Raw genomic sequence first — 110,942 nt, 5'->3', positions numbered from 1 at the left:
GAGAGGCACACAGGCACAAACTGGCTGCTGCTCTGCTGCTGCTGCCCCTCGTCTCCAGCTTTCCCAGCCCAGCCAGTCCGTGGGCAGGGGCTGCCAGGCCCTTTTCTCCCCTGCCAAACTGGAACCTGATCCACACCCAGCCCAGAGCTTCTGGCTGCTTATCATGTGGATGCAGTTCTCCTGCTTTTAGTTGTCATAATATTGACACAAAGCAAAATAATAGTGATGGCGAGACTCTGCCTGGCTCTGGAAGGCAAACAGGCAAGGAGACAGGGAGTAGCAGACTCCACTATTGTGTGGGACAGGCAGCAGCCAGGGCTGCTTCCAAACTCTGCTCCTTAGCATCACTCCTGCTGATAAGGGGGGGATGTGGGATGCGGGCGGAGGGGGATATAAGCTCCACAGCACACTCTCCCTGCTGAGGACAGTGAACGTGTGTATCGGCAGGGCTTCATCCCAGAGGCTTTCCTAGAATGTGGGTGGAGGAGTGGCTCATCTCTCCCTTTCTCTGAAACCTGGCAGCCGCTGAATAGCTACCATCACCCGCAGCAGACAATGAGCAAAGCGAGCCCGGGGCCAGCTGCAGCGCCGGGAGCGCGTGAGCAGGGGAACTGCGGGGAGCTGGCTGGTGACCAGGAAGCAGCCCAGACTGCTGGTGTCACGGACCCCTCGGTGACCACAAAGCGTCTGCGCCACACTTTGTCTCACTCCAAGGGCCTGGCTTCCTGCAGCCACACCAGGTTTGCTCCGGGGCTTCTCTGAAGCCAGCCCAGAGGGATGAGCCCCAGCAGCACCTCCTCTGTGGCCCAGTGAGTCTGCCTCGCACCCTTCAAGTGGTGGCAGAGCCACAGCCAACACCTGCATGGTGCCATGGAGCTTTCTGAGCACTCGTGCCTTTGGTGGCAGTGAAAAAAGCCAATGCTTTTCAGGATACGAAGGTCCAGGACACTAATAGCAATGCTGAGGACAACAGCTCCCACCCAGCTCTGTAGCATGCTCCCTCATCCCTTGCTAGAGCTTGTTTTCCTACATGACATGCAGTGACTTCCCATACTTCCCTCACCTCTTCCTGACCAGCCTGGCCTTTGAACCAGCTGCCTCCAGCTGCCGGTATCACGAGGGGAGACCTGGGTTACTGCCACAGATGAATGAGCCGACGAGTGAAGCTCCACATCCAGGGCAGGCATTTAGACACCAGCTTCCCATGCCTCTCACAGGGGCTGGGAAGAGCAAGAGGCAGCCTGGCCTGGGCTGCTTCCACAACAAGCCCTAGAAAAACCTTTATGCTTCCCAGCCTTGGTCTCTATTTTTAAGGCTTCTAAAAGGAGGGGGGCACAAATTACAAACTTGCTGGCAGGAGAGACGGTCCCTGGGCTGGATTCAGAACCGCCTACTCATTTTCCATAGGGATTGTGTACTCCATTGGTACCACAAGGGTCTGGCTATGGGCTTGGCCTGCCTGTGTGTACTGTGCTGACGTGAGGATGAGACAGCAGCCATTTTCCAGACAGAGACAAGCGCACGTACACGCAGGCGGCCAAGCCAGGAGCTGCACCAAATCCTTTGCTAACCTGAGGAACTGAATCCATCTGGCTATTTCACTTAGCGATCCCTCCCTGTTTCCCCTTGGCCACCCAGGCAGCTATGGCAGCCAGGCTTTCCTGAGGAGGACCAGTTCAGGAGACAGTTGTTACCAGAGCCATCGGCGAAGACCAGCAGACCACGTGCCCTGGTACCTGCAGCGTCAGATGTGAATTTCAAGCATGCCAAAACTGCTGATGACTCAGAGAATGTGTGTGTGCGCCTGAAAAGCCACAGAGCTCAGCTTTCCAGCTATTCACGTACCTGCATTTGATCAGTAGCTGTTTGTTTGGGCTTTTTGTCTTCTTTCCCTGGAAGCTGGAGTTTTTAACCTGCATTCCACACTTGGTTCAGCTCATCATTTCCATCCCCTTCACTCACTGACCTACTTTCTCCCCTGTAGCACACAGAAAATACAGGCCTGGGCTCCCTTCAGCAGATTCATTCCTGCCTCTATGTCTGTGACTGCAAGAGCTTTGGTCTTGACTTGTTTTTGTCTCAGGCCTTTGAGCATGAGTTTTCCAAAGACCAATCATGTCATACCCAAGATACCTTAGTGTATCCTTCTCCTTAGACTGTGCTTTGTGTTCCCCCCACACCCAGGCACTGTGACCTCCTTCACTCCATCACCTGTGCTCAGCAAGTGGCTTAGGCACCCAGCATTAATGCTGGTTCTTCCCATGTCACCCACCCAGCCCTCACAGTCCGTGCCGAGCTGACAGCCTGCCTTGCTGCTCCTGCTGCTCAGCTGGCTCTCCTCTGCTGGCTCCTTTTCTTTGCCTGTGCTGAGCGTGAGCAGCTCACTTTGCTTACCCGACTCTTGCAGATGAGTCCAATTACTAGAGTTCAGCAAACTGATTCTCCTCCCTGGCATTTTATCCAGCCCACTTATCCGCTGAGAGTTTCTAATCCAAACAGCCTCCCAGCACACGATGTTCCCGTGCTCCCAGGCTCTACCCAGCCTCTGTCCTGCCTTGTCCTCCCTCACATGAGCACTTGGGGGATGACATTCAGCCCCCAGGGATGCAGAATTCTTTGGGCTGAAGGAAGCAGTGTCCCCAGCAAACAGCCCAGACGGTACAGAGCAGGATGCCATCCTGGCTAGGCTGGCAGGTCTCCAAGGAGGTGAGACAGTTTTCAGCTCCTCTGCAGGCCCATAAAACGTGCTGCCATGCTCGGCTGGTCAGCTCATTCTCTGCTCAGCTCTTGTCCACATCACCAGCACTGTCTGCAGCCTCCTTGCTTGCTTGTGCACCAGCTGGGAAGCTGCAGCCACCAACTATGCCCAGGCTACACCCGGGGAGGGAAGGAGGGTGGGCTGTGCAGGAGACAGTTCCCTGTGGCTGTGGCAACAGAGGGGGGTCCTGCTCCCTAACACCAGCAGCTGTGAACCACCAGGTGAACTCCTTCCAGCTGCACAGGGCTGCACCTCCCCACCCTCCATCGCTTCTGCCACAGTGCCACAGCCTGCAAAGCAGTGGGATTTCAGCAGAGTACAGCGGGCACGCCAACATGCATCTTTCCTTCCCCACTTGCCCTACACTCTCTGTCCTGTCTTTGCTGCCTCTCCTCCTCCTCAATCCCTCCTTTTCAGTCCTGCTGGGCAGTCCTCGTCTAACTCATTGCCTGACAGCAGTGGCTGGCTAGTGACAGTTGGATGTCTCGAAGCCATGGTCCCTCTGAGCAGCCTGGGGTTTGCCTCACAGTTCTCCAGAGAGCCACAGGTTTTGGCTCAGCTCAGCTATGCAGAGCTAACAGCTCCCGAAATCCCCATTCAGAGGCTTTCATTCATGAAACACAAGGCAGCAGACCAAGTGCAGAACTCTGTCCCTCAAGGGACACCAGACTGCCAGCCGCCTAAACTAGCTGTGGCAGCAGTGCCCGCCAGAAAGTCCTGTAGGGAAAAGAACAGAAACAGCACAAACGGGAAAAGCTCTGCAGCCTGGCAAAGTGCTGGGAAAAAACTGTCCTGCAATAGTTACTGGGACCAAAGCAGGGAATGTAAACAGCCCAGCATCCACAAGGAGGTCATAACCTCAGAGCCTGGTTTCCCTTCCTCTTTTCCATCCTGCATAATCTCCAAGAGCTGCTCTGTTTACTAGCAAGATAAGTAAACAAACAAAGGAAAGCTCCAACGCAGTGATTTTTATTTTTCTGGCCAATCCACAGGTCCCAGTCCCTGGGTGCATGTGTGGGAGCTGTTTCTGCTCACCAAGGCAGCTGGCACACAGCACTGCAGGACCAGCAGCAGGCAGCTGACGGGCACAGCGTCCCCAGCCCTGCCTGTAAGTGGCTGTGCAGAGAGGCAAAGGGGGAATGGGGCTTCCCTGCACAAATGCAGAGCTGGACAGACTTTGCCCCAGGGAGCCTCCAATTTACGCACTATGGAAGAGAACATACACCTAAATGTGGGGAGAAGGGGGAGACAAGGCAGTGGGGATCCAGGACATGCCCAGCTGGCACAGGGGGCCCAGCACAGTGGAGCCAATAGCTGGGCAAACCCTGTCACCCTCTACTGACTTTCTCCAGGGGCAAAGGATGGGACAAGCTCATCACAGAGTGAAACTCTGACTTCCGTCCAGGGCTGTAGCACCCTCCAAGCACATCCAGCCAAACCCGGATGGGTCGCCTTTTGCCAGGCACTGGAGAGATACAGTGAGCTTCCTTCCCCAGGCTGCTGGGCTCTCTGGCTTCCAGGCACACAGGGACACTTGAGGAAGCAGGCGGAAAAGAGAGGTATGGAAGGACTCTCAGTCCCCTGCAGGCTTTGGTTGACAAATCACCCGCCTTAAGTCCTCAGAGCCAGCACACCAGCTGTTGGTATTTTGCTGGGGACCCAACAGTCCCTGGACAGGAGCTGGCTGAAGGGCGAGTCCAAAGCTAACCTGACAAACACAAAAAATGTCATGAACATCCAAAGCCCTACAGGCCTCAGCATGAAGCAATCGCTGAAAGCTTCCAGCATAAACCTGTTTGCTTTTATTTCCTAATCTCAAACAACAGGACCCAGAGCAGAGCGATAGAGTAAAGCAGTACCGCAATGAGAATTATTCCATGGCTCCTGCCTGTTCCCTGGACACATTGCTTCAGGAACTAGACACAAAGGAGCTACATTCCTGCCTTATCCAGGGCCGGTTCTGGCTCTGCCAGCAAGAACAATCGGGCTGCCAGGAACTGCGCCTTTCCCAGCCCGTTTGATTTGGCTCTCCAGACGCGGCGCACCGCCCGCTCCAAAGTAAACGCGTCCGTGCGCGCTCTCCCGGGGCCCGGACACCGCCCGGCCCGGCCCGGCCTAGGCAGCGCCACCCGCCCACCCGCCGGACGCGCCGCTCATTGGCCGAGCCGCCGCCGGAGGGCGGGCACAGCTCGGCAGCCTCCGCCAATGGGGCGGAGGGGCGGCGGAAGCGGAAGTGCCGCCGCCATGCCGGGCGCTGCGGAGCGCGGCTCGGAGCTCTCCGAGCAGATCGAGGCCTTCGCGGCGCGGCTGCGGCGCGGCGGGGAGCGGCCGCGCTCCGAGGACACGGCGCGGCAGACGCTGTCGCTGCTGCGGAAGATCGTCGGGCACGGGCGATGGAGCCGGGCCGGTGAGGGCCGGGCGGCGGCGGGCGGACTCAGCGTTTTCCCCGGGCGGGGTGCGGCTCCCCCAGCGCCCGGACCGAGCCGGGGGCCGGGCAGGTGCACCCCGGTCGCGGCTGTCGGGTGTCGGGAGGGATCCGCAAGGCCGGGGCAGGCCCGATGCGGCGCCGCTGGTGCTGCGGCTCGCGGGAGCTGGTGTGTCGCTAGCAGCGTCCAGCAGATTCCCAGTGCTTGTCCTGCCACGGCGGAGCCCTAACCAGCCTGTTGTGCTCACGGGCCGCATTACCCGAGGAGCTGCTCTGCTCCAGCCTTGCTGTCCCCTCAGCGGCGTCAGTCCGAGCACGGACCTTTCCAGCAGCATGCGGTTTCCTCTTTCAAAGGAACAACCGACGCTGCTGGCGGTCTTCCCTAGGTCTGTGTTGTTTCCGACTGCAAAACCCACCAGTGGAACCAGCTGCTCTCTGCTCGCCCTTTCCTGTTGTTTCTTGGTGCTGTGGTCCTTGTGCTGGAGCAGCTGCTGGCCTTGGGATGTTGAGAGGGGTCCACTGGTTTTGATGCTCACACGGGCTTACTCTGGGCAGCGATAACCAAGGCCCTCCCCTCTTCTAGGGGAGCTCATGGATCTGATCCGGACAGAGGGCCAGAGGATGACGGCAGCCCAGCCGTCAGAGACAACAGTGGGCAACATGGTGCGACGAGTATTGAAGGTCATTCGTGAGGAATATGGCAGGTAAAGTGCCCCTCTTGCACCCTGTATCTCTCTGAAAGCCCAGAACTGCCTTTTTAGTTGCTTCTGTAAAACCCCTTTAGTTTCCATGACCCCCTTTTCCCACCTCTCCTAGAGAGGGATTCAGGGAGTTTAATACCAAAGGAAACTCTGTTGATTCCACCGTCAGTGATGACATTTCCTCTTTGTAAACCACTTGGTCTGTGTGTTGTGGGTCTGTGCCCTGGCCTTGGGTTGTTCTCTCTGTCTGTACCCTGGGGGTTCCATCCCGCTGCAGCAGTAGCCTCCAGCCTGCTCCTTGTCTATGGACAGCAATGTTTGCACATGACTTAAGAAGGCACTTTCTGGCAGAGATCTGGGTGTTTTTCTGCTATGGAAGCTCTTTGGTGTGGCATGGTGTGCCTCCTGTGTGTGGCTTTCCTTCCTGTCTCTTCACATCCAAGTGTGCCACACTGTGGGGATAGTGCTCAGCCTGGCTGTGGCCCTGTGCTCTTTCCTGAGGCTGAGGAGGCCACTTTTCTCCACAGGCTTCATGGGCGCAGTGAGGAAAGTGACCAGCAAGAATCCCTGCACAAACTCCTGACTTCTGGAGGACTGAGCGAAGATTTCAGAACCCCATACCCCTCCCTCAGAGCTAACGTTATTGAAGCTATTAATGAGATGCTAATTGAGCTAGGTATGTGTGGGTCTAAACTGCTTTTGAGTGAAGATTCTTATGGGATGGGACTGATACTTCCCTCTTCTGTAGGTGAAAATAAAACAGTAAGGATCTGGGAGGCTTAATCTGAAGGAACTAAGGGATTGAAGCCCTGCTGCTCCCAGGACTTAAAACTAAAGTCCACTTTGGCTTACAGGAAGATGGGTAGATTGTGGAAGGAGCAATATGGGCGGCTGTAGGCCTGCACTCTTGGTGTTCTAAGAAATCTTGAGTCCTCTGAATAGGACTGTAAAATCCCTGTGCACATATAACCTGACCCTTGTAACAAAGAACTGTGGTACAGTTTTCTTTTTCTGCAATACTTGTGACAAATCAGGCATCCAACCCACCTTCTGAGGCCCAAGTTGCCCCGCTATTGAACTACAAAACTGTTGAAGTTTTGTGGGCCTGGTGGTTATCTGGAGTAATGCTGACACAATCCACTACCCTCACAATGAAGTTTTAAAACAGTACAGCTATTTTTATTTATAGGGAGGGTATAGCTAGGAAGCATGGGACATTCAAGAGTCAGCTTCTTGGTTCCACTCCACAGGCAAAAAGAATGAGGAGAAAAGCTGCTCCTGCTCTACCAGTGCCAATAACATTGCTTTAGTGAAAAATGATCTTTTGGAGGACAGTCCTAGCAGCACAAGTGTTGCTTTTGCTGTCTGCTTTTACACCCACATCTTCCTTCCGTTACAGAGGGCACCACTGATAATATTGCTATGCAGGCACTGGAGCACATCCACTCCAATGAGGTTATCATGACCATTGGCTACTCACGCACTGTTGAGGCCTTCCTGAAAGAAGCCGCTCGAGAGCTGAAGTTTCAGGTCATCGTGGCAGAGTGTGCGCCGTTCTGCCAGGTGAGGCCTGGGCTGGCTGTACCACATTGTCCTGCACATTCTTACTGAAATCTTATGTCTGGAATCAAGATGAATGTTATGGAAATTCCTTTGCAGCTGAGAGATTGGAGACAGCTCATTATCCTATCCCAGCATCCTTGAGTTGAAGGGCTGTGTTCAGGTTTCATCACTTGGTATTTTTGCAGTTCAGACTGTAATTGAGTGCTGATACCTCTACAATTGCACTGCAGGAGCTATGTCACAGGGAACCAATTGGATTCTCACTCTTTTTAGGGTCATGAAATGGCTGTCCGACTGTCTAAAGTGAATATTGAAACTACTGTCATGAGTGATGCAGCTATTTTTGCTGTCATGTCTCGAGTCAACAAGGTAAGGAGGGCTCCACTGGAGGAAAGTGTTCATGGCAGGTTGGGTTCTTAGGCCTCTCAAATCAGCAGCAAGTCCCAGCAGTGATGGATGTGTTTCTTCACTGAAATTAACTCAAAATTATAATCATCCCTGTTCACTGCTGGGATGGAGATTCAGTGTGGAACTCCAAGTCAGTATGATGACTGACTGAATGGTGATAGGTTTTTCTGGCTTAGTGGCTACAGTTACAAGAGAGCCTCAAAGAATTAACCTCAGTTTTCAAAGGAGGTGGAACAAAAAGCAGGATTTCCAAAGGGAAGAAACACCCCTTTGCCTAAAACAGAAGATGACCAATGAAAGGAATCATTAAGGTTTGTCTTGTTAAACAGATCTGCTCTGTACTTTTATAGAGATGAAAACTTGGCACCCCAAAGTGGGGGGGGGAAGTACCTGTAACATTAAAATCCAGCCACACCAATTCTTATCTATATATTTTGAGCTGCTTTATATTATTCCCTCAACCATAATGCAAGGGCATTTTTGTAATGAGTAGTCAAGTTACTTGTACAAAGCTTACTTTGTAGGTTTGTAGAACAACAGGGACCACAGCCCAGTTTCTGCTTGGTGTTCCCTGCAGTAGAACATACATTTGTCTTCTGAAATTCTCTGTGCTGGCCTCCCTGTGTTGGAATCATGCTCTTATTAGTGAGAAACATCTCAGTGCAGAGCCAGTGCCAGATGAAACAGATCAGGCATTCAGCTGCCCTATAACTCCAGCTGCTGGCTGGCTGCACTTACACAGTATTCCTCCAGCTCATCTGTCAGGGTTTGAGCCAGGAAGTGTTCCTTCTCCAGTTTGCTGTGGAACGTGCTATCCAATTCTGATTTGCCCTTTTAAGGTCATAATTGGTACAAAGACAATCCTGGCCAATGGCGCCCTGATTGCTGTGAGTGGGACTCACACTCTGGCACTGGCAGCTAAACACCACTCCACTCCACTCATCGTGTGTGCCCCCATGTTCAAGCTTTCGCCGCAGGTAAGTACAGTAGCTCTTCAGGACTGCACCTGCAAGGGATGTTACTTGTGGGAGCCTAGGGTGGAGAGCACCATCTGACTCAAGGCAAGGTCAGTAAATGATCCATCTCCCCCATCTAGCGCTGTTACTTCAGATGGGAGATCTCACCCAAATCTGGCACACCTCAGGATCTCCTTGAAGCACTGCCCTCTGCCACAAGTGCAAAGCAGTACATTGGCTGTAAGGATGTAGACATGCAGACCACTGCCTACACTGATGAGACTGGCATTGCTATACTTATTTTTCCTCAACCATGACAGATTTCAGTTTATACCATTAGTGCTGAAAGGCAGAGAATGCAGAATGAGACATTCAAACTCTTTCTTACACTCAGTACTTTTTCAGTATTGTCAGACAGGAATTCACTACTCCGGTTCACTAGGCAGCCATGTCATAGAAGGCTCTAAAAGCTTTGAGGAAAAACCTGTCACCTGTAAATGTTAGAGAGGTTCTAGACACAAGCATTATGTAATTATTTTAAACAGAGTTCGTATCACCTGGCAAGTCATCTTCTTCTGTATTAGTCCCTTCCAGTGCTAGGATCTGTTTTCACAAGGATAACCAGGTAGGGTTTTTTCCTGATCTTCCTGTACTCTTTCTTATTTAGTTCCCCAGTGAAGAAGATTCATTCCACAAGTTTGTGTCACCACAGGAAGTGCTGCCATTCACAGAAGGTACTGGTTATTCTTTATACATCTGGTCAAGCTGGTTCCAACTATATTTTTTTTTTTTTTGCAACTCATACAAAAAATTAAACATCAGACTATGTTATAGCCCAAGACAAAAATTCCTTTTCAGAAAAGAGTGCTGTGAACCATCCAGTTTTATAACTCTCTATTATGTAAAGTAGAGAAAAAGGATTTCTTTTGAACACTGTCTTTGCAGTTTTGCTTTGCTCTGAAATGATGTTTTATTACAGGATGGTGATAATAATATAGGTAGGTAGCAATTTCCTGTGGGACAGGACAGATGCCCTTAGTTGCTATAACTTCTTTGTTACATGATACAGCCATTGAAACGGTGTCTTTGCTTGGGCTTCCCACACAAGCACCATCTTTATAAAGGTGTCAGTGCCCAAGCCATTTTCAGTTAGCAAAGTCTCTTTCAAAGCCACATTCCTATGTGACAAAGACTTTTGAAATTAAGATAGCAGGCTTGGCACTGGCTTTTAGTTTTGGCCTTCTAAGCATTTCTTTAAATACTAACTTTGGCAGTATCAGGATTCTTGTATTACATAGTGGTAGGGTTTTTTGGCAATTAGAGCCATCTACATCAGAGGGGATGTGGGCTTTCTACCAACAAAAATGACCAGAAACAGAGTTTTGCCATTCATTCAAGATTGCTGTATACCTGTAATTCAATTACATCAGTGAAGAAGTTGGAAAGGATGTTCAAGTACTGACTTCAGGGTGGCATGTGCATAGCCAGTTTCAGGGACTCCAGAAGGTGTGCAAAAGACTAAATGTACTTTGAATTGCTTTGACTGATACCACTACTATTCATGTTACAGGGGAGATCCTGGCAAAAATCAATGTTCACTGCCCAGTGTTTGACTACGTCCCTCCAGAGCTCATTACTCTCTTCATTTCTAACATTGGGGGTAATGCACCTTCCTACATTTACCGCCTCATGAGTGAGCTCTACCATCCAGATGACTATGAACTCTAATACTATGAAGCACATCACTATTTGGACTCCTTCCGTCCTTCTCTTCTGAAAGATACACCAGCTAATTAAAGTGTATGTTGCAGCAGATTGCTGTGGGGAGCCAGTGGGGAATTTGCTCAGCAGTGTCTTTCCTACCCAAAAGCAAGAGAAGGCAGAGCTCTTGTACAGGTTTTTATCTCTGTGCTGTGTCAGAAACGATGTGGAGCTGCTAACCCACTTTGATTTTGAAATAACAAGGCATATGTGTAATTGGGGCAGCTAAGCTGTTACTTCAAAGTACGCTGCAATAAAGGCTGTTTACAGTGACCTCACTGTGAAGCACATTTTCCATATGCAGTTGTTTAGTTTCTTTAACTAGCACGAGTTTTACCAGTGTAGTGAGTTGCCTGCACTCACTACATGATGCAGTAGCAGGCTTTAGAGTGTGCTTTCACATATGAATGTGATAGGAATAGGAATCCATCAACAGTTGTCATCAAAATGGATATTTAACTATTTAGTTATCTCTCACTCAAGAACACAAACTGGAAAGAGCTCGAGAAAGCAGCTGTGTTGTGTCATTCAGTGCCAAGTGTTTCTTGATTCTAAGCTGGCCTATATATACTATGAAGCTGATGAATCCTCATTCCAACCACTGCCATGAGCCCAAGGAGTGAGTTTCCTGTCAACTTTATTAAGAAATGCCTTCCAATTTTCAAACTACTGTAAAATACACTAATTAAATTTCCCCTCTCTATTATGCAATTATATATACAGAATTATGCTGTGCTTGCAGAAAAGAAGTAACTGCACGTGGCTGCGACTCCTTGCACCCAACAGTCCAGCACTGACATAGGGCCCAGACTTACGGCACTATTCCTTAATGTTGAAGAAGCTTCTCCAGACCCTAAGGGCGGGCTCCTCCTGCCGTGTTCTGGCTGGTCTCTGCTTCTTTAGTCAGTAGTCAGAGGAGATCTTTGGTGACTGCACTGGCTCAGAACTTGGCTCCACACAAGGTATTGTAGACTGACAACATGGCTCATGGATCATACCAATGCTTCTAGTGCTTGCAGTTTACAGTCTTAAGTTTTTTTAAATAGGTTCTTTTTTTTTTCCAAATAGCTGCCATGCTCGTGCCATCTTCCTAAGTCTAGTCAAATTAGGTTTAGGCTGGAGGGAGAAAAATTAAGAAGCACAAGTCATAACTGAGTAAGTAAGTTTCAGTGTTTCCATACTCTTTGCCCTAATATAGTCATTCCCAAGTTAATATCTAATTCAAAGTCCCACCTAACTTAAAATAGAATCCAATTTAATAATAATAAAGCACAGTAATAGCAAAAGGGAGGAGCAATGATTTTGTTTTAAATTTAATCTGATTTAAATATAATTTAAATATAACCTTGTCTAGTGGAAGGCAACTACTCATAGCAAATAGATGATCTCTAAGGTCCCTTCCAACCCAAACCATCCTAGAATTTTATAATAGACATTGCTATTCCTGTGCTTTATCCCCATTTTATAGCATCTTAAACTTTGGGAAAGTAAGCATTTATTTAATTAGCATCTTTGCCACTAGCAGAATTTCAGAATTTCCATGTTTTCCAAATTTTACACTTAAAAACTGCAAACACTAAATGTATGCTTAACCTTGAGGACACTATTCAAGTCAGTGTGACTATTCAAATAATATATGGTAAGATCCTTGCTAAAGTGTTTTCAGGACAGATGGCTTATATCCTAAAGTTTTATTTTATTGATAACAATATGTAAAAAGTCAAGTACTAAAAGGCCAGTGGTGATGGTTTCAAACTGGACAATCCTAGTTCTAACACAGATTCATGATGTGCCTCTGATAATCCAGAACATGGAGTACCAGAGGTGTGTCCCACACTGTACCTGTTTTTCCTGCTGTAGATGGTCTATGTCTGCAAGAGGCAGCATTGAAGGTCTTCCATGTGCACACTGGAAGGGCAGCTTACAAGATGACAAAGCTTCAATAAGCCTGCAGCTCTCCTCCAAAGTCAAATGCTCATTAAACTTAATAGCTCCTGAAAAAAAGAGACACATTCTTACCCCTGCTGCCAAAGAGGACTCCACTTCTGCATCTGTGGTTTTCAGTGAAAACAAGACATCTCCCGAAGATTAGCTGAGAGGCTGCAAAGGCAACCCAAAGGCTGCAGCATGGCAGACTTGGGGCTTAGTTCAATTAAAGAGTATGCTGTATAAGGAGATCAGCTTTTCATGGCTTAAACTTTCATGTAGCCCAAGTCTGATGGACAGTAAGATTATTACATTTTGCTGCTTCAGGAAATGTTGCAAGAAGCAAAGGGCTTTTTTTTGTGTATGTGTTACAGCTGAAGGTGGAAATAGTACACTAATCAAGAAGTATTAAACTAAGATAACAGTTAGTAACAGTTTCAGAGGCTTTAGTGGTTCTCCGTGGCTGCCTCGAACAGGTATCACTTCTGAGACCAAGTGCTAGCCCTGCCACTAAGTCCTTTCTCACAAGTGACCACTTAAAGAGGTCCACAGGAAATTGAAGCAGAACATTAGGGAGTTATTTCAAGGGTGTTTGCAAACTTCAGCCTTCACAGATACATAAGATCATCTGCAATCTGCTTTCAGCCTGGGACTCTTAGACACAAAACCCCTAAACATATTGACTGCCAACTGTAAATTGAGGCACTGTTGAGAAAACAGATACTTCTGGTTCACGTTTGCCCTTTCAGTGTGATCTTTTTGATACTCTATATGACACAGGAATTGCAACAAGAGGCTGGAGCTACTGCAGTTTACACCAGTAAGGCGTGCTCATTGCCAGGTGCTAGAAAGCAACAGTTCACTGAGAAAATGTAAATTTTTACCACACTCCTTCCAAGCTACTTGAAATGTTGCAGACACACTTAAACTACCACTTGGGATGCTTAAGGGAAATTAAAAACTTGGAAAGAGTGGCTAAGTGTTCTTTCCTGCATGCTTTCAAGCAGATTCCATCACCCTCCCCCTTAGCCCATCATAGAGCTGTAACCCAAATGGTTTAGAGCTCACACAGATGAACGCATCTCAAAAAAGTGTATTTCACATGAAGGTTGGAATGTTCAGCCCATTCATAATAAATTGGGAGACTATTGCTTATCCTTCAGTGCTGTCCATGAGCATTATCTCCTCATCCCTAAGAAACACAGTCTTTAACCCTGCAATAGCTGCAAACACATCCAAACACTGCCCCAGGAGGATGCCGTGTAGAGAGAAAGGTTTGGGGGGAAAAAAAAAGAATTAAAGAAAAGTACAGTTTCCCTACCATGACAGGCCTGAGAAGCTAACACCTTCAGAAATGTCAGAGGCAGTGTCCCTCGTGCTCCTCCTCTTGTGGTCTGCATTAACTAGAAGCAGTAAGGGAACATCATGTCATTTTCCATTTATTTTGAGAAAAAAGAACTGTAACATAAAGGAAATTAAAAATGAGGAAAAGCTAGGGGATCATCTAATCCACTCTCTCATTAGAAGCTCAACACACTCCCTTTGATTCACACAGTAAGCTTTGGATTCTTCCAGTCAACTCTAGAAGTAAACAGCAACTTACCTCAACTTGTTCTTGAATAAGCTCCTAGAAAGAAAAAAGATAATGTCATCAGTTGCTATTTTTCCCTTCTATTCCCCTACATTACTTTGTTCATCTGTGTATAATTTACTGTGTGACAGCCAGAATCAGAAAAAGTGATACTGTTGGTAGTACACTGAGCACAGTGTGAAAGATCTAGGTGGAAGTCCTGACCTCCCACTGCAAGTAATCACTTCAGGAATTTATTCCTCAAACTGCATAACATCTGAAACAGTGGTATTTAGAAAGCCCCATTGCCCATATAGACATTTCATGGAAACAACTTTAACATTGCTGATACACAAGTATTATTTTTTAGGACTTATTATTTTACTATTCCTTCATTTAATCACTTTTCTGTTCCTTCAAGCATTTAATGTCCATCCAAGCATCCATGTGCAGTAGATTGTTGAAATATCTTTCCTATATGCAGTTTTTCTTAGTTTCTCCCCTAGTCTCCACTTCTATCATTTCAGTTATAGTTCAGTGATATCAGTTTTGGGACTATTTAGCTACTAAAAGGCACTCACATTTGCCAGGGGACTTCACTGTCTCCATAACAGAAATCCTGTAATATCATGTGCCATGAATACAGAACAAGATCTACTATCATAACTTCACCCATATCCACAGCTGACCTCCACAATACTTTTAGTGATAGGCTGTCTTTTCCGTCGTAATTCATTGGCTTCTCTTTCTATAAAGCACATTGGCACTTTCCTCACAAGAATCAAGGAGTTGTTTGTCTCAGGAAATGATAATTCAAGACCCAAGTCCTCCAAATTTTTGTAGCAGCATCTGACAAAAAAAAATGCAACCGAAATAAGACATAAACCACTGTATCCATGACTCCACAGCACATGTAACTATTTCTGTAGTCCACATATATGATTTCCTTGTTTCACTTCCTGTAACAGTTTCCCATCTCAAAATCCATGCCTCATGAGATTCCAAGTAATTCTGCCCTTTCGGCTTACATTCAGACATACTTTTTCACTCCAATCAACTGTGCATTTTTCATGTTCCACAACTACAAGATCTAACCGTTCCTGTATTATGTGAAGAGAGGCTTTATTTCTAAATCTATAAATCTGCCTTTTCTGAAGATGCATGAGATGTCTGGTTCAACATACAAACATTCCAAATATTGGAATTGCACAGCATCAAGTCTAAGTCTAATCTAAAAGAACTGTGATTTCAATTTACACATATTAGCAAATACTTAAAATGGAAAAAATATTGCAAGAAATGTATGATGGTTTAATGAACTTTATATCCTGTTAAGCAAAGAGAACACAGGAAAGAACAACCTCTAGTTAATTATGACATATGTCAGCCTGTGGATGGAAAAATACACACAAAAATGAGACTGCACAGACAGATGAGAGCTTATCTTCAAAATGAAAACAACTGTTACAACATATACTTCATTAATTTAGGGAACATTCACTTAAAACAAAGGTGGTAAAGGTTAGTTCTAGAAAAGAAATTCTTTGAACAAAAAATAGAAGCAAATCTAAACTTAGCTAAATCAATCATGAGAACAGTACAATTATTAGCCTCCACATGAACATGACTTGTGAAATTCTACTCAAAAAAAGAAGACATGTATAGCCTTCAGCAAGCACACAGAAAGACAAAAAGCCCATTGTGAATGAAATGACAAAATCCAAGCAGCTATTGAAGTCAATCGAGCTTTTCTGGGGTTTTTTAAATTATTATTAAGAGAAAAAATAAAGAAGGAAGTTCAAGAGAGTCAACAGAACAATGCATTACTACAATGCTTAGTAGACAAATAACAGAACTAAAGCTGCAGGTGAACCAGAGATCCAGCTGAGCGATAAAATTGCAAGCATAGCAGAAGTGAAAGGTCTTTTACACAATTTATTTTATTACACCAAACTGCTAATACAGACTAAAAAATTATTAAGTCACACAATAAAAGTACTAGTAAACCAGCACCAGTAAGCTTCTTGCTGAAAATCACAACTGGCATCCCTCTGTGCTAAATATTCAACCAGTACCCTTAGAAGAAACACATGCCTTTTTGATTTATTTCCTTACTCATTTTTGTAGAATGTTTGTGATTTACCTGATGAAAAAAATGTAGCTCTCTGAATTTATTAGCTCTTTCAAAAAGCCTTTAATGCCACTACTTAAAAGCAGATAAAAAAGAAAATGCAAAAGGTTGTCATGCAGAGAGAAGCAACATCTATTATAATTTAGAGACTACAGAAGCAAGGTATGCTTCAGTGTTCAACACAGGTCCTGATCTGTATCTTCATTACTCTTTATTAATGATGGGGAAAAAAAGAGGCATGGTCAAGCACACAAATTTGTAGAAACCACAAAATTATTTAGACTAAAGTTGAACTCAATCAAAATTTAAAACAAGTAGAAAAATGACGAATGAAATCAGTAGGATGAATGAAAAATGGGCAGAAAAATTGAATTTACTGCTCCTAAAGACAAATAAATACAAATTATCACAAGTAATTTAATCTATTTCTACTTTTGGCTGGCTTCTACATAAACACAAATTCAAAAAATAACCCCCGCTACTCTGTTTCTTTGTCATGACCATCCACAGACAAGCAGCTCATACAAGCAGCAGAAGCCAAAAAACCAGAGAAAATATCAGGTGTGGATATAACAAACAGAAAATATGGGCATAATATGATTCAATGGGATTCTCTCACTTGGTATATTATATTCAATTTTAGTCATCCATTCTCTAAAGTAGATCTATTAGAAATGGAATTAGAAATTCATCAGCAGCTGTTGAGCTTGCCACAAGAATAATAAAAAAAAAAGTAATGAGGACTGACAGAACTTCATCTGAAAATTCAGAACAATGCACTGAAAAAACCTCACAAATGCATGTGGCAAGTGACAGACAGGTATTTGAGGGAAAAGAAATTTTGATGAGTGTCCAATAGGTCTGCAATAGTCCAACAATAAATCTGTATCTAAACTCTGGAAGTACAAAAGTTAAATATCCTAATTGTAGCTAGGTCACCATTCTGAAACATTTGGGAAACAGTGTTCATTAGTTACTCTTGGCAGTCACCTAGGAAAAAGGAATGTGTTTTTGAAGGATCCGCAATACAGACTTTCCAAAGCCCATCCTCTTCTTCTCAAAAAGTGCCTGTGAAGTCAGGTCGACACTCTGGGCACTGCAGTCCTTTGTGCACTCCCAGGTCCTGAGCCTCAGACAGGAGGAACTGTTGGAAGCTGCTTTGGCAGTCTTCTGGCCCACACATGAAGGTTTACTTTCCCAGGGAAATCAGAGCACATTGCAAAGGCACAGAAATGGCACACCCCAGGGTTTTGTCTTGAGATGTTGTAACAACATGCCTAAGAAGCATATCTCTTTCCCTCAGTACTGACAGAGCCAACTGGGCTCTGCTCGTGAAAGGATCAACAACTTTTCTCCTGAGTTTCATGGTAACCTGGCAATATATAGAGATTTTCCTGGTGAACAGAGCCATCCCCAAAAATTAAGAGCTAATTGTCACTACTAACCGTAGAAATCTTCTTTGCTCTTCTGTAACTTCAATCTCTAAAGGGGGAGAGATGGAGGATGACAGTATCTTCTTCTTGCCACATGCTGCAGCTTCCTTCTCATAGGAATCTGTGAATGAAACATTTAGAAGTATCCCTCTTAAAATATTTACGGAGGCATTACCCTTAATGACCCTCTGGTTTGGCATGTAATCCCTGCTTGGATTAAAAAGTGACCACAGAATGCCTTCTCTTGAAACTTGTGGAGGACTGGGAATGTCACAAACCAGACATCTAGTCTCTGGGGAAGGGTTGGTTAATGCCACTTTGTTTTTCCCACCAGTTCCAAAAAAGAGTCACCCTAAATAGCAAAAAAACCTACTGATATATTTGGTTCAACTCAGAGAGAACAATTTTTCCACAGAAAAGTCAGATATAAATGGAGTTAAAACACTATTCATTAAGCATTTCTCCCTTCAGTCTTTACCTTTTTTCAGTACCTGACCAAAAGGAGCAGAGTTCCTGGAACACTGCAGGAACTGCACAGTGTTTGTTGATGTAAGAGAAGGTCAATGATTTTTAAGTACTTGATGGATGGCTATTGTGCCTTTTAACACCGAAACCAATGGCTAATGAGCTTACACAGAAGACTATTATCCCTTTGCAAACAGTCAGACTGTGGAAATTTTAGGCTTTAAGCACAGTATTCAGCTAAAAAGGAACCAAATGAACTGGGCTCTTTACTCAGCATCCCATGTCTTATTCTTCACAGTATAACCACACAAACTTATTGATGTTGTTCTATTTCCTCTTCATTGTTTTTCCTATCAGTCTTCCTGCTCTTTCATTATGTCAGGACTATTTTAGTTCAATAGTTCTGTGGGTAGGGAGTATATCTTTTATTTTTGGAAAGGCTGTAAGAATTTTCAGCTGCCAATATTACGATTGCTACAGACACTGAATGTCTGTACTCTTCTAGGGATCAGGATAAAGATGAAAAATGGATATCCTATCCTATCAGTTCTGTACATCCCAGGGAGCTCATTTGTACTTTTCTGTGCACTGATTATCTTTGTTTCTTAGACCACCTGAATCCTCACCTGCAATCAGCTGCTCCAAGCGGATCCGTTCATGAGCTGCATGTTGGTCCACCAAAATCAAAAGGTTTCCATCTAAAAATGTACCACAACAGATGAGAAATAGGCAACTTTGTACCAGACAACTGCAGAAAGAATAACCATTTCCCAGAAGCCACATTTAGAAGATAAGTATCAGCTTGTTTCATAGAAACAAAGTGAGGAGGAGGCTGTGTTGGCAGAACAAAAAGTTACTACAGAACAGAAATTCAGTGGTCCAAAATGGTGGTTAAATTAGGTAATTAAATTGAGTCAGGAACTCTTGTCTATTGACATCTTCATCCAACTTAAGAATGAGAGCTGAGGTCACCTATAAACTGTTCTGTTTGACAGCCTTTCAAAATGTTACCAAAACTACTGATTTTGAATGCCTTTTTTGTACAGCTTCAGAGCTTCAACAATGAATATGTCCAGACATTGTGAACAGAGCCTGAAAGATATTAGCAATCTGAGTACAATCTATTTTTATAACATTAATCTGAAGGCAGTAAGAACACTCAACAATGTCCAAAATAAAGATAAAGAAGATCCAAGAAATTTCAAGCAAAGACTAAGATTTTTCCTCTACTAACAATATCATCCCAAGGCGAGAAGAGATTACAAACAGGACAGTGCTCCCTCTGCAGTCCACTTGACAGCCACCTCAACATCATGGTATTAACCAGTCTTACCTGCCTTTTTATCCATTCCATTCCTGGTGTTAATTAAGCAAGCGATAAATTTATTGTCCACTTGCTGAAGAACCTGTAAGACACTCATAAAACTCATTACAGAGCAGTAAAATTATTTTCTAAATAAAGGCAAGCAAAAGAAACAACAATCAAAATGGATTGAGACCAACAAACAGTTCATATGACAACCCAAAACTAGACTGAGAAGCTATATAGTTATTCCTTATAAATACAGTGGGGAATAAATATGGAAAAGGCAGAAATTATTTAAGCTAAAAGATAATACTGGCAGAAGGTCAAATGACCATTAAATGGTCATGAAACAGTTTTATCTGGATCTAAGAGGAAGTTTCAAAATATTAAAAAAAATCTGGATAAACTTTTTCAAAGGTAGTAATAAGGGCATGAGCACTAATTGTTCTAAAGTGAATTTAAAAGTCATGTAGAAACCTCCTTGAGTTGGGACTGAAAGCTGTACACAGTGATGCTGAGTAACTGATTTGTTGATATCACCAAAAGGGAATGTAAACAACCTCTTTTAACCTGATAATCATCTGCAAAAGACAGGAAGCAATTTTTCCCTTCATTTTTTGATACAGAATTTGCCACTGCGACTTGATTCCACTTTCCTCTCATGCATCAGAAATCAACCAGAGCAACCAGGCAATACTGAGATGAGATGCACAATGCTTTCAGTATCTTATTGTTAGATTTCAATTATATAGATATGGTGTTATGGAGGAGTTCCAATGCCACAAAGTTCACCCTGAATTCTCTGTTTCACAACATGTGCATTGTTCACCTGGTAGGTAAAAATTAATGGATTACTCTATTTCTTTGCAGGGATGCAAGACTAATGATTCTTTTTATTATTTTCCTGTTGCATGATGCAACATTTTCTGCTTTTAATCTTTTCCAAAGAGATTCTCAAAATTGCTATACTGAAGGCAGTATTTAACTTTTTCAGAGATAGGAAGAAGTAATTTCCTTCAGTTATGCCTTCTTAAAAACATAGAAAGGAAGACATGACACAGGTAATCACAGAAACATTCAGTAAGTTTTAAAGAACAGTTCTTATTATGAGAAAACAGAGAAACGGTACCTTCCATTCTCCATCTTCCCTCTCCTGGCTTTGTGAAACATAACCTGTTCACTACAGTAACTTTATTTACTCCTATTATTCATGCACTCACAATGTAAATAAGGGAATAATTTGAATATTTGTCCACCCTGGAGATGAACATTACCATGCCTCACACGGTCAGAACCTGCAATCTCAAAGTCAGCAACCTAACTTCGTAAGAGTAGTGCCAGCTGGACCTGTAAGCCTTTTGTCACTGGGATGCAAGAGAGGGAGAGAATCCACTCTGCATTTCTATCCAAGCAAACTATCAAATATGTAAATTGAAGAAACATATTTAAATTAGCTTTTAAGCTAACACTCAAAACGTTTGATTAAAAAAACCCCCACTGAAATAGAAAACTTGATGTTTTTATGCCATTTCAAAAAATCACTTTTAAGGGCAGACAAATCCTATGGTGAAATTTCAAGTTTTTCCATTAAATCTTGGATTTTATTTTGAAATCACTCAGCTAAGCAAATAAATTTCTAAGGTAAATAAAAAAGGAAGATACGGGACACATATTTAAGAGAAATATGAACTGAGAAAATGCCTACAAAAAATAAAAAAATTGTACTTTGAACTATCATTCAGTTAATAATGTTTCTAAGCAGCATTAATAGGGCTATCTCTTCATTTTGATTTAATCATACTAGTCAAGTAATTTTAGAGCCACTTGCAGATAGCTGATTAACCATGAGATGATACTAAGAAAATGGCATGACACACATCTGCTGGTATCACACATGATAGGAATATGGACTTTTTTTCCTGGATATTTCTTTCCTACCAGATAGAAATATCAGCAAATCCCACCTGGTGAATGGAGTTTGGGAGTGAAATAGTAATAGATCATATTGTACCTGCATTGAATGAACCATGTCTTTGGTGAAACGATAAGGATACAAGATATTGTGAATTTTCACAGCCAGACTGTCAGCCTGACCACTGGTCACATCAACTGCAATCTGTAAAAACAGGATTCCACATCAAGGAAAGGCCCAATGATAGGGCAAAAAAACCCCAAACACACAGAGCAAATACTCCAAATGAAGCAGCTTTAATAAAAACTGGAAATAATTTTGCATTTCACAAACCAAGCTTTCTACACAAGAATAACACCAACTAAAAAAAAATCATCTGGCAATTTCTCTGCTTCTATCCCCATGTATCTTTCCCATCGGGCTATTACCTGCTAATTTCAATGCACCCAGCTGATTCCAAGTACTTATGAAAAGCTGAGGTTAATTATCAGCCTCAGGGGAGCTGAGCTCTCAGGGGATAATATTACAAAGGATGTATTACCCCGGAATGAGTCAGAGCACACGTCACCACAAGGACTGAACAGAACTGTTCCCTTCCAGAAACTCACCAGCAGGTGGTTTGCAGCTCCATGCCTATTGTTTGCAGGTGGAAATGGTTACATACATATGTTTACACACACACAACATGAGGATTAAAGATAATGCTACCTCATGACAGCAAAGGAAGTTTTTCTAAAAGCTCTAACATTGTTTCCCTCTCACACACTGTAATCCTGCCAGATTTTAAAAACAGCTATGGTAAAATATGCTTTTAAGAACTGCTCAAACCTGGGTTATTTCATCTCTGTCCACAAAGCAGACAGACACTGTATTACAATTTTGCCACTTGATAGCTTTTAATTTTGAGATGACTATTTCCATATAGGGAAAGACAGTTTACAATGTTTTGGTTTTGAAATTATATAAAATTAAAGATTAACCTGATATCTGCTTCTCTTTGAATAAATCCACAACAATGACTTGCATCTAAACAGTCTATAAAAACCAAAACTGCCAAGTCTACAGTGTAACATATCTCTGGATAACTTATATGCAACAATAATTATATTTCCAATTTTGGACCCAATGTCAGAAAATAACAAAAATCCAAAATTATTCATGTTTCAGCATGAGATGCAAGGTAATACTTACCTCTGGGCAGGGAACAAAAACAGGATTATCCCATTCCAAAAGCAATGACTGGAGAGACCCCCCTTCAGCATCTAGGAATGAACACATAGGTAATAATACAGGAACTACCACCATCTGTCAATAGAACGTTCACCAGGTACCTCCACCTCACACAAGTATTATTTCACATTTTTCCTTCATAAAAAGGGGAGAGTGTACAAATAAATAATGGAACACGGCACTAGGCTCCTGTACTGTCTGCTTTAACTAGGAAGGGTAAGCAACGTCCATCTTTCTGACTCCTAAAAATGCTGTAACACATTCAGCACAATTCAATAGGCCTGGAAAAGGGGTGGAGGGACGGTAGAGAAAGACCTGTTTAGCCACCCACTCCCTCTGGACAAAGTTACATACCAAAAAGATTATTTCACCCTTTCCACTACAAAAAAAAAAAAGTGTGAGAAGTGAAGCTATTTTTCACATTCCAAGGCTGGAATGAGTACAAAGAAGGGAGTAGGTAATTATTCTTTAAACTCATGACATAATTCAACAAAGAATTGAGTATTTCATCCTGTAAATAAGTATCCTTTAACCTGCCTTCAACCTGAAATATTTTTTTTCCAGTTCTAGATCTGAGATGACTCACACAGTCCCATTGTTAACAGACCTTGAGTAATTCTGGGTTCCTGTTGGGACATCTGGGAGAATTCTTTGATTTGTTTTTACAAGAGAACACTGTGTCCTGGAAAGCTGGCCCTACCTCTCAGATTCTGGCTTGCCTGAATCTTCTCTTTCTGAGGTCTAGGAAGGAAGGGAAGCACAATCTCACTTCTAAAGGGATGGCATCTGAACTGAAACCCTAAACAAAAAAATAAATTTACCACTGCATAATCAACAACATGTAAAATTACTAAAAGCCATACAATTATTATATTCTTATGAAGGAGCATGTGCTTAGCCCTGTAAAATTTTGAGTATCCCACAGATTTTGCAACCTAATATTGAGAAATAACAACATGTATGTAAAAAGCTGGGAATTATCAAACACACATGCCTTGGGAAAAGTAAAAATATTACCATGGTTTCTGCAGGACTGTATTTAAAAATTGGCTGCTGTTTTAAACTTGTAATAATTATTTCCAGAATTAGTGCAATCAGAAGTGTTTTCCCCAAAGAAAAAGATGCATACAGTAGTCTAACAGCGATCAAAACACTGTTGAATTCCCTCTGTTAAAGAGCAGCAAAACTGTAGTCTATCACCATTCCTATCCATATTTAATGCAGATATCAGGAATTTGTAAAACTGAAAACTACAAGTCAGTGAGCTCACATGAGATAACAGTTAGTCCAACAATATGTTCCCACCCACCCAGAAATGATTTAATATTACAAACTTATATTGTTATCAAGACTATTAAGAGAAGTGGCTCAGATTTCCAGCACATTGGTAAACATTTCACCCTTCCTTTGGTACAATTCAGTCTTGTATTATTTGTGAAATAATAATGAAATAATAAAGTTCCTTTCTACCAAGAAATTAAGGGTGTGCATTCAGGAAAAGAGGCAGAGTGATAATGCCAAAGAAAACCAGCTGTGTGCTGATAAGCTCAGTGTGAAATGGCTCTATAAAATCTTAGGCCAGTCCATAGACTCCTGGCTGTTGGCTCCATTCCAGTGAGGGCTAGTGACCCTGGGGACTGAGAATCCTTTCAAGAACCCAAACTGGCATCCCAGCACTGGGGAGTAACTCAGTATCCCATTGTCACAAAATCCGGAGAGAGGACAAAACGGCCTGATGTAGTTCCTGGTAAACTGTGGCAAATTGAAGAATGCTGCCTAATTCAGACTCTGACATAATTTTTATAGGTATTGTCATGAAAAGACAGTATCTCTCAAGTTCACGAAAGAATCTATCATCTGTAACATCACAAGTCCAGGATTTTATACATGTAGTAGACAAAGAGTCATCTCCCTGTTTTTTCTTGAAGGAAAAATCCTTGTGCACGATACACATTGTTCATAAAGTTGGGATTTACTTCTCCAAGGCTGGTGAGTCATCAGACTTGGCAGAGATATTAATAATATGATTCTTCTCACAAGTAACATCAGAAAAGGTGCTGAAGATAATAATGTATCTACTTCATGCAGGCAAACCCCTTACAATTACCATATTTGAGCATTCATTTTCCCTTGCCTCAGCTAGAACATGAAGATGTACCAGTGTAATGATAAACATAATGTAAGGAACAAAAACGGCAAATATAGCTGGCATAACAACAAAGATTAGGTTGAGCTAGGATAATTGCCTACTGCAAATGCATTGTTCAAAAAGGCATCCAATGGTGAAACAAAGTTTGATAAATTTTCCTGTAGCAATCAGTTTAATCAGTATGAAGATGCCTGGGTCTGACCTACAAAATCTAACATCCCTGTTGAGCACGTGGCTTGCGGCTGGCAAAGATGACAGACAGCCACTGCTGTCATGAAAAAGAGGATATGGATTATTCTTACCTACTTGCACCTATTGATAAGCAATGTAACTTCCTAGAATTGTGCATGAGATGCTATTCTTCAGGGCTATGAAATTCTAAGTCAACACCATTAAGTTATTGACATTATTCTAAAATGAAAGCATAAAAGTGAAGGAATCATTCTGCTCCTGGGTCTTAACAGCAGTTCAAAACAGTGCTCAATATAAAGAGACCTGAATGTTGTGTTAGGACACAGCTATGTTTATTCCTATGGCTGAAAGGAACAAACATTCTTTGCTTCAAAAACCTATGAAAGAACATGTTTGTTGAACTTTGAAAATCTAAAATGTATAGGATCTAGCCACAGTACAAACACCTTGTGAAGGTTTGGGAGGTCCAACTCCTCACCTAAGAAAAGAATAAAATCAGACATCTCCCCAAAGAAATGACAGAGTTCAGAAAGACTGGCACTACTGACACAACGGAGAGTAACACCAATGCTAAGGCTAAGAACAGTGGCATGGAGGTGAAAAGATGCAGTGCAATGTATGTCTTCAAAGCCTGCAGACTGTACATCATCAGAAAACATAAGGGTACACGAGGTATTATCTCTATAAACGTGAAAGCACTATCGAACATTTTAGATAGAAGGCCAAGTTCTACATCTCAGGGCTTTGACTGGTTACTAAAGAACACTGTGGGCAACAAAACTGGTACACCACAGAAACAAAAGTGTTAGTCAAGGAATGTATATTTGCACTTGTTGCTTAATAAAAACCTGGATCAAATTTTCTTCAATGCAACACAATAAATATTAAAAACTTTTGGCATCAATTATTATACATAAAAGGAAATACCTCAACAACTGAAACACCTACTGCACCAGTGTTTCTGTGACTGGTGACAAGCAAGTAACAAATTAAAATGGAAAAAACCAAAGGCCATGACAATTGACTAGACAATTTTTTTACATAACTATCTAGAAAGAAGTCCAAACTACTTTTTCAAAACAAGCTATGCAGTAGAAAATGAAGTCTACACAAACAATGGCTGCATCCTCACTCATAAAATCTGCCTATAGACGGAATGAAAAACAACTTGAGAACGCAGATATATCCCTCGAAGGGAAAATTATCAAAGACAGTACTAGAGAGACAAAGTAGACTAGGAAGATACAGAAAGTCAAAACCCAACAGACACATCAGTGAAGGCTCATGGACACCATGCCACTGAAAAAATAATACAATGCAGGATTCTTTCACTAGTGGAAAAGGTCCACCATCAAAACAGCAACAATGCTGTACAACATCTGCTACAAAGTGTAAAAGAACAGCTTGCCTTCTAACATCTATGGACAGGAGATGAGACATTCTCAATGAAGTTAGATTTTTTTATTCCTGTTTCAAGGATTCCTTTAAATTTTGTATGCAGTTTGAAAAAAGATCACTTTAATATAAGGCTCTCTTTAACAACACATCCTTAGAAACATAACTGTTTAGGACAAAATAGTAAAAAACACAGTACTTTTCTGGTACACTTAATTTGAAGTATGTTTTTCATTTTATATGTGACAACAACTACATGTAACTGTTATCACAGAGAATGTCATGACGCCCAGGGAAAACTAGGCAGCTATCTGCTAATTGACATGATGCTGGCATTTCTTTTTACCATTTTATTAAAAAAGATCTTTTAATATCTTTACTGTTAATGTTTTATTTCTCCGTAGCTCCCAACACTTTCTTGTTTTCCATGCAGCTATTACCTATAAGGCAGTGACTAACTCAGTGAAAGCTCTCAGGTGCTGCCAGCAAGATTATTTCATGCACCTAGAACAGTTTTCCTCACCCCATTTTTACAACCACCACCCCTCTTACCATTCTCTGAAACAACATTCACAGCCATTGTTGTTATATCTTGAATACAGGCAGCTTGAAATCTTTCGCTAGGAGGAGTACCGTAGGTGCTGAGTCCAGTTGCTTTATTGATGTATACTGTCTTACCCGATAAAGCATCAAAATCTTGCAGCCAGACGGAACACGAATCATTCCGAGGATTGTCTGTGCTTGTGTTGTTGGCAGAGAATTCCAAGTTCCTTTGTAAAGTCACATGGGGAACCTCAGTATCTTTCATATTTTGTTCTGAGGATTCACCTAAGGGACTTTTATCTTCACGGATTATGTTAGTACAATCATCTTTAGAAGGTAATGATAAAATATTGCCTGAAGAGACTGTGTACTCTCCTTCTATACTGCTGAGTGGTGATGAGCTGACAGGACTCTTCACAGACTCTGCTATCACACCATCTGATTGGAAGCATGTAGCCTCCTCACAAATGTTGGACTTATGCTCCCTCCCTTTTTCCAGTGAGGATTTATATGTTTGACAAACATTATACAAAAAATCATTATTTGAGGATTCAAGATCAAAAGAATGGTCATCTTGTCTATTTGAGTCTGTTTGGAACTGTTCACCAAGTTGTTCTACTTCTTTGTGATCAGTTTTCATTCTAGACAGTTTGGATGATAATGATCCTGGAGATCTTATACAACTTGTATTTTTGTCACTAACCAGAGAGTAATCAGACAATGTCAAAGGACTCTGGCAAAGGGCTTGTTTGTCCTGCGACATTTCTCCACTGCAAAATAAAGTCTTTTCCAAGGAACCAAAACCTTGGCCAATATTATTAGAATCTGTATCTTCCGCAGGTGGAGTTTCAAAACTGTTGAAGTTACCATGATCGTCATTCCCATTCTTTGAAAAGTCACAATTAGTTTCTGAATTAAGAACTGGAAGACCACATTTACTTTGCTCTGATGTGGGTGTTGGTAGCGTAGGCTTAACTCTTCCATAATACCTCCTGAACTTTTCTAATGATCCCAGCTGTGTGGACAAGCTCAGTTTCTTAGAGGGCTGAGGTCTTGGGACAGCTATCTGTCTTCTAGTGTTTTTAATAACAATTTTCTTGCGAGGAATACCTGAAGAAGTTGCCAGTGGCAATTCCGCATGACTCGATGTTTCATAAGTTCTTTTATTGGTAGGAGCAGGCATAGCTATCTCCTCCCTCACCTGATGTGACAAACGTTTGTTCTCATTACCATCAGCCATGCATACTTCTCTGGTAAAAGAAGCTGTATATTCTTTTTTAGTATTACTGGAAATACCCTTAGGATTTGAAGACTGAACATTCACTTTGCGGTCAAAAATATCCTTGGCACTGACAGGGCCAGGCCTACGCTGTGTGTTCAATGCAAGATTTGTTTCTGTTTGTTCACAGTCACTCGGGGGCTCATTTTGCATAACACTTTTTACAAGGTCTGTAAGGCACAACGTTAATGGTAATGAACTAACAGCCCCTCTTCTGGCGTCATCCTTCACTTCAGTTGTTTGCCTGTTTCTTGCATTACGCAGTCTGATAAATGAACTTCCAGAGATGGTTTCAGGTGCTACTGCTGTTTCAGTAGGGTCGTCTCTCTCAAGCAGTGACTGAATAACATCCTTATTTAAGACACGGATCTTATTGCTTTCCTGTATTACTGGACCTTGCTGGCTGCCCACATCTTTTATATTTATCTCTGCACAATCCCCTAGGTCATCACAACCATCTATTTCTCTTATATCTGATCTGGCCTCTCCACTGAGAGAGGAACGAAGATGTTCTGAAGGTTTCAGACGAGTATCAAGTACTTTTTGAGAATTGTTAATGTATTTTGGCTCCTGTTCTGAGGTACGTGATTTCATTAAATCAGAAACTGTGTCATCTTTGCTTGGCAATGAAATCTCTGCTTTATTGTTTCTACAGGGATCAGATAACTCAGCAGTGTTCTGAAGAGGGGCATTTTCAGTTTCCTGTACATTTTTACTTGACTCTATAAGACTTGAACTTTTTTTTCCAGTAATAGATTTCCTCTTGACATCTTTTGATTGCAAGGTACACATTTCATAAGAATCCACAATTTCATTACATGCTTTCTTAAAACTTTCTTGGATGCTCTTCTTGTCAAGAATTGAGGGTTTCAGACCTGAAGCGTTATGCAAACGAAAGTCATTACGTTCATTAAATTCTCTGATGTCCTCACTACATGGTTCAATAAATAAATGTTCTCGTTTCAAAAATATTTTCACTCCTTCCTCTATGCAATTTAGAAGAACATCCCAGTTCTGGAACTCAATCAGAGTCTTTGCAGGTTCCAGGCACACATCATAGTCACTGTATGCACAGGTTACATTGAGAATAAAGATCCCATACAACTCTGGCCCACAGCGATGGCGACCAGGACTTGAATTAGCCTGTCGGCTTGCAGGGACACTTTTTGCCTTGCAAATTACACTTTGTTTTCTTAATAAAAAATCAATTAGTTTATGTAGTCTTGTCTTTAAAACAAGCCTTCTATTCACATACAAGAATTGCATATTCTTATTGTAATGTCCCTCAGTACTGATAAAACCACTTATCTCAAATCCTCCAGACTTGTGACTTATTTCTCGCAACTTCTGGGATCTGCCTAGTCCATAAATTTGACAAAACCGAGAGTATACATCTCTTGTCTTAGGGAGCTGAAGCACCATAGAACAAGAAACATCATTTCTTAAAGAAAGGGAAACAGAAGGATGCATTAGTGATACAGCCTCTACCTTCTGTCTCACCCTCTCCATTTCCAACGCAGGATCCATACACTTTCTCCTCACCGGCAACTGATGGAACAGATTGCACACAGTGACTGTAGTTCCGCCACTTGGTCTGTTCAATCCAGCTTCACACACTTCCAGTGCTTGTCCATTGTGAAAAAGTTTAATGAATGTTTTTGCTGTCCTGCTGGTCTTAGATGAGATTTCCACTACATTGGCCATGTTGGCTATACTTGCCAAAGCCTCTCCTCTGAAGCCATAGAAAGTCAGGTTCTCCAAGTCTCTCAGTGAGCTGCACTTGCTGGTGAAGTAGCGCTTTCCAATAGCCTTTAAGTCCTCTTTCCCCATTCCAGAGCCATTGTCCACCACCTGGATCTTAAAAGCTTCCAAATCCACCCTGATAGCTACACACGTTGCTTTGGCATCGATGCTGTTGAGGACAAGCTCCTCAACACACTGTCCAAGTGAGTTGACAGTGACTCCAGAACGCAGCCTGGCTCGCACGTCTTCCGTCAAACGTTTGATCATGTCAAAATCTGATAGATGAGGAACACAAGAAACTGCAGGGAGCTCACTGCTCCGTGATCCTTGAAACATGGAGAGAAAAGGGAAAAAATTAAAGAAATACAAACTAAGGACCTGAAAAGACTGCCATTTATTTCATTCACCCTCATAAATAACACTTTTCTTCATTTTCTTGGCATTCAGAGGCTTTTTCTGTGATTACTTTCATGCTCAGGTCTGACTACACATTGCCAGTGCCTGCAGGGTAGATGGCCAGAGCCTGAGTCTAGGCCCCTTACTAGCAACATGCCGTGCACTCCAACAGCATACCCAAATCACACTCCTACCATACGAGGCAAAACTCAAAGGATCTGCAACCAAAAGGTCTCTACTGCAATTTTCATCAGAATTATAGAGTAAATTTCACCAAGAACTGGGCAGAAAACTGCTTTCTCCTGTTTTTACCTCTACGCCGCCACAAAAATTCACAATGTTTCGTCCTGGTCAAATAGCATCTGCTGCTACTTATCCAGGACAGGAGCAAAGCGGGCTTGGCAATGGGTGGCAGGCAAAGAGCAAGCTGCTTATGCGAAAGAGAAGCCACTGTTTCCAAGTCCTGGCGCCGTGACAGTCAAGGGGCCTGCTAGCTGTGCCTGGGGATCCGGTGCCGCCGCTGTGACAGGTCTGCCGAAACTCCCCGGTCCCGGCTGAGGAGGGCGGAGCGGCTCAGCTCGCCACCACAGGCTGTTCGTGCCCTCCCCTCACAGCCGGAGCCCCCTCCGCTGTCTCTTCCCGGCCGCCCCGGGCCCCGCTCCCGCCCTCGCCCCCTCAGCACCCACCGAACCGGACCGGACCGGGCCGGCCCCGCAACGGCCGCCGCGCGAGACCAGCGGCGCCGGGCCGCCGGGCCCTTCGCGCGGGGCAACGGCGCGTGCGCAGCCGCGAGCAGGCGGGGTCCGCGCAAGGGCATGCCGGGAGTTGTAGTTCCCGCCCGACTGGGCCCAAAGACGCCGGCAAGGCCGGGAGCGCGGCCCGGCTGCGGGAAGAACGGCTTCCACCTGGCCATTCCCGCACAGCGGCACCGAGGGGGAGGGAGAGGGACAGCTTTGGCAACAAGATCCCGCTCCGAGGGCCGTCAGCCACTCAGCCCCTCCATCCGACATCCATTCCACACAGGAGGTGAAATCGAAGCAATTTTATTCTACAGAAAATATGAAGTTCTGGAATTAAACAATTTTTTTTTCTGAGGCATTTAGTGCACAGAAATAATGTTTTTAGAAATGTTTTCTACTGGCATTGACACTGTAACCTCTTTTACAGATCTGGCTCATGTACAACTCCCCAAACAATGTGCACTTGGAAACAGAGGTTCTGGCCCTGAACAACCTCTTTAACAGAGATAACATAGCTCTTCCTCTACCCACTGGAATTCTGCAAAATGCTGAGCATCAAACTAACAGTGCAGAAAAACAATAAATTAAAAATGCAATAAAATAAAGTTCTCTAGAGCTGAACATTGGCTGACTGAGTGAGTAAGTGAGGAAGAGAGGAAATGTTCTGTGAGGGCAGCTCACGCTCCAGACTTTGCTTCTTCCGGGACAAAGTCACTTCAAAATCTGGAATTCCTTGTGCTCCAGCGCCTCGATCTTCTTCTCATTGCTGAAGTCTGCTCGGCTGATACGGGACTGGGGACTTCCTATCTTCCTGAGCCATTCTTGCAGCTCCCGCACCCTGGCAGCTGGACCCTGGATTTGCCCTTGAACAGTGCCATGGCTGGTGTTTTGGACCCAGCCAACAAGCCCCAGTTTCTTAGCCTCCCCCTGAGAAGACAATGCAGATCAAAATTAGGTTAATCCAAACTGTAAGAGAGCAATAGAACAACAGTCACATTGCCAATGTTGTTGGCAAGACGCAGACCGCCAAGGAAGTTCCTGCGGCTCAGGCAACAGGAAAGCAGCAGAGGATTCACTCGACTACTCAATATATTCTTTCACGCGAAAACCTGGGACTGAAACTCACCCTTCAGTCATGCTTACATAACGCGGCCGGGCTGCCAGCAGCACCGCGGTATCAGCCGCCTCCAGCAGCAGCCGGAGCTCAGATCTCGGCCGCGGCCACGACCCCGCCCGCCCGCGGCTCGGCCCCTCCAAGGCGCCCGCCGTGACAGCGGGCAGACAGCGGGCGCGGCGCACGCCGGCAGGCAGGGCAGCCCGCCCCCGGGGACCGCGGCACGCACCTGGGTGTACTTGCGGAAGAACACACCCTGCACCTTGCCGTGCACCTCGTAGTCCACGGACATCAAGCCATCGCCGTCCGCCATGGCGGCACCTCCACCGCTTCCCCTGCGGCTGCAGCCGCCGCGCGCCCCGCTGCGCCTGCGCCGCGTGGTGGCCGCTGGGGGCGTGGCCTCCCTCCTGCGGCCAATGAAGAGCCCTAGTGGGGTCGGGCCGGCCCCTCATTCGCCGCCTCATGAATAATGCATATCCGACCGGCTCATGAATAATACATCAGGATCGCCCACGGGCGCCGCGCTCGTGCCGTAATGGAACGGCCGCGCGGCCGGGAGCGATCCAGGGGCGCGCGCCGGCCGCAGCGGCGCCGGTCTCCCGGCAACAGCCGCCAGCAGCGCGCGGGGCGGCGCGGTGGGCACAGCTCTGCCGTGGGCACAGCTCCCCGCCGGGCACAGCTCCCCGCCGAGCACAGCTCCGCGGAGGCACAGCTCTGCCGTGGGCACAGCTCCCCGCCGGGCACAGCTCCGCGGAGGCACAGCTCCCCGCCGGGCACAGCTCTGCCGTGGGCACAGCTCCCCGCCGGGCACAGCTCCGCGGAGGGCACAGCTCCCCGCCGGGCACAGCTCCCCGCCGGGCACAGCTCCGCGGGCAGCAGCAGCAGCAGGAGGGGTCGGGTCTCTCGGGCGATAAGCGCAGCGTGTGGCGACGCAGCTTGCCGAGGAGGGAGGCCGGCGCAGCCCCGCAGGTAACCCCGCTCACCCCGCGGCGTGAGCACCCAGCACACCTCGGGGGACGCGGTGGAACGAGCCACAGGAAGATTGTGCCGAGCTTGGTCGGACTCCTGCATGTCAGATCTGTGTGACAGAGTGGTGGATCACATCGCCAAAACTGAAGGGACACGTTGTGGGAAACCACGTGGGTAGTATAACGATTCTGTCGTGGCAGTATATTTCTGCTGCTACCATGATAAGGCAGGGCTCAGACAGAAAAGAAATAAAAATGTGTCTTATTTCTGGCTGCATAAACGGTTGGGATTAGAAGAGGCAGCACGGGAGCTCCCTAGATGGAAGGAACATAAAGATTTATAGAAAGCAGAAAAGTTACAAAACCTTTACTAATACTTTTTATAACCTCTGTCTGCAGCCTCCATACATAAACTGTTAGGAGAAGACTTGTCCAGTTTTGGATAAAATTGTTTGTAATGGCTTTGCTTCTAATCTCAGGTTCTTTCTCAGGCACTGAATGGCTTTTCCACCGGCAGCTCCTGATATGGCAGCTACTGAGTTTTCTCCGGGTTCCCAGACGAAACACCAGAAGAACAACTTTCAGCATGGATCAATACTTGACAAAGAGGAAAGTTTAAAAGATCTCTATGCACAAAAGAACCAAAGATATTTCTATTCTATGTCTGCAGGAAGCACTCAGGACAGGCTCAGGCATGGAGGCTTCCAATCAGGTGCACTAGACAGCAAGGATCTCATCAGCCAGGCCTGTACTCTATCAGCTAAATCATTAGGCAGACATAAAGAAGGAGTGGACCGTGCATATCCCCTGCAGCCAATTTCTCACCACAAGAGTGCAAGAGCTCCGCTGCTCAACACTGGAAGTTCCCCATATGTGCAGGAAGCTCCAAATCATAGATCAAGCTTAATAAGGAAAGGGATGGTTCCAGCAGGGAGGTCTCAGTTAGCTGCAGTGCTCTGCCCTCGGACAGGAGAGCTTGAATCATCAGTTCCCCATCTATACAGGAGAGAGCTGGCCTACATCCTAAAGCTGGAGGCAGATAGAAGGAACCTAGAAGAGGAAATTCAAAAGAAAAAGGCCCTTCTTGGACAGAAGCTAAAGAGGACAGAGGAGACACTTAGGAGGATTCAAAGAGAGAAGGAGCTTACCAAGGTAGAGGAGAGAAGTAATGTGGAGAGGACCAGTGAGCAAAAGGCCACAAGGCACTCTGGAGAGAAAACTTTCAGAGCTGCAGACAAACTGAGTCCTGGGATCTTCAGTGGAGCACAGTCTGCAGAGGACACTATCCCTGAGCCTGGCATCACTCTCCATCCCCAAGAGCTGGCTGTGGGGCAACTCAAGGAGTGGCTGGTGACCACAAAATATGATAAAACAAACAACAGCAAAATACAAGACAACATACCCATGGAGCATTTAGCTTCTGGTTCAAAACTGGCCCCAAAACATAGCCTTTCTCTCTCTGCCCTCTCAGAACAAGATTCTGATGATCACCCATCTGCAGAGATGCTGTGCATGCAGGCTGCCAGTGCTGTGGAGCAGGAGAGGTTTGGACAGTGCAGCTTCTGCAAACGTAAGTTTCTCTGCACAAGGCTTGAGAAACACATGAGTATCTGTGGCAGGAACCAAGACTCCAAGAGGAAAGTGTTTGACTCCAGCAAGGCCAGAGCTAGGGGAACAGAACTGGAACAGTATCAGCAGAGGAAGAGCTCAAGGAGTCCTCAGGTAACATGCAGTCCCTTTGCCTCCCTGGATCCACATCTACTGTGCACACTCCTTCCACTTCAACATGTGACTGAGACACAAGCACCTTCCCATGTACATGGGGCTAAGGGGTACAATACAGCTATTGCCTCTGAAAGGTTCTTGCCAAGTGGCTAAGTAGATCCATTTAAAATCTCATAGATGGAGGCAGCAGTCCTGACTTGGCTTTATAATGTGTCAAGGGTATACTACTGGAGAAAGCTCTTGCTGTAGTTAGGATGCATACTGGTTCTGCTGCAGTAAAGCTCTGTGACATCAGGGGCTGCAGGGAGCTGACTAAAAATCCAGATAATAACACAGTCTTTTAAACTGAAGGCTGTGGAAACATGCAGCTCTGTTCCTGCAAATCAGATATAGCAACCCTCTTCAGTTCCTTACTAAAGATCCTTTTAGTTCCTTACTGCTTGCTTTTCTGGTTATCCTCAAGCTCTTTCTAAATACTGATGTTTCCATCAGTATTTCCTTTACATCCTCCTTTGTGGGACTCAGCTTCCCAGGCTGGATTTTACGTCAGCAGGGAAGGCACAGGGACAGGTGACAGGGGTTGGGCTCTGGGTGTAAGTTTGAGAGTGGAGGCTGATGGTGGTCCCAGTTCCCTGACTGCCTTTCCCTTCCGCAGAGTAAAACACCACCCAGAAAGAACAACTGGAAGCAGAAGCACGAGGCTCTCATCCACATCTTGTCGCAGGCCCGCCAGGTGCAGCAAATCCCCGCTAAGGGGAGGAAGGTGTCCGACCTGCCCCCATTGCCTCCCATCGAAAATCCAGACTACGTTGCCTGCACCTACTGCGGACGCAAGTTTGCTCCCCGAGTAGCTGAGAGGCACATTCCCAAATGCAAAAACATAAAGAATAGGCCCCCACCTCCACCACAGAGGAGGCGCTGATCAGGCAGTGCCCAACTGTACCTGCTGTGTGATTCCCTGCCTGGCTTTTGCCAGATTCCCAGCTACAGACATTTGTTTTCTGTAGTCTCAACACTGGCTGCAAGCTTCTACGTACAGCAAGTGAACAGCTCAGGATGAATAAGCTGAATAACAGAACTTGTATACTTCGACCTGCACCCTAGGTTGCCCCACAAAAGATGCCCCTTTCCTCAGCACAAGAAACTCAGGATCAGAAATTCCAGGAGTTATAAAAGCTAGCAATAGCAGGCACTTACTGTTTGCAACCCTTATTGAATCCTTATGTCAATTCATGTGCATAGAAAAACAGGGGTACTCTGAATTAGCCAGGCCCTTGAGGCAACAGAACAACCATCACCATCAGATTTAGTATTTTTTTAAAAATGTAGGAACATCTAAAAAACAAAGGTTGCACCCTTCCTTAAGTCATCTGCTTATATTCATCTTGGTTGCTGCAATGGTAGGGAATTGTGACAAAAACATATCTCTTCTTTTGTTTTCTTCTCAAGATGTTATTTTTCTAGATTCTGATTATTAAATATATTAAATTAGTTCTCCTGTGTGAAAGTTATTTTAAACGGTCACAGAGTGGTCTGTGTTCTCACAGTAAGAACGACTACTTTGTATGAGACAGTTGCAACAAGAAGCAAACAAGGAATTAAAAAACTCCAGCAGCTTCTTTTGCAAGTCCTCCAGTAGCAATAGCAGCAGCTCATGGGAATCTAGGGAAAGATTTTAAGAAACTAGATTAAGCTGGAATAGTCAGAAGCTGAATAAGAAGAAATACTCCAGCCTTCAGTGAGTGAACCTGATTCCTGAAAGAGGTTGGAGAGCTTCTGTCCTATAGATACGTGAGCAGAAATCTCAATCCCTTGGCACACCCTGGAAAAGCATGAAGGTCCCAGAAAGGATCATTGCTGCACCATGCCAGCCAACCATGCATGTACAAACCTGAGAGAAAAAGGAAACCCAAAAGAAGGGAAAATAATTTACTGCATCCAAACCGATCAGAGAAGCCAGACCAATGCTTTAACTTTAGGGTGTTTGAAAAACAGAATAGCAAGAGGTGACAAGAGGCAGGAAAGGGGTAAACTGAAACCTTTATGCCAGCCTTCCTGAATTCATATAAGGTATAAGTGATTTGAACACACTAGTTAAAAAATTCATCACCACTGCCTCTCTTCTAATATTAACTCTGTTTCCCTTGCACTATGTTTTATTGACTATATTTAGTGGACCCTAAAGGTCAGCAGTGTAAATGGTGACATGTGGATACACAGAGAAAAGCATTTGATGCTATAAAATAAACCCATGTGTTGGGGACTTCTCATAACTGACAGGCAAATTACTTAACTGATTTGAAAAGATTGAAACTGTAAATGAAACAAAAGTTACTAAAATTAAATCACCAGGCTTCAATTGTTACCGAAACAGTTACCTGTTCTAAGTTAAGGTGGGCAGTTCATGCTTTTTTGCTATTGTTTCAATACCTAGAAAGTCTCTGATAACTGGTTTAAAACTTAGTAACATGTTAGACATAGTACCAGGCTCAGCACACCCTAAACCGGGTGCTGCTTTGCTATCATGGCTAGTTACCCTGATGCTACTCAAGCTGTATTATTCATGCCAGCTCAGCTTCCTCTTTTGCTCCTGCTGTACATTCCCCTTCTCAGAGACGTGATGCATTTTCAGCATCCAAATCTCTAGTGAATTTTAAGTCTTTAACTCTGCTCTGCCTGTCAAGATATTTCACAATTTAATAAAACTTCCGATAAAAGTGACAAGCTTTAAGTACAGTGTGCAGGAACAGGTGGCTGAGCAGGTGTCAGTCAGGCTCTCCCTTCTGTAGGCCTTAATGACCAGTGAAGATCATCTGAGAGAAACAGGTACTTCTTCCCTTTAAGCCTCTCTTCCTGTTACTCATTTCCCCACTTGGCACTCAAACTGTGAAAACAAATAAACACACACACACACACACACACACACACACACAAAAGCTCCTGACGTCACTAGGAGGAGATGTAGCAGTATGAGAAAATAATGGGGTTTTTGTTTGGATGTTGTTGGTTTCTTTTAATGAAGGGACACAGAAACTGTTTTTTTTTTTAACCAAAGCAAAGAACCTAAAAGCCCATTCACCCTCCTTCTACAAGCAAAAGAAAATAATCAAAACCAGAATGCCACAAAACCTGTATGCATATTTCCCTTTCCTCTCTTGGAAAAAAAAAAAAAACAACAAGAAAAATAGTTCAAACACAGGAGTATGAGTTTAAACATTTATTTAAACAGAAATTCCAAACCACTCCACCCTTTAACCTTTCAAAGAAAGACAACGACAAACTAGTTTTCAGCCAGAGTGTCAGAGCAGGCATAAGTTGTGTTCCTCTACAACAACTCAATAGCAATACTAGCAGGAGACCAACACATATGGAGCTAGCACTGCAAGAAGGGGAGAAGTAAAAAGGGTTTGAAACTGCTCAAAGGCACTTCTGCCTGCCTGCCTTTCCGTTTTCAGCCCAAGACAAAGGTGCTACCTTTAAACTGCTTATTTTGTTGCATAGCTGGCTGGTGTGAAATCTGTGGTCTGTAACAGGCACAACCTGGATAGCGTGAATCCTCTAAGGCACATATGAGATTGTGGAGCACAGGGCATCCTCTGTCAGGAACCCTTATCCTCCACTAGATCCAAGGGGAATCCAGTCTGTGCACCTAGCTTCCCAACTGCAGAGCATTGAGAAATGAGGATAGCAGTGCACTGCAGGAGAGCGACTCTCATCAGCTTGGTGCTTGCTTATTGGACATGGCTCAGGCTCATCTTTTCAGTCCTCAAAGGCACTGTTGCATGTGACCAACAACCCTCAAGCCGGGACCCTGACCTGAGAACTGGCTCCAACGCACGTGGGGGAAAGGAGAGCAGAGTCACAAGGGCAAACAAGCCTGGCTGTACCAGGGCACCTGATTCTCACCACTTCCCAGCAGGGCTCTCCTCCTGCCTGGCTTTCGGTAGCAATGGACAGGCACACTGGAACGATCCGTGCCCTGGACACTGCATTGGGATGACAGCACTTGATTCAGCTCCCAGATACTAGCAATAGGCACCAAAAAAGTATTTAAGGAGCATTAGGTTACCAACAAATGGTTTGGCATCCACCTCTAGACACAAATGGGAATGCTGGATTCCCCGGAACAGTCTCTCAAAAGAAGTCTGTCAGAGGTGACACGAATTCCACCTCCAGTAGACCTAAGGCAAATCTAGTAACATGACATTGATGTGGATCATTTAAGCCTGATGAAATCACAACCCCACTCTCACAGCAAAGGTGAGAGGAACTCAGGACTCCTTGGAGGCGCCACGTAAGGCAGGAAGGCTAGCTGCTCACAGGGATCTTACCAATCCCATAAGCTTTACTTCAGTCAGTTTGCTAACAAATTCAAGGGGAATAAAATTATCCTCATTCTCTAACAGAAAACGAGCAAATCTTGAGCATCAGACCATGCCTCTTCCCATCTCAAATTTTTTTGGGAAAGCTTCTCACTTCTTGAAAGAAGGTGAATTCCTGACTGAGATTTGATCATTCATGGTCTTTGGGGAAGGCTACATCCTGTGACCACAGTAGTGACCTATTCTGGGTAGGAAATGGCATTCCAGCTTCATCAGAACACTGAGTGGAAAAACACGGATTTTTCCCACACCCACACAGAGTGTAGGCACAGGGACTGAGCAGAAGAGAAGCCAAGCAGGGAGCAGCTACAGGCTTATGCCAAGAAACCAGAAACTCTGGCACCAAAACCAAGTTGAACAGCTGGAGCAAGAAATGGGTAACTTAGTCTGAGGCCCAGATGCTTGCCATCTGGTTGGGAGGCAGGTCGTCAGGAATCAAGAACTACAGATCCAATCTCAGACAGTCCCCACTACTGCTATGGGAAGACCTGATTCACTCATCTTGGTGCATTGCCTGGAAGTTGGAAAGCCCTCGCACCCAGAATAAAGCCTTCAAATTCTGTCTGTACAGACCAGTGGACGCAGCCATATGGCCAGAAGCTATGCCTCGAGGCCAGGGATATGCTGTCTGCTATTATCTCCCTAAGATGAACATCTCCACTGCCTCCAGAATGATACATTCGCTGGTCCCTCTGCGCTGGAGCAGAGGGAAGCAGCCTCACCGGCGGGGCCTTACCACATGGTAAGGAGAGGAACCTAGTCCTTCACCCCTCTGAAGTGAAGGTGGTGAGTCTTAGGGTTCAGCCAGCTTCATTACAAAACATGTTTCCTCCTCTCATCTAGAGTTGCAGTGATGAATACTGGGGTCCCAAAGGCAGCTCCCAGGAAACAGTGAAACAATGAAAGGGCCACAAGCTGCTACTGGAGCCATTGCCATAATGGGGCCGTTCTGCCTCGTGTGCAGAATTGACAGATAAGATACAAAGAGGAGCTGCTGCTGCTTCAATCACTGAGCTGGCCTAGAGCTCAAGGGCCCTCCCCCTCTCAAACTCACTCCTAGTTCATATCAAACGTACATGGGTGCTGCTCTGGAGCCTCCGGCCTCGCTCCTTGTCTGCGAGTGACCTGACGCCAGAAAAGCCGCTCTCTGCATTCGGTTAGTGTGCTGTGAAGTTAGATGGATCCCAGTGGGCTCAGGAGACTAGAGGTTGGAGCGGCACGAGTCCGTTCCCAGGAGACACCAGGAATCTGAATCCACATCAGGTTTCGGATCCACTTCCATCTCCTCTTTGGCTGTCTGTGTTCCTTTGGAATGAACCTTCACCTGTCAAAACACACAGCAGTTACCCAAACAGCACCAGAACCAGCTGCACAAAAGCTAGAAGCTGCACAAGGCCCAGTTTGTACTCTCCACAGTCATTTGTGACTCTTTGCAACATCTGACTTCCCATCCCTTCTCATCAGCAGAAATAAAGGTAAATCCCACATCCCTCAAAGAATGGACTGTCCTCAGAGAAAACTCTTCTTGGCTTCATTCTTGTTTTGCTAATGTCAGAGCCAGCATCAGCAGCTTACACAATAAACACTCATCTTTCTTAGTCCCACCAAATTCTGCTGATAGAGATGGCTGTTAAGAGCTGCTTCTTCCTGCACAGCCTCCACAATTTGCAGGAGCATGGTGAGCCCTGAGCATGGATGTGCACCCAGATGACAGATTCTCACCTGCTGCATTTCATCCATCCTCCTGCAGAACCGCTGGAGTTGGGCATTCAGACGAATGGTTTCCTGTTGCAGCTTCTTCTGATCATCCAGACACTGTAAAACCAGGTCTCGGAGGTGCGTCACCTCCACTTGCAGAGCACTGCACACGCAGCCTGCACCAGAAGATGCATCCTTCCCTTCACCACATGGTAACGTTGGACTCAGGCAAGCAGGCTGCAGAGACATGGAAGGAAGTCAGGCCAGGTTTGAGTGCAAGGCCAGGAGTTGTATATGCCACAAGAAAAAAAACATGCACCGAGTGTTATCCCAGCCTGTTCCCTGACTTGCCAAACTTCTAGCAGGCAGGGTCAACAAGCCACTTCTTCTGTCTTGTGTACAAAGCCACTAGCTTCCTCCTTTTCCTGGAAAGGTTTTTCCTGTCCTCCTATCACCAAATCCATCTGGTTTACCCTCAAATCCCTAAGTGTAGGATCTGTGCCTCCTCTTGAGAAAGAAAACTCCTAGAGCTGAGTAATCTCAAAGGTTGTAATTTCTCATTGATTTTCTGTATCAATTCTTCTTCCTATCTCACAACAAATTCTGCTTTCTAAATTTCTGCCTTCTGCTAGGCATTTGAGCCCTTGGCTTCTCTTTTTTTCCAATAGCATTATACACATTCTCCCACTGAACTGATCTCATTACTTTAAATCTGACCAAGAAATAGCTCTGTGTTCTAGATCCTTGGGAATTTTTCTCTTTGCAGCATCATCTCTGATTATCACTAGAACTCTTTTCCTCATTCAGATGAATTAAGCCAATCCAACAGTTTCTTCTCAACTCTCTCCTTAATTCAAACATTGCCATTTATGGTGCCCAAGAGCTTTCAGCCAAGCATTCACTTTGGTAACATTACCCAGGGCTCTGTTTTGGGCTTGTTTAATTCAACAGGTTCCTCTGAGGCCACTTTGAGTCCTTGCAGTTTCTGGTAAGGAAGAGTCTCCTTCTCAGGCTCTGAAGATGCCATGCTCAGAGGAAATGGGCTGTCAGGCATGGGGATGAATTCAGCATTCTCCAGCTCCTGGATACACAAAAGCAGCTCTGTCAGGCCTGCCAACTTCCTGCATCTTCTCAATCAATGCACCAACACCCTCTTGTGGTTAAATAGGCAACTGAGGCCTTAAGGGCTCTGTGCAACATGGCTCTAAGAGCTTATCAGCATCCCTCAAAGGTGGAAGGGGCCACCCAGTTTCCCAACCTAGATCCTCATTTTAAGGCATTTCTGAGAAACCACATTACCTTCCGCAGCCAGCCAGGGCAAGAGCTGCTGTCAGCACTGTTGCCTCCCTTTGTTTCTGTAGTGCTGATCCAGCCCCCCAACTCACGATCTGCTTCCATGGTTCCTCGAAAGCCTCCACTGGGATTGGGGGTTTCTGCTTCCTGTTCATTATCCTCTTCCTCTCCTCCCCCAGTTGTGCAGCTCTGAGCCACTAGCAAACAAAAGTGAAAACTTTATACTTTTCCCACCTCTGCTATTCCTATTGCCAAACCCCAGATGGAGCAGAGAAGATGCATAAATTTGTGCTGTATGGTCATGGTGAGAGCACATGCTAGCATTACCTGCCTCAGCAGTTTAGCTCGTTACACTCCCAGCAGGCCTCTCCACAAGGGCTTGTGTGCAACAGTCTTTTGCAGTTCCTTGGCTCCAGCCCTCCCACAGGTTGAAGAAACTGGACTCCATCTCTCTAGCAACTGCTCCCATAGAGCCCCTTCCCATATCAGTTCCCTACAGTAAATTCCTCTCAGCTTTTCCTTGTCAAATTGAAGTTCCTCAACTACAAAGCCCTCTCTGCACCCATGTTGTCTCTCATTTGTTTCAGTTGTTGCTTCCTCAGGTTTGGGCCATCCTTTCCTATGCGTGGCACCAACTAGATTTCTTTCCTTTGAAAACTTCTGTGAGGCCTTTCAAACACAGAGAAACCATGCTGCAGGACCAAACTTCATCCACTCTAACCACTGACTGGACTTAAACCAGAGCTCCCCAGGGTATGTTACTTACCAGTACCAATGGACAGACCACTGCTGTTGGATCGTATTGTTTTGGAGTTCAACACCTTTTCTGCAAGGAGAGAAGCATGCTTTCAGCTAGAGTAAGCAAGATAACTCCTACAAATCCAGTGTTACAGGCCTATGGTTCAGAGCAGCTTGCACATTTCCCCCAGAAATTTGGCCTGTTCTGAGGCAAGATTTATATTCTCCTGGCAAGAGAATATATCATCATAAAAAAGATATCAAAACTACATCCTAAATTTACACTTACCAACAATGATGATGGTGTGCCAGCCTCGGCATGACAGGTCTGGAACATGATGCAATGATCCAAATATTGGCCGAGGCCATGAGGTACAAATATCAGAGCCATGAGCTCTCTCAGTCGATGTCATTGCCAGACGTCCATTCCCGCCATTACCCCAAGCAAAGATATGGTTGTCTGAGGAGACAGAAATTCAGGGGTTCAATTCTCTCCCTCCTTCTCAGCCTGTAATTGCTGTAAGGGTAAGTCTTTCTGCTGTAACTTCTATCCCAAAGTATTTATTCCACCAGCTCCATTTTGACAGTGGGAGAACAAACCACTAACAGATCTAACAGCCAGCCACCATGTCAGTACTCTGCAGCCTTAGGGACAGTAAATACTTGGGGCTGCATGGGGGCAATTAACAGGCCCCAGTCTAGGAGGATTTCTTTATTTCAGTGCTTTGCTGTGGGGTTGATAAAATAAATGATCAGTGAGAGCCAGTTAACCACACCACAGATTAAGTTTAAAGTAACCCACCACAACTTGGCAAAGGCCCACTCACCGTCAGTAGCAGCTATGGTGAACTCATCTCCACACGAAACCCTGATCACCTGCTTACCCCCCAAGGGGCCTCCCAGCAGGTTTATTCCCAGGTGCTTCTTATAGTCCCCAACACCAAGCTGTCCACACTTGTTGGAGCCGAAGGTGAGCAGGCGGCCTCGCTCTGCGAGGAGGAAGGAGGAGACAGTCACACAAGGGCCCAACTCTGCAAGCATGCATACAGAGCACAGGCAGCAACAGCCCACCAACAGGAATGGCTCTGCTGAGTGGCCAGCCAGGCTGGAAGGGGACAATGCCAGCCAAAAGAAATGGCTTTAGCCTGGAAACACCTGCCTAGTTCCTTTTCCCACTGCTTCCCTTTTCTGATGCAGGGGGCTGGGACTCCTCACAGCTCTCTGACCGATGTCACTTGGGGAAAGCCCAAGTTGATCATAAATTATTCCACTGCTAGCCCAGAGCATGATTCTTCCCAAAACTATTTTTCTCCCCTTTAAAAAAACAGGAAGGCTGACATTGCTGCTTCAGCTGGCCAGGAAACAAGACTGCTGAGAAACAGGAATCCTGAGTTCCTGGAACAGGCATGAACCTTGCTACCAAGAGCAAAACCCCTAGTGTCAAGGGCCAGGCTGAAAGGGCGAAGTTGATGTAATGCAATTCAGCAACCAGCATTCAGTTCTTACTGCACAAGGCTCTCACCATCAATAGAAGCTGTGTGTGTCTTCCCTGGAGAAATGGTACGGATCTTGTAGAAGGACAGCTGCTTGGCCAAAGTAAGGGAAGTGGCATATGGCACCTCACAGTATGTCTGACAAAAGATGTGGGTAAGCACAGAGTGAAAAAATCACACATTCATCAGCTAAGGTCTACTTGAGCAAGCTCCTAAAGTTTAGGTTTAATGGATGCAAAATCTAGATTTTAGGTCATAAAGACAGTCCTAAAACAAGTATGATATAAAACTGCCAGAATCTGGATAAGTTACCAGAGCAGCTCACTCTGTTTCCTCAGATCTGACATAAGCCCACAAGGCAGACAGAACACTGAGGAACAAATTGCCTCTTCCCACAATCCCAGTATCCATTGTCTTGACTGGAATTAAAGCATTGGCACAAAGCTAATGAACACTTCGTTACGGGACTTCCATTTCCCCACATACTACTGATTGCTGGGAGCTGGATCCAGGGGTCCAAATGCACTTACATCATGATTGATTATCCCTGATGTGCACTGATTCAGGCCCAGCTTGTTGAACTCGTTGAGTCCACATGCCAAGACTTTGCCTGTCTGGGTAAGCAGGAAAGTTCCATCACAGCCACAGTGAACGGACACGATGTTTAAGGTCTTCGGAACATCCACCTAGGTGGAAGAAATATAGCCTAAGAAAATAAAAATCCCAACACCTATTACATGGAAGCTGGCACATGGAAAAATTATGGGGGTAGAGCAAGGGCACAGCTAAGTTTGGACACTATCAATAGTGAATACAGTTATTTTGAAGGTGTAAGAATACCATACAGTCCATAGCATATGGAAACTCTGGTCACAATGCAGATATTCAAGGCAGACACTAGTGACCAGCACAGGAACCTGAAATAGGATGCACAGGCAACCTGGCCAGATGGGCTCTACAAACACCAAACCCAGTCAGGTGAGTAGGGCTGGGTTTGTGTCTCTGCCATGTGGGTGTGATACTGTGTGATCACAGATCTTTGGCTTCAAGGTACATCCTTATTTGTTTGTAATCCCCAGTGGGATGGAATATTTCAGTTACCTCAGTACTGTATTTCCAGAGGGTTTTACTTTCAACTAATCTTTAACTCATTGTATTATGTTCAAAGACTCACAGTACTTGCACCGCTGTGAATTTCCTCTACAGAACCAAGGTTAAACCATTTGGTATTTCTCACTATGATTTCTTCATTAGGCTGGCATTTCCAGTTCCATCATGGAAATCAGAGCAATAAAGCTCTAAGCTATGGTGCTGTCTGGTTTGTGAATGGTATGACTCTGCCATAATCTTTAGGAGAGAAACAAAGCAAAATGAACTGAGGAAGCAAAGTTAAAACCTTTGCAAACTCTGTAACGTCACAGAAAAAACACCTGAGCCTCAGAGAGAGAGTATTTCTAAACAGCAACGAATTTGGATTTATGCCCTTGCAGATACTGAGAAGTAGTCACAGCCCTACCTTCTGAGGGGTGTAGTGATCTTCTTCTGAATCCAAGCCCAAGCGCCCTGCATCAATGAAAATATCGCAGTTAAAAATGGTCTCACCAGATGCCCGTATCTAAGAACTGGTATTGTCTCTTCATAGTCCCAAAAGAATCTCCTTGCTCTCCTACATCCATTATTGCCCACCAATCCTCAAGAGAATCCAATCTCATGCACAGAACCATTGCCCTACCCTCAGGGAAGCCAAATGGTACCCTAGAGCTTTCCAGAGTGAAGTCCTAAGGCTTCAGTCTCCAGTTCCCCATTTTTGCAAGGAAAGTCCCAAAGAAACAATGCTTTTTGCCCCCAGGGTACATCCCAGGCAGCCCTCACCCAGGCCCTGCATTACACAGCCACACCAAGCCACCTTCTGGCAGGCATGTCTCAGTGCCTTTAGGGTTCAGGAAGACTCTACCTACCGTACTCTCCACAGCCCCACGTGTAGACTTCTCTGTTCCTGGTCAGCACTGCCACATGGTTATCTCCACATGAGACCTGCTCCACAGCATTGGTAAGAAAGAAATCCAGCTGCAGGGGCTCAAGCACTTCAGAGCCGTAAGCCTTGTCAACACCAATGCATCCATAATAGTCTGAGCCAAAGGCATACACCTGGCCCTCATCTGAAGGACATAAGGGAAGCTTGGTCAGCACATGGGGCTCATGTTAGGCTGCATATTAACCACTTACAACACGGTCAGAGCAACTTCTTTTCTGCAATCATCCTCTTTAGTGCAGAAGAATGTCATCAGGAGACTATGGAGTCCTTTCTTGTTCATGTTAAGAAGGATCTTAAATGACAACCTGCAGCTACTTCAGTGCCAAAAAATCTTTGGTTGAACCTGTCAATTTCTTTAACAGTAACCCACAAATTGATTCTGTGGCCACCTAAGTCACTCCTTCCTCAAAATGACCACCTGAGCTTATCTTTGTCAGATCTCTGCCTTTTCAGCACTGCCAAAATAAGCTTGAAACTACCTTCTTGAGAATCATTTGCATGGGTAAAGTGAGAGTCAGATTCTTCTCCAACAGACAGCACCACACCTAACACGTCCTTTACAGTATAAGCAGGGTTAGAACTAGAGACAGCTACCGGATGTCAAGCATTCTGAATTAAACAGCAAATCGTAGATACATATTCTTTTTCTTCACATAGTGATTCTATGCCCACAGAGTCCAAAGAGAGTTTCAAACATATCTACATTTTCAACTTCAGGTTTCATTGTCTTTAGTACAAGCATGTATGAAGGCAACACATGCACTGGTAAAAGCAGAGACTCTGCACAGACTTGTGGATTTGTGGTCAACCCCCAGCTTTATCACCAAAAAGGAGCACATCCTTAGCAAAATCCCATCCTTCTTGGGAATCAACATCTTCCTCCGTGTAATATTGTTGATTTATCTCAAATGTTGAGACATAATCTATCCCAAATGTAATAATGCTGGTACCATCCTCCAAACTGAGGGATGAGTAACAAAGCTGTGTTAATCTGATGGCGAAGGCAAACACCTTCAACAGCTCAGCAAAGTGAGGGGACTTGTCAATGCCTACACATCCATAAGAGTCTGAGTCAAAGGACTTCCAGCTCTCACCTGTGATGCACACTGTGAAATCATCTCCACAGGACACCTGGCGAATGGCTTTTCCCTGAAGCTTCTCAACATGCTTTGGCTGCCGGTAGGAAGCTCTGTCTCCATGTCCCAGCTGCCCATGCAACTTGGTGCCCCCCTGCATATTCTGCAAGACAGAAACACCTGGTGAGGTTACATTTCCACAATCCCAGAGATGGTGTCAATAGTTAACAGCAACAGAAGATGGCAAGGAGCAAGAGAAAATGTTCTGTGTGCTCTCAGGAAGAGACTGCTATCTGTGCATACAGCAGGCAAAAATCTCAATGGCAGCAAAGGCTTTCTGGCACTGATGTTCTAACAAGGAGTGATCCAGTCTCAGGTCAGCAGCTGGTGAGGAATCCCTGCTCCTTTATCATGTGCCAGGCTACAGGACCTGCTCCCTGCTGCAGGACTGAAATTCATCCTTTAGCTTTTTTAATAACTTTTCTAAATTCTAATGGCTGCAAAGAAACGCATAACCTGAAACAAATGTCATTGAAGTGGCCTGACATAGCAATTATACAGGAAAAACAAAGGTAGTGCTGAAACTAAAACTATTAATAGCCAGCTGAAAGTTTTCAGTGGTTGTTCTTGCAGGAACATCCAGCAAATTACTCCAGGTTGTCCTCCTCCTATTCGGATCTCTTTCTTTTCTTACTGACTTATCTTATACTCTCTTTTAACAGATTCTGTATAATAAATACAAAAATCCATGGAAACCTGGAAATGCCACAGACCATCTAAACCTGAGAAGACTGAATTCAATTGTTTAAAATATATTATATGTCAAGATTTTTTATTCACTTTAAACTATTCTAGAATTTCCTCTCATCATAAAAAGCATAAGATCCTTCTGCTTTCAGATGGAAGTTACCTTGCAGGTGACAACTGTATTACAAAAAGGTCACTCATCCCACCCATTCTGATCTTGAAAAACCCTCCCTATAAATACAAAACCAGAGAATTACTAAGTCTCCACTGCATGTCTAGTAGTGAGGAATGGAATGAATTAATGTTTGACTCAGTATTTGGGCCTACAAGACCACCATTTACAAACTTCAAGTGCAAAGCAAGTCTCCAAGACACTTCCTGTCACAATGGAAAATGTCTCCCAGGAACACACTTGCCTTGGGGAGACCTGGATCAGCCCCAAATCAGATGGCCTCAGTGTCCACTGCAGTCAGATTCCTCCCTTTCCAAGCTGATTCAAACAGGCTCATGAATGGCCAACAGTAGATGTGAGCCCTCCTTTCCCACTCTAACCCACCTCCTGCAGTTTGTCTCACTTACCACCCATGTGTAGAGCTCCTTCTCCACTGTCACCACAGCAAAGTGAGTGTTACCAGCACACACCTGGCGTGCACTGCAGCCACTTTTGATGGCATCCAGCTTCTGGGGGGTGGACTTACCACCCCCCCAAACATACACCTCACTAGTGCGTGAAGTCACCACTGCAATGGGAGCCTCGTTCATGGTACTCGACCTGCACAAGACCCCCCCAAAAAAACACACAGACTTTAAATAATGAGTTTGCATTCCCTGCCATCATCCATTTTCCTGCTGTTGTCTAGCAGTTTCCTCCTCACAACCATTCATGATTTTTATTTTCAAAAACTGCTCTTCCAGCAAAGTGTGAACAACCCATGAACTGGGACAACTTCACCTAAGGTGCTCAGATAGTGTTAATACTTTCAAGTTTATGAGGAAAAAAATGGTCACATTATACCTGATAAATAACAGACAATCAACTATACATGTCACAGAAACTACCTGCTTCACAGAGCAATCCTGCTACAGGCTTACTGGGAACTGAACCTCTGCTATATCAGGTTTTATAGAAGATATTTATATTAATGTAATATTAATTAACAGTCATATTCCTCCTGCTGAAGGGAATCTGTGTGAAAGGAGAGATCTACATTGCAATTCAGATATGTAGGCTGTAAAGATTACAACCTCAGTAGGACAGATTAGAGCTGGATGAGATCTCCTGTGGTACAGCTCCAGCCATACAAATAAGTAGGATATAAAAGGCAGAGTTAAACAGAGGACAATAAGCATGCAATTGCTGCGTCAAACTTCTAGCATTCAGGGATCTTCAAAACTACACTATTCCATTAAGGTTGTCACAGGCTAACACTCTCAGTTCCTCTCCGGGGAGTTGTTCTCTCCATATTTCCTTTCAAACACATGCCTAAATAATTACCTTGGTCGCTTATTTGGCCCATTAAGCAGCGTGACTTTCTCTTCCATCTCCCTGCCAAGGGAGAAAAAGGATTTTAGGAAACAGAAACATTGCTCTATGCAATTTACTGACAAGCAGCATACACAGACTTGTTTTCCTTTCCAATAAAGTGCTGCTGCCTCTTGGAGGAAACATGGCAGCTGTTTACCAGCTCACAGCAATACACAGTAAGTAGGGCAGAAGTAATGTGCCACACAGCTAACAAACTTCTAGAAGAGCTGAGGACAACAAACTATGTCTGTATGAAAATGCAGCCAACCATACCCATACTGCACAAGAATAACCTTAAGTGGCTAAATATTATCAGGGTTTGGGTGTTTACCAATGCATACAGCAAGACAAAACTCAAACTCTGCTAATCACCAAGCAAAAGAGTATTGGTATAAAGGACTAAGTCTGCTGTTCCCAAACAAACCAATGTGGAATAGAAACAGCCCAGAATTATTGGCCCTTTCATAACAAGATAGTGTGTGCAGGCTGATGGTCAAACTATGCTAAAATGGGCCACTTTCAGTGCAAGTCTCTCCCAAAGAGGGAGGCAACAAAAGGAAAAAATGAGGGTCTCTATACTGAATGATCCATATATTTTGAATATATATATTCAAAACGTTTTTTTCCAATGATCATTAGAGGATCTCTGTGACTCTTCTTTCAGAGACATTTGAAAAGTAGAAAGCATTCCTCCAAGAGTCTCAGAATGGAATACAACAAGATTCTCAATACAACAGCTTCCAAGGATGCATCGATCCTTTCCATGGACCACCAGAACATCAGATCAGAAGACAAGACTGCAAAAATGCACTTTTCCCCTAAAGAGAATGAAGTACTTAAATATCTGCCTCTCATCAGCCTAAATTTACTTAAGGACATTGCTGTGAAAGCATAAACACCACCAGACTGCACAAACCCTTCTGTTTTCCCTGTCATCTAGGTTTCAGGCAAGACCACCTGATTACCTCCTGCGTTTGCTGAGAAGGGGATGTTCAAGCAATTCATCCGCAGTGGGTCTCTTTTCTGGGTCCTGAAAGAAGAAAGCAACAAGTAATTATCTGGGAAATATTCATCATCTACAATAAAATCTTGGGCCAGAAGACCTCATTTAAACCTGCATGGACTTCCTTCCTTGACTTCCTTCAGAAGTGAAAGGAATTAATTCAAATATTTAGAATTACTAGGGATAAATACCATGGATGTGCAGGAGGGACTTGCATGCTCCAGAGGTATTACTACTATGTTTGTTTTCAATAAATTAATTCCCTACAGAAAGTCAGAGCCCTCAGAGACTATACTGAGATGATGCTCCTACCTCCACAGCACTGCATTACAAAATAATTGCTTCTGCCAACCCATTAAATACCTGTGATCAGAGTAAACCCAGCACACCTCCAGAGCCTGCAGGACTGAGACAAAGCTTTCAGGGGACTGGAGAAGGCCTAACCTTAGTGATGCCTCAGGCCTCACAAAAATTACCCTGCATCAACAGCTCACATACTGAAATAGGCATGGCATTCCCCTTCACCACTGAATTCCATGGCTGAGACAGCTGGGAATGGGCATCTGAAAGTTAGAACATATTCACCAACCTGATCAAGGCAGGAGTTCACCATCTGGATCAGCTCCCAGGAGTAGACAGTGGAGTCAACCTCCATGGCACGATTTCCCTGTACAATCTTCACACAAAGGTTCAGGGGATTCTAGGCAGAAATCAGAAACCAAACACAATGGAACCAAACTGGACAATGTATCCAATGGGGAGAGATGCTATAGGTCACCATGATTTTCTTCCTCCATCTCTGATCAGGACACACCACTCTTCTTCCCTGCCTAGCAGATTCTCCAGAAATCTAATAACAATTCCTGCAGAAATGTTACCCTGATTGCTAGGACTTAGTGGAAACACCCAGCTTCTCACCAAATTCTCTAACAGTGCAGGGAGAACAGGCTTCTCTTAGCATGACCTCTCCTCTGCCACATATTGCCATTAAACACAGCACAGCAGCAAAGCTGCTGGGGACTCGAGAGCCATCACTGAAGAAAGTCAGGAAAGGACGGTATTTTCACACCTTCTCTTTCAGGGTTACAAAATCTTGCCTACAGCAACTAGCAGCTTTTCCCATCACATGGCACAGCCAGCAAATCACATGTGCCAGCCAGCAATGCCCTTTCACCCTCCCTGCACCAGCTTGACCAGACTTCTCTTACAACCAAGTTTCAAGAAAGAGGAACAGGACGAGATCCTATGAAATCTGAAGGCCAGAACTTTTTGCTACACAATGCTACACAGAAAATTCACAGCTAGTAATATTAAAAGAGCAAAAAGACTACACAGTCAGTCACAAACTTCCTCCTTGTAGTGAAAAGGATACTTCATTCATCTCCATGATACAGATTAGCACAGTAATTATTCTGCATCTAGTAAACATGGGCTGCAGACCATGGTGGGTTTGGCAGAAGCCAGAGAGGCTGCTGTATGAAGGTAGAAGGGAAATATGCACAAAGGGTAAAGGGAATCATGCAGACATCTTCTCTGGCTATAGCTGTCACTCTCAGGCCACTATTTTTTTTAATTAGCAGATTTAAACAACAACAAAAGAAAAACGTGACTGAAGAAAGCTATGTGTGAATCTTAGGACAATAAAAAAATAAGGTAATTCAGTCCATACTGGTTTGCAGACTTACAGTAGCATCAAAGGTCCTCTTCAGAGTAAGGAGCTCAAAGATGACACAGCCCACAGCCCAAATATCTGATTTGAAGTTGTATTTCACACCCTGGCAGAGTTCTGGGGACATGTAGTATGGGGTTCCCACCAGCTAGGAAAAAAAAATAAAAATTTAAAAATCAGAAATGATCCAGTAGTCTTTAGTTCAGGAGCTCTGTATCCATTATGCTCACACAGGACAGAGCTAGACACTGATCTGACACAGCACTGAAGTGAATGCCTCCCTCATGTGCTGGAGGGATGGGAACAATATGCACACTTCTTCCCCTGTCACCCACAAATCTGTCTCGCCCAGAGCTTTCTAAAAGATCCTAGACACCTCTCTTCCCATGCACCTGATGTGGTACATACTTCTCACTAGAGTAATAGTCACAGAAACACAACAAGAAGTTTTGCCTCTCTTAAATATACATCATTTAATCAGGGCCTTATGCACTGATCAGGCATATGGAAACCATCACATGAGGTTGAAGAAAAAGGGATCAAGAAAAGCTTCCAAATACAGATGCCAGACCTTAGCTATGGAGCCACTGTGATCACAAGATACTGCCAGGACAAAGGCTGCTCTGTCTCAAACAAAAAGAAGGCTTCCTTTTGTATCAGTACATGGAAAGCTGGCTTGAGTCCCACCCAAAAGACCTTCACTTCAGAAGTGACTTTCCTGAACAACTGTTTTGTGTAGAACAAACATCCCCACCACACAGAAAAATCTAAAACCCTGTCCATAAATACAAAGGCCTCCCAGGTACTGCAGAAGTAGAGGCTTAACTCAAAGTCACAACAAGGAGACACAGAATAAACATGAAAAAAGATGTAAGAATGAAGCTTCCACATGAATGGAGCTCATTCCTTAGAAAGAAACTAGACAGCAAAACAAAATGAGATAGAATTTAGAAAAAGGAGAAATATTTATAGATGACCTCTTTTCAACTCTCTCAGCAAAGCTCCAAGGACTACAAAGCCTGCCCTTCATGAGACTCTGCAAGTACACTGGATACCTAATGGGTACATTCAGAATCTGCCATCTCCCTCCCATTTCCTGTCACAGAGTGTGACTGCTAGAGAGGTACATGAGTTCCAGCCACGGGAAAGTTTAGAAGCCCTAAGAATTGGAGTGTAACACAGAGAACTAGGACACTGCACCTAAACATTTTTTAAGCAAAGGATAATGTAAGTTTTCTGTAAGACAGACAAATTTTCTGTATTTTCTTTGGTAAATGGGAGAAAGAATGATAAATTAAGAATTCAGTGTTTACTATATAAGATGTGAGCATTCTACAAAATCACATTTTGACTACTACAATTACAAATACTGACAATAACACGTTCGCACTCATTTCCCAAAAACATTACTTCCAAACTGCCACTGGTCATTAGGTTACAAATTGAGCAACTAGACCAGAGCATAGCCAACATATAAAAATCAAAATATGGTTGAAGGTGTGTAGCTCAAAGATTTTCATATATGATAAAGGAAAAAACAATGCTTGCAGGTATAGTAGGTATAGATGAATACAGACAACACAGGCAAAAACAAACCTAGAAATTCACAGCACAGACTGAACTGCCTCTGAAAGTCAGAAGGTCATGAAAAGTGTGACAGAACAGAAGTGGTTCTGCTGCAGCCCAGCCTAGTGATGGCTTTTTGCAGTAGCCTTGAGTTCCCACCTACAGTAGGACTGCACAATAGTGCTCATGTTCTGGAAAGTATTTAACTACACATCCTGACAGAACACCAACACCTGGCATTAAATTGAATAACACCGCCTGGTAAAGGGGGATTGTGAGCTGGCTTGTGTCCCAAACTATAATAAAGGCCTTTAGCAGATGGGAACCTCAGATAATGTCTCCCTTTCCAAGCCTAACACTCACCACAGAAATTAATGGAGTTGAGAAATCCAAACGGAACCTTTTAGGTGCCTGCAATACAGCCTACCTCATGTCACAACTGGCTGCAAAAATGCTTTCTGGCAGGGTCTGAAACAAGGCCAAGCTTCACAGCCTTCTGGTAGAAATAATCTCTCCTACAAAGCTTTTCCCTCCTTCAGGACCATTACCAATAAACCATACATCTGGTTACCATAAGAAGCACGAAGTGCCTTTCTTGCTCCTTCGCAAATCGGTTCAGAGCCTGAATATTAAAGAGATTTGAGACATGCCTGTGGCACAGTGCAATGTCAGGCATGCACAACCAAGCTATCTCAGATTCACTTGAGACAAAATTTACCTGTTAGCAGCACGACAAAATTAATTTATTTGTTAAGCTGGCCTTAACTGGCCCAGAGGGAGAGCACTGTTCTGATGTGACTCTAATGCTGTCTCTGTCCTTCAGCTGGCATTGCCTTCATGTTACACAGATTCACCTTTAAAAGTGTACCATGCCTAGGGGAAAGAAGAGCAGTGCTCTCTAGCATGGCTACACTAGCTCTGGTACAATTTTATTTCCATAGTGGCATCTCTCTTTAGTCTACTACTGCTTTCCAGAGAGACAGACCTCCGAAAGGCAACCTGGGAACAAGGGTAACAGCAGGCTGCAACACATCAGCAAATATGCCAACGTTAGCAAGATAAAGTTAGGAAGTAAAGTAGCAAGGTGGGTGTCAGTCTTCAAGTAGTAAGTGACAGGACACAAAGAAATGGCCCCAAATTGCACGAAAGGAGGTTTACATAAAACGCCAGGAAAAATTCATTCACTAAAAGGGTCAGGCATTGGAACAGATGCCCAAAAAAGTAGTTGAGTCACTATCTCTGGAAGTGTTAAAAAAAACCTGTGGATGCAGCACTTGGGGATATGGTTTAGTGGTGAACACAGCAGTGCTGGGTTAACAGCTGGACTCAATAACCTTAGAGGTCTTTTCCAACCCTAATTCTAAGATACCATAACACTGAGGGAAGTTGAGGGGTGAAAGAAAGGAAAGCAACAGTAAACAAGCAGCAAGAATGTACAGCATCCCTGGTCCTCTGCAAGGCATGCAGAGATGGAAATAAAACACAACTCAGTTTGCACACAAAGATGGCAGATACTCACAGTCTCAGCCATAGAGTACTCAGAGTTCAGCTTCTTTGCCAATCCATAGTCTCCCAATTTAATCAGGTTTGCCTTGGTTAGAAAGATATTTAATGTCTTTATGTCTCTGAAACAAGAAAAAGAAATTCAAACACTCAAATATGTTTCCACATTTCGCAGTTCTCCCCGCATTACTATACTTTTCCCCCAAAATGAGCTACTTGCTACTCTACCAGTACTCTGTCACACACACATACTCAGAGCTCTCCAAAGGCAATTCTTCCCCAAGTACTGGCGCAGTAACTGCAGTTATCCATGTTTTATCACATTCCCTATGCAAACACAACAGTTTCAAAAGCTCAGGCTCAGACACCTATGTAAAGGCCACAGATCAAAGATACTTCTTCCCCGCCTCTCAGTTTCTTCTCGTAGGAAGGTCATTGAGCAGGTCTTATTTTTGCTAGTTTTATAAAAAGACCCAAGCCAGGAGACACTGAGCTCACAAAAACATAAGTCTAAGTATGAATAGGTGTGTATGCACATATAAACACATACACAAAGGGTGTGAAACTGGTGCCACCGTAGAACTTAAGTGCAATGTCCTTGTCCCTCAAGAAGAACTCTTTGTAACCTGACATAAGATTCTAGCCCATGAGTTGGCTGGGCTGATGGAGAAGGCTTTAGTCTAGGTTTGAAGGGGGAAGGATGTAAAACCAGGCCAGCTAGACCTGAGCCTGTGGGCTGCATGCCAGTGTTGGGTGAGATTGACTGCCCAGCTGAAGTGCATCTGTACCAACGCACACAGCATGGGTAACAAACAGGAGGACCTGGAAGCCACTGTACAGCAGGAAAGCTGTGACACAGCTGCCATGATGGGAACGTGGTGGGGGGACTCGCACCACTGGAGTGCTGCAGTGCAGCTCTTCATAAGGGACAGGTGAGCAGGGGATGGCTCTGTACGATGGCTCTCGACTGCACAGAGCCCAGGGTCAGTGATGATACGGCTTGGTGCCTTCGGATGAGAATCAGGTCACCCAATAAGGCGAAGAGCCAGATGAGATTCCATAAGCAGTTGGCTGATGTTTCCTGATTGCCAGTTTTTGTGGGAGAACCTGCTGGATGTCTGCTGGAAACCCAACACAGCAGAGAGGAGGCAGTCTAGGAGGTTCCTGAAGGGTGTGGAAGATAACTTCCTGACACAGCTGGTAAGAAAGCCTACTGGGGCAGCACCTGCTGTTTCTGAACAGAGAAGGGCTGGTGGGAGATGTAGTGGTTGGAGGCTGTCTTAGGTAGTGACCACAAAATGACAGTTTTCAATTCTCAGTGAAGTAAGGAAGGGGATCAACAAAACTCCTACACCTTGGAGTTCTGGACAGCAGACTTTGGTCTTTTCAGGACATTGGTTCAAACAGACCCTTAGGAAACCACTCTTAAAAACAAAGGGGTCTAGGAAGGCTGGACATACTTCAAGAAGGAAATTTTAGAGATGCAGAAGCAGGCTGCTGGAGAAGCTGGCAGCCCATGGCTTGTATAAGTGCACTCTTTGCTAGGTTAAAAATAGCCTGGGTGGCCGGGCAGGGAGTGCAGTGGGGATGGATGCCACATCCAGCTGGCAGTCAGTAACCAATGGAGTTCCCCAGGGTCAGTTGGGGCCAGTCCTGTTTAATACCTTTATCAATGTTTTGGAGCGGGGGATTGAGTGCACCCTTAGTCAGTTTGCAGAAAACACCAGCTGGGCAGGAGTGCAGATGGGCTGGATGGTAGGAGAGGCTCTACAGTGGGATCTAGACAGGCTAGATTGATGGGCTGAGGCCAACTGTAGAGGTTCAGTAAAGTGAAATGTTGGGTCCTACACTTGGGCCACAACCCCTGGCAGTGCTACAGACCGGCAGCAGAATGGCTGGAAAGCTGCCCAGTAGAAAAGGACCTGGGGGTGCTGGCCAACAGCCGCTGAACATGAGCCGGCATGCACCCAGGTGACCAAGAAGGCCAGTGGCATCCTGGCTTGTGTCAGAAGAAATATGCCCAGCAGGACCAGGGTAGGGATTGTTCCCTACACTGGTGAGGCCACATTGAGTCTAGTTGTGGGCCTCTCACTGCAAGAAAGACATTGAGGTGCTGGAGCGTTCCAGAGAACCCTGGTGAAGGGTCTGGAGCACAAGTCTGATGAGCAGCGGCTGAGGGAGCTGGGGTTGTTTAGCCTGGAGAAAAGAAGGTTCAGGTGAGACCTTACCACTGTCTGAAATGAAGTTGCAGCAAGATGGAGGTCAGTCTTTTTTCCAAGGTAACTGGTGACAGTTGTCACAAGAGGAAATTGCCTCAGGGTACACCAAGGGAGGTTCAGGCTGGATATCAGAAGAATTTCTTCACTGAAAGTGTTGTTAAGCATTGGAATGGGCTGTCCAGGGAAGTGGTAGAGCCACCATCTCTGGAAGTGTTCAAGAAACAACTAGACATGGACTTAATGCTATGGTTTAGTTGACATGGTGGTGTTCAGTTGGACTCTTGAGATCTTGGAGGTGTTTTTCAACCTTAATGATACCATGATTCTATGACATACTATGTCCAAGCGATCAAAAGGCTGATGGCCACAAAAATGCTGAATTCCAAAACTGATAGAAAACACTCTCCCAGACAGAGTAATCTGTGTGCAGTTTCACACATCAACACAAGAAGCTGGAAACAGAGAGGAAGCCCCTGCAGCATGATATGCTTTTCATGGTCAACACTTCATAACACCCTCTTTTCCTAATGTACATCAACAACTTCTCAGGATAAATCAGGAAAGCATCAAGCAAAGCAGCACTTTGCATTCATCCACTAGAGGCACTGCAAAGTCCTGGATAACTCTGACACTGTCTGCAGCAGAAGGAAATCACTGCAAACATTTAAATAATTGCTCAATTCATTATTATGGAAGGATTTGGGGCCATACACGTTCAGAGGTGGTAAGAAGGAAACCACTGCAAAGCAGGGCAGACATGACACCTGCTTCAGGCCAAAAACTTAGGCACTACTTTGCTGAGTGTAGGGTACCCTCATTAGGAAGGCTTGCCAATTCTAAAGGTTCAGAATGGCAGCAGCCAGGATGCTGTCATCCTACAGAAAACACCCTCACACAGCTATGCCTATAAGTGAGTGCAACACATGATCCAATTGTGTTGGAAGTGGTTGTCGACATGTGCAATACTTCCCTGACCATCATGGCCTCCTTGAAACACACATTAGACATGAAATTTACTGCTCCCAAACAGAAAAGGGCAATAGAAAAAGGTGATTAGCTACACATTAAAATCTCAGAACTGTCAAAATTACCACTACAAGCCAACAGACTGTACTAGCTCCTTAAGTAACAGGCCAAAGAAATAAGATTCAGACAAATGCAGGACAAATCTTCACATGGATTAGATTACAGCAATGGACAAATGCAAATTCTTCATCACCATTAACCTCCAGGAATTCCAGAATGATGCACACATTGGCTTCCAGCTATTAACTGTGGAACAGGTTGGAAGTACCTTTGGCCTGTGGTAAATGCTCTTCCTACCCACTTTAACAAACATCATTTATATGCTATCGCAATAAAGGGCAAATTTACTTCCTTCCTATGTGGATAAACCCTTTGTTCACACAGCTCCAGTTCCATTTGCAAATACAAGATTTCCTGCCACATTTATCACAAGACGGTTTCTAGCCCAATGAAAAAGGGATTGTTAACATCTAGGGGATCCTATTACACTTTGGAGAGAAGCTCAGTGCTTGCTTTAAACACAGCAGCAAACTCACTTCCATGAACTGCACTGGTTACCTCAGCTTTCTGCATGCCACACTTACCTGTGAAGAATTCCAGCTCGATGAATGCAGCTCACAGCTGATGCAATTTGAAAGAGATACCAAACCACCATCTGCATGGGTAGGAATATAAGCATAACGTGAGGCTGAAAAAACATTTAAAAATCACAAAACCCTACACATTCCTGTCACACTGAGGCACAGCGAGAGGGCCTGGTGATACCATTTAGATGTTCTTTCAGGAGTATAAAAATTTTAGAATTTCCTGGTTTGGAAATCTCTAAAAAAAACATTTCAATAGGTAGATTGTTCTACTTCCCTTCATAGTGTCTGTCCTGGCAAGCATCAGAGATTCAAAAAGTGAAAAGACTTAAGAATGACAACCAATGACCCCTTGGGAAGCATCTACAGTTGTGCTCTCCAAATATGAATTGGGACCATTAAATATTCTCCATGAGCCAGAAAATCTTATAAGTCACTGTATAAGACAATTAAGTGTAGGCATTAATCAGCTCAGCATGCAGTGAAAGCAGACAGCAAAAAGTAAGTTTAAATAAAATAAAGACAGAAAAAGAGAAGAGTAACATAGATTCAAGGAAATTACTAGAAAATAAAAAAACCTACAAAATTATTAAGAAGGGAGAGAAATAGAGGCCCCACTAGGAAGAAACACAGAAAGAGGTTTAGAAGTCAAATGTTTGCCAAGATGGTAAGGTGAGGAAAGCCAGCTCTCTTTCATTATTCCTCCCTTGGAACTATATACTGCCTATAGACAGTTAAAAAGGAAAATAAGAAGTGTCAGATTGTCCATAAACGCTTGCAATGTTGATCCAGGAGGATGCCTGCTCCCAAACACAGAAAATCCCCACCATCACAATTAAAAACAATGAAAGAAATACTCAAATAACCCTACAGATCCCCAGAACATAAGGCCAGCTCCACTGTTCCCTCAAACCATTCCAAATTACCTCTTCTTCAAATAACTTGTCTTTCTGTCGCAGAATCTTATCGTAGAGGTTCCCTCCTGTAATTACAAGTGAGTGAGAAAGACAGAGAGGTTCATCTTAGTTAATGGCAGCAGTTACTCTGCTCAAGTGCTGCTGGGAATACTCAAACCCCCTAAGAGATCTGATCAATCACTGTAGCTCTCTTTCAGCATTCTTCACTTTAACTGGTCAGGCATTCACAAAATTAAGTTCTTCTTCCATCTAAAAATTTCAACGGTGTATTTAAGCCTAAGGAGAGATGATTATTTACCACCACCCTTTAATACTCTCTGAAAAGTAAATCAGTAAGCTCAGTCAGCAGTCCCTACTTTTCTACTTATTTTTTGTAAGTGCTTCTTGGGGTATGTAAACATGTATTAGCTGTACGCCAAATCAAGTGAGATTATCCTGTTCAGCATTATATATATAAATAATACACTAAAAAAGAGAAAGAAAACAAATTTTAAGTCACAGTAGTCCATGAAAGCACAATTTACTGTCTTTCCCTACCTACTCCCCAGCTCTGACTGGCCTCTCTTTTTTCTGCCCTGCCAAATACATTGGTGCAGAATTCACAAAGCATTGATAGCAGTACCACTAACAGAAAGCTGAAATCAGCAGAAATCTTCCATCCACCCCAAGACAGCAGATGGAAAATCAAGGACAGCTAAAGGAAATGATTCTGAGAGCTGCAGGTAGAAAAACTCCCAGTCAGATCAGCACCCAAACAGTAAAACCCAAAACTCTGATAACCTCCTGCTGCTACTCCAATTCCCAATTATCTAACTGTCATGGATCGCCAGGACCATTCCCATGGTGCAAGACAGTTTTTGTCTGCATAATTTCCATTCAGTCAAGTAGTAAAAGTCCAAAACAGGTTGCAAGGACTTCTTTGTCTACTTGAGGGATTTAATTCAGACTTCCATGCTAGGAAGATTTTTCTAATTAAGATTCCCTTCACTTAATTTCTTCTCATTCAGCCTTGCTCTAACTTTCCAATATTCCTTTTTACTGCCTTACCTTCGCATTTACAAATTATTTATAAACCACTCTTTACAATTTAACCAAAGTATTCACTTCTGCCTTCTCTTATGAATGTCTTTTCTAACCACTCAAACTTTGCAGGCCTTTAGTCAATTGTGTTCTTCATCTCTTTTTTCCCCTCATCTTTTTTGCAGCTTTTCTGAAACAAAGAGCAGCATGGTAAGTACTACACTGCCAAAATCCTACACAAGGAGACAAGTTAGCTCTTGACTCATATAACCAATACCTCTATGCACACGTATGAAAACCAAATTAATTTAGTATTTGTTTCATCTAATCACATCTAACCTTCCAACATAGTTTACTCTCTTTTCAATTACTGTATTTTATAGGATATTTCCTCCCAAATATATTTCATTTGTATTCACTGATGTTATCCCATGGTAAATCCAAGTACCATGATATACACATGGAACGAAAGGCAAATAAATCAGTAACTTGGCTTCATCCTTTGTAAAATAGGGGCAACATTTACTGAAATTTGAAATTCTTTTCTAGATCTTCAGAAGAGACCAGCCAATTAAACAGCAAAACCTTTGGATTCTGACAGTGTCTGGCAGTCATTGGTCCTGTCTTTCTTTAAAATTTACTCATAAACTAACTTGGGCTTGTACACTGTACAAAAAAAAGCCAAAGAAACAACTATTAATGTATTGGCAAAATCACTACGTGGAAGTTCACACAAGATTTCCTGTTTCTCATGTCCCTTGTTCTCAACCATTCAGACAACACCAGCTATACACTCATCCCTTGGTTATTATCCCAAAGCCAACAGAGGTACATACAAATGTGCACAGACATCAATACTACACAGTTTTTCTCTACGCCATCCCACAAATTCATAATGGCCTCAAGCATGCAGTCTTTTCAGTGCAAGTAAGTAATTCACACAGAGAGAGAACCTTAAAATAAAAGGAATCTCAAAGAGCTAACATTCCCCTATGCTTGCACTGGGCTCCACCCTCCACAAGAACAAAAAGCACAGAAGAAAAACCAGCTTTGGCCAAGCTGCCAACCAGGGTGTCTGAAATCCTTCTAAAATACCTTACACAACTCTGTTGTGCTCTCCAACCTGTTCCAGTGAAAGCAAGCTGTTGTATAAGGTGATCACAACACAATGATAGCCTTTTCCAGAAAAAAATGTTTCTATTGATGAGCCAAGGCTTAATGCAAGGCTGTACAAACCAGACACTGCCTGGGGAGCTGCCTCACTCACCCGAAGAGGAACCACACTGCAGTTCTAGGCACGTATCCTGTTCCAGCAGTGTAAGCTGTGTATGGGCTCCTGTTCCTGCCATCTAAGAGCAGCTGCTAGTCACAACCTCACTGCAAATCCTTCTATTGCTCCATCCAAGCTAGGACTGCTTCCCCTGCCAATTCCAAACACCACCATCTGAGCTACTCTTGGACAGAATTTTAAAATTTTCTCCACCACCAGAAATTTTTTTATTGTTTGGGTTTTTTTAATAGTTAATGTAAAATGTAAAAGCTGACAGCAGAAGGTGGGAAAAAGTCCTGACTGCAGTGTAGCAGGACATTTTTAAGCTCTGATTTAAAATTGCCAAATTATAAACCTATTTAAGTGACAGTACTGAAAAAACCAGCCCTGCTCTGTACTGGTAGAGAGGCACAGATAGTCTCACGGTCTTTTTCTACTGCCCTCCTAAAAGAACACAGTAAGGTGCACTAGAAGTGGTTATCACAAATAATCCACTCCTTCCAGTGCACCAGCCATTCAAAAAACTCAAGAAATAGTCTACTACATAGACTGCCTCCACTAACTACTGGGATTCTTTTTTTAGCACCTGAGACACAAATCAGAATGGTTCTCAGTCTCTTCTTCAGAGAAGAAGCAGAATTCACCGCCGCTCCTCTGCTCTCCAGCTGACACCCCAGAAATACTTTCAGGTTCTGTAGGAGGCTGACCCAGACATATGGGTCAGCTGCCTATTTATAAATGGGAGTAGGGATCTCACCATTACAGTACTCCAGCTCAATCAGGAGCGTGGTGTTATCCATGAAGTGATTGTAGTAAGCGATGATGTTCTCATGCTGCAATAGGGCCAGGATAACGATTTCGTTTAAAGCATCACGACGCTCCTTTTCTGACAGCCGGGTCAGGTCCACCTCTTTCCACACTACAAGTGAGTCATCCTGAAACACAAAAACATCTTTCAATTAAAAACACGCTATTATGAAGAGAACGGTATGTGCCTTTATAGCAGGAAATTAAAATAGCAGGAAAAGTAAAAGACTTTCCTGTCTCTTACAGATTTCAGACAAATATTCTTCACAGCTTAAGTTTTGAGGTTTGTTGTTTGTCGTTAGAAATAGTGATGGCCTGAAGCCATCTTTCTAGCTGGCCAACACTCAGTCTGGGAAAAAAAAACAAAAACAAAACACCAAACCAAGGGAAAGACACAGGGTTTGTTTTATTTCAATAAAGACTAAACATACTCCTGTTCAATAAAGGGAGAATACTGCATTTTTAATGCTGTAACTGTAGGATATTGTACAAGACCATAAAGTGTTACAAATATTCAAAGGAAAAAGCCTAAAGGAAAAAACCCACAAACCAAAAAACCCTCCTCAAACAAATCAGTAAGGAAACCAGAATGAATTTGGATTTAGTTTGCCCTTGTTAGGCCCACACTGTCAGCCATGCTACAAGTGATCTCTCACGTGAACAGTGTTCACTTGCACCTGCCGAAGCCATGACACCTCAAGGTGGCCAGAAAAAAACTGAAGAACTTCCTTTTGGAACTAAATCAAGCATTTTTCCTTGGCAGCCGCTAAAACCACAACTACAATTGAACTGAATGGTATTAAATGAGTTGGAAGCAACAGGAGGACTGGCTTTTCATCCAGTCTTCCCCGATTACACTGAAATGCTGAGCACATGAGTTTACCTGTATGAGATGACCCCATGTCCTCTGTAACTGGAACAAAACACAGAAAAATGAGTAGTCTACTAGCGTCAGAAGAATCTCCACATCGCCCTGCGAAACTTCAGGGGACCCGGGGATTGGCAGCGCCCAAAGGCTACGAAACCCAGACCCTGCACCCCTGGCCACTGAGGGCTGAGGTTGTCACTTCGTATGCGGGCTGTTCCCAGAGGATGTCACCGTGGGGCTGTCAGTGTCACCCTGGGGACTGTCGCTCACCGCAGGGGCAGAGCCCGTCGGGCACCGGCGCCTTCAAGCACCGGCCCCTGGCGACCGCCCCGCTCGCCCTGGCAGCGGCCCCCGCCCCTCTCGGAGCGGCCCCGGGGCCCCTTGGCGGCGGCGGCGGAACAGGGCCCCTCTCCCGCCGCCGGGGCCGCACACCTACCTCGGTGCGGCGGTACAGGGTGGCCTCGCCGAAGGCGCCGCGGCCCAGGGTGCGGATGGGGATGTAGTGCAGCTCCTCCTGCTCGCCGGGCACGCCGCCGCCGCCGCGGGAGCCGCCCCTGCCCGAGGACTCGTTGCCGAAGTCGGAGCTGATGGAGTCGCAGTGCCGCTCGTACTCGCCCAGCGACATGGCGATGGCGGCCGCGCTCGGCCCGGCGCTCCCTCAGCGCGGCCCCGCGGGCTCCATGTCGGCTCCCGACCGCGACCCGGAACCGCTTCCCGCCGCTGCCGCCGCCGCGACCTCCGCGCTCCCGCCCCGCCGGGCCCGGCCCCCGCCCCGCCCGCCGCCGCAGCGGGAGTGGGAGCGGGGCCGCGGCTCTGCCTGGATTCACTGCCCAAGACGAGCGTCCCACGTTAGCTCCTGAGAAAGCTTTTACGAATAAAAAACTGTCTGAAGTAACTCATTTCTATCAAAAAAGTAATTGCTGCTTCTTATTGTACAGATGTGTTTCTTTTTGTTCAGCCAGGCATAATATATATCATTGAAATTATATATATATAATATTAACATGTATTTATATATATATATATATAATTGAAAAATAATTGACACAAGGGAGAACACACACATGGATAAACACCACGACTGTACCTCAGGCACAAGGATCTGCTGGAGTAGTGAGAGCACTTGCAGTGGATACACATTTCACACTGTTAACAAAGCATAGCCATCTCCCTCTCTGTGAACTCACAGTTCATGGATTCTCTCTCTGAGGAAGAAATAAACCAAAAGCTGCATAAATTTTAGAGCTGAAGCTGAAATTACTTCTGTCATGAAGAAATATTTGCAACCCTAATCTTAGGTTTGTCATCATTTTCTTCACAAACGATGCAACCCACCATCATTTCAACATTTTATTTTCAAAGTTCTGCAGTCACAACTCCAGGTGGGAAAGCAGAGTTGACTGACGGAGAAGATTCACTTCCAGACAGGTGATCCAATGCTTACAGGAGACCACAGGAACCGAAGCACAAAGCCCTAAACCTGAGCACGACGGAGCCCAGTTAGCTCTTATTTCACTACCTTGGGAAGCTGCTTGAAAGAATGAGCAATGCTCTTTGCAAGGTGCTGAAGGTTAGAGTTATTTAGCAACATATACACCTATTTGTAACTTACACAACAACATCTATTTGTCTTGCTTTGAAACTATTTCCATATAAAGATGACGTCCTTAGAAACAGCAAAGGCAGCATGTCATCTTTAGGATAAAGAAGTTTGCAGTAATGGATGAAAAAGCTCAGATGTGTGTTGCTAAAGATCATTTACTCCCTCCTCTGGAAGAAGATTATTTGGCAAAATGTCACCTGGTAAATAGTAATTGAAAAAAAAATCTACATGACAAAAATCTCATGCAAATAGGATTTAGGAATTTAGAACAGTTCAGAAGACTAATTGAAAAAGCCAATCTTCATTTTTGCTATTTGAAAAGTTGAGCTATCTTGACCATTATTACATATAGTATCTTACAAATTCTTCCGCAAAATGCTTATAGTAGAAGCTACAATCAGATTAGTCACCCCACAGCATTGCCTTTACTACCCTTTAAGAAGCAGGCAGTAATTCTCACAGCAAGATTCCCCTAAGGCAAGTGGCAGTCACTGCACACTCAGATTTATTGGAATATGACTGAAGAATGCACACCTGACTTTACACTGTGGTTTTTACTCAAGCATTTAAAGAAATCAGACCATCAAGCCCCCATCAAGGGGCAATGTCATTTTTTTCTCTTGGAAAATGAGTATTGAAGGATGAATTTGGGTAAAGGTAGGAAAACTGTCATTTAAACCAAATCATAGCAAACATCTGCCTTATTTCAAAGATTCATTCATGGTTTGCAGAGTCAAGGCAGTACATTGGTTATATTACTAAGGAAATGTCAGCCAATATATTACAAGTAAACATCAGCCCACGCTGAGAAAGAAGTGACAAAGCATCCACATGGTTAATTATAATTAAGAAGACAGTACCATAAAAATCCAGTTGCATATGTATAGCAAATACTTTATGTGTGAGGGAAGATTGTCCAAACTAAGTACACTGGGGGGAATAAAAGCCCAAGCAGAAGATGCTAGAAGGGTAAAATTCTGCAGCAGGTCAGACCAGAGCTGCCATGGGACATAGCAGGAAAACACAAGCACCACAAGCACATCTCCTCTGCTTGCCTTGTCTATTGGCAGCTGTAGGAAAAGCATCCATCAGATAACCAAGGAAAAACAAGTTCTTACCATCACAGTTCCAACAGAACATCTTGGTGCAGTTTATGCAAAGACCACATAATGCAATCGATTTATAAGGTCGGGGAAAGCTACCTCAGAAATACCAGCTATGAAAGGAAATTAAGTGACAGGAAACCACAGAATTGAGAGAAAGCAATGTAAGCATGGTCCTGCCATTGCTTTTTTTGGGGTTATGTGCCCTCAAAGGAAGTTATTCAGCATGTATATTTTATTGCAGAAACTGAAATACAAGACAAATTAGTCCTTTAGGAGACAGCAGCTTTCTCCAAACATGAGCTAAATCAATCATTCTCATAGCAAAGATCACTGGGATGGACACCAAGAGATCTGGCAGGCTGTGTCAGTGAGTTGGAAATGCAGATGCTAATACATGGAGTTTGAGGTGATGGCCCTCTGGCAGTAGAATAGAACAGGAATCTGTTACTACAATTTTGCAGAAAGTTTAGGTCACTTCAGCTGCACCTGAAACAGAAATTTCTAGCTTCTACCAGTCCATCCAGTAAAAAATAAAATAGGATTCCTACAAACACTACTGAGCAAATACAAGCATTCGAGTGCAGGGGCAACAGACTAGGGTCACCTGTTTCAGGCTAACAAAAAGGTCCAAGAAAAGCCAACTGGCAGCTTTTCTAAAACCTCTGCTCTTTCCAGCCTCCTCAGAGAAAGGTTACCTGCCTCTGGTCTGCCGAGCTACCACACCACCACAAGCACAAATCTGACAAATTTTCCAGGTGGATAAGGGACAGCAGTAAAAACTTGCCAATACTGAACTCCTGTAGTCTTCACTAGATCCAACCTTTTTTTTTTTTTTTCTCTGAAAGATTTATCCATTTCAGGTTTGTGGTCTCTCTTTCCCAGTAATACACGTTCAACATAAGAGAAGTTCATTTCCCAAAGACTTTGTTCACTAAAATCATGGCCATCTCAGGCATCTGAAAGACAAGTAGAGCAGAGGGACACCAGCTAAAGATACCGGAGACAAAAATATACCATATGAACTGACAGAAGCAAAGAGAAGCCATGCTTTCCCAAATCTCTGCCTCAGGACCCATCAAAACCTATGGGTGGAATCCCCTCATGATCTTGACAAGAAGTTGCCAAACTAGTTTGAGTCAAATGTCTCTCACTTGCCAGTTAGAAAACACAGATGTTGTACACTCGGTTTACTTCTCACATACCTGAGGAGCTTGTAAAAAATGAGCAAGCGTGTAAAACGCTCATTCCCTGACAATGTACGCAAACAGCAGCTGCGGTGGGCACCCTGCACAGGGTGCAGCCCACGCTGGCAGAGCAGGAGGCAGAATACACAAAGATATACCTTACTCAGGAATGCTCACGTGCTGAGTTAAGTACTGATATAATTAAATCGTTAGTCACATTGACAAGTGGGTGGAAGAGGCTGGAAACATCTGATGCAGTTTGCTACAGGCAATCATAGATTTACCAGTGATGCATCTGTCACACACAAAGATGGGCTCAGACCCAAGCATCTGCAACAGCTCAACATTAGCCTATTTCCCAGAAATGAGATGGAATGAAGACAGCAGCCCTGCAACCCCAGTGCTGTAAAATAACCAAGACTCACTACCCAACCTACCGCATGCAAGCAGCTGTATGATTTCACATACTCAAAATACTCATCTGGGAAAGAACTTGCAGAGGCTAATCCTTATCTAGAGATCTGGGGATTTCCCTTCCTGAAATTCTCCCTGATAGTACTAACTTTATTAGTTAACTAGATTAGTTACTAACTAATTATCTAGCATTTATATGTCCCCAGTCTTGTTATGTGGCATATCTCACTTGGCTACTGCATAATGAAAGGCTTGCAGGGTCAGCAGAGGAGACCTGACAGCACTTCAGTACATACCTAACCACTCTCTTCAGTACCTGCCACTCACATAGTACCAACTCATCTTTGCAACAGTTTTCAGTCTCCTCTAAAGTAAAAAACTGAAAGTACTTCTGTTTGTCTTAATGAACAAAATTTTACATGAGAGCTGATGGTGAAAATCTGGATCTTGTACCCCAAGGCACCAGCCCTTGTTTCACTACCACCCTCAAAATTTCTCCACATACAGCAACATAATTATGAAAGGGGAGGGAGAAAGGCAAAAAATGGTAACCTGTATTAGGACACCTCTCTGTGGAGTTGACCCAGCACAGCAAGAAGTCTGTGCAGTCTTCCCAAGTCTAGAATTAATTGTTACTAGAGAAGCCTAAGGCTTGTGGCAAGTCTGTTTACTTGCTGCTTCCTGCGACAGGTCAACTTTCAGGAAACAGCAGTCTGTAGGAACATGCACGAAGAGGACAAGACTCACAGAAACAAGGTGAGGTGGGTTGTTTTCCCCAAAAAAATTTTATTTGAGAAAGCTGACAGAAGTCCTCCAAGCAGTCATTACAGGTAAATCCACACCAGTCCCCTGCACCTGTTTCCCAGTAACTACACCAGTACAGTGAAGATCAAAGCATAACACCAGAACCATGGGAGTGTAACAGTCACCTGGGGAACTTAAGCCCTCACCATCATTTTTAAGATAACTTTGTACTCAGATAAGGATGGGGAAAGTGTATCGAAACAGACAAGACTGGAAAAGCCCCTTTCTTGTACTGTCTTTTCAAGTTACATAAAAACAAATGCAAAACCTTAACAGATCTACAGGCTTCAAACTGTAGGACCTAAAACTACCTTCAAATGACTTCTGTAATTCAGTCCTGTGGCACTGTTGCTGTTCTGCACTGTAGTTTTCAAAAACATACAAGGATAAAATGGATGCAAGGGCAGAGGAGTGGACTTAGGATCCTAATATGGCTTTATCAAAAACCAAACAAATTAAAAGCAATCAAAGTACTTGCAGTGGAACTAACAACTCCAAGAACCTGGGAATGGCAAAGAACTAATACATTTATATGACAGGAGATCATCCTTACATCCTCTTTTCCACTGCCTCACCCTGGACAACTGTTTCCTTCCTAGTAATAGATCAGACTCAGGTCACAAATTATAAAACTATGCTTTTTTGAAACTGTTAGGCTGGGTCCAGGGCCATGACAACCCCATCCCTACCCAGAAGTATCTAGATACAGGACACCAGAATGCTGTGCTGCTGAACCACTTGCTCTGAAGGAATGCAGAGATGATGAATGAATTGTAATCACTGCCTAAAAACTGCAGCAAGTCCAGGAAGTTAACCTGTCTGCTTTTTTCCAGCCTGGTTTATTTAACATAGTGCCATCCAGACAGCTAAGAAATGGTGAAAATAACAGTTCTCTTGAAGGCACAGTTCAGACTGCCCCCTCAGATGTAGAATTAGCCTATTCCCACCCTGTATTGCCTTTTCTCAGTCCATCCACATTCTTCCAGCTCCTCTGCTACCACACACAGCACTATTATACCCTCAGACCTCAATGCAGGGTCCAGGCCCTCATGCCTCATGTGAGCATCAGGTCACCTTGCTTTGAGGTCCCATAAAATGACATTCAGCCAGCTGCTTGGATAGATGAGAAGTTCTCCTGCTCAATGTAAGACCAAGTTTCCTAGCATGACCTGCTCCCATCTGCTCTGTGACTGTATCTAACCGAGGCCTCCTGCACAAAAGGCTTTTCCTGACCAAGGTTTTCAGGAAAGCTGCTGCGCCATTTCAAAACACGAGAGGCAAATCCAAAACAAACATGCGGGGGAAGGGTGGGACCAAGGCTGGATAGCTTATTTGAGCAAAGCAGGCTTCTTTCCAAGTTCAAACACACTTCCAAGCCTGCCTTAGAAGGCTCCCCTTCCTCCAGGCTGCATCACCATATGCTCAAGTGCTCTGACCTGTCAGCACAAAGACACCAGCTCCCACAGGGAGAAACACAGAGGTCCACGACAGGGACCAAACCTTGGAAGACCCTCTATTCTCAGGCCCTGCTGGAATGATGAATGCTGTTGCTTTGCACTCATCTCCATTTGCTCAAGGCTTAGATCCCAGCTGGTGAGAACAGGGAATCTCCCTGCTCTGCCCCAGAATGACCTGCATGCCACCTAAAGAGCGCAGTAGGGTCAGGTGGTTCTGAGTATCAAACACTGCAGTCACAGACAGATGGGAGACATCATCAAGCCATGATTATAAAAGGAGAATAGACAGCGCAAAAAACTTGCTGCAGCTGTCATGGAAACATCTTTTTTTATTTAATCACTGCCCCAGGAATACCCAAACCCATCATGACCTCCCCCACCCTCAACATCCAACAGGATTTCACAAGTCCCCCATTGCCTCTGATGGTCAGGTTCCCCTCCCCGTTTAGGGTCCAAGTTCCTCCAGAAAAGCTCCAGTCAGTGGGTATCATGTGTAAGATGTCTCCAGGAGGCCATGGCTAGGTCCCAGAGGTGTCCAGCTGGGTCTGAGAGGAGGGGGAAGAAGATTTGCTCTTTTACTCAATCAGCTTCTTGGCCTTGAAGAAGCGACGCAGGTAGAAAACCTGCCAGGTGGCCAGTCCGATGAGGCAGCACATGGAGAAAATGCTGAAGTACAGAACTCGGGTGTTTGTTGACTCTGAAACAGACAACAAACCATTGCACCTGAGTCTGGCATCACAGGATGCACCCCAAGATGGCAAAGTTCCCAGGACTACTTCTCCCTCGTGCAAAAGCAAGACAGCATGAAGGCAAGGGGACCTGAGAACCAGCAGCACTTGAAAATAAAAGCAGAGGGCACAACAAGAAGGATAATAAGAGGGAACAAGGTGAGAAGCTGTGGTTAATGGGCAACATTGAATGGAACAGAGTAATTCACATTAGGAAAGGAGAGAGAAAGAAATGATTTCTAGAGACAGAACAACAAGACACAGTGACGGCTTCAGGTTACTAGGGACTGCATCCCTTACTAGGAACAGAACAGACAGAGACCACTAAAATTGCTAGATCTCTAAATGCTGCCCTAGTAACACATTTAGCAGAAATGAGAGGTTTTAGAGTTCCATCCCTCTGAAGGGGCACACAGTCTCTCACCATTTGTGTCTCTCATCTCCTCTTCTCGTTTCTTCATATAAGCAAAGTCGTTAACAATGGACTCTGAAAGATCTTCTAAACGCCTCAATTCTACTTCCAGGGGTTTCAACTTCTCCACTTTAGCAATCTAGAAAACAAAAGAGTCAAATCACTGAACCAAAACCAAAAGCTCCCACATGGGTTTTTACTGCCAGTTTGAATCGCTCCTCCCCACACGCTACAGATCTGGGGCATCCTTCCCCTTGGGAAATACCTCTACAAGCCAGAAACTACCATTGCATAAAACACTATCACTTCTCCCACCTGTTTTCTGAAACACACTTTCCTACTACTCCACCTACACAATGGAGGAGCACAGCATGCATACAAGCACACTTCTTCCTTATTCGGTTTCATGTTAGCTTATCACAGTTGGCTTCTGAGGAGTGGGTAGAAGATCTTGCCACATGACTAAACCTCCAGTGAGTATAAGTCACAGACTGAGATACAGGTGACTAACTTCCATACGTGTACGATACAGTTCCATAGGCACACAGGCTATTAGCACCGAGACTCCCTTCGCTAGTGCCCCAGAAAGCCCAGGCAGCTCGGCTCCCAGTAGCAGTGGCTTGATTATCCCAGGAGAGCTCGGGGCTTTTATCTGTCAGACGGAAAGTGCAGGGCAGGGTAGCACAGGTTCCTGGCAAAGGACCCCGCAGCCGCCGGGTGTCGCTGCGGGGCCGCTGCCGGGCCGCTCCCGTGGGGAACACCCGCTTCCCGCAGGAACGCTGGGACACGGGCACATTGCTGCTGTCACAACGCCCAGCCCGCGGCCCCGCTGGGTAATCAAAAACAAAAATCCACTGCAAAATTCAATTAGGAAGCACAGCACACAACAGCAACTATTTAAATTGAATGTGTAGACGTGTCTCTACCCCAGTTGTGGCTATAATCTGACACAAGTGTTGCTGTTACATAAAACCTGTGACACAAGGACACTCAAAGGAAGCTAACTGCAATTCCTGACACTTCTCCAGCGTGGTAACTGCGGTCCTTGCATAGAAGTGACATGCCCCTGCCATGAAGGCCAGATGCTGTGTCCCCAGGTATTGCAGCAGAAGAAAGATGAGTTACAGAAAACACACAAAGCACCTGCAGTTCACCACCAGTCTCAGGTTCACAGGATTACTCAGATATAAGCTCTATGACGGCCATCTCTCAGTGATCCATGCTGACAGGCAGGCAACAGGGCACTCAGCACAAAAGTATCCCCAAAATGGCACTTCCAAAGGCAGCTGCCTGGGCATCAGAGCCAGAGTTGAAGAGATGCTCGTGACCAAGCCAGTGCTTGCTAATCAGGCATTCCACTGAAGGGTCTCCACATGACACGCATATCCTGGCAAGCAGCAAGCCATCAAACAATCATCTGAGGATTTTTATGCTGAGGCAAGCTGTATATTATAGCTCTGCCAGCACAGCACTGTCAGTTTGGAGTGTGTTTGAGAGGAGGGGTAGGAAGAGGAGTAGGTTAACCCCCTCCTGCTTTCTAACCAATAGGTTGTAATAACAAAACGCTGTGGCCTGGCCACATATCTGCTAGCAGAGAGCTTTGCTGAAAAACTGGCACCAGTGTCTGCATGCCTACAGCCCAAACTCTGCTGACACTGCTAGAGCAGCAACACAAGGTCTTGGGCATCTGTACTGACAAGCTAGCCTTGCACTTACCAGCTCCATTATCTTCCTTGAGGGCTCATTTCCTCATTCACAGAAGGCTACAAGGGTTCCACTGGGAAAATCCAAAGTTTATCTGCTCCATCTGCATCCCTTCAGCTGCTCTTAATAGGTGTAGCTACAACCACCTAATAGCTTTTAGTCCTGTGTATATTCCAAGATGTGTATCCCAAATCACAGAATCAAATTAAGAGTCGAAAAAACCTCTGAGATTGAGTCCAACCTAGGACCTACCACCACCAACACCACGGCACTAAGTGCCACGTCCAGTTTTTCCTTAAAAACCACAACCTCCCCAGGTAATCCTGGAACCTTTTACCCCTAACAAATACAACATGCAGCTGCTCCAAGAGATTTTGTAAAAAAGCCCACCAAGCATCTGTGATGGTGGAATATCATCATCCTAGAATGAACACCAGCACCAGGATAACAATTCCAATGAGCTTCTCAGGGGTCACTTAAAGATTTGCCAAAGCTTATCTTCCTAGCATAGAAAGAGATACCCTATAGCGAGGAATTGACAAGGAGTAGTTGATTTGGAAAAAACCCTAGATCATCAAGCATTCTTAATGCCATCAGAAATATTTTCTCTTTTCTGTATCTTCATTTCTACTCTTGAATAGATAAACAAACCCAGGTAACTAAGGTATGACACTGCAGTTAGATCTTCTAATCCAGCTAACTATTCCAGCTGCTTTGCTCCAAGAATGCCTGGATCTATGAAAGTTTATGAAGCCAGACTTAGACACTATCAGTGACCCTCATGAAACTCCTTGAATCAAGTCTCCTTGCAGCAATTAAACAAGAAGAACTAGGGCTGTACAACGGGTCACTGGTACCCAACAACAGATGAACATCACAAGCAAAAGACTCAAAAAGGCTGCAATTCCATGAAACTTGAGCAACATTCCTGCCCTCTGAGGCCTTACAGCAGCCTGTCAAAACTCACAACTACCACAGCAAACTGAGAAGAGAGATGGTGAAAAAGGGAACACACACTGCATAGTAGTGTGGTCAAACATCTACAGCAGCTGTACAAATAATAAATCAGTTTGATGCAGACACGCTGCTCAACAAGGTTCAATAGAGTCTACCACTCTGAGAGATCCTCACAAGTCAAGGATGGTTGCCAGGGCTGCCAAGATCTGTATTTGGTATCAAGTGACACTGCAAGTCTAAATTCTTCTTTTCTTGTATTTGTTCATGGACCGTTTCCCTCCATGAGCATAAGAGATGCATTTATTCCGAGACAGTTCTATCAGTACAACCAGTGAGTATGCAGATACACAGGCATAAGACAACCTTTCAGCACAGCACACAGTGCTTCTAGGCAGCACTAAGTAATATAACTCTAGAGTATGCTGTGGGATGGTATTTAAAGGGATTCTGTAAATACAGCAAACATAATCCTCCCAGTTACGCTCTCAGGGATTTACCCTATAAAATTTCAACATCTTGCAATCCTTCAGTAGCAGGTTGACAGACAGTTGGCCCTATGGTTGCTCTGCTCTTCCCTGACCCCAAGCACTTCCCTACAGTCCCCATAGGAAGTGCTCCTAACCAACTTAAATCACAGAACACCAGACAGCCCGAAGTTTGAAAGGATATAAAAACACCAGCATGGCCATCTCGGTAATTTGTTAGCTTTCTACCTGAAACCATGCACAGCCTCCTCTGCTACCCACTCTTCTCTCCATGGCACCTCCCATGCTCTTATGCACAGTTGACACAGGAATCATTTGAGGGACTTTCTCCACCAATACTTATCATTTTCTCAGGCACAGACTCTGTACTGGGGGGTGACTGATCCCAAGTTCTAGTGCGCCAAAAGCATGATAGGTGTCATAAAAATTCAGCATCCAAACCAGTCAGGACTGTTTCAGACACTAAGTAATTGCTACTCCACACAGCTGGTTCTTGCAATCTTTAAGCAAGCTATGTCCTCCTAAGATGGAAATGTTTAGACTTTTATGCCTATTTCTAGTGTCACGTCTTCAAACCAAATACCCATTCCACAGCAGCAACTATTCTGCCAAACACTTTTACATTGATACACTGCCAGTTCTTAGAAACATGCAAGCACCATTTCAGGCCTGCTGAGCCAGTACATCTTACAGGCTGGAAAGTAAGAACAGTAACACTGAAACTTGACCTTTAAGAGAGGGTCTGATATTAACTTAAAATGACCTCTGCTGCTGAGGCTGGGGAAACTTCATCTCTCAGTGTCTTGCTGCCTCTAATGTCTATGCCCAGAAGCTGGGTCATGCTGTCCTAGCGAAGAAATTCACACATTAGGCTCCAATTCCCAGAGTGCAGAATCAATTCTAGTTGATGTTTATCTTTTTTTCCTTTTTTCCTCCCGTAACACACAAAGCTTCACTGCAATTGTAGTTTGCAGACAGGCTTTCATCACCACTGGGAAAACAGCTTCCCATCATGAGCCCAGATCTACAAAAGGCATCACGTGAGTGCTGGGAAAGGGGAGCCTGCAGTGCAGGCAGCCAGGGGACATACCTCCTCGTAGTTCTTTGCTTCAACGCCATGCTTCATATCCAGAGTCACGAGCTGGTCCGGCATCCTCCCTGTTCCTGGAAGCATAATGAAAGGATTCCTTGTGTGAAACATTCAGCCTGCCAGGAAATCACCAGCTCTTCCCACCAGTGAGAAAGAACTCAAATCCCTCCCCTCCCCTCCCTCCATGTCTGCAGCTAACTGCGGAGGCAGCACAGTCCAGCCTAAAAATACAGAGACTTCACAATAAATCCTGGCTGAAGGAGAGCCTTCCAAATATAATGAGAACAAGCTGTAACTAAAAGCACTGAGTGTCTACAGGATGCAAATCACTGTAAAAACTGCAGAGGATTAGAAAAGAACACCAGCTGCTATGAGACAGCCTAGTGAAAGACAAGTCACCAGAGGGACAAATATTCAACTGGGAAGCCCACGTTCACAGGAAGTGATCCAGCAACTTGTCAAGGTTACTGGGGCTGTAAATGGCTTTACATTCAAAGGAGCAAATGGCAAACTGCTCCAATTGAGGAACATGGCATAGGATGACTACTGACCCTCACATGCTGGAATGTCTGCAGAAACCAAGGCAATCCCTTTACCAGCTCAGATAGCCAAGAACCACACTGCTGATGCAAATCCCAAGAGAGCAAGAGGCTTCTGAAGCTGGGAAAACACTGCCTCAGAGAGCTGCCAGCTGGAGCCGCACAAACAGCACATAAGGCTGCAGTCACCAGCAGAGTAGGTATCTTTCAAGGCTGCAACCCCCAGGCTAGGGAAACCTATGGCTTATAGCTTCTTTCAACTGCTATAAACTGTCACATCTGAGAACATTCACAAGAGGAAAACAATATATTTAATACAGTCATATCAAATACTGTCAAATATGCTGCCTATCAGCTTATCTGAGTATCATTCTCTAGTATACAGCCCACAAAGAAAATGTCTGTACGTAACACATTTCCAAATCCTAGCATGCTGGGACATACAGCTGTCCTCAACTGGTTGCCAGCAAAACACAAGGTCTGAATTCACTTAAACTATGAATTTCAGAGTCTCTATCCAGAAGCATGTCCAATACTCACATCTTGTCTCAGAAGGCTGCCAGGTGGGCATTCCCTCAGTCCACAAACAAATTCAATGTACAGTTTACACTGGGTCACCCCAGTTGGAGCTAAGAAGATATTCCAGATCTTTGATACAACATCCCCAAACTTTTTCTCTACCCACTCACTGAACACCTCTTCAACACCAGAGTAGAATCACCTTCTACTGCTAGCAGGATAATGAATAATCTACTGGTAAGATGGTGCATATCAACTACAAACTGCTTCCTAAGCTTCTTTATGGGAATGCATTATATAAGAGCCCAACAGATAAATTATGATTAGGATGGAATTTTGTTGTTTTCTTACAAAAGACCAGTTACTGTAAGAAACTCCTGAAGTCCCAGACAGGTTGTATACAACTCCCAGTACTCCTCTCCCCAACCAAAAGTTTTGACAGCTTATGCTACACACATTACTGGCATGCATGGAGACGGGCAGGTAGGACAGACAACAGTAGCTGCAGGAAAAAATTCACAGCACACAGTTCAGTGAGAGGTTTTTTTAATGGTGCTCAAATTATAGCAACTTGAGTTGAGAGCTGAAGTTTGCAGGAAGAGATGAGAAAGATGAAAAGGCCAGCGAACAGAAGAACAGAAGAATTAATTTGCTAGACTGGAAGGGAGAGCTGCCAAGAGGCAATAAGAAACCAGAAACACTAAAGCTGCCAGGTGCAAAGGGATGGAGAGCAGATATTTTGCAAGAGGTTAACGTTGTTAGGATCTGGAAGGGAAAAACTTAAGCTGCTCTTCTGTAAGTTTACTAAGCCCAAGACAGCTCCCTTCACACTCATCAGATCCTCAGAAACCCCTCGCTTCTCCTGAAGCCAAGGCTTGCCAGAGCAGGCTGGATCAGCAGCAAAGAGAAAAACAGTCAAGATTCAGAGATCATGAACTATACTGATGCCTACATTCCTCGGGTCTTCAAGAGGTCATCTCACATGAGCACTGAACTGTTTCCTGGGAAATTAGGGGAGCTCTTAATTGCAAAGTCAGTGGAAAAGCAGCATGGTTGAACTGAACATCAAAAGGTTTTCCCACAGGAATTCCAGAAAAAAATGAGTCTAAATACTCTTTAAGAATGTTTGGGAAGAGAAGGATTACAGAGCGAGCATACAGTTAAAGATTAGCACACAAAAGAGCCTAGAGGGAGAATGCCAGTGAGGCCAGGCTGTTCACCTGAGATTAGCATATCATAGGAGAGTAAATGTGCCTGGGAGCAGAGCACTGGTCAGGAAGACAGGACCATTCCGCCTGGAAGAGGGTAAAAAGCCCATCATGCAAACACCCACAGTTCCAAGAAACACTCTAAGAACTCCTCCACTCTGATAAAGTGAACCTTTGATATAGGATCTCCTTCTTACTTCCTCTTCCTCATTTCTGTGGTTAGGGATTGAGAAATCCCAGTTGCTTGGACTCCTCAGATCCAACAGCTCTAGGTTTCCTCTACCAACAGTTTGCCTCTTTCAGTACTCCACAAACATTCTCCTATGCTGCTGTTACAAGTCCTGATTACTTACTTGATGAGACCAGGAAAAAGACCCTAACCTTTAAAGAGGAACATGGGAATTAAACAGACTTGTTAAGTTCCCCCCACTATCATGCTGACCTTACAGAGGAAACAAGGTACTTCCTCGTGACGTGGTTACTTCTTTCCAAGTACCTTAACCAAGTCCTGCAGATGATCAAGACTTATAGTATCACATCCCTTACTTCAATACTTCCTTGACCTCCAGCATCAACAGGGAAGCCTGGAGATACTCTAGGTGGAATTTGGGGACCTAGGTCTAAAAAGAAAGCCTCCAGAAGAGGATCCAGTTGGTCAGTCGATGAGCTCTAGATTTTGGCAGCTCAGTGCCCCACAGATCATCAATGTAGAAACTGCATTAAGAAATATTTAATTCTCAACCATATCATAAGCTTTAGAACAAACTTGCTACGAGGGAGTCAGGTACAACCAACACTTGCTACAACCAAAATAGTTTTAAAGGGCTCGGTCTAGGCAAGAAACCTCTACTCAAAAGCACCGAACTAAGAGTCTAGACAAAACTAAAGAAAGAAACCTTTCCCACTTCAGTGTGTGATCACATGGAAGCTATGAAAAGATCTGCAGGACTGTCTGGAGACTTCTCAAATACCCAGGTGCTGGAAAGTAAATAGCATGAGTGACTCCCAGATGAGTCACTAGTGCCTGCATGTCTCAATGTGTTAAGGAACATTTGGAAGTCCTACCTTTGGAGTAAAAGAAAAACATAATCCTGAGCATTTGGGGTCACTATTTTATCTGTAAAATACCACAGAAGAGGTGTTACAAGCCAGACCCCTCCCATTCCAGCAAAGAATACAGCCTTCTCATTCTGTAAAGTTCTCTTCAACTTGCAAACTATTTGCATCTTATACATGGATCAGAAACAGCAAAACAGCAGCTGCCTTTCAACAGATTTGAGGACTGCTGCTAGTGAATGCTCTGTGAAACGCTCTGGGATCTTTTAGGATAAGACCTAAGAAAAACCAGGCCCAATGACCAGAACTCTGAAAGTAACCATGAAAAGATCTAGCACCTACAAACTTGCACGTTGGCCACTTGTCATGAAGTTGAACACAGGCATTCAAACCAGTACATGCGTCACTCACAGGAAACAAGCCTCAGCATTCGTTAGGCAACCATCCTTGTAGCACAAATGCAAAGCTGACTTCCTGCTCATTTCCCCTTCCCTTTGTTGACCACTTCAAGAGCAGTTGTGGATGCAAATCAAGGACACATTCCCTATACATGCACAATTCAACCTCACTAAATAGGTGTCAACCTATCACAGGACAGCTGCCAAGAACACATTGTGCATAGATCACATTCTACCAAATGAGGCCTGCTGGGGTGAAAGAGAGGTCCTGGAGATGATGACACCCAGCTCTGTCCTGGCTCAACTGCAAGATGGGGAGAAGCATGAAAATGGCAAAAGAAGTGTGGTTTGCTCACTGGTACTGCCCCTCGTTGCAACTGTGGTGACCTCTGTAGGAGAAATGCCCAATTTGCCTTTCAGAGGAAACCCAAGTGCTCTACACAACCGTCACAAAGGATTCCTTCAAATGCAACACACAGAGCAGATGTTCTGCAGTGAGACTGGCCACAACCTCCTGAAGATCAGCTTTAAAAATCAAAAAGTACTCTGTGGATCACACTCAAGACAACTTTATTCCTAATCCACATAGCTACACAAACTTGATCAGAAGCTAGAAACAGCCAGCACACCCTTCATTTCACTTACCAACAGGAAGCTTGCTCTCAAAGCAGGCCTCAAACATATCATAGTCTTCAGTGGTGAAGGCAAACTTGCCCTTGGTGGCATCCTCCTTGGCATACAGGATGTGCCCAGCCGAGTCAGTTATCTGGAAGAGGGACAATGAAGGTAAGAAACACGGTACTTTGCTTCTGTGAGCTCATGCTGCCTGTGCAGCAAGAGTAATCCTAGCCTCCCCTTTGGATCTGCTGCTTTCTCCTTTCAACAGCTTCCCTCCTTCTTTGTGACTACATCAATTCCTCCCCTCCTCATCCACACACCAGGAGCTGACAGAATGACTACAAATTATTGACTCTTAGACCCAAAAAATTACCAATCAATCAAAAAACAACCCCCCCAAGAAACACCACCAAAAAGCAATTGACCAACCAATTTTAAAAAAAAATCCCAAACTGAAACCCACACTAATTTCTCTTCCTCCTATAAATCTCAAATACAGACTACATGTAAGAACTATAGCTGAATGAAATTGTCATTCATCGCATTTATTTTGCAAGCAAAATTCATGAATTCCCATAGCAACAGAGACAGGGAGAAGACGTATGGGACAAAAGAGTCACATTCCCCAGAAGATGAAATAGAGAAAGGTACATCTATTCCTCTAGAAATGAACCATGAGTGTGGCCCTGAGTTACACAAGGTTTGAGTGCCAAGATCCATGAAAGCGGCCACTTCAGAGGACAATTCAGACTACACGGACAGAATAATGACTGCTTTGTGCTAACTCTATAAAACTACTAAGAATAGGCAAAAACTGTGGAAGGTCTACAAAAATGCTCCAACAAGGAGTATAAAAAGAAAGGACAGGCATTTCATGACGCAAACTTGAGAATAATTGTGCTCAATTAAAGGCTCCATCCAGCTGAAACACTCTGACTGGGGAGAGGGGTGAAAAAAACCAAAGGTGTTACAACACTGCATGAAAATGAACAGTGTGTATTCCACTAGAATGCTTCCCATTTTTCCTCGATGCTGATCTTTAACTGTATGTCTGAAACACCACAGACACTAAAGTTACTAGGGGTCTTTAAAAGTCTTAGAGATGAAGAAAGTAAAAAGCTTGGGAATAATTCTAAAGGTATGTAAGACCAAAGTACACAAAATAATTTGTGGCATGGAAAAGGTAAGTCAGACATTCCACTGTACTCCAGTCTTTTTTTTTCACAAAGGCCACACAAAAGGGCTATGTACACAGAACTATTCTAAGGAAACATTCTTTATTCTTATTAGAGCACCTAATTAACTCTCTGGCACTGGATTTGAAACAAGTGTGGACCTACTCATGGATTAGAGTTGCTGCATTAGGCAGGAAAAACAATCAAGTATATAAATTCTCACACTTTATGGTATAAACCATAGCAGGCAAGACTTAAGAACAAGCTTCCTCTATACACAATTATCCCACCACGGCCTTTTAGAAGATTTCTTGTAGCTGCCCCTGCACTACATGCTGTGTGTCTGAGAACAATGAGGAGCACTGTTCGTGCAGCAGCTCAGAGCTGTACCTGTTTTCAAGTGGCAAGCAGATGAAAGCATGCCTGCGCAGTCAGGTGCAGGCAGCTGTGCTGCCATCCCTTGCCACAAGCCACCAGCTGCCTCCTGTCTGGGAGCCACCAGGCACTGGGAGGTACTGGGAAGCACTGGGCCCAACCGAGCAGGCCCATCTGCAGTAGAAGACTGTGCATGTTTGATGATGCCAACACAATGTAAAAGCCATTTTATGATTTGGCCACCACATGGCATGCGATGTTTAGTGGAGCAGTCAAGATTAACGAAGATGCCTCATCAGCATGACACCATACATTCTGCACACCGAGTTCTCCATCACAAAAAGTAGTCAGAACACAGCTCTCAGATGCCCCTATTATTTTGAGCACTATTTTCCTATGCCTTTGTAGGCACCAGAGCTAATCTTTATGCAGCTTGATCTATTTTTGCCCTTTGCAGCTCATGAACAGCATTCTGGACAGTAAAAGCTCTGCTATCCGCTTTCATCAGAACTGAATAGCATTACCCAAATCAGCCAAATACACTGCCCATTCAGCCGGGTGTGCGAGGGCGGGAGAAGCTGCTAATAGCCCAGCCAGAAGGCTTGTGGGGGAGTCGATCTGAAAGAGATTTTTCATGCTATTCTAACGTTATTTACGGTAAGGCAATCCCCTACAGACAGGGCATTGTTTGCCCTTGACAAACAGCCCGATACCGTGCTGGACAATGGGGCAGAGGCATGTGGCTGCCAAAGGAGAGCCCAGGCGCCCGACGCCCTCCCCCCGCAGCAGCCAGCTGGCAGAGCCCACGGATTCCTCCAAAACAGAGGGTGCCACTGTTAGCTGGGCTATCACACACACAAATCTCAGCTCACCGGCAGGAACCGAACTGAGCCCGGACAGTGTTAACTACCAACCTCTTCCTCCCTCTGTTCGGTGGCCCAATCCAAGGGGCCAAAGCAGACCACCCAGTGCAGAACCTGCAGATATCATGTCCTGAACTGACCTTTCCCACAGACCACAGAGAAAGCAGGCACCTATCAGAGAGGTTTCAGCACTTACAACAAGCCCAGCGTATTGGGAGGACACAGCATACCTGAACAGTAAGAAGGAAAGCAAGAATTGCATATGGTTTTTTGACTCTGTTGTAGCTTTTCAAACTATACAGAGATTTAAAAAATTATTTCATTTTACGATTTGAACAAAATAAGAACTTCTATAAGCAGTACCACCCAGATACCAGCTTCAACAGCAAAGCCAACCAAGACTCAAACATGTGATTCACTGATTCACCATCACCTCCCTAGATAAGTCCTGTCAAAAAAGTGAGTTTTGGAGGAGGCCTTGGGGCCAACCGACCTACGAATGGGCAACCTGAGAACTGGGAAGCTTGGTTACCAAGCAGCAAGAGACAGATGGGAACATGGCACTCCATCTGAAATACACGTGCCTTACCAGGCAAATGCTACATCAACATTTTAAAGCCTTAATGCTGTTTGGTTCTGTCTATACAATGAAAATTTTCCTCTTACAAATGAGAAGAACATGATTTTTTAAAAAGTAAGACTTCAGAAGGAGTCTTCTCTAGTCATAACCAAGCACAACTGCCAATAATGCCATGGCCTTCAGGCATTGGTAGGCAGATGCGAGAAAGGCAACCCGATTTCAGGATATCTAAAATACTCAAAAACACCAAGTTCAGAAACTCCTGAGCAGACCATTCTGTCTCTGTGTGCTTACTACTGAAACCTTTGGGAACGTAGACAGAAATAAAAAAGGGGACAGAAGGCTGTTATGAACTATGTAGCAACAGATCTTATTCAGCTAGGTTGGAATTTTGAAGAAAGCCTAGGAAAGGCAGATTGTGGGCAGAATTAAAGTGAAGCTGTTGAAGTTTTATAGCTGTGTGTCACACAGGTGTATTATTCACGTATATTCTGCCAACCCTATACTTCCTGAAGATCCTTCAGGATCATTTTCTTCCCTGCAGCAAACCTAAAATCCATGCAAGCCATGACAGAGCAAAATGAGAACAGCGATTCTGTGTACCAGAACCTGGTTTCTCAGACCCCATTCCACTGTGCCAGGATCCCGCTGTGCCAGGCCCTACGCGTGGAGGAAGCCCTCGGAAAGCCACGTCACCGTAATTCTTTGCCGCTCACACGGTATCAGCAGCCTTGGTACAACTTCACGGTAGCGGCCCATCTCGCCAGCCGCCGGATAATCTGCATCGTGTGCGGATTAAATGCCAGATTGCGGGATGGGCCGCTGCAACTCGATCTTTGGGGGGAAAAAGCTCCTATTTGGCTCAAGCTAAAACGCTGCCCTGGCCCCTGGCTGCCCAGCACGCGGAGACCCCGGGCGGGCTGGTGGTCCCCCGCACAGGGCGAGTCCGGCGGTGCGGCGCAGGCCGGGACCGGGCGGTGTCGGCTCACGCGTGGGCCGCTGTCACGCGTGGAACACGTCACCCCATCCATCCATCCTTCCTTCCTTTCTTCCTTCCTTCCCGCCCCGCACGGCCGGCGAGGGGAGGCGGGGCCGCGCTGCCCGCCCCGGCCACCCCCGCCCCCCCGGCCGGCCGGGGCCGCACCTTGAGGTTGGCGGAGGGTCCGCTGGAGGAGCCCGGCGGGGCGCTGATGTCGTACTCGCCCGTGACCAGCGTGTCGCGGTGGATCTCCTCCCGCAGGCACTTCCGCGCCTTGCCCGGCAGCTGGAAGGAGATGGGCCGCGCCGGGCCCACCAGCAGGAGCAGCAGGAGCAGCGGCGGGAGCGGGGCCCGCCCGAGGCGGGGGCGGCCGGGCAGCGGCGGCAGCGGCATGGCGGCGGCTCCGAGTGCGGCGGGCCGGGCCTGCCTCCGCCGCACGTGACCGCCGCCGCGCCGTGCGTCACCGCGGGGCGGGGCCGGGCCGGGCCGGGCCGCTGAGGGAACGCGGGCCCGGCGGGAGCCTCGGGCTCGCTGTTTCGTTATGAAACGAATGAGCAGTGAAGTCAGTCCGCTAATAACGGAGGGCAACCAGTAATGATGGTTTCGCTCGTTAAGGAGTTGGAAAATTAGAACAAAACCGAGCCGTGCTCTGAGGCAGAGGAGCATCCTGGGGATGGACAAGCAGTCTGAATTTCTGTGAGACTGCCTCGCGGCTGAACTCCTTCACTGGGAGACACTTGCTGTTTATTGTATAGCTTTTTTTCATTTTTGAGGAGTAACTTCTCTCTTGACTTCTTCACACAAGAAAATTCAGTTTTATCAGATTCTCGCTTCTTTGCATCAATGCCTTGTGAATACCATTCAATAGGAGTATCCAAGTGTTTTAAACAGCGAATAAAATTACAAGGATTTTTTAAGACAGAGCTTTACTTTTTTCTCTCCTTTCCCAGCATATACTCAAATCTAGTTTTTCTTCTTTTTCTTCTTGGTATATTTTACTATTTAGGAAGATAGCAACAAGTAACCACTGACCAGCTTTGGGCTGCTGCTTCCCACATCATCTCCATTCCCAGCCTCCTGCCTGGAGGAGGAACAGGAATGTTCTTCTGGCAGGAAGAACACACAAGTGGGAGCAGTGACTCGTTCTGCAGCATAACCTGCGAACAGGCAGGAGGAAAATTGCACAGGTGTGTGGTTAAGCTCACCGCAGTTGCAGTCAGCTCCTGGGATCAGCTGCAAATATTTGGTGTGCTAAGATGTAAGGAAAAGCAGGAAGAAAGAAATGGATAGTAACATTGCTAGAAAACAAAATATCTTTTTTTAAAATTTCTGTTAGCTTGAGTTAAAAAAAAATACACCACTATTCCACTTTTATTTCTTAAACATCACCAGCTGTGTTCTTTCTCTGATCAAAACGTCTTTAATGTCAAGCAATAACAAGGAGTCAGTACGAACTTCAATCTAAAGAGGCTTTAAGAGCATTTTAAAGAACAGTTCAGCGCTTTTGCCTGCTTGTGCTCATACTTATTGAGAAAATATGATGAAGCTCTCCTGCAGAAACAGGCCTTGTGAGCCTAAGCACAAATGCACAGGGGTAGAGTGATTCATTGCTTGGAGGGGAAAAAAAAAGAACCTTCACAACCCCCCCCTCCAAACAACAAAAAATCTCCCAGCGCTAGACCTTTGTCCTTACTTTAAACTCCAGTTTATTGTTTGAAGTGGAATTTACAGCCAAATGATGGACATTTCAATATGTTTTTATTTCTCTTATCAGTTCACAAAGATTCCCTTACTTGGACAATTAAATTATTTGAAAATGTAACCATAATAAAGTAAATATTTTGCTCTTTCTGCAATATGTCAAAGTATATTTGCAAATGAAAACATTCTTTCCATTGCAGCACTTAAGGCAGAAATAGCTATTATTTCACAAAATTTAAGAAATACAGATTACTAGAATATGAAGATATGAAATACTGTACCATAAAATTTCTGATGAAACAGGCACAGCATGACAAATTTCTTCATGCAGAACATTCCTCAAACCAATTATATGTACCCAGCCTCCTGACATGTTTAAAACATTCAATAATGCCTTATTTTCCAGAGGAAGTGGCTCATTCATGTTAAAGTAGCCCCATTTTCCAAAATCGAAATGTGAACTCAACCATCAAAAAGTAAATATATGACTGACAACAATCCCTCTCCATTGTGGCCATTTTGTCATGGTACATTTTTAGATGAGTTACATTTATGACCAACAAATTTATCCCCTGCTTTCTGTTGTAGTCTCCTCCCGTGGATGCATTATTCTAGAAACTGCCATATAGACAAGTTCAGATCTAATTATAAAACCCCCTCAGAGATCCTTTAATGTTTCAGTGTGCTATGAAATAAAATGGTACAGAGCTGCTGTGAGTCTCTTCACAATCCCCAGCTTTTGGCTCTTTAAAGCACTCAAACATGCAATGGGGCAATCTCCCTTGAGTGTGCAAAGTACTTACAGCAGAGGGAAAGCATTTGGAGATCCTTTCAGCTGCAGGTTAGGAAATAACAGTCTTGCAGGGACATGCCTTAACGTTTCCACATAGTGGAGGCTAACAAAACGAAATGCTTCCTGTAATTCAAAAACCCTGAACAAAGGTGAAGGGGAGATTGATAACTTGTTACACAACTTTCTAGATGAAGCAATGACCCATTTTAGCTTAATCTGCTGCGTTAAGCGTTGTGGGAGCTCAGCAGTCAGCTGGAGGCAGGTATTTGTTCTCACTGCCACCAATCCATAGACAAATGGGTGTATCCCCAAAATAAACATTAATATCGGCTGCCAATCACAACACACTGACAAAATTCAAACCATTTTGTTCATGTGATAAAAGATATACCTTTTGTCTTTCCAAATATCCCTCATGCAGTTGTATTGCTGTCTTGAAAATGATGAAGAGAGCAATGAATTATTCGGCTTTCAGTTCTGTTTTAGCAAAAGAGCAATGGAAACCTATGGATGTCTCTATAGTCTGAGACAGCAAGGCCATTGAAGAAAACATGCCTTTTCCCACCAAATTTCTAATTTTTTTCCCAACTGACAAAGTTCACAGAGTGTTAGCAGTAGTCAGTTCCTGCCACACCAAAATGTATCTTTGGTGTAATCTTTTGTAATCTGTGGTAAATGGCAGAAAATACTAATTTGCTTTCTCCGTGAAACAATGTGTATGAATTATGTAATTAGACGGGTTTTTTCACTGCTTCTGCGTCAGCTGCTGTGGCATTTTTGCATTTTCTTCTTTTGGACAATAAAAAGTTGAAACAATGTTCCTCTTATAAACTATTCTAGATTTACTTTTATGCTCTAATCCTTTTGCATTCTGTCTTGCACCTGGCAATCCACTACAAGCTACTGAGAAAATTCTATAAAAATTACATATGCTTTACAATGCTAATCAGTGTTTTTACTAACCATGCAAAATTATCCATCCGCCACTTCTAGAAAGTGCAAGGCCACTTCTTTAAAGGGGCTATATTTGAATTCATTGCTGGGATATAACTATCACAGTCATCATCGTGATCACAATCCAGATAGAGATGTTATTCAATCAACTAAAAATAAATCAGTGGCTACACAGCCATAAAACAGCATTGCACTGCTTTGTCTCTACTATACTCTGTCCCAGAGATCACATGTACTGTGTGCTGGCCATATAGCTAAAATATATAGCACTTGGATAAGAGGCATGGAACAAAACAACTTTAGATACCAAGAAACATCTAAATTGAGTCCTTTGAGGAGACAAACTATTGTTACAGTATATTTATATGTATCTGCTTCCATTTCACCGAGTGGCTAAAGTTACACCTACAAAGTACTTCAAAGTCCTGCGTGGATGTGAATTGCTTGAAATCAAATGTATGGGGCTTAATCTAAATTTTGAGTCCTTCATCAAAGACAGCCCAGATTCAATCACAAACAAACCACTTTGAGGAAGTGACCATTCATGATCCTTTTCTCGTCTCTCCCTAGAGCTTTTCCTGCTGCCCAGCAGGTGTTCAGCTTTTAAGTAGTAATCTGACAGCCCTCCCATCTTTTTGAGGAAATGTCCCCCTTCACTTCCCAGCAACTTTCACCTACTGCCCTCCTGGTGCTCAAGGGAAGCCCACATCCCTTTCCATTCCCAATGGATGGCTCCAGGCAAAGCCCTGCTTCTCCCATAGCCCCAGTAGCATGAACCATGCCAGCTCCCTGTTCAGCAGAGGCCTGCTGCCCTTTCCTGCTCACCAGCAACAGTGTTGAGATTAACTTTTCCAGCAGCCACCAATACAGAGTTCACCTAGAAACCCCTGACCTCTGCAAGAAACAGCTGCCTTGTTGCCTCCTCTCAAGTCCCAGCCCTGTCCTCCTCTGACCTTTGTGATAAACATGCCTCTGCTCAGGGAGGGTAACAAATTACTGTTTACACAGGCTTTCAAGAATCTCTACAAAAGATGTTTTGTTACCTAAGACTCAACTCTGAAAAAAAATAGAAGCTTGGGGTATTGTCTTGTCTCAACAGGCAAGCTTTTCAGTGTTAAGTCATACCATTATTTTTCTTTCAGTTGTGAATCACAGTGCAGGCTCAAAACAACACAGAAGAGAGTACATTTGATATTTGGGGCATAACTTTATAGTTACTTTTTCTTAAAAGATCATAGCTGAGATCCATCTTATTACATGCATATCTCAGCATCTCATGGGCCCATGAGATGTACAGCATCTTAAATAAGAGGTGGTTGGCCAGGTCAACCTCCCTCCAGCTCAGCTCGAGTCCTCACTCACTTCATCCCTACCAACTGATGGGGACCTCCAGACCAGCTTCCAGACCACTCAGACCAGCTCCTCATTGTCCTCTCTCTGACAAAGGCTGGAGATGGGTACGTCATAAGACAATGGAAAAGTCCAGACAAAAAAAAGACAGGACATATTTTCTCCAGCATCAAACAACTGTGAGTTAAACCTAACCAGAGGCCCTCAGAAGAAGTCTCATTATCCTTTTTAAAACATATGCTCACTTTAAAAAATCTGTGTATTTCTGTCAACTGTATAAATTTCAATGCTTTTTAATACTGCTGAACTCTTCAATCAGATGCTTCCCAGAGCTGCCGTCCAATGCCTGTAAAGGTATTTCCTTAAAATCAATTTCAGATTTTGATAACTGCAAGCCTGTCACAGAACCTGTCCTCCAGTTACACCTGATGGGAACACAGTAGATGTCATTCTCAAGGAAGGTGGCTGCCTAAGCTGTGAGGAGACAGCAACTGAGGGAAATAGATGAGGAAAAGAACCAGGTTAGGTACCAGGAGAGGCTTGAATATAAGTCTGTCTAACAGTAACACTTTCAAATGATTCCCAGTTAAGACAAGCTTCAGTGACTTCAGTGACATTTTTGAAGGAAAAATTCTGAACTGAATTCTTAATGCAACCATCCAGAGAGATTTTCACATGTCAAAAGTAATGTAAAAAATACTCAGGAATTTAAAAAGTAAACACTCTTGCGCAGGCTTTGCACATGACAGCAAGAAGCTTTTATTGTGTAGGAAGCCTGAAGTCTTTTTATTATTCTACAACAGTGATGATTAAATGTCGAAACATTTTGTTATTAGAGGCTGTACTTCTTCAAGGCCTAATTTAAATTATTTTAACTTCTCAGATATTTAACATTTTTATCTGCCTGTTCTTAGATCTTTCCTTCTTATACATAAAGAGTAAGTGCAAGAGCACTGGGGAGGAAATATCAAGACAATAGAGAGCTCGAATTTCTAATTTGAAACACAAAAATAATCTCAGCTGGCACTATGGAGCCATGATTTTTGAATTCTATTATTCTCATATGGTAAGAATAAAAAGAGGACATCTATGCACATCTATGTACAGCAATATCAAAGAGATCTTCATGCTAGATTTAATGGAGAGTACCAAGCTGGGTTCCCCACTGAAGAGAATGCTTAATGAATTCTTCCAGTCTGACACATTTTTTCAACTCAGAACAACCTTGCTGGTTATTTGAAGATTAACATGAAGAAATTCCTTCCTGCAGCTCGTCAGAATGACTGGCATCTAACAAATGGCATAATGAATATTAGCTCTTGTAAATCAACAACAGTGCAGCTGAATGCTGCTCAAGTCACCAGTTCTTGGGAGGAGGCTTGGCAGCGAAGGCAGCAGTTAGATGGGATGTTTATTGGATGTCTTCCACCAGCTGCACTGTGTGGTGGCTTGACTGTTAGATTATAAATATTTCCCCTTGTGAAAAAGGGAAGTTGGCTGGATGAACACTGATTCAGCAGGACATATTCATAGCCTCGACAGAGATTGGTGTGTAAGAAAGTAGGAATGGGAAGCATTGAATTAGGCCTGGGAAGTCCCCTCTCTCCACAGGCACATGAGCAGAGCACTTATCTCTGGAAGCTAGTCAGCATGGCACGTGGGCAATAGGAATATTAATAACTCCTCTACAGCAAGATTTCTGAGGGCAGGATGGCTCACCCAAACCACAGCCTCCGTGGCCACTCAGTGCAGATGGGCAACTTCTGCATTGAGGAGTTCCTTCTGCAAAGGCAAACTGAGCTGCTGGGCTGGGTGGGGGTTCAGGAGGCACCCCAAAAACAGGGAAGAGATACTTTGGAGATACTGCTTTACTCACCATTGGCCATAGGCAACAAGCATGTAAGTCACTCCTAAGCATTGTATCCAAGGCCAGGGGGCCATGTGAGCCTTGCCAGTGTGCCTTTCTCAGTGAGCACCAAAGACCTGGCTGGCCATTGCAATGTCTGATATGGAGAGTATCAGTAGACAGGCCTTTTGGAGAGCTGCACAAGGAATGCGTTCAGCTGGAAGGAATAGAAAAAACATGCAATGAAGATGGACAGGATGTGCAATCACAGTTTCTCATCCATCCTGCAGCATGGCTATGAAGACTGATGAGGATCAAGTGGTAAGAGCAAAGTGGAAATTTCCTTAGCCCTGCAGAAGCCTTCCCCAGAGGTATCAGAGTGGTGGGATAGCTCTGGAGTTTAAGTGCTGGCTTTGTGCAAGTGGCTCTGACTCACCAGGGCAATTCTGGACCAGGGGGTTTTCCAGGAGGCAGGGGCTGAAATCCCCAGGGATGTTGGTCTAGACATGGTGCTCTTCCCTTTGACCTCATTGAGGTCCTCAGCTTCCTCTTTATGCAAGTAACATCAACTGCCAGGACAGGTTATTTTGAGCTACAGAACAGTTACGAAAGAGGAATATGCTGAGAGTTTGAGGAAAAAGATGCTCCAGTTGTAAGTATCCTTTTCAGACCACAGTTGTGCCAGGACACTCATTGCTGTTGCTCACAGGAAACAATTTTTATTCCTGACATCTAAAGAGACTCAAACAGCCTGAGAATGGCTCTTTGCAGGACACTGGGAGAGAGCTCCTAGAATGATCTTCATTTCCCCCAGGATAATCAGAGGGAAATCCCAGCCATTAAGTCTTGTGTCAAGTGTTGACGTAAGAGGGATTGCAAATTAATCCTGCTTCCCATTCATCTCATCCCAGCAGAGATCCCGCTGGTAAAACCAGTCCTCCAACAGCCTCAGGGAAAGCCCAGACTGTATCACAATGCTCTCCTGCCCTTTCCTGCAACAAATAAACCCTGATATTTCATGTGCATGTGTTGCATCTTCCAGCCCTCAAGAGCTGGTTTGTAGGAGAAGGCACGGGTGTGAGTGCATCAGAAGCACAAAAGGCTTCCAATATTCCGGGACCATGGAGACGTGTGACCCTCTCTCCACTTTCCCAGCAGCTGGTCCCTGGCTGCCTCACCTGCCTTTGATGTCTCATAACTCTCCAGCAACAGCCAGCCTGGCTTGAGCAGGGCTGATTTGTGGCTTGTGGGGAAAGGACATGTTTTGTGGCCCCTCCTGGCCTGTGCCATCCTTGCTGCCCCTTTCCACTTCTGTCTTCTCTGCTCTCTCAGAGGCTTTCTGCTACAAATTTCAATGGAATGAAAAGCAGTTTCAGTGGAATGAAAGAACCTGGCAAACTGGACAGCCAGAAGATGAATGCCCCCTGCCTAATAGAAGGAAGCACAGCAGTTCTGCCTGCAAATGGGGTCATTGTTATGGGCAGCACTGGGCAGGACCTGCTGGGATTAGCATCCCAGGGGCATGAGGCTGCACTCAGTTGCGCATTGAGGAGTTTGTGACTGAGGGAGTCACACAGACCTTGGCACTAACCCAGGGAAGCTGGATTTTGCTGTACAGTCCTTTGATTCCCAAACACACTTCTTGAACTGCCTCATTGAATATACCACACCAGTCTGTGCCACTCCAGGCACGCCATATGGAATTGTCATGGGCTGAAGGAAAAGAAGATAACAGAAGACACTGGTGACACACCAGGTGTTCTGCACCATACGGTTGACATTTGGATTGCAGCAGGGCAATTCCTCTGAAACCAGGGAGACAACAGTCATCAATGGATACTCAGCAAAAAATGTCTCCAGGGATAGACAAGCAACTTCCAGCTGGCCTTGCCAGGCTGAGAGCAGGACTGAGTGAGGAGGAACCTTACCATGTGACACAGATATTTCTCCTCTCATCCAGCCACTTCACTCCTGTTGAGCTTTCACCTCCAGGAACTCATGGGGAAGATGAACAGACCTCATTTGCTCTGAGTGATTTGAGGTTTGGGGTTTTTTTTGAGCCCAGCATGAGGAACTACTCCTGTGGCTGCCTTACTCACCTCTTGCCATGCTGCTATATATATAAGAGATTCCTGTCTCCAGGATCTGTCTGGGATCTGAGCCACCTCTCCAAAAGGAGACGTATTCAGCACTGTCATATGATAGAGGTGGAGGGAGAAGGTGGCAGAGGTCCAGGGGACACAGCATATATTACCTTCACAAGTGGGCACATGCCCCTCAGGGTAGGAAAAGAGCTTTAAACCTTTTGTCCTTTTTTTTGTTTTGGTTCTTTTACCATAAATAAGGAAAACCACAGCAATTTTCTTCAGGGTTCTGTTATCGTTAATGTCTGACATTATATAAACTTGCTCCCCTTCAAAAGTCTTCCACATGTCAGCTGAATGAAGATGGAGAACATTAGCCCCAAAATTCAGGATGGGACACCAAAGCACCCATACAGACACACTGACATCAAAGAAATTGTGCTGAAAGTTACAGAGCAGAGCAATGCCACAGAATAACGGAATAACCGTATTCCTGGCCCCTCTCTGTTCAGGTTAGTAAACCAGGCAAAAAAATATCAAAGTCAACACATTCATCTGTGTATGCTTTGGACAACGACTCTGTTAGTTTTACCTAATAATCAGGAGCTTTGAGCAATTGAGATTTCTCACGTCAGCAGCAAAAGTCTCAGACCTAATCTATGTGTCTATATAGGAGTGTGAGTTACTGTTTTCCAGCTTCTTTCTAGGCTTTTCTGCTGGCTTTATTTCTTTATTTTCCTGGCTTTTTTGTTGCTGTTTTTTAAGTTGGCTTTGTGTTTTGGTTTTGTTTTTTTGGGGGTTTGTTTGTTTTTTCCCTCTTCTTAAAACAGTTTGAGTCTCCATACAGTGTTTTCTGAGTCAGCTTTTCACCTCCTTTCAGTACTACACAGCCTATGGCTCTACCAGGTTGCAAGTCAGCAGACAAGAGGAGCTAGCCAGCTCTGCAGATCACCTCCCAGGGGACAGCAGCAGCTCTGTGTTCCAGCCCACAAAAGCAAGTTTGCTAGAAAGCTCTGGCAGAAGTATTCCTATTCCAGTACTCCTCTGCTCGGGAGCTTGGCCTCAGACACTGTGAATCCAGAGCCTCGAGAGAAGCTCTGCTCTGCCCACGGTGGTGTCCAGGCTGGAAAAGCGAGGGTCAGCACAGCGCTGAAGCCCAGCTTGCGTTCGAGCGCTCAGCCCGCATTCCCAAAAGGCGGCGATGAGGCATGGAGCCGTCCCCGCGAGCCTTCGGCAGCCGTGCTCCCCCCTGCCGCCTCCTCTTCCACACATCTATCCCCTGCGGCCACACACCAGACTTGCTGACAGATCTTACTTGAAAGCTCTGGCAGGCTGTGCCTCTAATGGCAGAGCCCTGAGCCGGCTCCCTCCGTCTCCCTGGAGCCCCTGCGCAGACGTAGGTGCACGTCACGGCCTGCTCTAATTTTATCCGTGTTTGATGGAAGAGACGAACTGAGCAGCAGGGAGGCTGCTATTTTGGTTTTCTCTGTGGCGGTGGGTTATATAAAGCATCTTGCCATGACCTGCGTCGCTTGGGAGCTGCTTTGCTTTCAGCCGCTACAAACCAGAGGCTCGGACGCTGGTGGCGGCAGCCGAGACCTCGGTGCGGCTGCGTGGGCCAGGCGTGCGCTGTGTGAGCGCCGCGTGTGCCGTGTGTGCGGGCGTGCGGAGAGGGACAGTGTGTCAGCGACACTGTAGGGACAGACTGGCTCTCCTCCTTGGCGTGCGTTGTGACACGCACTCAGGGGTTTCACTCGTTCCAGCGCCAGCACAACGTACGTGCTCCCCCAGCAGCGCGGCGGGCACGGGCACAGGCGGGCCCGGGCTGCCCGGGGTGTGCGGGCTTTGGCCGGCCACCGCAGAGCACTGCTCTCATCTCACCCGGGCAACAGGAGCGGCTCCATTAGGTGGCAGCAGCCACAGCAGGAGGAGGCTACTCTCCCGGTGGGACCTGGGCGGGAGTGCAGGAGGCCCATGGGGCCACAGAGGTGCCAGGCAGAGCCAGGCAAGCACTGGCACTGGGTGCTGGGCAGCGTGCTGTCATCGAATGCAGGAGATATGGGGGGCTCTTGCCCTAGTTACCTGTGGTTCCTGGTACTCTGTCTGACACTGGCCGAGCCGCTGTGACACCGCAGGGGCCGCTCCCTCGGCTGCCCTCCCGCACGTAAGGCACTCCGTGGTGAGCAGCCGATGGGGATCCTGTCCCGTGCTACTGACCGCAGCGCCCAGCCTCCGCGCAATGGCCATTTCCCAACAACAGGGAGCGGAGGCATTACGCAGGGCTTTCTCGCCCATGTGGGCTGTGGCTCCTCCACGCCTGGCCCTCACGAGTGGTGTATTCGTCAGCGATGCTCTGGTGCTTGGCCCCAGGCTAGCGAGGCAGGGCAGTAAGCTTTGGGCTTGCCGGCTGGGGAATTTTTGGCAAGAGGCGGCGTGACCAGGACTCCTTTCTGTGTCTGACATAGGAAGAGTCTGACAACATCTGGGTAAAGTGCTAGAGCCCACTGCCTGGAGGAAGTTTTGGGGAATGTCTCTTGCTTTTGTTTCTTGTACAAGCAAGCAAATTTAATAGCACAAACTAAATTAATTAGGACGTGTCACGATGTTGATCGGCACCTCCCTGCTTCTCCGGTCTCTGGGTACTGCTTACCCTGTGCTCAGCTCTCCTGCTGAGTCACGTCAAAGCCGCCTTCTCCCTAATGACCAGGGGTCAGGCTAGGACCCAGCCTGCTCCGTGGCTCTCCTCGCTCCCACGCAGTTCCCGCTGGGCCTCCCGCCGTGGCACCGGCAGGACGCACCCACTTCCTAAAGAGTCACCTCCTGGGAACACCGCCGAGCCTCTGCGGTGGCCTCGGCATCCGACTCCCTCTCCCTCCGGGCATGTGCCTGCCTGAATGCCCATACCTTCTGTCTAGCTGCTCCCGAGGAGACACTGCTGGGTGAGGAATAATCCCCAGGACGAGGGGACTGTGTTCCATGCGCAACCATCACCCACCCACCCAATCTGCAACTGGCTGGGGTGGGAGAACTACATCCTTGGGGTGTTCCCAACAAGACCCATATCTGTCTTCCTCATATATCCCCCACTGGCTCCAGGAGCCCCAGCCCCCTCAGCACACCACCGCATCCCCTTTGCTGGCACGATCCCCGGGGAAAGCGGCGGGCGCAAAAGGCATGCCGGAGGAGGGCCGCGTGTGCATGCAGGAGCGTGCATATGTGCACGTCAGGGAGAAGGAAGCGGGGTTGTGAGTGCTGGAGGCGTTCTGAGCGCCAGGCACAGGCTGACAGGCAAGGGCTGCCGCTCCCGTAGGAAGATAAACTGTTTCACAACAGTCACGATCACAGTGAGTAGTTCACTCCAGAGTGTTCCTTCTTGCTGGGGAGGGAGAGGATAATCAGAGCCGAGAGGAGGAGTGTAGGATACGGGGGAGCATCCCAAAGATTATGCGGGTGTGTGTAGAGGGAGAGTATTTGTGTGGAGAGTGCAGCAACTCTGTAAGCTCCTACAGATGGGGTGCGGACACAGGAGGGGAGTAATGCACAGTAATGCAGTAACACAGCCCCCTCCAATACTGCTGTGGAATGCTGCCCGGGGGCAGAGGTCACTAAACCTGCCAGAACTGGCACCAGAGCAAACAAGAAATGCACGAAGAAACTAAAATACTTCAAGGTGCGAAAATGTTATAGATTTGGAATATACTGGAGTGGGAGAGCAGCCAACTAGCCTCCTTCAGTTCTGCAGAGAAGTGCAAATATATTCAAATATTGTGTGAAAGGACAAGCACTCCTGCAGGAGCTCAGCTCCAGCTCTCCTTTCCTAGTGCAGCAATTCTATAAAGATGTGTCTTAGGCTTGGACTCAGAGACTCTGGTGATAACTGGAGCCCTGTTAGCTTGAAGTCGCCTCTGTGGCCATGCTTACATTTTTTTGGTCCTGAGGCTCTTTGAAGTGGTGTAAGCAATACCAACTCCACAGAGCTCGCTCAGATCCTCCCTGTTGTGCCAGCACAACACTATACACAACTGCCTGGCAAACCAGATCCAGGAGATGTCCTGGCAGAGCAGCCATCATCTTTTGTCTTTCTGGGATTAGTTGTCTTCCAGTACAGCTCATTGCAAGGCTCCTGAGCAGCACTGTGCACCCCGGCTTGGCTCCCAGATTTGAATCAGCTGATATAGACACAGTTGGGTAGCTGCCAGCACCACACCCTGTGTCATGCCAGCACAGGTGAGTGCCCATTCACCCAAGCTCCAGCTCTGCAGCAATGCAAGCTGAGCTGCCACAGTCTGGCGTTTCCCACTCCTCCTTCTCCATGCACTGGCTGACTCCTGACTCTGCCCTCAATCAGTTCACCATGATAAAATGGCAGAGGACAGATTGACAAAATACGGCAAAAGGTTTTCTCTTGGGGTAATACAAGAGGGTAACTCCCCATCCCACAGGTGAGAACTGGACCAGGCAAGGAGTGTGTATGGGCTCCCTCAGCAGTTCAGCCCCATGGCAAGCCTGAGCAGCAAGCAGCCTGAGCTGACCTTCAACCTGGTGAAATAAAGTGTTTTGTTTCCATCCAGGTCAGCTTTCTTAACTGGCTTGCCACATGTCTACATGCTCCTATGTCTAGTGCAAAGAAATGAAATACATGACTTGAGCAGGAGGGGACTAGGAGCACCACAGGGCTACATTGCCACCCTCTTCATACCCCTAATCCCACAACATCACTCAGCTGGGCCTGTGTGACACAGGGCAGGGGCAGGGTTGGGCAGATGCACTTCTGGGTGTTGAACTCTGTCCTCTGCTCTGCTGATCCTTCCCTGTCCTCTGCCTCATTGCTCCCTTCCTTCCTACAGGTGAGGTCCTGTAGTAGACAGGGTGGCAACTCAGTAGCAGCCCTGTCTGGCAGCATAGGACACTGAAAATATCCAGTTAACTGAGATTAGGCATGAGCAAATGAGAAGGACACGGGCTAATTGTGGCTCCTTGCAGCCCAGGAGCTGTGAGTGCCTGTGCTAGCAGCACTGTTGCCTGTACCCTGGAATGGGATGGGCTGAGATCCAGAGGGCTGACAGCCTGTGTTGGGACAAGGGGAGCAGTAAGAATAATTGGAGTAATTGGTGAGATTTTTCCTTTCTCATGTCAATGTGAAACATGGAAGAGAAGCCCTTACACCATGAGCACCAGCTGCCTGGATGCATCAGGAGCATCCCCCCTTTGAGGCTCTCAGTAGCAGGCACCGCCCGGGACAAAGGCTGTGGGAGAGTACATAGGGTACATACCCTGGTGGGACATATCTTCAGCCCTGGCAGGTGACTTTGGACGTGCTGTGCATTGCAGACCCAAACCCCAGGCGTGATCCCTGCTTTGACCAGCTACCCACACTTTCCCACACGGCCAGCGGTCTCCAGGAGCAGGTGACCGCGTACCCGCGGAATGTGGGGAGCTGCCGTGACCATGCGGAAAGCCTTTTCTCACGCCCGCTGATTACCTTCCCAAACACCGGCACTTCAGGCTTGCCCTTGAGAAGCAAACACTAATTTCAGCCGCACCCTTTCCTGCCCTGGGGCTGCAGGGCGAGGGTATCCTCAATGTACGCCGTGTTCCCCACCGAGGGGTGTGGGACAGGAACCAGCCCTCGTAAAATCGCCCGGATTGAACCTGCTGCCCTCAGCCTGCCAAACTAAACAGAGCTGATGTAAAGCAAATAGCAATGACAACGGCCTGGCTGCTGGCGAGGGTTGGGCAAGCAGCTGGTTTCCAGTTTGCTGGCCTCAGCAGATGGCGGCGGCGGGAACAGTCGCTGGGAGTTCCCACCCCGCAGGCACTCGGCTCAGCGGCCGAGGCCGGGGCGGGCCCGAGGTTCCCTCCTCTCCCGTCTGCCAGCAGTGCCTGCGCAACCCCCAGTGCAAAGACAGCTTTTGGGATTTCAGGGAGCCACCCAGCCGGCCCTGGCACGGGGAAACCGGGGATGCCGGTGGGTGGGTCCCTCCGCCAGCCGCTCTCTTCGTCGGGTGTTTCACCTAGAAGGGCTCTGGCCGCCAGGCATTGTAAGGGAGGAAGCTGACGTCAGAGAGAAAGACGCCCGAAGGAGCACCCAAAGGCCGGCTACCGGGGAGGAAACAGTGCACCAGGAGCTCTCTGGGGCAGCAGGGAGGAGCATTTGGTCTGTCTGGCCTCTGCTGGGCACCCCTGCTGCTGGTGACAGGAGCATGGATGGCACTGGGTGATCTGATGGGCAATTTTGGCAGAGCAGGCTTCTTAGAGGATGCTGAGGGATCAGTCCACTCTTCAAGAGATGGACCTGAAAACACTGCATCATCTGTAGTTCACTTCTTAGTTTCTTCCCACTTATTTCAAGTCTAGATTTCTCAGGTTTGCTGGACATGCACTTTACATCCACACTCCACTCAGCAATCTGGATGATGGGCACAGCAGACCTGCGGCACATGAGCTAGGGGTGCTCAGCCAGTACCTGCAACAGGGCAAGGGCTCTCTCACAGCAGTGCCTGCATAGTGACCTCTGTGGCCTGTCCATCCATCCATCCATCCATCCATCCATCTGACTCTCAGGGCTCTTCCTGCAGCTGGGTTGTTCGCACTGCCGGCCAGGCTCCACAGTACAGAGGGCTAGACCGCTGACCCCAGTTAAAAATAAAAGCTCCTTCTCAGCGGCATTATTTTTAAACCTGGGCCTATCTCCCTGCTCAGGTTACCAGCCCGCGCCCTGCCGGCGCACGGCGGAGGGGAGCCGAGCAGTCACAGGCCGCCCGTGGGGCTGCCGGCCGGAGGGGCCTCTGCTAACCCACAACCCATACCGCTGCCTTCTGCCCGCGGGGAACCCTGGGCCGCGGGGCTGCCCGGGCCCGGCCAGGCCAAGGTGTCCCGCCGCCAGCCGCGTGGGCAGGACGCCGGCGGGGGGGTCGGGGCCGCGGCAGGCCCCGCCCGCCCTCGGCTGCCGCCTCCCAAACAAACAACAGCCGCTCCCGCTGCCGTGGCGACCGCGCCCCGCCCGCCGCCGTGGCGACGGGGCCCCGCCCCTCCCGCGCGGCTGACGCGCGCTCCGGCGGGGGGAGGTGGGAGGGGGAGGCGATGACGTCGCCATCCCGTTTCCACGGGAACCACGTGCCGACGTCACGGGTTTGTGTGTTGTCAACGTCCCGCCGTCTCCCGGGCAACGTCAGGCGCCAGGCCCGGCCCCGGCAACAGCGTCGCGATTGGCCGGGCGGGCCGCGGGGCGGGGCCCGCGCGAGCCGCCACCGCCCCCTCCCCGGGCCGTGCCGGGCGCGGCGCGCGCGCCTGGGGCCGGGGCCGGGGCCGGGGCCGGGACCGGGACCGGGATGTGTGTCTGGTGACCTCGGGCCTGAGCGGCCCAGTGGCGACAAAAAGGGCTGTCGGGGCTTCACCCCAGCTGGAAATCAAGCACCACGCAGCCTTTCGCTCAACTCTCCCTCTCCCCACCATCCCGGGGAAAGGGGGAGGAGGTAAAACTTGTACGTTGAGACAAGAACAGAATAATAATTGAAAACAAAGTCAAATGCAATTATAATGGGAAAATAATAGTAATAATAATGATAATAAAAGGGAAAGGAGATAAAACCAAACAGGTGATGTACAATACAAATGCTCACCACCCGCTGGCCAATGCCAGACCCCAGCATGTGTCAGTGATTTGTGTCTCTCTGGGGTTGCCAGGTTGATAGCACAGCTTTTTACAGTATTTTACTATTTTTTCTGGATTCTGCACTTGTCTGGGGGTAAGGTGCAAACATATTGAGTGTGTCCACTGCCCTACGTACTTACTCATGCAATCCCACAAGCGCTACCTGTCACTCTGAACCTGCAGGCTGTCAGGGTGGGCAGATCTGGAAGTCTGGCTGGGATCAGCAAGCATCCCAAAACTCCAGTGTCTAATTCAGGTAGGTCTGGCAACCTGGAGGGGCCCTGTACGGCTGTGCCCCACAACAGGAGGGAGACAGCGGGCCCTGAGAGGGTGGTGTGTGCTGGGTGGGGCCGAGTGCCCCATTTCAGCTGCATGAGCCCAAACTCACAGCTCCGTATTCTAGCTCCTCACCAGCACCAGGCCCTTCTCACCAGGCTGTCTGCAGCTCCCTGGGAGATGCTGGGTTTGCCTGGAGAAGGCAGGAGGGCAGTGGGGATGGGGACCCCTCCAGGCTGTCTTTCCAGGGGTCTGTGCTGAAGCCTTTCTCTCCAGGCTGGTGCCTGGCCACATCCGCACTGGCACTCGGTGCCCAGGGAGGCCAGCACCGTCAAGTGGTGTCTCACGTGGGCGTGTGGTGCCAGTTTTGCAGCCCTGTTGAGATCCTAAAGCAAACAGTGACAAAGCAAGTTAACCTGACCCCACTGGCTTGTCAGTTGTGCCCCTGGCAGCCAGGCTTTTGAGAGGAAAGTTCAGAGGACATGACCTCCATCTACAATCACCAAACCAACCAGTCCCAGGCTGGATTGCTGTGCTTCTTGTGTGAATGGTCTTTGAGTTTCCAGGCCTGGACTCTCTGACATGTTTATTGTCTACATGTTTAACATACGACCTTGACAGGGAAGAAAATGGACAATCTCTTCAGAGGCTGGTATGGGGCCTGGACAATGGCAAGAGCTTTTCTTGACTTGGGACAAGCTGTGAGCTGCTAGCAGTGGGCAAGAGAGCCTCTCCTCCAGACCCTGCTCACTGTGTGGAGGTGGAGCAGAGCATACAGGTGATCTGTCCTGCTCCAGGGTCTCTCTTTACAGGTACATAGTTAACTCTGGTTGTGCAGATATTAGGAATGAGTTAACACAAAAGATGTTTCCTCTTCCAGCAGCTACTCCCTGCCAAACCAAGTTGCTTGGCAGATCTGGATGCATGGGGAGGATCAAAGCCTCAGGGCTGGGCTGGCAGTGCTCTGCACTGTTTACATGTTTACATATTCATGGCACTGTTAACCCCCGACAATTTAATAATATTGAATTTTGTATTTATTACATTTCTTAAATACCATCTAAGGAACCTCAGCTTCCTGGGATATTCCCAATGTTTGTTCCTAGGGCAGAGAACACCAACTCACTGCATAGATATGTCTTATTATTTATTTTCTTTCTCCATTACTGAGGTCTCTATTCCTGCAGTGGCAGCATCTTTACACTGAGCTGACCGCTCCCTTGATTCTGCCTTGACTGTAGCCTGGCTGTCCAGCCAGAGGCACAGCTCAGTTGGAGAAGGGTGCAAACACCTTGCTTTCAAGTCTTGCCATTTCCTTTCAGCAGCAGCAATTGAATGTGACTTGCCTGTGGGCCAGGGTGGGCTGAGTCTCTGTGAGTCCCTGTGACAGCCCCATCACTGCAAGAGTCAAGAACTAAAAAGGAAGACCTTACTGGTGTTCGTGACTGTCCTCCAGGGCAGCCAGCCCACCTAGCATGCTGCTGTATCACACTGAATAGCATAGGAGAAAGGTGACCTGGGGACTATCTCCAGTGAAGCAGGGTTGTTGCTCCAGGCAGTGACAAAGGTTCAGAGTATCCTGCTTGCTACCAGACCATCCTTTGCAATCCCTTCTTTGTCCTGAGTCCCCTTCAGCCCTTCTTTCCCCATAGTACTCCCCAGCCACAACAATTAGAAGGTTTCTTTCTGTCCTATGCTAAACAATCTTCAACATCCTGTCCCTTGACTTCAGCAGCTTTGTTCTGCATCTGTAACACAATCTCCTTAGCTAAGCACAGTGGTATTTTCCTCCTTCTTCTCAGCACTTCCTTCTTTGCCACCTTTAACCCATTTTACTCAAGAGCCAGTGGAGCAGTGACTCTTGAGTACAATTATAGAGGAGCAGGACCCCTTTACCTAGCCCCCAGCACAAGCATCAACACCACTGCCCAGCCACACAGGGCAGAGGTAGCTTGTGCAATGAGACCATCCAGCTCCCACCACCAGAAAGCTCTTGGACACAACTGGAAACCCAAGCTTTCTCTTGATTGTGTGGGTTTTTATTGCAGGCCTCTCCCAGGGTTCCATCAAGGAAATAAATCACAGCTGTGCTCGCTTTGTTTGGCTCTTGTCTGATAATCAGAAAAGTCCTGCATCATCCTGTCTGTCACTGGGTTTGAACATGCTGCCTTTCACCGAGCACATTCTCCTCTTCCAGCTGATCAGTGCCCTGCGACTATAACTATGAGCATGCACAACGCCCTGGGATGGGCCTATGGTGCTGGAGAGATAAGAGGCCAACTTGGGCCGTGGTGTTCCGGTTTTGTCGCGCTGCCATGGCACACATGGCAATTGGTGGCAGCAGCAGCAGAAGTTTAGGAGTTTTATCTGGAGAACTTTGTGCTTGAATTACTCTGGGTTATGAACCCTGGCTTGTGGGGTGAAGGCTGCCAGCCTGGCCTTGGGGCAACAGGGTGCGGAAGAAGTGCTTCAATGGGCAAAGCTCTTTCACATCTGCTGGCTGTGAGAGTGCAGGGTTTCCTCAGTGTGTGCAGCAAGGTCCAGCCCTGTCTGGTGAGTTAGTATCCAGCATGGTGCAGGCAAAGAGTGGTGACAATAAGTGGGATGGCTTGACAGCATCATCCACAGTAACTGGCGGCCCACAGCACGCTGCAGTGTGACCACGAGATGCCAGGATGTCTCTGCTCGTGGTGTTTATTCTTTAGGATGTCCCTGTCACACACCCAGCTGCTGTGATTATTAATTACTATTTATACTCTGCTTTGGGTATGCAGTGTACCTTTAAGACCAGCAGAGGTGGGAACCCTGCCCTCCTGGAGGCTCCGGGGCTGGGTGGGAGTGTGACAGCTGCAGTGTGTCTTGGGGGGAGTTCAGGCCACTTGGATAACATACTATGAGTTCTTCCTCCACACTTTACTCCCCAGCCACATCAACAGAGGTGGCAGGCTCCCCCACTGGTTTTTCAACCCCCCTTTTTGCTTTTCTGTCCTGTTTTCTTCTGAACCCTGCAGCCTCTGCCTGGCTTTAAAAGCCTCCCTGGGGCCAAGAGGAGGGACAGGATCCCTTGTAACATGCTGAGAGTGAATGCATTGGGGGGACACCAGGAGCACTTGGTGTGCAGGTGTGTGCAGGAAGAATTTCCCAAATGCCCCTGGATCCTGCCTATAAAGTAAGTTTGTACTACAACAGGTGCTCAGGTTGTTGTACAGATCCTCTGATAAGTATGGGCAGGATGCTTGGCCAGGCAGTGATGGCTTCTCAGTGCAGGGGAGCTATTTCTTGGTGTCCACAGCAGTGCCCCTTGCATGCCAGCCCTGCTGCTGAACTCTGGTTGTCTGGTCTCCTTCCCAATGACCCCAACAGTCCCTGGTTAGCTGGAGACAGATGTCCATCATGTTGTGTGCCTAGAGAGGGAACATGGAACCATGCTGCAGTCCCTGCTGTTGACAGAGAGTTAGACAGTCATGAGACTACTAAAGGGCCATGTTGCTGGCATGAACGTTCCCCTGGTGCATGGCAAAATTTAGGCATAGCGATCTCTTGCCCCTGAAGTGGGTTTTAGATGTGCAGTTGTGCTGGCCCACATGCCTCAGGTTCTTTTCTGCTGTGGTTTTCCAAGGCCAGCCTGAGTCGCAAGCTCAGATGAAGGAGGGGTGTGAAAGTAGGGCCAAGTTCCAGTGCTGCACTCTGAGGCTTAGGAGCTTGCTGCTCTGTTGTAAGCCTCAGAGTTGCAAGCTTTCCCATCTCCCTGCTTGATAGGAGAAAAAGTGGAGGCCAGGAAGGTGGAGGCGTTCTGTTGGTATGCAGGACAAGATCTTCATTGGATGGATGCTGATGGATGCTGTCCTTCTGCCCTGCTGGCGCCATTGTGATGCCCAGGAAGTGCAGTGGGCATGGCCCCTTCTCTCTGGCCAGGCATCTGGGAAGAGCCATCTCCCTGTTGATGATAGTCACCAGCCACCTCCTCACCAGCATGGGATCCAGAGGTGCAGTGGGCTTGTCTGAAGCAAGGGAATAGTCCCTAGAGGGGTGTGTCCCCGAGGATGAGGCCCAACCAAGAACCACCAGAGTCTGGCAAAACCCTGCTGACCCTGGTTGTACAGGTTTAATTGTTGTGTTCACTGAACTCATGGTCTGCTTCACAGATCGCACTAATTTGTGAGGGTCTAATGCCTCTTCCTGTTCCCAGCTGGCAAGGGAGGTGAGGAACCTCCATCAGCCTGGCATGTTGGTGAGGGCAACCCTCTCACCCAGGCAACAGGGTTCATGCTCTGACTCTGTTTTGTCGCTGTGGTACCGCTGCTTCCTTTTTTTGTTCTCACACTTACTGTGGTAAAACGTGTGCACTCTGTGTTTGGAGCAAACAACAAACCCACGTCATGTGTTTTCGCTTTCTCTGTTTCATTGCCTCCACGTGTTAAAAATGTGCGGCATCCGTGCACTTTCCATTTGGTACAAACAGATCATGCTTGGTCACCAGTGGAGATGGCAACAGATGGTTTGCATGGCCACCACAAAAATACTGTGGGCTTTGGTGAAATGGATTCCTCCCCTGATTTCCAGACAGTTCTTTTGGGGAAGGTAGTTCAGCTAGAGGAATCCTGGGGCAGTTTCTAGACAGCAAGGCTAAACAGTGTTTTTCCAAAATGTGCCTGGCAAATGTCTGAGACTGGAAACTGTGTCAGAGGCTCTTGCCCATGCTGGGCATTAATGTGTCGACCCAGGAGGCCCTGCTGGGGAGGAGGCTGCAGAGGTTTGGCCAGTTGCTCAATTCTGGCAGGGTTGTGCCTTTGCTGATTTGCTGGTGCATCTCCCCTCGGGGCAGTGCTGAGAGCCTCCTCACTTGCAGCCTGAGGCTGCCAAAGAGACCCCACTATTTCAGTAGCTGGCACGAGGGGAATGCTGGCCAGGGCAAAGAACCCTTGGCAGCACAGGAACCTGGGGTCACTGATGCCTGCCTGAGATGGACTAGCCCACAGGCCAGCACTGAGTGGATGAGAGCAGCACGGGCCCCCACAGGTCCTTTCCCAGGGAGCAGTATGGGCCCTGAGCTGCGGCAGTCCTTGGCTGTCCCCTCTGCTCTGACGGGCAGTTCAGAAATAGCAGCTGGCCCAGTTCTCCCGCCCCCGTGGCCCAGATCTCTAAGAACGGAGGTTGCTCGCGCAGCAACAGCAACAGCAGCAGCATCAAGCGCTGCATTTAGCCCATGAGCTCAAACAGAGGGAGAGGCTGCCAGCAGGATCCCAGCCTGGCTGGGTGACGCTCCTGCCTGGAGACTGCGCTGCAGGCTCTGTTTGTTGCTGTAAACACGCTCCCTGCTGCAGCTTCCCTGTTACTATCTATAGCCGCGATCTCTTGGCTCCCGTGCAAGGCGAGTCTGCGGTCTGGCTCCCACCTTAGCCTGACCTGAGCCAGGGCTGCCTGACATCCCCGTCGTGGGTGGGTGTCTCCGGGCTTCGCTGCAACAAGGATCAAAACAAAACCCAAACTGGAGGAAAGGACGAGCCTCGCCCCTCTTTCTCCTCGTCGGTGGTTTCCCGGTGGCCTCTTGCCCATGCTCCTGGCGGCTATCCCAGCCCCCCCGAGCACTGCTCCCAAGTTGTCCCAACCTTCCCGGAGGGCTGCGGCCCCTCAGGCTTCCCTGGAAGGGCTTCCCACCGCCTTGTGCCATTACCCTCACTCTCGACAATTACAAACATACATAATAGACAAGTCAGCAGCGATACATGAGCGTAATGCGCTCCTCGCTGCAGGGAGGGATGTAAGTTGAGCTTTCCGTGCGAGGGGCCCGCCAAGTACCTGCGCCCAGCTATGGGCAGACCCCGCTCAGTGCTGGCGATGGGGCCTGACTTGCAGCGCAAAGCGCACCCCTGGCCGGCCGGGTCCCTTCTTCGCCGCCTATCCTTGGAGCACCTTGCTTCGCAGCAAGGCTGTGCGGGGCCCCGCTGCGGGGAGGGGGTCACTTTCGGCGGCACGGCGCCCCCGGGGAGGGGGTCACCTGCTGCGGGACGGCAGCCCCAAGGGCAGCGCCGGTGCCCCCGAGCCCTCGCGGGGTCTCGCCAGGCGAGGGGGGGAGGGGCCGTCACGTCCCGAACCGTCCCGTCCCGCGCGCCGCCCGCCCGCCCGCCGCACTTGGCTGCAGCCTGGAGCGCTTCCCGTCAGTCACGCCCCCTCGCACAGGATGTATCCCATATAAGGATATCTGCGTCAGTGGGTTCCCGAGCCCGGCCGTACCACTCCGCGCGGGTGGGAATCTCCATGGCCGCTCCCTCCTGCTCTGCCCTGAGGCCCCCCCGCCCCTGCGGCCGCTCCCCGCCCCATGCCGTGGCTCTCTGCCTGGGGGGGCGGTGGCAGACGGGGCGCGGGGCGGCCCCGGGGAGGCGCGGGGCGGGCGCGGGGCGGGCGGCCCCCCCCGTGAGCGCGGGTGGCGCGTCCCGAGTGACGTCTCGGGAGGGTATAAAAGGGAGGCACGGCGCGGTACTCCAGCAGCTCAGGCAGCCCCGGCGGTGGAGCGGAGAGACGCGCGGCGCGGACCAGGCACAGGGACGCACGTAGCCGACCCCTCCTCGCTTCGTCCCCAAGGACGCTTCGCCACCGTCGCATCACCTCTCACCTCCGGCTTGCGCACACCGAGCCGACATGATGTACCAGGGCTTCGCCGGGGACTACGAGGCGCCGTCCTCCCGCTGCAGCAGCGCTTCCCCGGCCGGGGACAGCCTCACCTATTACCCCTCCCCAGCGGACTCATTCTCGAGCATGGGCTCGCCTGTCAACCCGCAGGTGAGTCGCCGATCGTGCCGACTGCGCTCTTGGCCGGGGCAGGAGCACTTAGGAGGGGACGGGACGGGAGCTGGTGGTGCGGGGCTGGCTGTGTCCGCGGTGGAGGTTAGGTCGGGGACTGGCATTGGGGAGCGGCCCCGGTGCCGAGGTGGGGCGGTCGGGGGGTGCCGTAGCCCGGGCCGCGCTCTGCGGCGGGTGTGTAAAGCGGCTTCATTGATAAAACGCGAGTTCATTGAGGAGACTCCGGAGCAGCGTCTGCGTCAGCGCGGACGTCAGAGATATTTATAACAGGCCGCTCTCGTGTGGAGCCGGCGCTGGCAGCGCGGCGCCGCGGCCCCGGGGACGGCGGGGAGCGGCCCGGGCGCTCCGCTGACAGCAGCCCCCCTTCCTCTGACCTACAGGACTTCTGCACCGATTTGGCCGCCTCCAGCGCCAGCTTCGTGCCTACGGTGACGGCCATCTCCACCAGCCCCGACCTGCAATGGCTGGTGCAGCCCACTCTCATCTCTTCGGTGGCCCCCTCGCAGAGCCGCGGGCACCCCTATGGCGTCTCGGCGCCCGCCCCCACCACCTACTCCCGCCCCGCAGTGCTGAAGACGCCGGGCGGTCGCGGGCAGAGCATCGGCCGCCGGGGCAAAGTCGAACAGGTGAGTGCGGATTGGAGTTGTTGGGGGGATTGGGGGGGACGCGCCGCTGGCGGGTTGCCCTGGTCGGGGGGCACCGGGCTGGCAGCGGGACTGAGCGGCCCCTCTCTGCCCACAGCTGTCCCCTGAGGAGGAGGAAAAGAGAAGGATCCGCCGGGAACGGAACAAGATGGCAGCAGCCAAGTGCCGCAACCGGCGGCGGGAGCTCACCGACACGCTGCAGGCGGTAAGTGCTGCCCGGGAGGTGGCGGGGAAGAGGGAGTACCCGGGGCGGGGATGACAGGAGGAAGGGGACTCCAGCTGGGAGTGATGCCGGCCCTGGCTGACAGCCTGCTGTCTCTGCAGGAGACCGACCAGCTGGAGGAGGAGAAGTCCGCGCTGCAGGCGGAGATTGCTAACCTGCTGAAGGAGAAGGAGAAGCTGGAGTTTATCCTGGCGGCCCACCGGCCCGCTTGCAAGATGCCCGAGGAGTTGTGCTTCTCCGATGAGCTGGCAGCTGCCAGTGCTGCTACCGCGCTGGACCTGGGCACTCCCAGCCCCCCCATGACCGAGGAGGCTGCCTTTGCTCTGCCGCTGATGCCTGAAGCGCCGCCGGCCGTGCCGCCCAAGGAGACCAGCAGCAGCGGGCTGGAGCTCAAGGCTGAGCCCTTCGACGAGCTGCTCTTCTCCACGGGGCCGCGGGAGGCCTCCCGCTCTGTGCCCGACATGGACCTGCCTGGGGCCTCCTTCTACCCGTCGGACTGGGAGTCGCTGACTGCCGGGACCAGCGGTGAGCTGGAGCCCCTCTGCACCCCTGTGGTGACCTGCACCCCGTGTCCCAGCACCTACACCTCCACCTTCGTCTTCACCTACCCCGAGGCAGACGCCTTCCCCAGCTGCGCTGCTGCGCACCGGAAGGGCAGCAGCAGCAATGAGCCCTCGTCTGACTCCCTCAGCTCCCCCACCCTCCTGGCCTTGTGAAGGGCTCCAGCACTGACTGACCTGCTGGGCCCCCTCCCCTGCCCATGCACCCCCACGGACTTGCAGCTGTGCCCCATGGGGCTCCCCAGGCCTGGGGAGGGCCCTGCCACCGCCACCCCCTGTCTGGCCTGGTGCCCCGGGGCCTGGCAGAGCGTCATGCACCGAGGTCTCTTACCTCTTCCAGAGATGTAGCAAATCGCATGGAGTTTGTCTTGTCCCCAGTGGCCCATCCATGAGAGCTGGTAGTCTGTAGCATGTCCCACATGGCTGGGTAGGTGACTCCCTCCCCTCCTTAGTATCACTAGCATTATCTAATTAATCTCTTGGTTTTAAATGATTGGAATTTAACCTGGTGCTGGGTATCTCAACTCGTATCTAGTGCAGCTGATTAACAATAACTACTGTGTTCCTGGCAATATCGTGTTCTGATGACTTAGCAATGACCCATCTTACGTGGGGGGAAAGAGACTCTTTTATTTTCTAGTAGGTAGATAAATAGCTATATCCATGTACTGTAGTTCTACATTGATGTTCATTGTAACTTTACTGATCATGCATTGTTGAGGTGGTCTGAATGTTCTGACATAAGTTTTCCATGAAAACGTTTTTATTGTGTTTTTAATTTATTTATTAAGATGGATTCTCAGATATTTATATTTTTATTTTATTTTTTTCTACCTTGAGGTCTTTTTTGACATGTGGAAAGTGAATTTGGATGAAACTTAAGCATTGTTTGCTTATTATTGTTCAGAGACATTGTCAATAAAAGCATTTAAGTTGACTGCTGGAGCTGTCCTTGTGTTGCCTTTTGCACTTGCTTCCCTGCGACCTCAAAGGGGTTCCCTAGCCTCTAATTTTGTCTGGGCTTTATAAACTGTATATATAAACTGCTATACAAACCTTAGACGACTGCAATCTGCCTGAGGCTTAGGGTGCATCAGGGTGAGAATACCATTTAGGCCAGTCCTGTCCCTGTCCTGGTGCTAGCCAGGGTTGACTGTGGTTACACCCATCCCGGTAGGCAGCAGGGTCACTCCCTGTGGACTTTCCCAGCTGCTCTGTCTGGGTCTGGTCCCCTTCTGTGTCTCTGTATGTTACCTGCTGTGGCCTTTAACCAGCTAGCTGGAGGTTGTGCTGGAAAGGCGGTGAAAGGGCATCTCTGGGCTGGGGCCCACATGACCCTTTCCACGTGCCTAACAGCCCAACTTCCTTCTCCCTAGCTCTAGGTGCCCTGGATGTGGACTGGTTCCTCTAGGAGTAGCTACAGCCTATCTTATTTGAACATGAGGGAAAGAGGAAGGCTTGAGTGGTATAACACAAACCACTGTCTCTTCAGTTTCTATTAAAGCTAGCCCGGTCCTTGAATGAATGAGTTATTGCAAATGGCACACACATTCTAGGAATGTGCTGCCTCCTTG

General features: G+C 46.5%; 7 protein-coding genes across 17 annotated transcripts; 3 read left to right on the top strand and 4 right to left on the bottom strand.

The window, feature by feature from the left end:
* Positions 1 to 4,982: 4,982 nt before the first annotated feature.
* EIF2B2 (eukaryotic translation initiation factor 2B subunit beta) lies at positions 4,983 to 10,862 on the top strand. Of its 2 annotated transcripts, XM_033062260.1 has the most exons (8): positions 4,983 to 5,165; positions 5,767 to 5,887; positions 6,412 to 6,560; positions 7,284 to 7,447; positions 7,721 to 7,816; positions 8,695 to 8,832; positions 9,479 to 9,545; positions 10,382 to 10,862. In XM_033062260.1, the coding sequence occupies exons 1-8, from the start codon at positions 5,003 to 5,005 to the stop codon at positions 10,537 to 10,539; spliced, it is 1,056 nt and encodes a 351-aa protein (XP_032918151.1). In that variant the 5' UTR covers positions 4,983 to 5,002; the 3' UTR covers positions 10,540 to 10,862. The 2 variants fall into 2 exon arrangements, with proteins under 2 accessions (XP_032918151.1, XP_032918152.1); XM_033062261.1 differs by lacking the exon at positions 8,695 to 8,832.
* A 330-nt stretch (positions 10,863 to 11,192) lies between these two features.
* On the bottom strand, positions 11,193 to 30,986 carry MLH3 (mutL homolog 3). Of its 8 annotated transcripts, none has more exons than XM_033062246.1 (13): positions 30,929 to 30,986; positions 26,834 to 30,172; positions 23,246 to 23,344; positions 22,507 to 22,577; positions 21,415 to 21,519; positions 19,431 to 19,503; positions 18,724 to 18,795; positions 17,645 to 17,753; positions 14,758 to 14,917; positions 14,102 to 14,125; positions 13,820 to 13,901; positions 12,415 to 12,566; positions 11,193 to 11,688 (listed from the first exon to the last, which is right to left on the bottom strand). In XM_033062246.1, exons 2-13 carry the CDS (start codon positions 30,111 to 30,113, stop codon positions 11,611 to 11,613), a joined length of 4,305 nt encoding a protein of 1,434 aa, XP_032918137.1. In that variant the 5' UTR covers positions 30,114 to 30,172; positions 30,929 to 30,986; the 3' UTR covers positions 11,193 to 11,610. The 8 variants fall into 8 exon arrangements, with proteins under 8 accessions (XP_032918137.1, XP_032918139.1, XP_032918141.1 ...); XM_033062248.2 differs by lacking the exon at positions 30,929 to 30,986 and adding an exon at positions 30,555 to 30,867; XM_033062250.1 differs by lacking the exon at positions 21,415 to 21,519.
* Positions 30,987 to 31,269: 283 nt separating this feature from the next.
* On the bottom strand, positions 31,270 to 32,476 carry ACYP1 (acylphosphatase 1). Its single transcript, XM_033062263.1, has 2 exons — positions 32,326 to 32,476; positions 31,270 to 31,909 (listed from the first exon to the last, which is right to left on the bottom strand). Exons 1-2 carry the CDS (start codon positions 32,407 to 32,409, stop codon positions 31,694 to 31,696), a joined length of 300 nt encoding a protein of 99 aa, XP_032918154.1. The 5' UTR covers positions 32,410 to 32,476; the 3' UTR covers positions 31,270 to 31,693.
* Positions 32,477 to 32,867: 391 nt separating this feature from the next.
* ZC2HC1C (zinc finger C2HC-type containing 1C) lies at positions 32,868 to 36,280 on the top strand. Of its 2 annotated transcripts, none has more exons than XM_033062258.2 (3): positions 32,868 to 33,065; positions 33,556 to 34,786; positions 35,445 to 36,280. In XM_033062258.2, the coding sequence occupies exons 2-3, from the start codon at positions 33,563 to 33,565 to the stop codon at positions 35,709 to 35,711; spliced, it is 1,491 nt and encodes a 496-aa protein (XP_032918149.1). In that variant the 5' UTR covers positions 32,868 to 33,065; positions 33,556 to 33,562; the 3' UTR covers positions 35,712 to 36,280. The 2 variants fall into 2 exon arrangements, with proteins under 2 accessions (XP_032918149.1, XP_032918150.1); XM_033062259.2 differs by having other exon boundaries at positions 33,544 to 34,786.
* Positions 36,281 to 37,991: 1,711 nt separating this feature from the next.
* On the bottom strand, positions 37,992 to 64,923 carry NEK9 (NIMA related kinase 9). 2 transcript variants are annotated; one of them, XM_033062255.1, is made up of 23 exons: positions 64,665 to 64,923; positions 64,244 to 64,273; positions 63,311 to 63,488; positions 60,273 to 60,328; positions 59,347 to 59,417; positions 55,534 to 55,639; positions 52,465 to 52,596; positions 51,369 to 51,479; positions 50,742 to 50,806; positions 49,747 to 49,797; positions 48,831 to 49,023; positions 47,523 to 47,667; positions 46,352 to 46,552; positions 45,910 to 45,956; positions 44,924 to 45,079; positions 44,423 to 44,531; positions 43,728 to 43,889; positions 43,190 to 43,360; positions 42,929 to 42,988; positions 42,169 to 42,359; positions 41,786 to 41,950; positions 40,894 to 41,106; positions 37,992 to 40,495 (listed from the first exon to the last, which is right to left on the bottom strand). In XM_033062255.1, exons 1-23 carry the CDS (start codon positions 64,851 to 64,853, stop codon positions 40,373 to 40,375), a joined length of 2,925 nt encoding a protein of 974 aa, XP_032918146.1. In that variant the 5' UTR covers positions 64,854 to 64,923; the 3' UTR covers positions 37,992 to 40,372. The 2 variants fall into 2 exon arrangements, with proteins under 2 accessions (XP_032918146.1, XP_032918147.1); XM_033062256.1 differs by lacking the exon at positions 64,244 to 64,273.
* A 4,364-nt stretch (positions 64,924 to 69,287) lies between these two features.
* On the bottom strand, positions 69,288 to 84,922 carry TMED10 (transmembrane p24 trafficking protein 10). Its single transcript, XM_033062857.1, has 5 exons — positions 84,648 to 84,922; positions 80,538 to 80,658; positions 76,173 to 76,246; positions 71,949 to 72,075; positions 69,288 to 71,493 (listed from the first exon to the last, which is right to left on the bottom strand). The coding sequence occupies exons 1-5, from the start codon at positions 84,873 to 84,875 to the stop codon at positions 71,372 to 71,374; spliced, it is 672 nt and encodes a 223-aa protein (XP_032918748.1). The 5' UTR covers positions 84,876 to 84,922; the 3' UTR covers positions 69,288 to 71,371.
* Positions 84,923 to 107,615: 22,693 nt separating this feature from the next.
* On the top strand, positions 107,616 to 110,313 carry FOS (Fos proto-oncogene, AP-1 transcription factor subunit). The gene is made up of 4 exons (XM_033063761.2): positions 107,616 to 107,920; positions 108,322 to 108,567; positions 108,683 to 108,790; positions 108,910 to 110,313. The coding sequence occupies exons 1-4, from the start codon at positions 107,780 to 107,782 to the stop codon at positions 109,522 to 109,524; spliced, it is 1,110 nt and encodes a 369-aa protein (XP_032919652.1). The 5' UTR covers positions 107,616 to 107,779; the 3' UTR covers positions 109,525 to 110,313.
* Positions 110,314 to 110,942: the final 629 nt, after the last annotated feature.

Source organism: Catharus ustulatus, chromosome 6 (genome assembly GCF_009819885.2).
Source record: "Catharus ustulatus isolate bCatUst1 chromosome 6, bCatUst1.pri.v2, whole genome shotgun sequence".
NCBI classification, from domain to species: Eukaryota; Metazoa; Chordata; class Aves; order Passeriformes; family Turdidae; genus Catharus; species Catharus ustulatus.
The sequence above is the reverse complement of the archived record's forward strand: the minus strand, read 5'-3'. Positions and strand labels throughout refer to the sequence as shown.

Excerpts from the sequence above, each read along its gene's own strand:
- EIF2B2 (XM_033062260.1), top strand. The coding sequence starts at position 5,003 with ATGCCGGGCGCTGCGGAGCGCGGCTCGGAGCTCTCCGAGCAGATCGAG. Across the intron at positions 6,561-7,283 it reads TGAGATGCTAATTGAGCTAG|AGGGCACCACTGATAATATT; the intron begins GTATGTGTGGGT and ends CTTCCGTTACAG. Across the intron at positions 7,448-7,720 it reads AGTGTGCGCCGTTCTGCCAG|GGTCATGAAATGGCTGTCCG; the intron begins GTGAGGCCTGGG and ends CACTCTTTTTAG.
- MLH3 (XM_033062246.1), bottom strand. The coding sequence starts at position 30,113 with ATGATCAAACGTTTGACGGAAGACGTGCGAGCCAGGCTGCGTTCTGGA. Across the intron at positions 22,578-23,245 it reads GGCAAGCCAGAATCTGAGAG|ATGCTGAAGGGGGGTCTCTC; the intron begins GTAGGGCCAGCT and ends GTTCATTCCTAG. Across the intron at positions 17,754-18,723 it reads CTTGGAGCAGCTGATTGCAG|ATTCCTATGAGAAGGAAGCT; the intron begins GTGAGGATTCAG and ends TTTCATTCACAG.
- ACYP1 (XM_033062263.1), bottom strand. The coding sequence starts at position 32,409 with ATGGCGGACGGCGATGGCTTGATGTCCGTGGACTACGAGGTGCACGGC. Across the intron at positions 31,910-32,325 it reads TCTTCCGCAAGTACACCCAG|GGGGAGGCTAAGAAACTGGG; the intron begins GTGCGTGCCGCG and ends TTGTCTTCTCAG.
- ZC2HC1C (XM_033062258.2), top strand. The coding sequence starts at position 33,563 with ATGGCTTTTCCACCGGCAGCTCCTGATATGGCAGCTACTGAGTTTTCT. Across the intron at positions 34,787-35,444 it reads AGAGCTCAAGGAGTCCTCAG|AGTAAAACACCACCCAGAAA; the intron begins GTAACATGCAGT and ends TCCCTTCCGCAG.
- NEK9 (XM_033062255.1), bottom strand. The coding sequence starts at position 64,853 with ATGTCGCTGGGCGAGTACGAGCGGCACTGCGACTCCATCAGCTCCGAC. Across the intron at positions 43,890-44,422 it reads ACACACAGCTTCTATTGATG|AGCGAGGCCGCCTGCTCACC; the intron begins GTGAGAGCCTTG and ends TCCTCCTCGCAG. Across the intron at positions 41,107-41,785 it reads AGCCCAAAACAGAGCCCTGG|CCTGCTTGCCTGAGTCCAAC; the intron begins GTAATGTTACCA and ends ATGTCTCTGCAG.
- TMED10 (XM_033062857.1), bottom strand. The coding sequence starts at position 84,875 with ATGCCGCTGCCGCCGCTGCCCGGCCGCCCCCGCCTCGGGCGGGCCCCG. Across the intron at positions 80,659-84,647 it reads GACCCTCCGCCAACCTCAAG|ATAACTGACTCGGCTGGGCA; the intron begins GTGCGGCCCCGG and ends TCCCTCTTCCAG. Across the intron at positions 76,247-80,537 it reads TGAGAGCAAGCTTCCTGTTG|GAACAGGGAGGATGCCGGAC; the intron begins GTAAGTGAAATG and ends TTATGCTTCCAG.
- FOS (XM_033063761.2), top strand. The coding sequence starts at position 107,780 with ATGATGTACCAGGGCTTCGCCGGGGACTACGAGGCGCCGTCCTCCCGC. Across the intron at positions 107,921-108,321 it reads GCTCGCCTGTCAACCCGCAG|GACTTCTGCACCGATTTGGC; the intron begins GTGAGTCGCCGA and ends TCTGACCTACAG. Across the intron at positions 108,791-108,909 it reads TCACCGACACGCTGCAGGCG|GAGACCGACCAGCTGGAGGA; the intron begins GTAAGTGCTGCC and ends CTGTCTCTGCAG.